The sequence below is a fragment of the Vicia villosa genome, linkage group LG1, assembly GCF_029867415.1.
Source record: "Vicia villosa cultivar HV-30 ecotype Madison, WI linkage group LG1, Vvil1.0, whole genome shotgun sequence".
Taxonomy (NCBI): Eukaryota; Viridiplantae; Streptophyta; class Magnoliopsida; order Fabales; family Fabaceae; genus Vicia; species Vicia villosa.
The window spans coordinates 100,523,036-100,633,878 of NC_081180.1; the positions used below are offsets into that span (position 1 = coordinate 100,523,036).

The 110,843-nt window shown below is 32.6% G+C and overlaps 2 protein-coding genes and 3 long non-coding RNA genes across 5 annotated transcripts; 2 read left to right on the top strand and 3 right to left on the bottom strand.

Annotated features, from left to right (window-relative positions):
• Window positions 1–29,833: 29,833 nt before the first annotated feature.
• Window positions 29,834–36,649, top strand: LOC131613461 (uncharacterized). The gene is made up of 7 exons (XM_058885131.1): window positions 29,834–29,915; window positions 35,387–35,523; window positions 35,627–35,818; window positions 35,905–36,015; window positions 36,115–36,196; window positions 36,289–36,384; window positions 36,470–36,649. The coding sequence occupies exons 2-7, from the start codon at window positions 35,411–35,413 to the stop codon at window positions 36,572–36,574; spliced, it is 699 nt and encodes a 232-aa protein (XP_058741114.1). The 5' UTR covers window positions 29,834–29,915; window positions 35,387–35,410; the 3' UTR covers window positions 36,575–36,649.
• A 10,964-nt stretch (window positions 36,650–47,613) lies between these two features.
• On the bottom strand, window positions 47,614–48,133 carry LOC131613467 (uncharacterized). Its single transcript, XR_009287607.1, has 2 exons — window positions 48,051–48,133; window positions 47,614–47,925 (listed from the first exon to the last, which is right to left on the bottom strand). It is a non-coding gene; the product is annotated as an uncharacterized LOC131613467 (long non-coding RNA).
• Window positions 48,134–65,153: 17,020 nt separating this feature from the next.
• Window positions 65,154–65,744, bottom strand: LOC131613471 (uncharacterized). Its single transcript, XR_009287608.1, has 2 exons — window positions 65,591–65,744; window positions 65,154–65,465 (listed from the first exon to the last, which is right to left on the bottom strand). It is a non-coding gene; the product is annotated as an uncharacterized LOC131613471 (long non-coding RNA).
• A 3,696-nt stretch (window positions 65,745–69,440) lies between these two features.
• On the top strand, window positions 69,441–71,108 carry LOC131650217 (zinc finger BED domain-containing protein RICESLEEPER 2-like). The gene has a single exon (XM_058919934.1). It carries the CDS (start codon window positions 69,441–69,443, stop codon window positions 71,106–71,108), a length of 1,668 nt encoding a protein of 555 aa, XP_058775917.1.
• A 2,330-nt stretch (window positions 71,109–73,438) lies between these two features.
• LOC131613483 (uncharacterized) lies at window positions 73,439–74,120 on the bottom strand. The gene is made up of 2 exons (XR_009287609.1): window positions 74,015–74,120; window positions 73,439–73,796 (listed from the first exon to the last, which is right to left on the bottom strand). It is a non-coding gene; the product is annotated as an uncharacterized LOC131613483 (long non-coding RNA).
• Window positions 74,121–110,843: the final 36,723 nt, after the last annotated feature.

Here is a 110,843-nt window from a genome sequence, read left to right on the forward strand (position 1 = left end):
GAGCAAAGCTCAGTCAATGCTGAGTTTAGAGCTTTCATGGAGAGGCAAGATGGATACAACAATGTGGTTCAAGAGATGCTGGCTAAGATCCTGTCAAGGCTAGGGCCGTCTTAGATTGAGTCTATGTTGTTTTTTGCTTTTGCTGCATCTGTTTTTGTGCATCTTGTCTTCCTTCTCTTCGTGTACTTCTGTACCTGTTGTTTGAACTTCAATGAAATCATCCTTTTTCCTCCGTGTGTCTCTCTTTGTTTGTATCTGAATCTTTTCTGTTTTTTGATGATATGACAAAAAGGGGGAGAAATATATGATAAATGATCTGATTAATATTATCAGTTACCGAGTAAAAAGGCTCCACATTTACTAACAGAACTTGCAAAGTTCTATGTTTTTAAGTTGTGTTGTTGCAGGAATCAAAGATTCAAGATCAACATAAGAAGCAACAAAATGAATCAAGCTCTTGGATTCTTGAAGCAAGCTGAGTGCTAGGAAGCTTCAGAATCAGAAGCAAGAAGGAAGAATAATCAGAAATAGCTCTTGGATTCTTGAAGCAAGCTGAGTGCTAGGAAGCTTCAGAATCAGAAGCAAGAAGGAAGAATGATCAGAAATTCTGATAATAGAATATGATCCAAATCATTGTCTATTTGCTCTGATACATTGTCTATTGGATCTGATATATTCTATATGGCTTATATGGCTCTGACACATATTTTGTGTTCTGATACACATTTTATGTTCTAACTCATTCATGCTGACTTTTGTCGTTTAGTTTTGTTCTGTAACATTTCAGGATGTCGAGATGCTCTGATGATGCTCTGGTACATTCAACAATGTTCTGATACAATCTAGCATGAAGTGATGTAAGAAGAAATTCAAAGCTCTGAAGCTATCCGAGGGAAGCAGAAATCAAAAGCTGTGAATGTTCTAAAGATCCAGAAAACTCAAGTTCTGAAGCTGTCCTAAATGGAAGCATGAATCAGAAGCTGTGAATATTCTGAAGATCAAAGAAATTCAAGTTCTGAAGCTGTCCTAAATGGAAGCAGGAATCAGAAGCTGTGAATGTTCTGAAGATCAAAGAAATTCAAGTTCTGAAGCTGTCCTAAATGGAAGCAGGAATCAGAAGCTGTGAGTGTTCTAGGGATCTAAAGAAATTCAAGTTCTGAAGCTGTCCAATGGAAGCAGAAGTCAGAAGCTATGAATTATCAGAAGATAGAAGCTTATGTGATCGTCTCTACCGAAATAATCAGGGAAGTCTTTTATTATTAAAGTTCTTCGAGTATTTATTTCAGGTGGAGATTATTCATCTCAGGGGGAGATTGTTAATCTCAGGGGGAGATATATTCACATGGTTATGCTATAGCTGTGTAATTTGTCTTTAGCCGTCTGCTCTTTCTGATCGCAAATTCATATCATTTATATATGTTTTTGTCATCATCAAAAAGGGGGAGATTGTTAGAACAAGATTTGTTCTGATCAATATTCTTAGTTTTGATGTTAACAAGGATATGAATTTTGTGTGAGATAATGTGGTACTCTAATACATTGCAATTTCCCTTTCAGGAAATATATAAAGAGTATGCACAAATCAGCGCTCAGAAGCTTTGTCTCAGAAGGTTCAGCATGCAACATCAGAACATGGTCTGGCAAGACATCAGAAGATGATCAAGGCAGAATCAGAACATGGGTCAATGAAAGCATCAGAAGAACTTGAGATCAGAAGCAGAAGCACTGAAGTTCTCATGGTATCACGCTCAGAAGCACTTCAAGGTCAGAAGACAAGAAGATGCTTTGCACCAAGCTGTTTGACTTTGATGATATTCAAATATTATATTCACAAACATCAGATCAGAAGAAAGTACAGGTGGCAGGCTACGCTGACTGACAAAAGGAACGTTGGAAGCTATTAAAGGCAACGTCAGTAGACACAGCGTGAACAAGGCTCGAGGTAGTTGACAAAAGTGTGAAACATTAAATGCAATGCTGTACGGAACACGCAAAGCATTAAATGCGCCCAACGGTCATCTTCTCAAGCGCCTATAAATATGAAGTTCTGATGAGAAGCAAGGTTGACGATTCTTGAAAAGAACCAATTCTGAACGAAATTATTCTGAAAGACTTGCTGAAACGCTGTTCAAATTCAAAGCTCAGAAACTTCATCTTCATCAAAGCTCACTACATTGCTGTTGTAATATATTAGTGAGATTAAGCTTAAACGTTAAGAGAAATATCACTGTTGTGATTATAGCTTTTCAGAAGCATTTGTAATACTCTTAGAATTGATTACATTAATTTGTAAGTAACTAGAGTGATCAAGTGTTGATTAGGATACTCTAGGAAGTCTTAGCTTGTGTCTAAGCAGTTGTAATTAGAGTGATCACGTGGTGGTCAGGATACTCTAAGAAAGTCTTAGCTTGTGTCTAAGCATTTGTTCCTGGAGTGATCAGGTTGTGATCAGGATACTCTAGAAGACTTAGTCGCGGACTAAGTGGAAAACCATTGTAATCTATTGCGATTAGTGGATTAAATCCTCAGGTGAGGTAAATCACTCTGCGGGGGTGGACTGGAGTAGTTTAGTTAACAACGAATCAGGATAAAAATAACTGTGCAATTTATTTTTATCGTTCAAGTTTTTAAGACTACACTTATTCAAACCCCCCCCCCCCTTTCTAAGTGTTTTTCTATCCTTCAAGGTAAATTTTTTAAGACTAAAATATTCTAAGTTGGGGAGAGTGGTAATGCCCCGTTTATTTTATTTAATTTTCCATAATTAAATTATGTAGTGTGATATGTTATTTGATGTTTTGTTGTATTAGAGGGACCTATGGTGTGGGGTAGTAGCCTTAAGAGTTATCAATTGAGATGTTATGGGTGTGTGACTAAAAATGTAGAAACATGGGGGTTGGGAAATATTGTCCCACTACTATTTTACTTAAAATTATTTAATTATATTATTGATATTAAAAAATAAGAATTAAATGAATATTCAGTTTTATTTTTTTTTAAATTTTGGATTAGTGGAAATTAGAATATTAATAATAAGGGTTAAATATGTTATTGGTCCCTATAAAATTATAAAATTTTATTTTTGGTCCCTGTTAAAATAATGACATGTTTTGGTCCCTTTAAAATTATTATGCACATAGTTTTAGTCCCTACTATTAAACCGATGTGTATTTTTGAATGATTATTTTACAGACATGTTTAGAATTTTATAAAAAGTTCCTCAAAAAAAGAACTCAAAATGTAATTTATAAGTCGAGATTTGCATTACTTTTATCATTATCTTTTGAAATTTAAAAAAATTCATATTTAATTCTTCTCATTTTATAAAATTCTATAATTTTGTAGTGAAATATTTTATAGTATTCTAAACAAGTATAAAAAGATTATTAGAAAATTTAATGCTAATTAAACAGTTTTTAAAATCTTTAAAAATAGCAGGGATTAAAACTGAATGCATAAAATTTTTATAGGGACTAAAATATGTCATTTTTTAAATAGGGACTAAAAAAGAAATTTGAGATCTGTATAGGGACCAAAAAGATACTTAACCCTAATAATAATATAAGAAAATGGGGGAAAAGAGAAAAAGAGAATTATTCTGTCAGAACGTGTTTTGGAGAGAGATAGAGAGAAGAGCATGAACAAGGCTAGGGATTGAAGGGAGCAAGAACCAACTCTGAATCGATTGATAATCGCCTCTAGGAACCTAAGTTAAAGGTGGGGTTTACGATTATATAGGGAATTGCATGATAATATGTGGGTGGGTGTTCTATCTCTTTTGCAATTTTGGTGTTCTTCGCCAAATTTCGTTGTGTTGATGCGATAGTGTTAGATGGTGTTTGAATTACATGTATTGAAGTATGTTTGTTCCATGTTTGAATTGTCGATATTACTGGAACAAAGTTAGTTGTGCGCCGGAGCCCTTTTCGGGTTCGAATCAAATGTCGATAGTAATACTCTAAAATTGCGTGAATTAGTGAATTAGTGTTTGTGAATCGATGGAAAATATTGTATGTGTTTGATGATGAACCTGTTAAGTTGAATTCACATTTTGTTTGGAAAAATTGCAATTTTTGGGATGTAGAGGACTGGTTTTCATAACCTGAAAAATATCAGAAAGCTGCCACTGATACAGTGGTATCCAGTTACTGATTTTGGGGTAACCAGTTACCCTGGTGTTAAGTTTTAGAAATTTTGAAAAAATTGTACTGGTAACCGGTAGGGGTGTTCATTGGTTCGGGAAAATCCGAACCAAATTGCAATCCAAACCAAACCATAGTGTTTGGTTCAGGCATTGTTTTAGTTAGGGAAAAAGCCGAACCAAACCAACCAAACCCGTTGTTAATTGGTTCGAGCATCAGATTTGCAAAACTCTACCCGCAGGCCCGTCTACCCGAACCAACCATAAATACTTTTTATAATTTATATCATAATTATCATGGAAACTAGTACAAAGTATTCAACTTCAAGAAGAAAAAAATAAAATTTCATTTGTTACATTCACAATCTATATGGAGAAACGAAAAAAGTTAGGAATTTTATATTATTATTGAAATTTAGTTAATGTAAATTAGATATTTTTTAAAAATATTTGTGCAAATTCTTTTTAGTGTATCCAATCAATCCAACCCAAATCAACTTGTTGTTTCTCAGTTTGGTTTGGTGTGGGCTTTATCGCAAAAGTGTGCAAATCCAATCCAAACCAATACATATATTTTTGATCGATTTGAGTATCATATTCTCTCATAACTAAACCAAATCGGCCCATGAGCACCCAAACAAGTTTTTAAAATTAAAAATAATAAAATAAACTGAGATCTTAGGTTCGGGGGTTGGTTATGCAAGGGGAAGATATTAACACCCCTCACATATACGGTACTCCGTAGGAACCTCTTTCAAAATATATTTTTGTTGTTATTGTTATTATAAAACTGATTTTGTGTTTTTGTTTAAATAGAGTTAGTGGACGAGAAAATAATATTTTAAAAAGTGAGCTCAATAATACATTGCGTCTTAGGCCTACATACGCCTTAAGTGCAGTAGGGAAGTTAGAGCTTTTGTAGTTCCTTTTAAAAGGAAAATAAAGAGTCAAGTTGAAAAATCTTTTTGGGTTTTGAGTTTTAACAATACTCAACGGGTTTTTAAAATAAGTGGGTGCAAAGCTTTAATAATACTAAGCACAAAGATAAAAGAGTTTGGAAAAGAGATTGAGTACCTTGACAATTTTAGTCAATACCATTCCCATTCCTTTGGAGTTTTAGGCAACAACTTAAGCAATCAATCATGGTGAATATCCCAAGTGGTGTGTGTGATATAACATGTGTATCATGGATACAATAAAGGGTGAGTTTCAATAAAACCAGGTATAAACTCAAAGATAAAAGTTGGATGAATAAAAGGATGACATACCTCAAGATCATTTCATGTGTGAATGAATATGATATGGCGATGGATGGATAAAGATCTCATGCATGTGGGTTAGTAAACAATGTGTGTGTATATATATATATATATATATATATATATATATATATATATATATATATATATATATATATATATATATATATATACACACACAAAGATAATACTATAAACAAAGTGTAAATGTACAAGGATATAGATCAACAAGTATATGTACAAGTATATGAGTGAGGATAGTTCAAAGCAACAAGTTATATGGCATTGCTAAAGACCAAAAGATTAAGGGATCACAAATTAGGGTTTTAGGGTTTTTGATGCACCTAAACCTAATTGATTTAAACAAAGTTTGATTAAAGAAGCTAAACCCTAAAAGGATTGACTTAAGGGAACATGTTATTATCAAGATTGATTTTAACCTAGCCCTAATTGATTCACACAAGATATATACAAGTTACTTGGTGAAAAATATTAAAAGAAGTTGGTTTAAAAACTCTTAAGAAAAGCATAAAAGATTTGTTTTTGATTTAATTTTAAAATGATTAAATAATAAATATTTTTGTGATTTTAAAATATATTCTAAAAATAGACAAGATAAATTAGGAAAATGATAAATAAATTCTAAAAATCGACAAAACAAGATAAATATATTCTAATCTTTTTTTGTATATTTTATGGTTAGCAAATGATATATGGACAATGATGATGATGATGATGATGATAATGATGATGATGATGATCACATTATTCTTAAAATGAGGTGGGATCTCAGGGTAAAAAATTGGGGTACAACAACCGATTACCAGAATTTGGATAACCAGTTACCTGATGAAAAATTTGATGTTTTGGCCACTGACTGACGAAGTAATCAGTTACTAGTTTTGTGGTAACCGGTTACCTCTGTGTATTTTACGTGGTTTGGCCACTGTTTGTGCAGTAACCGATTACAAGTTTTGAGGTAATCGATTACCTCTTTGTTTTTTAGCATGGTTTGTCCATTGTTTTGTGCAGTAACTGGTTACCAGTTTGTGAGGTAACCGGTTACCTAATGTTCTGGTAGATATTTTTTAAAACTTTAAAAATTCATAAATTGAGCTTGGAGCATCCATTTTGGGTTTTGTTTGAAGCGTTATGAAGCTAACTCAATGTAGTTTTGTTTAAAAATAAATTCGATATTATGGAAATAGTTTAATGCTACTGTTTGGTGATAAACAGTATGTTGCAGTGTGATGTCGGTGAATGAAAATTGTGTGAATGTATCGTTGTGGCTTGCATTATTCTTGTGTTGGTGCTGTAATATGATATGGTAGGTGTATGATGTATTGTTGGTCGGGTGGGCGTGGTACATTTAATCAGGTAAGAGTCATTGTACTTGTTGTTATTGCATGATATACATAATCATGCGGTCCGTGTTTGGACAGAGGTCCATTTTTGATGAGCCTCAATCTCTTTGTGCGGGTTGAGTGCGAGTAGCTAATTCCTATGGTGATGGATTAGTGAAGAGTTACTCGGTAACGAATTTGGACGGCGTTCCGTTTGGTGATCTTTGATCCTAAATGGTGATCAGAACCGTGAAACTGAGAGTTCACAACTTGGTACTACATGTATTGAGTATAGATGTTAAGTCTTATTACATTGCATTCTTTTGTTATGATGCTGGATTTGTGTGTGCGCATATATCATATGATAACATGCGGTTTGCTGTGATGTGAAAATCTGTTGAATGGGTGAAATTGTTGAGTGATTTATATATATATATATATATATATATATATATATATATATATATATATATAATTGTGGATCTCACTCCTTCTATTTGAATGTTGTCTCTACGTAGGTAAGATGCAGATATTCAGAAGTAGCTCGTGATTGGGGTAGCTATGGAGATTTCCCTCTTTATGCGTATGTCGAGTCGGTGTCTGCTCTGATACGTAACACCGAGCTTTTTGCGTTTGTTTTAAGTATATTCGGAGTAAACTTGTGTATAACTCCATTTTGTTGGATAATTTTGGTGATTGATGTAAATTTTGGATAATTATTGTTATAACTTGTGTTGGAGAGTTAGAACTAATTTTGTTGATGTTTTTCACTTCTAATAAAATTTATGAAGTTCAGACATAAGAAATATGTGATTTATGTTTTAGGTAAATGATGGTGGCATCCTAAATGTTTAAATTGGTTTTAATTTACTCTGATTTTACTATAAATTACGCCGGAGAATTTAGGGTGTTACAATTGTTAGTTAGTTCAAAGGTCACAGGTACTAAACTTAGTAGGGAGGAGAATGGTTCGATCCCCCGCAAATATTATTGGGAAGAAAAGGGATTAAACCACTTTGTTACCAGAACCCCGTGCGAAAAAGGATCATAACTAACATATTGTCTTACTATGAGTGTGTACGGATAACAGACTTATTGTGATTGTGTTAGAATGAAAAAGGACTTGGTGAGTCATGCTTAAGCATAATGACATGATTCGAGTTGGTTTGTATAGGAGGGAGGCTTATGACCATAAAAGTGGAATTGTTTTGTTACGATATCCTTATTGTGTGATCAGGTACCTATCAACACAAACTTAACTAAAACAAAGTCTGCAACCTAGGACGAGTATATGTGTGCATTTATTTCTCTTGATTGCGTGAGCACAAGTAAAGGTTTAAGTATAGGGAAGTTTGATAATCACGTTTTATACCGCATTTTACGACTCGATACACACTATTTTAAGTCTGTTTTAGTATTGTTTCATTGTCATTTTATAGTATTATGCCGGTTTTATTTATCTATTTCAGATGGTTGGCAAATGAGATCGTTTGTGCGAGAAACCAAAGAAAAATGCAAGAAAAGGAAGAAATATGAAGAATTATGGTTTTCTGGTGCATGGAGACAAAATCATGGGGCGGTGGAATCCGCCATAAACCCCATTGACAAGTCATCCACTTTTTAATCCATGGAGACCGCGATGGGATGGCGGCGACCTCCATGGACCCAATATGCATTAAAATAGCAACAGAATTGGCTAAGTCTTTGCTCCACTTTCCCCATATTTTCTCCATGTTTTTCTTGATTTTAGACGACGAAATGCGATGCCAAACCCCTATAAAAGGCCATTTTGAATTGGAAAAAAGGGGTCCAAGCTTTATCATATTACTCTGCACTTTTGAGCAGTTATCCTTTTCACAGTTTTAGGCAACAAAAAAAACCTGTAAAAGTGATAGTTTCTCACATTGAGGAGTTTTATAGAGTTTTGGATCAATCTTCTCATTATTTTAGAGTTTTATTTCTAGTTTCTTCCTGTACTCAAAGTTTATTTCCCACACCAATTCAAGTTTTTTTTCCAGTTATCATTACAAGTTTTTATTGTTATTTATCGCTTTTATTTCTTATTCCTGTTTGCGATTATATATATGTGGGTTGCTGGTGTTTACTGTTCCGTTTAAGTTTGCAATAAACTTTTTCAAAACCCTTATTATGTTTATGCCTTTCATTAATAACTATAATTATAAGTTTTCTCGAAATCATGTCTGGCTAAGTCCTTTAAGCTCGGTATGTGATGACCGTCATTCTTACGGGACTCGGTATTAAATTGGCACAAAAAACTTATTTTTAAACTATTTCTCTGGTTCTGTTTTTAATTGAATATTTCCAAAAGATTTTATGTGACGACGAAAACACTAAGATTTCAAAACAATAGAGTAAGAGCGTGAGGCTTGTATTGGATAGTAAAAATAGGATAGGACATTAATTTCTAAATACAATGAGAGCACTTTAGAATTAATTAGGATTTGTTTGGGTTTTAAAAAGTATTCCTTAACTTAAATGGGTGAATGAGAGTAAAATCCCCGCGGTTAAGAAATATAGTCGATGTCAACAGAACAGGATTTGAGACTAATGTTTTTAAACTAATATCTTCCTTCTGAAAAGTGATTTTAAAATATAACCTATGCAAATATTTACTGAGTCCCAGAGGAACGATTTAAAATTATATTCTGGTCTCCCTTAATTAATAAATTCCTCCAATCAAATTAGAGCTTTAAATTTAGTTTTAAATTCCTTTTTGCCCAAAAATATTAATTATCCTTAGATTTACAAAGCGACTATAGATAACAGTGACATTGATTATTAAGTCATCGTGGGATCGATAATCTTTTATAAGTACACTGATATGTCTGTGCACCTTGTGGATTAGCACCAATCATAATGGAAGGAAAATTGATTTATGGAGTGACAATAGGTTGGAATACAAAATTAAACATTTTCATCTAGTATTGCCAATGGATATTCAATTTATGCAAACTGCTAAGGTCAATTAAATTATCTGAGAAATCAATTGGTATATTTCTCATGGCTTATCCATTTTGATTCCTCAAATTTTTGAAGACATTTTTAAGATTAACTTGTCAACTGATAATATTAATATTGATAAACTTATTTGGACAGGATCTATAAATGATGATCTATCTTTTAAAGATTCCTACAAATGTATCAAGAAGAATCACATTGAGCCTTCTTTAAAAAAACTCATTTGACATCCCTACCCAACACCTGTCAAGTCTTTAGTGATTGGGAAGCTAATGAATAATATTATTGCAACAAAAGACAACTTGATTCAAAGGGGAACACACATAGTTTCTAGGTGCTCTCTCTCTCTGCAATCATGATGTAGAAACTGCAGACAACTTATTTCTTAGATGCATGTACACCTTACATTTCTAGCGTTGGGTGGAGCGAGTGTTTGACATGAACATTGATAGAACTAGTTACAAAAGCTTATTCAAACTTGATGGTAAAAGTTGAAGCTCTAAAGTTCAAAATATAATAATATGGTAAAATTGGATCTCCCTTCGTAATAAATCATTGAAAATTTTGGCACACAAGAAATGATATAAGATTTTAAAGTGGTAGAATTGACTTTGATAGAGACACTATTTATGTTAAATAATTGGTCTATATGACATCTAATTCTTTCAAGGGTCACATGTACTCTTTAATTCACAAGTTTATAATTATTAAATGTTTTGACATCAAATGAAGACCTCCTCTCACACTTAGAATCATGCAAGTTAATTTGTATTATCTTAGTCATAATTGGATTAAGTGCAACACATATGAATCTTCGGAAGGAAATTATGGAATATCAATTTTTGATGGCATATTTAGAGATAATTTATGAACATTCTTGAAAGATTTCTCAGCTAATATCGGAGATTGACATCCTTTCAAGCTGAATTACCTACAACCGTGTTTGCTATCGAATATGCGAGCAGGAGGAATTAGAGAAATCAGAGACTTGAAATTGAATCAATGCTGACTATTTGTACATTTTTAAAATGTGAATATTGGCCATTGACATCTTTTAATTTAATAAAAGAATATTTTATACACTTTACGCTCATTTAGATTTAAGATATCTCACATTTTTAAATATAAAAATACATATGCAGATAGATAGGTCAATAAATTTTTTTGTTGTTGATTATAATACTTGATAGAATTTACTTCCTGACATTGATTTTTCTATCTTTTTGATGGGAAAAGTTTTATATCTACCTCCTTGTTATTTTTTCTTTTTTATTTAATAAATTATCTTTTGAAAAAAGAAATAAAAATAAAAATATATGTAAAATTATTAATTTAAATAAATAAATAACGATTTAGAGGTAATCTTATATCAAAATTCACGTTAAATCATAAGTTTAATAGATGACAATGAATATACAAACTTAAAAAAAAGAATATATTATCACCACAATTATTTCACGATTTGTTTAACCGATCATTTGTCATTATTGCAAAAAAAATATTTTCACCACAATTATTTCATGATTTGTTTAACTTATCATTTGTAATTATTGGAGACAAGCGTATCAGATACCTCTCATAGCATCTATCTAATAATAATAATTTAATCACAATGTTCTACAAACCAATAATACATCGATCAATATTAAAATATCAACATAAGAACCCATAAATCTTTTGTTAATTATATATACTAGATTTTTGCTAACAACCCCTCTCAAGAGTATCTTTTCCAACATTTAAAAAATTAAAATCATGAAAAGTGGAAGAAAAAGAAAAAGGAAAAGGACTAACATGAAGACAAGAGAGGCTTCAGGAAATAGTTACTCAAATATGTGATTGTTGAAACAAAAATTGTTCTTTATATTTGAATGTCGTTCATATCCTTTAAGTTTGGAAATACTAACTTTTGTTTAAGTGTAAAAGATGATAAGTTTAAAAGTAACTTAGTTCTGACCTTGTTAAATACTCCCTCCGTCTCATAATAAGTGTCTCATTTGTATTTTTCCTTATCTCAAATTAATTGTCCATTTACAATTCCAATACATCAATCATTATTATTTTTTCACTATTATATCCCTATTTATTAACTTTCACGTTATTCAACTACTATTAATAGGAGTATTTTAGTAAATGACATTAACGTTTTTACTAAAACCAACACATTCAATCATTTTCTTAAAAACCACGCATTGCTCAAATAAGACATTTATTATGAGACGGAGGGAGTAGCTTATAAGGATAAGTTAAAGGCTTAAATTCTGAAGGATCAATATTTGGTGACTCAGACTCGATATTTCTACTTTTGGTAATTGTTGTGAAAACGATGTTGAAATAACAAAGTATAATCGGTTTCTTTATCGGCAAGAAACACACAAGAGTAGAAAAGAGGGAAGCAAGAAGAACACAATAAATTGGTTATAGAGTGTTATTCTTTACTTTCTCTTTGAAACGAGATTACAAGTGTTACAAAATAACAAATAACCTCTCTAACCCTAATTAGGATTTGCACTATGCAATGATGAGAGACTAGTGTGCTATTTATAAGAAAACTAACACACTAAACTAATGAGCTTCTTCATACAGGCCCATTACACAAGTTAACCTAGAGAACAAGCTAACTTAAACAACTGGGCATAACAAACAGGCCCAATTCGACATGCTAACAATCCTAGAATACTTCGACTACAACATGAGAATAGACTCCGACGACTGATAAGTGTCAAAATGTAGTTATTTTGTGTATGTAAATAGTGACACTTATCGATACTTTTTGTTAATATCGTTTGAATAATTCTCCATTTTTGTGTAATTTTGTATACTTTGTGTTTTGTTACGTTTCCGTGTAAATATGTACCGTTTGATAGTTTTAATGTATTTTTTGTATGTATTGTTGCATATTTGGAGCATGAGCAATAAAGTGTCAAAGACACATCTTCAAACGCGTATTTTTGGAAGGAATAAAGTTCTGGTATAGGGCGCGTCGCGCGCACAGAGGGCGCATCGCGTGCACAGAGGGCGCATCGCGCGCCCTGGGAGCAAGAGAATAAATTCTGGCAGTCCGGAGGGCGCGTCACGCGGTCTTGAGGGCGCATTGTGCGCTCTAGGGCGGTTTGGTACATAAGTGAGAGGGTGCATCGCACGTTCTGCGATTTCAGTTTTTGTATAAATAACTTAGATCAGATTTTTTAGGGTTTTTATCATCTCTTCTTAGACAAAGTTGAGCTCCGATCCATTCTTTGTAGTTTAGAGGTTCAAGCAACACTATTGGGTGGTTCATCATGTCAATTGAACGCAGGTGGTCTCCGATTGCGCCGAAAACACGAGAAGTTTCCTCTTGTTGTTCTTCTTCTTCTTCCCTATGACCCATTCCAATGGTGGATGTTGTATGTATATTTTTCTCCTCTTGTTTGTACATTTGTTGATCTTGGGATAGTATTTATATATTTGTTTTACAAATCATTATTGGTGTTGTTCTTGATCTTTTTGCTTAAATGCTTCATATTTGTGTTGTTATAGAAATAGAAATCATAGATCTTGATTAAGGATGATATCTATTAGTTTATAAACTCTAGACATAGATTTAGGGCTAATAATTGTAATGGGTATCGAATTTTAATGCCTTTGTGTTGTTTTTGTCGGTAGAGAAATCGTTGATGTGAGCAATACATTTGAACTCTCGTCGGTATTGCAGAAATGGACACTGATGTGGTACGTCTTGATCGATGCTTGGTGATTTTGATGCGTATTGTAGGTGTAGTGCGATAGATCTTCAGAAATGAACTCTAGATTGAATTCTCTTTAGCTACAATAGATTGTTTATTTGCCTTATTTACGTTTCCCGCATTTTACTTTCCGTAACCCAAAAATCAAACTTAGAATACGAGAACGTTGAACGGCAGTTTTTCTCTACCAAACTCTGTGGACTACGATACGACATAACCTATATCACTCGTTAATAATATACCAATTACTTTTGCTTGCCGCTTTATCGCATCAACAAAATGGCGCAGTTACCGGGGATTGGTTTTGAGATTAACCGCATTGCAATGGTTTCGCGTTTTAAGTTTCGTAAACATGTTCATACTTGTATATGTTTGTGTGTTTGATTTTGTTTAGCCAATTAAGGATTTTGTAAATATTGCGTTTTATGTATTTGTGATTCTACACATACTTGTATATACTTTTGCTTTTGATTCGTTTGTTAATTGTTTGGTCAGGACGCTTTCTTTAGGTGCGTTTGAGGGGAAAGTATTGGTGTGTCATGGAGGAAGTTACTATCGTGCATAATAAATGCGTCGAGCTTACGACGTAAATCGAGCGCTTGTTGAGAAGCACCCCAACGGCTGTAAATTTTCTATTTTATTGTTATATAAATGAGATGTGTAGGTGTTAAGTGGAGGCGACACTAAAAAATGCAGTCTATGGACTGGTTTTTATTTTTCTTGTGTAGTGCACGTCGTGCACTGAGCAGCGCTTCGCGCGCCCTGTAACTTTTGGCCAGTGAATTCTTTTTAATGGTTTACTTGGCTAGCCTTTTTCCCACTTTCACCAAGGCTTTATAGTATGCAATTTTATAGTTTTATTTTTAATTCTTTTGTTTGTGTTTGTTTGGACTCAAATTTTGGTCCGATTACTTGGAGTCGCATTTGGTAATTCTTCGATTTTGATTAATTCAACATGTCGGTTGTGTGGTAATGATTGTTCAATTTTGTACGTTATAAGGTACTCGTTTATCGCTTTCTATAGCATAGCATGTTTAGAGGACTTTTCATTTGTGCAAATTTTATATCATTTATTTTTTTTGCATAACTTGCTCATGACTTGACTCACAATTAGTTTTCCCTTTTAACCTATAAATGTGAGGTGACTTTCCATTGTGTATATATGCGAGTGACCGACATTACTTGTTTTAACTAGATATTATTATGTTTAATCTTTCGTTTGTGTTGATTTTGTGAATGCACAAAAGTGATCAAGGCACTTGTTTGATTTTGAGCACAACTACCTTAGCCATATGTCAATTTATCTTGTGAGAGTGTGACCATTCGTAACCCCTATGAGCCCTTTTGTCATTGTCCATTTTGTTTTTGAACTTGAGACATAATTCACTTTTTTTGATGGATTTTGATTATCGTTTTTCTTGAACCCTCTTCTATGATTGATAGTTTGAATTTTTGCCTTGCCTTAGAAAATAAGGAGTATTCATATTATATTGTGGTTGAATTCAAGTTGGGGAGAGGAATGTGCCGTTCATTTATATTGTGGTTTCTTTGAGGTTATGAAAACAAAAAGAAAAGAAAAGAAAAAAAAATATGAAAAAGAAAGAGAAGAAAAATAAAGAAAAAAGAGAAAAGTTTGAGAAAGAAAAATAAAAAAGAGTAGTGAAATAAAACTGTGATAGTAAGTTTTGTGTTTGATTTGACAGCTTGTGATGAAGAAGAAAGTTGAATTGGAATTTTATTATTTGAAATTTTGTGTAAGTAATTACTCCCTTAGGTTTCGGCAAATTTTTGTTTCGATTAGCTTTAAGACTTATCCCTTATTTGTAACAGACCCACATTACAACCTTGAAAGCCCTTGTGATTCGTGCCGTTTCATTTCCAATACGATTTTTGGAAGAACGCATAATTTTGTCTTTTTTTAGTTAGGATTAGTTTCATTTTCATGTTTTTCGTTGTAAGATTGTGGTAAGTATTTACTTTGATCGTACGTTTTTGTTGAACCGTACAATTGTTTCGTTTTTCCAAATCTCATTGATTCTTGATTCATTGAATTTTTACTTTTGGGATTTGAGTGTTTGTCCTTGTTTGAGGACAAAAAAATTCAATTTGGGGAGAGTTTGATAAGTGCCAAAATATAGTTATTTTGTGTATGTAAATATTGGCACTTATCAATACTTTTTGTTAATACTGTTTGAATAATTCCCCGTTTTTGTGTAATTTTGTATACTTTGTGTTTTGTTACGTTTCCGTGTAAATATGTAACGTTTAATAATTTTAATGTATTTTTGTAGGTATTGTTGTGTATTTGGAGCATGAGCAATAAAGTGACGAAGACACAACTTCAACACACGCGTTTTTGGAAGGAATAAAGTTATGGTAAAGGGCGTGTCGCGCGCACAGATGGCGCATTGCACGCCCTGGGAGCAAACGAATAAATTCTGGCAGTCAGGAGGGCGATTCGCGCGGTCTTTGGGGTGCATCGTGCGCTTTAGGGCGATTTGATACATAAGTGAAAGGGCGCATCGCACGCTCTATGATTTCTGTTTTTGTATAAATAGCCTAGATCATATTTTTAAGGGTTTTTATCTTAGACAAAGTTGAGCTCTGATCCATTCTTTGTACTTTAGAGATTCAAACAACATTATTGGGTGGTTCATCATGTCAATTAAACGTGAGTGGTCTCCGATTGAGCCGAAAACACGAGAAGTTTTCTCTTGTTCTTCTTCTTCTTCTTCTTCTTCCCTATGACCCATTCCAATAGGGTGTTGTATGTATATTTTTATCCTCTTATATGTACATTTGTTGATCTTGGGATAGTATTTATATATTTTCTTTACAAATCATTATTAGTGTTGTTCTTGATCTTTTTGTGTAAATGCTTCAGATTTGTGTTATTGTAGAAATAGACATCATAGATCTTGATTAAGGATGATATGTATTAGTTTCTAAATTCTAGACATTGATTTAGGACTAATAATCGTAATGGGTATCGGATTTTAATACCTCTGTGTTGTTTGTGTTGGTGGAGAAATCGTTGATGTGAGCAATATGGTTGAACTCTCGTCGGTGTTGCAGAATTCGATACTGATGTAGTACGTCTCAATCGATGCCTGGTGATTTTGATGCGTATTGTCGTTGTAGTGTGATAGATCTTCAAATTTAAGTATTCGACGAGTTGAGTAGAAATACGATTCTAGATTGAATTCTCTTAAGCTACAATATATTGTTTATTTGCTTTATTTACCTTTCCCGAATTTTACTTTCCGTAACTCAAAAACCAAACTTAAAATACGAGAATGTTGAACGGCAGTTTTTCTCTACCAATTTCTGTGGACTACGATACGATAAAACCTATATCACCCGGTAATAATATACCACTTACTTTTGCTTGCCGCTTTACCGCATCAACAACGACATGCTATGAACCTATCAAATTGTTGAACCAAGAAGCTACCTTTAGACCATACTAGAGTTCGACCCAATATCTCATAAATCTCCATCTTAGAACAAATTCTATAACATCAAGGGAACAAACTAGCTTTCTTCATGCAGCTTTATCAACCACATATATTGGAAAAACTTGTAACTTGACAATGTCTAGGTGATCATATCAACAACATTGTGATCTGTCGAAACCTTTAGCACTTGAACTTCTCCATGCTCGATTATCCCTCTGAAAAAATGCAACCTCATATAGATGTGCTTAGTTCACTCATGATAGGCTGAATTCTTCAATGGGTGTATAGCACTTTGACTATCACATTTAATAGTGATAACTTGACCTTGAAGTTTCAGCTCCTTAGCAAAACCTTCAAGCAACAATGCTTCTTTCACAGCTGTAGTGAGGGCGATATATTCCACTTCAGTGGTTGATAAGGCTACAACCTTCTGAAGCGTAGCTTTCCAACTAATTGTCATGCCAATATAGTGAACACATATCCAGAAATACATTTTTTGGAATCCATACAACCTGCATAATCAGAGTTAACATACTCTTCGATTACTGCTTTACTATCTTCACCACATGCTCCACCATAAATTAGGACTCTGTTCAGAAACCCGTTTATGTTCCTTAGAATCTACTTCAATGCTTGCCAGTGAGCCTTTCCAAGATTTTTCATGTACCTTCTTACAAGACTGACTGCATATGTTATGTTGGGTCTAGTACAGACCATAGCATACATCAAAAAACCTACTATGTTAGCATATGGGAGACTATTCATATAAGTTCTTTTAACCACAATACTGGGACATTGACAGGGACGGAGCCATGTTATGGAGAATGTGGGCCCGTGCCCCCACTATATTTTGAATAATTGTTTAAATATATCGGTACTTACACATGATGATGTATATAGACACTAATTAATTATTATATATAGCATACAATCAATACTAGCAATGCATCTCTAAACCTTTTTACTTTGTTAATATTGTGTTCATTTCTCTTTATATGGTGATAGTAATATTATATTATGGTATAAATAAAAATATAAATTTATAAATTAAGAATTAGTAACAAAATTATAAGGTTTGTAGTAATTAAAAATTATATCATATATTTAGCTTTAAATATCTATAATATTATTAAATATATTTGTAAATGTTAGAGAGTCGTCTACACCATTAATATCATAAAAAATTTAATAAAAAATTATATGTGAAATGGATGATATTTTTATTATATTGAAATATTTGTATTGATAGAAAAAATAATAAAATATTTTATTTTGTTAAATATATATATATATATATATATATATATATATATATATATATATATATATATATATATATATATATGCCCCCACTGTATAAAATTTCTGGCTCCGTCCCTGGACATTGATCTATACTCAGCATGAATTAAGGTTTTGTCGGAGTTACAAGAGGATTTGAATTTGACATACCAAATTTATCGAGAATCTTTTGTAGGTATGTCTCTTGAGATAAGCGTAATTTCGATTGTTTTCCATCTCTTTGGATGTCAATCCCTAAAATCCTAGATGCATCTCCTAGATCCTTCATGCCAAACCATTATTAGGTTTAACCTTCACCTTTATTACATCATCGACATTGTTGCTTGCTATGAAGATATCATCCACATAAAGCAACAAAATAACAAATGAATTTCCAAGTAAAAATCTCAAGTAAACAAAGTGGTCGAACTGAATTCTAATGAAACCTATGTGTGCCATGAACTTGTCTAATCTCCTATTCCATTGTCGAGTAGATTTTTTAGGCCATATAATGACTTGTTCATCTTACATACATAATCTTCTTTTCCTATTTCTGAATACCGTTCAGTTTGCCTCACCAGGATTGTTTCATCTAGACCTCCATACGAGAAAGAAGTCTTCACATCCATTTGTTCCAGTTCTAGATCGAACAGTGTCATCATGGAAAGTAACATTCAAATAGACATGTGCTTCACAATAGGGGATAACACATCATTGAAGTCGGCACCTTATTTCTAAGTGAAACCCCATGCGACCAGTCTTGCCTTGTATCTCTTCGACGTTACTCCTTCAATTCCTTCCTTAACTTTGAAAATCCACTTACAGTTGACTAACATGGCTCCATCAGGTTTCTTGATCGATTCCCAAGTGTGATTATCATGAAGAGATGCCATCTCATTATCCATGGCCTTCAGCCATTCAATCGTATTTTGACACCTCATAACTTCCTTATAGTCTCTAGGTTCTTCATCTAGAACCTCAGTTGCAGATATTAAGGCATAAGCTATGAGAGTTGTAAACCTAAGTCTCTGAGGTGGTTTAATGACTCTTCTCAATCTATATCTTAACAATAGATAGTCATCAGAAATTTCCTCAACTTCCTCGGTATCTTTAGCATCTTGTGTTTCTTCTTCGACTTGATTTGAGATATACAATTCAACATCAACATGCTCCACCATTACAGGAATTTCTTCATGTTCTGACTTTTCTTCAGATATCTATGCACTTCGACCAACACAATTAGTTTTCTTGAAAGTCATCTCAGCTTCACTAAAAACTACATCTCGACTGGTGATACACCTTATGTGACCTAGCTCTAGGCACCACAACCTATAAGCTTTGACTCCTTCAGGGTATCCCATGAACAAGCATCTCAGAGCTCTAGGTTTGGCCTTGTCTTGCTTAATGTGAGCATAGGCTACACAACCAAATACTCTAAGTTTGTCGAGATCTAGTGGATGTCCTAACAAAACTTCTTCAGGTGTCTTCATATCTAATGTAGTCGAAGGAAATTTGTTTATCATATATGTTGTTGTCGAGACAGCCTTTGTCCAGAACATCTTCTTTAACCAAGCACTAGTTAACATGCATCTAACTCTTTCCAGAATGGTTTGATTAAATCTTTAAGCCAAACCATTTTTTTTGGGGGTACCTGTAGTATTTTTATGCCTTGCAATACCAGAGGCTACACAAAAATTGTCGAATGCCTCCTTGCAAAATTCAAGGCCATTGTCGGTTCTCAAACTCTTGACCTTTCTGCAAGTCTGATTTTTTTACCAAAGTCTTCCAACTTTTAAAATTGTCACAAGTTTCATTCTTAGTCTTCTGGATGAATACTCATAACTTTTTGGAATAACCATCAACTATGGATAGAAAATACCTTGTTCCTAAATATGATGGACATCTTGCAGGCCCCAAAGATCGTCATGGACGTAATCAAGGGATCCATGTGTTCTTCGTTTGGCTTTATTGAATTTCCCTCTACAATATTTTCTAAGTACACGGGGTTCACAAAACTTTAGCTTTTCGACTATGTCTCCACCAAGCAATTTTTTCCCTAAATCGACTGACATGGCCCAATCTCATGTGCCAAATTTCTGTCTTTGACAAATGTTTCGTGGATGGAATATCGGCATAACCTCTTACAACTTCAGCCTCAACTGCATACAAGCCTTGTTTCTTCACGCCTGTCAATACTTCCTTTGACCCCTTCATGACTCTTAGGATAATTTTCTCTCCTTGAAAAATATATCCTTTCTTGTCGAATTCACCAAGAGAAATCAAATTTCTCTTTAAATTAGGTACATACCTGACTTTAGTCAATAACCTTATTGACTCATCATGGAGCTTGAATCTCACAGATCCAACACCTATAATCATGCAAGCTTTGTTGTTATCTGTTGGAGTGGTAAAGCGGCAAGCAACAAAAGTTTTGGAAATATTTATCCGGGAATTTATCGTGTCCACAGAGATTAGTGCTACTGAATTGCCGTTCGACGGATTCTTAGTTATGAGTTTGGTTTTGAATGAATTTAAATATGAAATGGAAAAGTAAATGTCAACACAAAAAGAATACATTCTTCAAATAGAAGAAACTATCAAGTATTGCATATAATCTACTCTTCATAAACTTAAACTTATCGACCAGTTGCACTCAGTCTACTATACTCCTTAAACCAATCACGTGTTGCCCGTTGTCGGCATTCGTATCCAAACACCTCCACGAGTTCTATCGTATGCTTAGTTGACGATTTCTCCACCAATCAAACATACGGTAGCTTACCGTGTTAAATTAAAATATTGCTCGATCGACGATGTCTCCACCGATCGAACAACCCGGTAGCATTACGATCCAACACAAAGTGAACATTAACTCTTCATCTATCTCTACAATCAAGAAGCTAATGATTATCTCTCCTAATCAAGATTTGTGAGGTCTATCTCTACAACAACATAAACCCCTAACATCAAGATGCAAAACAACCCACCAAACATAACCCAAACATCAAGATGTAAAAAATTAGGAAAAACAACAAGTTTATATTGTAAAGCAACCTTATACAACGCCATGGGCGACAAATATACATGAGATCAAAGTATATATATACAAAACCCACAAATGAAACCACAAAGAGAAGAAAAGAAGAAAAACCCAAAAATCTCACGGTTTGTCGGCTCCGATTGATGAAGGATTCAACCCCGGATCATCCATTTGACAGCTCCAATGTGTTTTCTAGCATCTTTCCACTCAAAAAATGTTATTGGATGGATTGGAGCTCTAAAATATCCAACCATGACCTAAAATATTTGATTTCCGCCTATTTATACAATTCTGGATCTAGTACAGCGCGCGTCGCGCGTAGGAGCGCGCATCGCGCCCAAACTGCTGATTTGAAAAAACAACTTTTAGTAAAAAAGGCGTAACTTGAGAACTGTAACTCCGATTTGCGCCCGGTTCGAAGCATTGGAAAGCTTATTCAATTTCCTATTTAACAATGACAACATATCAACCAAATTGGTGATTTATTATTCTTTGATTTTGAGCTTTATTCGCCGATTGAATTGATTCCGCCGCTCAAAATCGCGCGTTTGAAGCCTTGTCTTCGACACGTTATTGCTCATGCTCCAAATACGCAAGAATACCTACAAAAAGAGTAGAAAACTATCAAAAAGTATAAAAGTGTATGAAAATATATCTATTCACAAGGTATACGTATTTATGCACAAAACGTGGTATTATTCAAATGTTATTAATAAAAAGTATCGATAAGTGCAACAAAACATATATACAAAATAACTACATTTTGGCACTTAACAACTCTCCCCAACTTGAATTTGTTTGTCCTCAAACAAGACCAAACACTCAAATCGCAAAAGTAAAAATCCAAAGAATCAAGAATCAACAAAGTTTAGAAAACGAAACAATTGCACGGTTCAAACAAAAACGCACAAACAAAGTAAACACTTACCACAATCCTACAAGGAACATGAAAATGAAACGAATCCTAAGTACAAAAATCATACAAAACATTCTAAAACAAAACATGCTCAATCATGAATCACGCCTAGCAAAAACTCATCGGTAGATGAAAAACACCGAAAGGTGAGGACTTTGAACACTCATCCAACAATCTTGCAAAAAAAAAGACAAAATTATGCGTTCATCCAAAAATAGTATTGAAAATGCAACGGCACGAATTACAAGGGCTTTCAAGGTTGTAATGTGGCTCGGTTAACAAACAAGTGATAAGTCCTAAAGCTAATCGAAACAAAAACTTGCATAAACCTAAGGGAGTAATTACTTCCACAAAGTTTCAAACAATGAAATTTCAATCAAACTTCTTCTTCATCACATGTTTCACACCAAACACAATACTTATTAACACAAATATTATTCCAAACTCTTTTTGATATTTTTTTTTTCAAATTTTTCTCTTTTTTCTTTCTTTTTCTTTTCTATCTTTCTCACATCCTTTTTTTTTCTTTTTCTTTTCATAACCTCATACCAATCACATCATAAAGAGGCAAACATCCTCTCCCCAACTTGAATCCAACCACAATATCAAGTGAATACTCCCTACTTTCTAAGGCAAGGTAAAAATCCAACCAAACATCATAGGTGAAGGTCAAGAAAACAAAGAATCAAACATCCATACACAAATGAAAACCAAACGCTCATAGACAAGCATTAAGCAAAAATAATATGGATATTGACAAAAAGGCTCAAAAGGGGTTACTAATGGTCACACACTCACAAGGTGAATTGATATTTGGCTATGGTAGTTGTGCTCAAAATCAAACAAGTGCCTTGATCACTTTCGTGCATTCACAAAAACAATACAAACGAAAGATTAAACATAATAATATCCAGTTAAAACAAGAATTGTCGGTCTCTCGCATATATATACAATGGAAAGCCACCTCACATTCATGGTAAAAAGGGGAAACTAATTGTGATTCAAGTCATGAGCAAGTTATGCAAAAATAATGAGTAATATGAAAATTGTACAAATGAAAAGTCTCAAAAACATGTTATGCTATAGAAAGCGATAAACGAGTACCTTGCGACGTACAAATTTGAACAATCATTACCGCACAACCGGCATGTTGAATCTATCACAATCGGAGAATTACCAAATGTGACTCCAAGTAATCGGGCCAAAATTTGAGTCTAAACAACAACAAAAGAATTAAAAAATAAAACTATAAAATACTATACTATAAAGCCTTGGTGTAAGTGGGAAAAAGGCTAGCCAAGTGAACCATTAAAAAGAATTCACTAGACAAAAGCAACACAACGCGCGACGCGCCCTCATGACTGTGCGACGCGCCCTATGTTCTGCCAAACCAAGCTATTCACCTCCCAGGCCGCGCGACGCGCCCTCTTAGCGCGCGACGCGCGCTACACCAGAAAACTAAAAACCAGTCCAGAAGACTGCACAACTAGTGTAGCTTCCACTTAACACCTACACATCTCATTTTACACAACTAACAGAATTTACAAAAGTCAAAACCGTTGGGGTGCCTCCCAACAAGCGCTTGTTTTACGTCGTAAGCTCGACGCCTTTATTGTGCTCGGGTAGTAGCTTTCTCCACGACACGCCAACGCTTTCGCCCCAACGGGAACCTAAAGAAAGTATCCTAACCACACGCGAACAAACATTACGAAACAAGAGAATATACAACAATACGTAAACAACACGTATTAACAAACACATAACGATAAGTAAACACAATTTTTACAAAAGTTTGGTGAAATTAACTAAACAAGTTGAAAAGTGAAGATATGAAATTAAAGAACTATCCGAGTTCAACTTGTTTAATAAGTCCACCAAACAAAATTAAAACATTTATCTATACAATCAACTATACAAAAGTATACAAGTATAAGGAAATTCACAAATATACGATATTCACAAAACTCAAAAACAAAGAAACTATCGCAATGCGAATTCAATAGAAACACCAATCCCCGGCAACAGCGCCATTTTATTGGAGCGGTAAAGCGGCAAGCAACAAAAGTTTTGGAAATATTTATCCGGGAATTTATCGTGTCCACAGAGATTAGTGCTACTGAATTGCCGTTCGACGGATTCTTAGTTATGAGTTTGGTTTTGAATGAATTTAAATATGAAATGGAAAAGTAAATATCAACACAAAAAGAATACATTCTTCAAATAGAAGAAACTATCAAGTATTGCATATAATCTACTCTTCACAAACTTAAACTTATCGACCAATTGCACTCAGTCTACTATACTCCTTAAACCATTCACGTGTTTCCCGTTGTCGACATTCGTATCCAAACACCTCCACGAGTTCTATCGTATGCTTAGTTGACGATTTCTCCACCAATCAAACATACGGTAGCTTACCGTGTTAAATTAAAATATTGCTCGATCGACGATGTCTCCACCGATCGAACAACCCGGTAGCATTACGATCCAACACAAAGTGAACATTAACTCTTCATCTATCTCTACAATCAAGAAGCTAATGATTATCTTTCCTAATCAAGATTTGTGAGGTCTATCTCTACAACAACACAAACCCCTAACATCAAGATGCAAAACAACCCACCAAACATAACCCAAACATCAAGATGTAAAAAATCAGGAAAAACAACAAGTTTATATTGTAAAGCAACTTTATACAACGCCATGGGCAACAAATATACATGAGATCAAAGTATATATATACAAAACCCACAAATGAAACCACAAAGAGAAGAAAAGAAGAAAAACCCAAAAATCTCACAGTATGTCGGCTCGGATTGATGAAGGATTCAACCCTGGATCATCCATTTGACAGCTCCAATGTGTTTTCTAGCATCTTTCCACTCAAAAAATGCTACTGGATGGATTGGGGCTCTAAAATATCAAACCATGACCTAAAATATCTGATTTTCGCCTATTTATACAATTCTGGATCTGGTACAGCGCGCGTCACGCCCAAACTGCTGATTTGAAAAAACAGCTTTTAGTAAAAAAGGCGTAACTTGAGAACCGTAACTCCGATTTGCGCCCGGTTCGAAGCGTTGGAAAGCTTATTCAATTTCCTATCTAAAAATGACAACATATCAACCAAATTGGTGATTTATTATTCTTTGATTTTGAGCTTTATTCGCCGAATGAATTGATTCCGCCGCTCAAAATCGCGCGTTTGAAGCCGTGTCTTCGACACGTTATTGCTCATGCTCCAAATACGCAAGAATACCTACAAAAAGAGTAGAAAACTATCAAAAAGTATAAAAGTGTATGAAAATATATCTATTCACAAAGTATATGTATTTATGCACAAAACGGGGTATTATTCAAACGTTATTAATAAAAAGTATCGATAAGTGCAACAAAACATATATACAAAATAACTACATTTTGGCACTTAACATTATCCACCATCTTGATCACATAGTTCCTCAAACAAATCTTTGTTTGGAGTCATGTGCTTGTTGCACCCCAAAATTTGCCCTCTTTAGTTGAGCTATAAGTTATCCAAGACGTTTATTTCGTCGTTCGAAAAGGAAGAAATATAATAAAGAATTTTCATGGGTTTAAGGAAATATGACGTGAGGATGGGTTTATATAGTGGAAATACGAGAAAATTCACAGGTCTTATTTGGAAGATGATATGAGCTTGGTTCCCGCGTTGCCTGGACTATTTCGACGTTCTCTACAACTTTTGTGTTTGACTCAGAAACCAATTCCATGAGGAAGGTTGTCAAATTTGCAAATTACTCGAGATTTCACAGTGAAAAATGATGCTGAATGTAGGTTTTCGGACACTAAAAGTTCATATCTCACAATCCGCTCGTCCGATTCCCGCGATATTTTAACTATAGCTCAGTGTCATAATTATCGAGATTTCATATGTTCGGACCGAAGACCAATTATGCACTGGAAATTCCCAGCATTTTGAAGAACGTCGTAATCTTTCGGCGAAAAGTGTATTTTCGGGTATGTCGCGACAAGTTTGAAAATTCATAACTTCTTCGACTTTTATCGTATGAAGTCAATTCCGGCGGCATTTTCTCGGAAATTTTGTTAGCTTCGATTATTTATCATACATGCTTGTTCAAATTTCGAGCCAAAAGATGAGTTTTATCGAGTTCTTTGAGCGGTGCGCACAAAAATTCTGCACAGTCGCGCCAGATGAATTGGTGTTTCTCGTCATTCAATCACGCGTAATTTCTTCATCGCTTATCGGATTGAGACGATTCTCGCGGCTATGAGTCACAAATTTAGTCATCTTCTAGTCGACGTTGGTTCCGTTTATGAACTTCGCACCGATTCGCGTTTCCTCGAAAATGAGCCAAAAAAGAGATAATTAAGGGCGTTTTGGATATTTCACCACTCACACTATATAAACTATTTTTCTTCACATTCTCTCATAACTTCACTTCACCCAAAATATCAAAAACACTTTCTCTCAATTCTCTCTCAATTCCCTTGGATCAAAACCACAAATATCATAAAACTTTCATCAATCTTCATGAACATTCATTGATCTTCATCGAATTCAAGAACAACATAGATTGAAGATCAAGATCTTGAGTTCGAATTCTCCACTCTCTCTTGCACATCTTGCACGCCTCTATCTCCTCTCCCCTAGGATTCGTGTTTCGACTTCGCTTCGGGTTCGCGTTCGTGTCGTGTTCGTGTTTGCGCGTCGGTTTAGATCTTCATCCGGTAAGCTTTCGGATCTTGAATTATTTTTATTTCATTTATTTAATCATGAAAATGTTTCACGGTTTTCATTCACAAACGTGTCTTTAATGTGAATTAGCAGTTAAAGGATTAAAGGGATTGAAATTATTTCTCACTAACGTTTCAACCTCTATATTCCCAATTAAAAACTGTTTTAGTACCCATTAATTTTCCGGCCATCCCAATAATCACACGTCTAATATTTATAACCCTCCATACGTTTCAACATTCATATCATCATCTTCGCACAAAATACTCAAACACAGCCAAAGCTGTGGAGAAAATTAGCAACATCAATGACATCAAAGAGTTATAGCTATGGAAGGTGGCTGTCAGGGTGCTTCATAGATGGATTATGCTTGATTCAAGCGATGATAAGGGGTGGGAATTTTCTTACAGGGTTTCTTTTTATTTTTCGTTTCAGTTCTTTTGTTAAAGGTTTTTTAGGTGTTTTCATTCCATTTTATTGTTCAGATCTGTATTTTTTGTTATTTTGTTTTGTGAATTTTATATCTGTAACATTTTCTATATTAATCATGGATATGTTATTTGCGTGATGTATGGTGCCTCTTATTTCATGTTTCATTGCATGAGTCATATGTTTCTTTGGCAAAAGCAGTGAGATCTTTGGCAAACTTTTACTCAAGGGCGAACCATCCACTACCATTGCTGGAAGAAGTGGATGAAGTGAAGTTTGAAATTTTGATTATCTTAATACTGAAGATTCTTTGTAGAAAATCTTTCTGAATGCATTATAGAAACAATTTACTCATACCCTTGAAAATCATATAACAAGAGAGTAGCAAAATCTTTTGAAACAAAGAAACCGATAATAATTGAGTTTTTTTTCTATTGTTTTTGTCATCTAAAATATATTTATAGAATTTTGTTTGATGATTAATGTTTTTTTGTGTTTGACCTTAGATGTTTGTGCATATGAGTGTTATAGACTAGCACTTCCACAGAATAAAAAATAGTTTACCTAAAATAATAATTTACCTAATATAACTTTTATTTTGAGACTAAGTATAATAAATATAATTGTGATATTTGTTTATAAAAGAAAAATAATTGTTGCAATTTTTAACTTCTTATTAATAATAGTCAAGCATTATGGTCTTTGCACGTGGTTATGGAAATTGTTTGTGAACTAATTGGTTATTATTGCAAAATAACCTTTAATTTTTTATATTTTAAGTGCAAATATTAATAAATAAATCTCATTCATTGATTGATCTTATGTTGATTGTATGTTTGAATAATCTTTAATTTTTTATATTTTAAGTACAAATATTAATAAATAAATCTCATTGATTGTATGTTTGAGTGATATTTATATTAAATCTTAATAATTATCGAAATTATTGATATTATAATATGTAAATAATATAATATTTTATATTAATTCATAGAACTAAAGAATATTTTAGTTAAGTCAAATTAAGAAATTAAGCTTATCAATATATATATATAGAGTTATAATTTAACATAGAGTTATAATTCAACAATAAGAATTAATTTTTTTTTAAATCTATGCTAATAACAATACATCAATATAACTAATCCATCTATTATTGTACCATTTGAATGCTTCTTCTATTAAATCAAATAATATGATTCCTAATAACAGGGGAGCAATTATATGGCTTCAGGAAATGAACCTTATGATTCATATGGACTCTTAAACACCGCATACTATCTCACAATATTTCTTTTTGTATGGTATGTGAATATTTTTTAGTGCAAGTTTATTAAGGAATTGTAAATTCACTGAGCCTTGGAATATGCACTGTGTTTGTTCAGTGTTGTCAATGGCAAATAGTAGAAAATAGTGTTTCATTCAAATTCTGCTACGCAATAGTGCCATAGTAACATTATTTGATAACATATTATACTAAACAGTGTTTCGTGAAACAACAACAATATGTTCAAATTCTACAATGGTATACATAGTATAGCGCCGCTGCCATTTAACAACATTGTGTTAGGAATCATAATCTTAACAAATTCTACTTTGGTTTCATTTTTTGACACATCCAAGAAAATTCATAATCTTAAACCGGCTTATGAAATATGTTCTTCCTTCAACTTCTGTTACCTTAAGTACATATTACATTCTTTTCTGCTTTCTCTTCTAGGATTTTGATTTCAACTCCTGCCATGGTCTAAAGGCAAAGTTACATGAGCATTGGATGGATGTGTCCAAGACATCTGAAGGCAAGGATATTAATTCACCAAAACAACAAATATTTTTCTCCCTTTGTAAGTTGTTGAAATATTATTTGTATAATGCTCTTTATTGTTATAGCAAGATTCACTTAGTTGAGTTGATGTTCCTTTTTTGCATTATTTTTTTGATTGTCTCCTGCTACAGGGGATTCATGCATAATGTTGCCCATTTGTATACGACATAATTTTAACTTTGATTTTTGTAATCCTTATTTCACTACGCCAAATTTGGCTTTTAGCAGCACCCCTACGAAAGCGCTTTTAGGAAAAGCGCTGGCATAGGCTTCGCTAAAGACAAAATTAAAAAACACGCTAAAAAAGCGCTCTAATAGTGGGGGGGTATGAAAGCGCTTTTAAGAAGCGCTCTGGTAGGGGGGGGGTTATGAGAGCGCTTTTCAAAAGCGCTCTGGTAGGGGGGGGTACGAAAGCGCTTTACAAAAGCGCTCTGGTAGGTGGGGGGAACGTGGGGGGAACGAAAGCGCTTTTCAAAAGCGCTCTGGTAGGGGTGTTTAATGAGAGCGCTTTTTGTCAAAAGCGCTGGTATAGCCCAGGCTATGAGAGCGCTTTCCAGAAGCGCTTTAGTAGCCTTATTACTAAAATTAAAACCAAAAACACGCTTCTACTGTTTCTCACTTTCTCTCTTTCTTTTTCTCTCTGCACGCGAACCAGAAACCCCACCCCTCACCGTCGTCGGTCCTTCGTCCACCACCATCGCGCGAACTTCTTCTCCTCCGTCCACCACCATCGTTTCGTCTCCGTCTCTTCTCCTCTGGTAGCAACTTGCTTTGCGCCACCCAGGTATCACACTTCTCATAGCTTTCATATCTGGAAGGCTTCATGTTTGTGAGTATTTGTGAATATCAGTTGTTGTTCTTTGTTGTTTTCTTTTCCTCTTAGATTCATTATGAGATTGTTGTGTTTAATAATATATTCTAAGAGAGAAAATTGCAAGATAGATATAAAACAAGTGTATGTGTTTCTCAATCTGTTAGATTACACTCAAAAACACAGCATTTTGTTAATTGAATTACCTCTTTTCTTAACAAATACAATTGTTGGGCACTGTCATGGAGAAACATGAAGCCTTGCAGCAGCTACAAGAGTTTTTTACTTGAGTATTTCTTGAATTAGAGGAAAATGTTAGGTTATTTCCATTGAGGGAACTATTTGATGAATACATATCTGGAAGTTTGAGATGGATAGTACATACATAGCTATATAGATTTTGGAATTTGATAAAATATATATTATATACTTTTATTTATATATAATAACTCTATGATATATATGTTGTGTGTGTATGAGATTGAGAGTGATGGTATATATTATACAATAAATTGGCTTGTTCAAGGATGCCAAGTACTGTAAAGTATGAGAATGACAGCACATAGAGAAATTAAATAATAAATAATATATAATAATAGTAATAATATATACCTTATGAGAGTTGAATTAATGAGGAAGAGAGAAGGTAAAGAATGAAACAAGAGTGAGTTAATGTATATAGACAAGGATGATTCATAAGGTTTGCTTTTGAGCAAAAAGTTTTATAGCTTCGTGTTAGTAGTGGTGTATTTAATTAACTGCATCGTGTGTCTTGTGTTAGTAGTGTTAGTAGTGGTGTATTTAATTAACTGCATCATGAGCTATTCACCCATTCTTATTATAATCATACATTGAATTGAATTTCTTGTATAGGTCTGACTGGATTGATAACTTTGGATCTCTTTGGAGCTCGTATCATTGACTCTGGTACTACATATTTAGGAGTATGTACACACATCAAACTATTGTTGATTTCCTTTGTTCAATCGATTTTGTCTTGGTGGTTACTAACTTTGTGAATTTGCTATAGGGGTAACTTGTGTATAGTGAAAGTTTGATCGTTTCCCAGCCTAGTTCGACGTTTGGCGTTTTCTTGAGTTCGGTAACATCCGAGGTAAATTTCTTTCTCAAATTACTGGTATTATGATGAATTTGTCTGAAATTGTGTGATTATATATGTTACGTTTTATTGCTTCGGATTCATTCCGTTTATACTTTGCGTTTTGACAGAAACACATTAGTTTTATGTGTTTAGAGAGTTAATATAGGAGGTACTTACTAACTTTGTGAATTGAATTCGCCATAGGGGTTACTTGTGAAGAGTGGAAGTTTGACCGTTGTTGTTTAGCTTAATTAAGACATGGATAAGACATGGATGAATTCAAACCGATTGTCGAAATAGTACGAGAAAGGGGTATGGGAATTTGTTGAGTTTGCGGTTGCGAACTCCAAAGACCCGCTTCGAATGCCGTGTCCTTGCTTGGGTTGCTGTTATGCCGGGGGTAAGGTTAACGGGAATCAGTTGGGATCTCATTTACTACGGTTTGGAATTGATAGAAGTTATACATGTTGGACAATGCATGGTGAGAAAAGTACCGGGAATGCTGGGTCGAGGTGTAATAGGAAGTATGCTTCAAACGACGATTGCACAGACACATACGATTGTGATCGTGTCGAAGAGATTGCAGAAGCGCTGGAAGAAGATCTAGCGGATTGTCCCAAAATGTTTGAGAGGTTGGTAAGCGATGCAGAGAAACCGTTGTATGATGGTTGTTCAAAATTCACAAGATTGTCTGCGGTGTTAAAGTTGTACAACTTAAAGGCGGACAATGGATGGTCGGATAAAAGTTTCACAGAGTTATTAGCCCTTATGAAAGATATGCTACCAGAGGATAATGTTCTTCCCAATCGAACGTATGAAGCCAAAAAGATGTTGTCTTCTATTGGAATGAGCTATGATAAGATACACGCATGTCCAAACGATTGCGTTTTGTTTCGAAACGAGTATGCAGCGTTGAATGAGTGTCCTAAATGTGGTGCCCCTCGATATAAGAAAAAGTTGTCTCCTGCTAAAGTCTTATGGTATTTTCCTATAATTCCGAGATTTAGACGCATGTATCGTAGTGAGACCGATTCAAGACACTTGACTTGGCATGCAGATGAAAGAATTATTGATGGAAAGTTGCGACATCCGGCAGACTCACCACAATGGAGTAAAGTTGATACTGAATATCCTGAATTTGGAAAAGAAGCAAGAAACCTTCGGTTGTCATTGTCTACTGATGGAATGAACCCGCATGGTATTCAAAGTATCTCGCATAGCACATGGCCTGTGATTCTTATGATTTATAACTTACCTCCGTGGCTATGTATGAAGCGTAAGTACATGATGTTATCTATGCTAATTTCTGGGCCTAAACAACCAGGGAATGACATAGACGTATACTTGGCACCCTTAATCGAAGATTTAAAGTTTTTGTGGGAGAGAGGTGTGGAGGTTTACGATGGGTATAGGAAAGAAAGTTTCAACTTGAGGGCGATGTTGTTTGGAACAATTAATGATTTTCCAGCATACGGAAATCTATCCGGGTACAGCAACAAGGGTCAAAAGGCGTGTCCTGTTTGTGAAGATGAAACCGATACGACACGATTGGCGCTTTGTCAGAAGAATGTCTTTCTCGGCCATCGTAGATTCTTAAATTCTAATCATCACTACCGTGGGTGGAGAAAAGCATTCAATGGAGAGGCCGAACATCGTACAGCCCCGCCTTTTTTGTCAGGTGATCAAATTTTTGAAAAGGTGAAAGATGTGAGCACTCAGTTTGGCAAGCCTTTTGCACATTCAATTGTCAAGGGTGGGTGGAAGAAGAAGTCAATTTTCTTTGAACTTCCATATTGGAAGTCGTTGTACGTAAGACATTTCCTGGATGTTATGCATATTGAAAAAAATGTATTTGACAGCGTTATAGGTACGCTACTCAATATACAAGGAAAGTCTAAGGATGGCGTTAACATAAGGAATGACATGGTAAACATGGGGATGAGAACTGAATTGGGGCCCGTGACGAAAGGAAGACGAACATATCTGCCACCTGCTGTTTACACTCTATCTAGAAAGGAGAAGAAAACATTGTGTAAGTTCCTCAGTGAAGTAAAAGTTCCAGAAGGCTACTCTTCAGATATTAGAAGACTTGTGTCCATGAAAGACCTCAAGTTAAAGAGTTTGAAGACGCATGATTGCCATGTTATAATGGAACATTTTTTACCAATAGGTATACGTTCTATTCTGCCAGAAAAAGTAAGAAGCGCAATAACTAAGCTGTGTTTCTTCTTCAGGTCTATTTGCAGTAAGGTGGTCGATCCCGCGATCTTACCAACATTGCAAAATGAGATAGTTGTTACTTTATGTGATCTTGAAATGTATTTTCCTCCCTCGTTTTTTGACATAATGGTTCATCTAGTCGTTCATCTTGTGAAAGAGACACAACTGTGCGGACCAGCTTATATGAGATGGATGTACCCTGCTGAACGTTATATGAAAATATTAAAAGGGTACGTGAAAAACAGAAGTCGACCGGAGGGTTGTATTGCCGAGCGATACGTTGCTGAAGAAGCGGTTGAGTTTTGTACTGAATATCTGTCAAATGTTCAATCAATTGGACTCCCCAAATCTCATATTGTCGAAAAAAAAGAAGATGAGCCTTTCATTCTAGCCTCTCAAGCTAAACAAGTGTTCTATGTCAATGATCCGACAAGTACGAAATGGTCTATAGTGCTTTTATCTAACAAAATAGTTGATGAAAAAATTGAAGATCAAGGTGATATTGGTGTTGGCATTGAATCTTGTACAAGAAACGATCAAAATGAGAATGAATCTTGTATTAGAAATGATCATAATGAGGGTATTTGGATCAATCCAACCGTCCGCATTGTTAAGAGACGCGTAGTACACAAACCTACCAAGAAAAGAAAGAGACGTTAGTGATAAAGGTAATAGTATACATAGTCCGACTAATTTGTTTTATTCAATTTGGTGCATATTCTCGTTTTGTACATAACTTTTGAACCATGTATCCGCTTGTTGACTTCTTTACATGTAACTATACTATTTTGACGATTCCGGAGCTGCTCATGCACTTATCTTTACATTTCGGGACTATTTTTTTATCGGTTTTGCTTCTGCCCGTAATCAAAAGTCGGGCTTAGGGTCTGAATTTCGGAAAACCGACTTTGTTTTTGAGTCCGTGGCGACGTTTTACCATAGCCATGTAAATTTCGTTCAATTCCGATAACTTTCTTTTTTTACGCTTATTTTGATTTGTACCGATTTCGTTTCCGATTTACTTGTACATGCATGGTTTGACTTCCATTTGACTTGTATAGATTGTTAGCTTATTAATAGTGTACTAATGTGCTTTAGTTTGTTTGATACAGGTTCAATGGCTTCAGATAGAGATGCTCCACCTGAAAACCCACCTGAAAACTTACAAGAAAACTCACAAGAAAGAGTTGCTTCGGATACAAATGCTCCACCTGATACTGAAGCAAAAGAGGTTGCACGAGGCATCACTATTATGAGGGATATCATACGACATAGAGACCAAGGATTAGTATACCGATTGGAATGGAATTCTGATAAACAACCAATTGGTCCTAATTCTGCAAAGTTGACAAGTTATATTGGTACACTTGTCCGTATGCATATTCCAGTCTCCATAGCTACCTGGAAATCGAAGACGAAAAATTTAGAATTGGAGGAGAAAAAACAAGCGATTTGGGAAGAGCTTCAGGTATATATCATATATGGTTAATTGTTGTTATTATCTTGACGATAAATTGTTTAAATTATTTATACTAACACACTATGCGTACTCTTTTTGCAGAGGACTTTTGAGATACCAGATGAACGTAAAAGCTACATACTTAGTTTGGCCGGCAAGAGATATAGAGGGTGGAAAAGTTTTTTGACAAACACCTATCTTAAGGATAAAGATGGAAAATTTCTTGAAGTTGCACCGGGACGGCCAACAAAGTATGCGACCTTCATTGATGAAGCAGATTGGGCTGAGTTTGTAAAGCAAAGAGATGAAGCTTTTCAGAAAAAGAGTGCCACGAATAGGGAGAGAGCATCCAAACCCGCGTATCCATACAAAAAAGGGCGTTTGGGATATGCACGCTTAGAGGATAAAATTGTAAGTAAATAGAAATTCGATTTAATTAATTGTCTACATGTGCATGTTTTAATTGACGATTTTATCGTTTGTGTCAATGCATAGTTGGAGGAGACTAAAAGTGAGGAAGCTTCACTTCCTGTACATGTGTTGTAGCAGGTTCGTAGCGTACCACCCAGTGGTCCTCCGAAGCAAGCGGCAAGAAAAGGCGGTGCTTTTGTGCCTCGATACCGGGCGACACTCGCAACAATGGTTGATATGTCCGATATGAAGGATGGTGCTTTACGGGAAATCGATATGGATGAAAGTGTCTTCGGTATTGAGTTCAAGTCACATATTACAATTGACGACTTGCAAGAGATTTTTGACCAGGATCAACTAGGCGTCAGTAATATGCAATCATACATCCGGTAATATTCACTCATCCGATATATTATTTAATTAGTCCCACAATATAATTTATTTACACTTTTCAATAAAAAAAATCTAATGTTTATTATGTTTTTATTTAAGGTTGTTGTATGACAGAGTGTTGCGCGGGACTGCATTGTCTAACAGATTCCGGTTCGTGTCTTCCGCCCATTGCAGCGGAATGGAAATTGTTTCGGATCCGGAATCTGTTAGACAGCGCTTAGTCGATAGATTCATGTCCACCGGCAATACAGAATGTCTGCATCTTTGGGCGTATAATACCCGACCAGTAGGGTTAGTTTCTCATTCTTTATTCATCTAATCTCTGTTTCTTTAGTGTATAGCAATATTTTCATATAACCTATTGTTTTAATTTATAGAGCACACTGGTTGCTGCTTGCTATCAACCCGATAAGGGAAGTCGTGTATTATCTGAATTCGGTAAAGGGTGAATGGACCAATTATCCGGCCATGAAGGAAATCGTTGATTTGTAAGTGGGATCGTTCTAAATATATATTCGTGTATATTTATATATTTACTTATTTGTGGGATTGATCTAAACATATGCTTTTATATATTTGTTAATTAGATCAATACAAGTATTCCGTAGTCAACGGGACGCACAGGTATCCCGGACTAAATCAAACAACATCACCTGGATCGAAGTGCAGGTACATTACTTTTCACAAATTTGCTTATAATATTTATGCTACTTGGTAAAACAAGACAACTTATATAGAATCTTATTTGTTTTTCTATGTAGTGTCCGATACAGCGTAACAGTTCAGACTGCGGATACTTTGTATTGAGGTTTATGAAAGAAATCATTCAGGCGAATCAATTAGAGATTCCTCCCACGGTATAAAGTTATAACTTAAGATAATTTCATATAATTTATTACATTTACCTAAATATATTATTCATATTATGTTTTTGTTTTATAGTACCTTGACGAATTCCGTGCTGCTGGGTACTCGAAGCTAAAGTTAGAAGAAATCAAAGAGGAATTGTGTCAATTTTATATTAAGCAATTTTTCATGCAGATTTGAACTATAATATTGTTGATTTTGTAATGATGTATATATATAATTTTGTAATGATGTATATATATAATTTTGGATATTATAATGGTATATATTAGTATATATATTGTCTTACTGATGGCTGAAATAATATAGTCGAAAATATATTACAGGTCGAAAATATATTACAGGTCGAAAATATTACAGGTCGAAAACATTACAGGTCGACTGGGAGGATTAAATTATAGGCTGCACATAAAAATACCTCATTTAGCAACTACAGCGCTTCTAAAAAGCGCTCTTAAAGGTCCACATACTAGAGCGCTTCTTAGTAAAAGCGCTGGCAAAGACCAGTAAAAAAGCAAAAAAAACTAAAAAATTACGCAGCATACAAAAGCGCTTTGGGAAAAGCGCTCTGGTAGGCCCCCCTATGAGAGCGCTTTGTCTGGAAAAAGCGCTCTCATAGGGGGGCCTACCAGAGCGCTTTTCCAAAAGCGCTTTTGTATGCTGCGTAATTTTTTAATTTTTTTTGCTTTTTTACTGGTCTTTGCCAGCGCTTTTACTAAGAAGCGCTCTTAAAGGGGGGTCTACCAGAGCGCTTTTTCCAGGAAAGCGCTCTTAAAGGGGGGGTCTACCAGAGCGCTTTTAAAAGCGCTTTCGTAGCCTACGCCAGCGCTGGCTTTGGCAGCGCTTTAAAGCGCTGTTAAAGGCCAAAAAAAGCGCTGTGAAAGCCCTTCCGTGTTGTAGTGTTTGGGCATTTATGTCATGTTGACTTGGTTCAAGGCAGCAGCTATCGTGATATACTTCACTGTAACAAGAGACCATTCTATCTGAAATGCCTTGAAGACATAAGCATCATGGATGCATACATAATACATTCTTCATGTCAAGAAGTTGAGCATTTTGTGCATGTTACACAGTTTCTTGTGCAAGAAGTTGTTGCTATGATGCACTAAGAATTGTTTGATATATAGATTTGAGCATAAATATTTTAATGAGAAATTCTATTTTTAATAGTAATATAAATGCTTATACATTTTTTCTACAATTAAAGAAAATAAAAGTAAATATATTTAAAATAATGTATGAATTCAAACACGAGAAAAATGAGTTTATTTTAATTATTTATGTTATTATTTTTTTATTTTGAAATTATTTTAATTAAAGATACAATATTTTTTAAGAAAATAAATGGAAAAGTGAGTTATATGTTACCGATTAAAATATTGAATATTAACGAGAATATTAAATTTCTGATCAAAATATTGAATATTAATGGGAATATGAAGTTCGTGATCAAAATATTGAATAATAATGGAAAGGTGAATTTACTAATTGAAATACATGAAGTTACTGATGGAAATATTGAGTATTAACAAGAACATGAAGTAACTTCACAAAATATTGAATATTAACGGTAACACGAAGTTACTGATCAAAATTTTGAATATTAACAGAAACATTAAGTTACTGATGAATTTTTTTAATATTAACGGGAACAAATTTGGAATATTAACGGGAACACAAAGTTATTGATCAAAATAATCAATATTAAAGGGAACACGGAGTTATCGATCAAAATATTGAATAATAACGAGAACATGAAGTTACAGATCAAAATATTTAATATTAATGAAAATATGAAGTTACTGATCAAAATATTGAATATTAACGAAAATATGAAGTTATTGATCAAAATATTGTATATTAACATGAACATGAAATTATTGATCAAACGATTAAAAATTAATAAGAACATGTAATTATTAAATAAAATATAAAATATTAACGGCAAGCGATGTTAATATGTTGAAAGTAAATGTGACTAACTTTATTACATTGGAAAATTGACACTATGTTGTGTATTCTTTATACAGGAATATGGAGTTATTGATCAAAATATTAAAATTAATGGCAACATGAAATTACTGATCAAAATATTGAATATTAATGAACACATGAAGTTATTGATCAAAATATTGAATATTAACGAAAATATTAAGTTACTGATCAAAATATTGTATATTAACGAGAACATAAAGTTATTGATCAAACTATTGAATATTAACGGGAATATGGAGTTATTAATTAAAATATTCAATATTAACGGAAAACGATGTTAGAATGTTGAAAGTAAATTTGACTAAATTTATTGCATTGGACAGTCGACATTGTGTTGTCTATTCTTTATGCAGGTCACATTTTGTTCTACTGTTGATAAAACATTAATAATTTAAGTCAAATAATTGATTTTTCCGATTTTTGTTGCATACTAATAAAATAACATATAAACTTTATTTTCTTAATTAATTTTTATTTTTAATATTCAATTTTTATAATTTTTTCCTTTTTAACCCAAATTTAATCTTTTACTAATGTCTTTTATTTTCCTCAATCTAAATGGGCGAAAACGACGGGTACCCGTGCGAACGCACGGGTATCACACTAGTTATAAAAATGATAATAACATGAGAATATTAAGAACCTTTATTTTATAATGAGTTAGTCCTATAGCAATAAAAATAAATACATTAAATATTTGATGGATTCAATCTTCGGTGGTTTCAAGATAATCATCTGATTATGATTAAAACAATCATATACTATTAAAATTAAACAACTAAATCAATCTGATCTTCGATTAGCCCGACATGTTTCTTCAAAAACAAATAACGGGTTGATTGGTGTTCAGGGCCGGCCCTAGGGGTAGGCCACCAAGGCTACCGCCTAGGGCCTCACTTTTTTATTTTACCTTCATATGATTTTATTAATTGATTTTTTTAAAAAAATTAACTTTTCAAATTATTTTATATATCAATTAACTAATACTAACACCTATTATTATATGAAAATCATAAGAATAAATAATAAAGTTTTGAATTCTTCAATATAATAGAAGACTTAATTTTTTTTTATAATTTTGATATTATTTTTCAATTATGGTTTTTTTAAATAATGAGAAGAGTTTTGAGACAAGTTAATTTTTTTTTTTGAACCAATCAATGATATATTAATTCAAAAAACATTACAACCAAGGCAATCCAAATTAGGATTCAGCCAAACAAAATGATCCTACAGCATTAGATTTGCCACATGCAATCTAAGTTTTCTATTTTCCCAACCTCTATATGCTATACAATCAATAATCTTTTCCACAGTATTATTCCTATGTGTATTGCTATTGAAAATAGAATCATTACGATATAGCCAAATTTCGTGGACAGCTTCCGTAACTGCCAGTTTAAAAAACATTGCTTTCCAACCCTTTCCTTTAGTGTTCTCCAATATCCAAGGCAACTCTAAACTCCAAGGCAATGGACAGTGGTGAATATGAAGCCAGTTCAGAATTGCAGTCCATAATCTCTTAGTAGCAGAGCAATCGAAAAAGAGATGTTCAACGGTTTCCTCTTCATGATCACACAGGTTGCACCTCTTGTTATCCAGCAAACCGAATTTGTACAACCGCTCTTTGGTAGGTAATTGGCCGTGACACAACATCCACAACGTAATTCGAGCTCTAGGCCGAGCAATATTACGTCTCAACAACGAGTGCCAACAAACAGAATTACCTGCGATCAAACAATTATACACAGTTTTCATAGAGAACTTACGGTTTAAAATCATACGCTGCCACTCCGAATCAATATTAGCGATCATAGATTTACAATTCAGCACTTTTTTCATAATCCAAGTCCAGGACTGCCCCGTCTCTACCTCCATCACATTCTTCCCTTTCAAATAAACCTTATGGATCCACCGGATCCAAAGGCTATCACTTTTGTTGCAAATGTTCCAGAGGCATTTAAGAAGTGTAACTTGATTCCACACGGTGATATTTAGTAAGCCCAATCCTCCTTGCTTACACGGGCTGCAAACTTTCTGCCAAGCCATCGGACTTTTCCTACTTGCCTTCGATTTTCCTGTCCACACAAAGGTACGGCAAATAGTATCAATTTGCTTCAAAACAGATTTAGGGAAGGGAAAGTTAAGCATCCAATACTGAGTAATGGAACCAATCACACTGCGGACTAATTGGACACGACCAGCGTAACTAAGCATCTTTGAGGACCAGTGACGGATTCTGCAGGTAATCTTATCAACAAGGGGAAGATAATGATTCACACTTAGCTTCTTGCTGCTGAGAGGAACTCCCAAATACCGAACAGGGAATTTTCCTTCATCAAAACCTGTTAAAGCTTGTACCTGGCGCCGGTTCTCGTCATCAACACTTCCATAAAATACTTTACACTTTCGAGGATTGAATATGAGACCTGTAGAAGCAGAGAAGTTCTGGAAAGTATTCATTAGAAATTGGACAGATTGTGCATCACCCCTACAGAACAGTAGGATATCATCGGCAAACGCAAGATTCGTAAGTGCTAGAGGCTTGCATTTGGCATGATGATGAAATCCCGGATCACGCTGCATCCTCACCATGCATCTGTTAAGGTATTCAATCATCAAAACAAATAGGAGCGGGGATATGGGATCTCCCTGACGAATTCCTCTACTGGCTTGCAAGTTATTAGAATACCTGCCATTGACTTTAAAAACATAACAGACAGAATTGACAAGATTCATCACCCAATTAGTAAAAATATTCGGTATACCCATCTCCTTCATAATACAAGCCAAGGCATCCCAATGAACCATATCGTACGCCTTCTGTAAGTCTATCTGAAACATGCATCGGGGCGTCCCTGTTTTCCTCTCGTAACCCTTCAATAATTCATAGGCAAGATGGATATGATTGTGTATATCTTGTCCTGCCACGAAAGCAGCTTGATTGAAGTTGATAACGCTCGGGAGAACTTTCCTCAATCTAGCAGTGAGGATTTTTGAGATAATCTTCAAGAATGTAGTACATCCCGCAATTGGCCTATAGTCTCTAATACTCTTCGCATTGTCACCTTTTGGAATAAGCGTGAGCACAGTTTTATTAAATCTCCTATCAATCACTCCTGTTCGAAAGAATTCTGTGACAGCATCCACAATATCTCTTTGCATAAAAGGCCAGCATTTTTTAAATATCTTAGCATTAAATCCATCTATTCCCGGGGATTTATAGTCTCCAATGCCTTTTAGTGCAGTTTCAATTTCCGGGATCGTAACATGGCGTGTGAGGTCCATCTGCTGATCCATATCAAGTTGTTTCCCCTCCCTCATGGCCACAATATCTATATGTTGAATGTGTCTAACCCGGTCCCCCATGAGACTGCCATAAAACTCCATGATTTCATTCTCTAGATCACTCTGCTCAGTTAAGATTTCTCCATTTTCCTTTTGAAGAAAGGTGATACTACTTTTGTTCTGTCTTGCCTTTAGATAAGCGAAAAAGAATTTGGAATTTTCATCCCCCTGCCGAATCCAGTTGAGTTTTGTCCTTTGTCGCATCCTGGAGTCCTCGTGCTCATGAATCATGTTGATATCAATAGATAGCTGCTTAATCCTCCCTATAAGACTAGGATTCTGCCTGTTATTGGTAAGCTCCTGTTGGGCTTGATGGAGGTTAGTTCTCGCTTCCTGCAATTTAAGTCTCATGTTGCCATTATCTCTACTAAACCGCTTTACATCGTTCTTCAATCGCTGCAGTTTTAGCCATAGCCGCTGCATTGGGGTTCCTCTCGAAGGCTTCTCCCAGGACTCCTTTGCCATAACCTGAAAACCATTAATATCCAGCAAATAATTGTTGAATTTAAAGTGGTTAATCCGTCTACCTTCAGCAGGGCCACTGATAAATAGCATAGAGTGGTCAGAGAGATTAGGAGGTAAAACACTGAGAGTATGGTTATTATACATCAGAAACCATTCACTGTTGCAGATAGCTCGATCGATGCGAGAGTAGATGGTGCCTGTGATATGCCTATTAGACCAAGTGAAATGTTCGCCCACATTATCCATCTCTGCCATATCAGTAACCTGCAACATGTTAGTAAGATCGCAATACTCGTGGATACCGACCAACTTACCCCCAATTCTGTCTTGAGCAGATGCCACATTGTTAAAATCGCCAATGGCACACCAAGGACCTGTTTGAGTAGAGTGGATATTGATTATCTTCTTCCAAAGCTCCTTCCTCAATTCCAACTGATTATGAGCATAGATACCGGTTAGCCAGAATAAGAAATCCCCATTCAATTTGGACACACCACAATGAATATGCTGGCTTGAGCTACTGCAAACACTCAAGTTCACCTTGGAATTATCCCACACAATCCAGATACGTCCATTAGGATGATCTTGATAATTATCAACATAACAACCTGGAAGTCCAAGACTCTCCCTGATTTTATTATCCTTACACTTCTTGACTCTTGTTTCCACTAGTATGCTAATTATGGGATGAAGATTTAAGAGCCGGGATTTAATCTCTTTTATCTTCCCCACCTTATTCAGACCCCGGATATTCCACGAGACAATCATGGTCCTCTATCAAATGCCACTAGAGGTTCATTCACAACCCCTAGGACATCATATCCATTAGCACATATAACCTGTGATGTGGATCCCATATCAATGGCCTTGCCACGCCCACTGCCACTCTTTCCTATCACTGTCCAGATATCAGCATCAAAAAGCCCTGAAGTAACCTCCTTAGCCTTAGGAATTTCCACCTTTGGCTTAGAACTAGCTTCCTCTATTACTGTTGGTGACTCAACAATAGGCAGAGGTGCAACCTTCTGTTGCCATTCCTTCTTCTTGATCCTATTTTCACAATTGTGTCCAACCACCTTGCATTTATCACAATACTTCGGTTTCCACTCATACTCAGCTTTCTGAATGATAGACTTCCCCTCTTTATCCTTAATAACGATATCTTCCATAAGCTTTTGGGTGATATCAACTTCCACAAGCACTCTAGCATAGGACACTCGCAATTTATGAGCAGTACATTCATCAGTTACAAGTGGAGTTCCACAAGCACTGGCTATCTTACTCAGATTCGATCCCCCCATAGATGCAGTGGCAAGAGTGGGAACTTAATCCAAATAGGAATTGTTCTCATTAGATCTTTCTTCAAGTCAAACCCAACTCTCCATTCCTTCAAAATCATTGGGGCTCCTCTAAAGGTATATGGACCTTTCATCAGAACCGCGTCCATATCATCATCAGATTTGAAACGAAGAATGAAGTAGCCTTCATCATGATACAGTAAATCCGGCAGCGTAATATAGTTCCAATTTTTCTGCATATACGACTTGGCGGCATTCATACTGAGGTACTCCCCCAGCACATACATGATGAGTGAATTTCGCCAATACAGGATTTCTCGTTCAGCATCCTCGTCATCTACCTCTAGTTCAATACGTCCATCAATGATTGTGGGAGCAACGTATTGCATAATCAAACCCTTCGCAGGGTTCCGATTTTCTGACAGGACATCCACCCATAATTTTCGATCCTTAGTCGATGTATCCCCAATCTCAGGAATTAGGGTTTCCTTTATAACGCCTTCCTTTTTCTTCTGTTGCTCAATAACATTCTCTACACCATCAGAACCAGCAGAAGACGCAGACTTCGTTGCCAGGTCCGATTGAGGTGGTGGAGTTGGTTGAATCGTCGGAATAGAGAGCACCGGAGATTTTCGCGGCCGCCCCCGATTTCGCTTCTTCGTCCCATATCCCATTCTGAGACAAGTTAATTTTAGTATCAATTAAAATACAATATTAAATAAAATTAATTATAATAACTTAATAGTTTTACATTTTAAAACATCTAAAATATATATCCATACACATTTAAAATATATTAATTTTAAAAACATATTTTTATTATATTAAAAATATTTAATTTAAAATTTTGCCTCAAGCCTCAAGATCTGTTGGGCCGGCCCTGTTGGTGTTAATAGACCAGTTTAAATTTTAACACTTCCACCAAAATAGACATTAAATAAGGAGGAAGTTTAAGGTGAAAAAATTGAATTAACTATTATTTAAAGTGTTATTTAGGATAGAAAAATTCAAGAGCAAATTGTGTTTTCAATTTAACAACATGTTTAGAAACTCGGGAAGTAATTGAAGGAGGTGTGGAGATTGAGCTTCTATACATGATATATACTGAGAAAATGAGTTTAAGAAATTGAAAAAAGAACTTTATTTTAATTTTATACGCATCATAATATTTTATCCGTCAAGTATTTGTAGTGTTTTAAAATTCGAACCGAACCAACCAGTTGATCGAGAATAGGGATTTAGTAATTAATCATGTCAAAAATATTAAGTCTATTAAACTTAGTGTTTAAATAAAACCATGTGTTAAACAAGTAGATCTAAATTAAAGAGCATATTTCTTTAACCATATATAGTCTATATTGGAAAACAATTTTTAAAATTATAACTTTATCTTAAATAAAGTGATGGATTTAATTTGTCATCGGTTTAATTTGTCGTTTATAACTATTGGAGACAAGTGTGTCACAACTCACAATACCAATTTTGTCCTAATTAGAAAAACAATCTTTTAACAAGAATACTGCACAAAGCCAACAAATACTATTTGGCACACTCACATTAAATAGTTGAATTATATATATATATATATATATATATATATATATATATATATATATATATATATATATATATATATATATATATATATATATATATATATATATATATATATATATATATATATATATATATATATATATATATATATTTACACGGTAAAATGATTTTACATTATCAACCGATTACAATTATATTAAATATTAAATTATATAGTTACTTTTAAATAAATTATCACAATATGGCTAAATAATTAATTTTTATTGAATATAGTATAAGACTATTTTATATTACTACTCAGTGTATTAATTCAAGTATATATTATTTAATTATTTTTTTCCTTTTATGTGTCCAAAATATGTGAGCATGTAATGTAAGACTTTTTCCTTTAACAATCGGTGCTTCGCGGATTTATTCATTCCAAAAGATAGGATCGACAATTAGTTAGATTGATCAATATCTGTAAAAGTAAAATCTTTCATTGAATTGTAATTTCATTTTAAAAGTATTAATTTGACTTATGAAATTTATGTTTTTTTTTATGGATTCGATTTGAAAGATAAATCGAATGGATTTAATCGATTTAATATTTATTGAGATAAATTTTTAAAAAATGTCTATTTTTTATAAAATTCACAAATATTTTTTTTAATTATATTTTATCCTTGAAAAAAAATATTATTATGTTATATTTGTATTGTTAAAAAATTTATTATTACGTAATAAATTTTTTAATATTATTTAAGTTAATTTGATCATTACTATTATTTAAAGAGTTTAATATGTTTTTAGTCCCTATAAAATTTTCAAAAATAGCTTTTAGTCCCTTATAAAAAAATGTCAACTATTAATCTCTAAAAAATTACTTTTGCACGCAGTTTTAGTCCCTCTACAGAGACTAAAACTGCGTGCAAAAATAATTTTATAAGGACTAAAATTCAAATTTTTTTTATAGAGATTAAAAGTCAAAATTAAAATATTTATAAGGATCAAAAACATATTTAACTCTTATTTAAACTACAAATTAAATAATACAAAATTTTAGAGAATTTCTTAACCTATCCCATGCACCTTTCACGCACCACCGAATTGACAAAACTGCCCTCGTGCTTCCGTAGATGCATCTCCGGAAGCACTATTTAAAAAAGAAATTGGTTTCTTCCGTAGATGTATCTACGAAACCCTTAAAACATAGTGAAACGTAGAATTTTCCCAATTAATTGAAAAAATCAGAATGTTCCGTAGATACATTTACGGAAGATTTCATGAACTTAATTAATTTGAGATTTTCTCAATTAATTTGTAACTTAATTTTGGATTTTTTCAATCCCAAATTTTACAATGTTTTAATGATTACGTAGATGTGATCAAACTTAATTAATTTGAGATTTTTCCAATTAATTGGCAAAATTTCCAATTAAATTACAAATTGAGAAAATCCTAAATTCTTAATTAATTGGGAAAAATCTTCCATAGTTACATCTACGGAAAGATTTCTCAATTAATTTGGAAAAATCTTCCGTAGTTACATCTACGGAAATGTTTGATGGGTTTTGCCAATAGAGTGTTCCGTAGATGCATTTACGGAACTTGAAATTTTCCAAATTAATTGGGAAAATTCTAAGTTTCACAATGTTTTGTACGATTCAGTAGACGCATCTACGGAAGAAAGCAAATTTTTTTCAAAATATCGGGTGTTTCCGGATGTGCATTTACGGATACAGATGGCAAAATTGAAATTTTGCGTGGGTTATAAGAGACCTATGGGATTGGATGAGAAACTTTCAAATTTTATATGACATATCTTTTAATTATTGAATCTCAAAATTAAATTATAAAAATATAACATTATGAACCTTTGGATTAGTTCTATAGCTATAAATATATTAAATATCTGTTGGATTCGGGTTGATCACTTCCACCCAAGAGCAAATTGTGTTTTCTTTTTAACAACATGTTTAGATACTTGAAAAGTCATTGAAGGAGGTGTAGAGATAGAGATACATGAGTTTCTATACATGATAATAAGAAGATAGATTGAAAATGAATTGACAAATGATATATGCTTAAAAAATGAGTTAAAGAGTTTTCTTTTAACTTTTTATACATAGTACCATAACCACGATGCAAACATATATTTTATCCACCAGTGTCTTATTTGTAGTGTTTTAAAATTCAGATAGAACGGACGACACAGATATATATTTTATCTGCCAATATCATATTAGTAGTGTTTTAAAATTCGAATAGAACTGACGATTGATCGAATCGGAACTTAGTGACTAATAATGCCCCCAAAAAAATTAAGTCCATTAAACTTATTATTTAAATAAAGCCATGTGTTAAATAAGTAGATCAAAACTAAAGAGTATATTTCTTATATTGTATTTGCTCATTCTTAAGGCAATCTTAAATATGTTACTCAATTATTTTTAGTTTTACTTAGTATTAATTCTAGTAATTTTATTTATATAGTCTTTATTGGAAAGCAATTATTAAAATTAAAACTTGTATCTTAAATAAAGAGTGATGGATTTAAATAACTTTGAGTGAAAGTATTACAAATAAGAAGGGTACTCTTATTCATCATGACTCTCATCTCAATTAACATAACATAACATTAAGTAGAGTGGAGGAACCAAATTATTTTTACAACATTATTATTATTATTATTAACTTTTCTGGTTCCCCTAATGACTTCATCATATCATATTCATCTCATCAGTTTTGTTCTCCACATCAACAACAGCAACCTTGTTGGTTTCCTCGTTGCTGGTTGGCTTCTCATCAGAATCAACATGACCAACCACCACAATATTCACATCAGCCTTCATATAACCCATTGCAACTAGCAAGACACAACAACCCCTGCATGTCCAAAACAAATTAGATTATTTACTATGCAATTTTGTATAATATTGACACAAAAATTGCACACAAGATGGTTAAAGAAAAATTATGTATTATATATAAAATTAAATTTGAGACTGAACCTAATAAAAGTATATGGACTTGTGAAGGAAAGTAGTATAAGTGATGAGTAGTGGGAATGTGTTAAAGGTTATTTATAGGCCATATAGTATTGTATTTACAAATATACCCTTCATTACATTTTCTATTTTCTCTTGTGCCCTTAAAAGATATTCTCCTATTAGTTTTATATGCATCACTTCCAAATGATTATTTTCTATTTTGTATTTGATGATTAAAAAATATCAAAAATTAATATGGACAACTTAGTGAAATTATCATTCTATTTTAAAAAAAAAAATTTATTTAAAATAGTTAAATATTATTAGTATTATAAGATCATTATTTACCGGACATTCATTTTAAGCAAACCGCTAAGGTTAATTAAATTATCCAAAACATTAATTGAAACATTCCTCATGACTTATCGATTTTGACTCCTCAAATGGTTGAAGACATTTTTAAGATTAACATGTCAATTGATAATTTAACTATTGATAAATTCATTTGGACATGATCTACAAATGATGACCTATTTTTCAAAGATTCCTACAAATGTATCAAAAAGAATCACATTGAGCTTTCTTGGACAAAATTAATTTGACGTCCCTACCCAACACCGGCCAAATTTTTAGTGAATTAGAAGCTAATGCATAATATTATTGCAACAAAAGACAACCTGATCCAAAGGGGAACGCATGTGGTTTCAACGTGCTCTCTCTGCAATCATGATGTAGAAACTGCAAACAACTTAGTATTTCTAAATGCAGGTACACCATACATTTCTAACATTAGGTGAAGCGAGTGTTTGACATGAACATTGATAAAACTAGTTACAAAAACTTATTCAAATTTGCTAATAGAAGTTGAAGCTCTCAAATTCAAAATATAATAATGATAAAATACAAAATAAAAATAAAAATAAATGTTAAATTATTTATTTAAATAAATAAATAAATAATGATTTAGAGGTAATTTTATGTCAAATTTCATGTTAAAATATAACTCAAATGGATGACAATGAAAATAAAAACTTCAAAAAAAAAATAATATCACCACAATTATTTTATGATTTGTTTAATTTATTATTTGTAATTATATTGGAGACAGGTGTGTCAGATTAGGATCTAGATTCTCTAACTTCCACGCGGGAAAGTTAGACTAACTTTCACTTGTTTTCCACCGTTTGATAAATCAGATTGTTAAGATACTTCCACGTTGCCAATTTTTTAACAAAGAAATAGAAACAAAAATTGGAAGAGATGACACAGGCATGCCCAGCAATTCTCTGACCTTCGTCAACATGCCTTCTTCCACCGTCACCACCTCGCCTCCTCCGGCTGCCGCTGCCTATCTACTCTATCCATCACTTCCTTTCTATCGTCCAATGCTGCTACGTTTCAAGCTGAATCCCTTATCTATAACTTATTTATTGTAAAATTTCAACTTTTAAAATTATTATTGCAAGAAATCTATTTGTCATGTTCCATCTATATTCTTCTAATTTTCTCTAAATGTTCTACAATTTTCTTCATACCTTTGAGACACGACAAACAAAGGCCACACCATGACTATAAAATGTTTAGTATTTTCTCAAACTATAGCCTAACTGAGGGAACGTGCGCACCAACTCATACTTTATACATTTTCATTATTGCAATGAGACTTATCACCATAAAAAAATATGGTCATGATTGGAATAAAAGAACAACCACGAGAAAAAAAACATGGGCTAGTAAACCTGGAAGAAGTAACAGAGAGAGATTATCATAAACAAATTTTTTACATGAATTTTGAAGGTTCAAACAATACAAAAGAAACTTGGTTTCATTCAAGGAGTTCCGGCGACGGCAAGGAAACCATAGAAGAGGGACGATGGTTGATGGTAGAGAATAGAGATAACAACGATAATCTGTTGATTCACAATTGAGAATAGGCGGCGAGAAGACAACAATTCAAGATGAAAGTAGAAATAATTTGTAATGTTTTTTTTTTCAGAAATTTGTAATGGGTTGTTTTAATTTTCTTTCTTGAAAAAATTGGCAACGTGGAGGCATCGTAGCAATTCAAAATATCAAATGGTGGAAAACTAGTGAAAGTCATTCTAACTTTCCCGCGCTGAAGTTAGAGAATCCGGATCCGTCAGATTACCTCAGCATCTTTACTAATACTAGTAATTTAATCACAATGTTCTACAAACAAATAATACATCAATCAATATTAAAATATCAACATTAGACCCTATAAATCTTTTTGTTAAATATAAACTAGATTTTTTGCTAACAACCTCTTTCAAGAGTATCTTTTTCAACATTAAAAAAAATTAAAATCGTGTAAAGTGAGAGAAAAAAAAACTAACATGAAGACAAAAGAGGCTTTCAGAATTCAAATATGAGACTATAGAAATAAAATTATTCATATCTCTTAAGTATCGATGATAATAAAATATTTAAATAATAATTTAATATATTAACTTTTATTCAAGTGTGCAGGATCATAAGTTTATAAATAATTTGGTTTAGTCATCCCAAATGGTAGACAATTAGTCAGATTTATTAATATCTATCTAAAAGTTAAATTTGTCATAGATTGTAATTTCATCTTAGAAATCTAATTTGAATTTCTGAAATTTATGTTTTTAAGGAATTCAGTTAAATCGGTTTGACGGATAAATTAAATAAGTTTAATCGCTTTAATATTTATTGAGATAGACCTTTAAAAATATCTATTTTTTATAAAACTCATAAACATTCACTTTTTTAATTATATTGTTATTAGTAAAAAATTAATATTACGTGATAAAATTTTTAATATTATTTAACGTTAATTTGATCATTATTACCATTTAAACAACAAATTAAATAATATTTAAAATTTTATATTATATATATTTGTATTTTTGTGAATACACAATATCACAAGTAAATTATAAAAACAATAATAATATGAGAACATTACGAACTTTTCTTATAATAAATTAGTCCTATAACAATAAAAATAAATAAAATAAATATTTGTGGATCCGATAGCCGATCGATAGATTAAAAAAAAAAAAATCAATGTATTCCAATTGGAACAATCGTAGTAACCACTACAAGAAACTTACATTTAGTGATGCCAAAATGCGTACAGTAGGTATAGCCTAAAATACTCGGATGTGTTCCGTCAGAATTTACCTTTTCCGTCACTATAGATCTTATAGTGATTTTTTTTAAATCTTTTCGATTTCGATTTCGATTTGTTATATGCACACTCCCTGTACTAATCAAATTACAACAAACTAAGCGAATAAAAATATATGTTTAAGAAATAAATTTTAAAAAAGTGTCACCATATATTAATTAACTCAAATTTTTATAAACTTACAATTAGCGACTATTTTAGAGGATTATACAAATAACAAAAAAGATAATTGTCATCTTAAAATAAGCATACTAGTTCAACTTAAAAATAAATTGTGTCTACTTAATAACTTATAACTTTCGTCTTCAAGTTTCTATCTTTAAGTCTCCAATATTAGCTTTTAATCTTTACAAATTGGAACAATCATATACTACTAAAATTAAACAACTAGTTCAATCTAATCTTCGATTCGACCCGATCCGTTTGTACAAAACAAATTACGGATTGAATATTGGTTTTAATGGAATGGTTCAAAATTTAAATTTGACCACTTCCACCAAAAAAGACTGAATGAAAAAGATTGAGTTAACTATTATTTAAAGTGTTATTTAGGATAGAAAATTTCAAGAGTAAATTGTGTTTTCTCTCTCAACATGTTTAGAAACTCAGAAAGTCATTGAAGGAGGTGTAGAGATAGAGATTCATGAGCTTCTATACATGATAATATGAAGAAAGATTGAAAATGGATTCGCAAATGTTATATGCTCAGAAAATGAGTTCAAGAGTTTGAAAAAAACATTATTTTAAAACTTTATACATATCATCGTAACAACGAAAGACAACAATATACGGTTCTTCTAGACGAAGATTGGTGCGACTGTGGAAGGTTTCAAGCTTTTCGTATGTCTTGCTCGCACGTCATAGCTGCATGTGCGTATGCGCACCGCGACGCTAAATCACTACTGTCTCCAATTTACAAGACTCAGACATTGCTCAGAGTTTACAGTGCTGCGTTTCCAGTGGTAGCCAAGGAGGATTACTGGCCTGAGTATGATGGAGAGGTAGTTTGGCATAACGACGCAATGCGGCGAAAGAAAAAGGGTCGTCCCAATAGTACACGGATTAGAACCGAAATGGACGTCCACGACAAAATGGAACGAAAATGCAGCATTTGTCGTCAAGTGGGGCACAATAGAAAAAGATGCCCTAATCGTGGCGCGACCTCGTCGCAAGTTTAATATAATCTGTATTTTTTTTTACGACAATGTATCAGTTTCCCTTACCACCTCTTGTAACCGTTCATCGGTCTCATCAATAAATTGTGCTTTAGTGAAAAACCGATATCGATAACGCAAACATTATTTAGGGTTAGTGATAATTTTACGAACTCGATTTATCAGACGTTTTTACGAAAATATAAGACCGGAATAAAAAACGGTGCGCGAAAATACCCAAAACGGGTTAATTTTGAAAAAAAAAGGCACAACACATAGGAGCCAAATGAAATGGCGCCTATGTGTTAAAGCTTGGCCTAATGCGCCAAATCAAATGGCTCACAATTTTTTGCCCTAATTTTTATGCATTTGCGCCAAATGGTTTGGCATGTAACCTATGCATGCGCAATTTCATTTGGCGCGTTCACTTCCAGTCGGTCCCAAACCTAGATAGTTTGGTAATTACCCCGAAAACTTGGTTTTTTCTGTAATTTTTTTATTAAACCTGGTTATTTAAATTTTTTTTCCGATTATTTATACATTTTTAAAATGTGAATATTGTCCATTGACATCTTTTAATTAAATAAAATAATATTTTATACATTTTACATTCATTTAGATTTAAGATATCTCACATTTTTAAATATAGAAATATATGTGCAAATAAACTGGTCAATAAATTTTTATTGTTGATTATATAATATTTTATAGAATTTACTTCCGACATTGTTTTTTCTATCTTTTTGATGGGTAAAGTTTTATATCTACATCCTTGTTTTTTTTTCTTTTTTTATTTAATAAATTATTTTTTGAAAAAAGAAATAAAAATAAAAATATATGTAAAATTATTTATTTAAATAAATAAATAACGATTTAGAGGTAATCTTATATCAAAATTCACGTTAAATCATAAGTCTAATAGATGACAATGAATATACAAACTTAAAAAAAAGAGTATATTATCACCACAATTATTTCATGATTTGTTTAACCGATCATTTGTATTATTGCAAAAAAAGTATTTTCACCACAATTATTTCATGATTTGTTTAACTTATCATTTGTAATTATTGGAGACAAGTGTATCAATTACCTCTCATAGCATTTTTCTAATAATGATTTAATCACAATGTTCTACAAACCAATAATACATCGATCAATATTAAAATATCAACATTAGGACCCATAAATCTTTTGTTAATTATACATACTAGATTTTTGCTAACAATCTCTCTCAAGAGTATCTTTTCCAACATTTAAAAAATTAAAATCATGAAAAGTGGAAGAAAAAGGACTAACATGAAGACAAGAGAGGCTTCAGGAAATAGTTACTCAAATATGTGATTGTTAAAACAAAATTGTTCTTTATATTTGATTGTCGTTCGTATCCTTTAAGGAAATACTAACGTTTGTTTAACCGTAAAAGATCATAAATTTAAAAATAATTTAGTTCTGACCTTCTTAAATATCTTATAAAAATAAGTTAAAGGCTTAAATTCGGAAGGATTAGAATCTGGTGACTCAAACTCGATATTTCTATTTTTGGTAACTGTTGTGAAAATGATGTTGAAATAACAAAGTATAATCGGTTTCTTTATCAGCAAGAGACACACAAGAGTAGAAAATAGAGAATTAAGAACACAATAAATTGGTTATAAAGTGTTATTCTTTACTTTCTCTTTGAAACGAGATTACAATTGTTACAAAATAACAAATAACCTCTCTAACCCTAATTAGGATTTGCTCTATGCAATGATGAGAGACTAGTATGCTATTTATAAAAAAACTAACACACTAAACTAATGAGCTTCTTCACACATGCCCATTACACAAGTTAACATAGAGAACAAGCTAACTTAAACAATTGAGCATAACAAACAGGCCCAATTCAACATGCTAATAATCCTAGAATACTTCGACTACAACATGAGAACAGACTCCGACGACTGATAAGTGTCAAAATGTAGTTATTTTGTGTATGTAAATAGTGGCACTTATCCATATTTTTTGTTAATACTGTTTGAAAACTTCCTAGTTTTTGTGTAATTTTGTATATTTTGTGTTTTGTTACATTTCCGTGTAAATATGTACCGTTTGATAGTTTTAATGTATTTTTTGTAGGTATTGTTGCATATTTAGAGCATGAGCAATAAAGTGTCGAAGACACATCTTCAAACGCGAGTTTTTGGAAGGAATAAAGTTCTGGTATATGGCGCATCGCGCGCCCTGGGAGCAAAAGAATAAATTTTGGCAGTCTGGAGGGTGCGTCGCACGCTATAGGGCGGTTTGGTACATAAGTGAAAGGGCGCATCGCGCACTCTGCGATTTCAGTTTTTGTATAAATAACTTAGATCATATTTTTTAGGGTTTTTATCATCTCTTCTTAGACAAAGTTGAGCTCTGATCCATTCTTTGTAGTTTAGAGGTTCAAGCAACACTATTGGGTGGTTCATCATGTCAATTGAACGCAGGTGGTCTCCGATTTTGCGCCAAAAACACGAGAAGTTTCCTCTTGTTCTTCTTCTTCTTCTTCTTCCCTATGACTCATTCCAATGGTGGATGTTGTATGTATATTTTTCTCCTTTTGTATGTACATTTGTTGATCTTGGGATAGTATCTATATATTTGTTTTATAAATCATTATTGGTGTTGTTCTTGATCTTTTTGCTTAAATGCTTCATATTTGTGTTGTTGTAGAAATAGACATCATAGATCTTGATTAAGGATGATATCTATTAGTTTATGAACTCTAGACATAGATTTAGGGCTAATAATTGTAATGGGTATCGGAGTTTAATGCCTTTGTGTTGTTTGTGTCGGTAGAGAAATCGTTGATGTGAGAAATACGGTTGAACTCTCATCGGTATTGCAGAAATGGACACTGATGTGGTACGTCTCGATCGATACCTGGTGATTTTGATGCGTATTGTAGGTGTAGTGCAATAGATATTCAGATTTAAGTATTCGACGGGTTGAGTAGACATACGATTCTAGATTGAATTCTCTTAAGCTACAATAGATTGTTTATTTGCTTTATTTACCTATCCCGCATTTTACTTTCCGTAACCCAAAAATCAAACTTAGAATACGAGAACGTTGAACGGCAGTTTTTCTCTACCAAACTCTGTGGACTACGATACGACATAACCTATATCAATCGTTAATAATATACCACTTACTTTTGCTTGCCGTTTTATCGCATCAACAAAATGACGTCGTTGTCGGGGATTGGTTTTGAGATTAATCGCATTGCAATGGTTTAGTGTTTTAAGTTTCGTAAATATGTCCATATCGTATATTTTGTGCATATTCGCATACTTATTTATTTTTGTATATTGATACATGTTTATGTTTTCATACTTGTACATGTTTGTGTGTTTGATTTTGTTCCTCTTTACTTTTTCTATTTGGCAAGGTGAAGTTGGCTAAACAAATTGAACTCAGATAGTTCGTAAATTCTAAATTTTCACTTTTCAATTTGTTCAGCCAATTAAGGATTTTATAAATATTGTGTTTTATGTATTTGTGTTTTTACACATACTTGTATATACTTTTGCTTTTGATTCGTTTGTTAAGTGTTGGGTCAGGACGCTTTCTTTAAGTGCGTTTGAACCGAAAGCATTGGCGTGTCATGGAGGAAGTTACTATCGTGCATAATAAATGCGTCGAGCTTACGACGTAAATCAAGCGCTTGTTAGGAGGCACCCCAACGGTTGTAAATTTTCTATTTTATTTTTCTGTAAATGAGATGTGTAGGTGTTAAGTGGAGGCGACACTAGAAATGCAGTCTCTGGACTGGTTTTTATTTTTCTGGTGTAGTGCACGTCACGCACTGAGCAGCGCTTCGCGCGCCCTGTAACTTTTGGCCAGTGAATTCTTTTTAATGGTTTACTTGGCTAGCCTTTTTCCCACTTTCACTAAGGCTTTATAGTATGGAATTTTATAGTATTATTTTTAATTCTTTTGTTTGTGTTTAGACTCAAATTTTGGCCCGATTACTTTGAGTCGCATTTGGTAATGATTGTTCAATTTTGTACGTTGCAAGGTACTCGTTTATCGCTTTGTATAGCATAGCATGTTTAGGAGACTTTTCATTTGTACAAATTTCATATCATTCATTCTTTTTGCATAACTTGCTCGTGACTTGAATCACAATTAGTTTTCCCTTTTAACCTATAAATGTGAGGTAACTTTCCATTGTGTATATATGCGAGTGATCGATGTTTTTTGTTTTAACTGGATGTTATTATGTATAATCTTTTGTTTGTGTTGATTTTGTGAATGCACGAAAGTGATCAAGGCACTTGTTTGATTTTGAGCACAACTACCTTAGCTATATGTCAATTCACCTTGTGAGAGTGTGACCATTCGTAACCTTTGTGAGCCCTTTTGTCATTGTCCATTTTGTTTTTGAACTTGAGACATAATTCACCTTTTTGATGGATTTTGATTATCGTTTTTCTTGAACCCTCATCTATGATTGATAATTTGAATTTTTGTTTTGCCTTAAAAAGTAGGGAGTATTCATATTATATTGTGGTTGAATTCAAGTTGGGGAGAAGAATGTGTTGTTCATTTATATTGTGGTTTCTATGAGGTTATGAAAAGAAAAACAAAATAAAAGAAAAAAATGTGAAAAAGAAAGAAAAAAGAGAAAAGTTTGAGAAAGAAAAATAAAAAGAGTAGTGAAATAAAATTGTGATAATAAGTTTTGTGTTTGATTTGATAACTTGTGATGAAAAAGAAAGTTGGATTAAAATTGTATTGTTTGAAACTTTGTGGAAGTAATTACTCCCTTAGGTTTAGGCAAGTTTTTGTTTCGATTAGCTTTAGGACTTATCCCTTGTTTGTAACAGACCCGCATTACAACCTTGAAAGCCCTTGTGATTTGTGCCGTTGCATTTTCAATACGATTTTTGGATGAACGCATAATTCTGTCTTTTTTACTTAGGAGTAGTTTCATTTTCATGTTTTTGTTGTAAGATTGTGGTAAGTATTTACTTTGTTCGTACGTTTTTGTTGAGCGTACAATTGTTTCGTTTTTCCAAGTCTCGTCGATTCTTGATTCGTTGGATTTTTACTTTTGGGATTTGAGTGTTTGGCCCTGTTTGAGGACAAACAAATTCAAGTTGGGGAGAGTTTGATAAGTGCCAAAATGTAGTTATTTTGTGTATGTAAATATTGGCACTTATCAATACTTTTTGTTAATACTGTTTGAATAATTCCCCATTTTCGTGTAATTTTGTATACTTTGTGTTTTGTTACGTTTCCGTGTAAATATATACCGTTTAATAATTTTAATGTATTTTTTGTAGGTATTGTTGCGTATTTGGAGCATGAGAAATAAAGTGTCGAAAACACAACTTCAAACACGCATTTTTGGAAGGAATAAAGTTCTGGTATAGGGTGCATCGCGCGCACAGAGGGCGCATCGCACGCCCTGGGAGCGAAAGAATAAATTTTGGCAGTCAAGAGGGCGCTTCGCGCGGTTTTTGGGTTGCATCGCGCGCTCTAGGGCGATTTGGTACATAAGTGAAAGGACGCATCGCGTGCTCTGCGATTTCAGTTTTTGTATAAATAGCATAGATCACATTTTTTAGGGTTTTTATCTTAGAGAAAATTGAGCTCTGATCCATTCTTTGTAGTTTAGAGGTTCAAGCAACACTATTGGGTGGTTCATCATGTCAATTGAACGCGGGTGGTCTCCGATTGCGCCGAAAACACGAGAAGTTTCCTCTAGTTCTTCTTCTTCTTCTTCTTCCCTATGACCCATTCCAATATGGTGTTGTATGTATATTTTCTCATCTTGTATGTACATTTGTTGATCTTGGGATAGTATTTATATATTTGCTTTACAAATCATTATTGGTGTTGTTTTTTATCTTTTTGCTTAAATGCTTCAGATTTGTGTTATTGTAGAAATAGACATCATAGATCTTGATTAAGGATGATAACTATTAGTTTCTAAATTCTAGACATAGATTTATGTCTAATAATCATAATGGGTATCAGAGTTTAATGCCTTTGTGTTGTTTGTGTCGGTGGAGAAATCGTTGATGTGAGCAATATGAACTCTCATCGGTGTTGCAGAAATGGACACTGCCGTGGTACGTCTTGATCGATGCCTGGTGATTTTGATTTGTATTGTAGTTGTAGTGCGATAGATCTTCAGATTTAAGTATTCGACGGGTAGAGTAGAAATACGATTCTAGATTGAATTCTCTTAAGCTACAATAGATTTTTTATTTACTTTATTTACCTTTCCCGCATTTTACTTTCCGTAACTCGAAAACCAAACTTAGAATACGAGAACGTTGAATGACAGTTTTTCTCTACCAATCTCTGTGGACTACGATACGATATAACCTATATCACCCGGTAATAATATATCACTTACTTTTACTTACCGCTTTACCGCATCAACAATGACATGATATGAACCTGTCAAATTGTTGAACCAAGAAACTACCATTATACCATACTAGAGTTCAATCCAATATTTCATAAATCTCCCTCTTAGAACAAACTCTATAACATCAAGCAAACAAACTAGCTTTCTTCATGCAGCTTTATCAACCACATATATTGGAAAAACTTGTAACTTGACAATGTCTAGGTGATCATATCAACAACATTGTGATCTATCGAAACCTTTAGCACTTGAACTTCTCCATGCTCGATTATCCCTCTGACAAAATGTAGCCTCATATAGATGTGCTTAGTTCACTCATGATAGGCTGAATTCTTCAACAAGTGTATAGCACTTTGACTATCACATTTAACAGTGATAACTTGACCTTGAAGTTTCAGCTCCATAGCAAAACCTTCAAGCCACAATGCTTCTTTCACAGCTGTAGTGAGGGCGATATATTCCACTTCAGTGGTTTATATGGCTACAAACTTCTGAAGCGTCGCTTTTCAACTAATTGTCATGCCAAACATAGTGAACACATATCCAGAAATACATTTTCTGGAATCCATACAACCTGCATAATCAGAGTTGACATACCCTTCGATTACTGCTTTACTATCTTCACCACAGGCTCCACCATAAATTAGGACTCTTTTTAGAGACCCATTTATGTTCCTTAGAATCTACTTCAATGCTTGCCAGTGAGCCTTTCCAAGATTTTTCATGTACCTGCTTACAAGACTTACTGCATATGTTATGTCGGGTTTAGTACAGACCATAGCATACATCAAAGAACCTACTATGTTAGCATATGGGAGACTATTCATATAAGTTCTTTTGACCTCAATACTGGGACACTGATTTATACTCAGCATGAATTAAGGGTTTGTCGGAGTTACAAAAGGATTTGAATTTGACATACCAAATTTATCGAGAATCTTTCGTAGGTATGTCTCTTGAGATAAGCGTAATTTCGATTGTTTTCCATCTCTTCGGTTGTCAATCCCAAAAATCCTAGATGCATCTCCCAAATCCTTCATGTCAAACTCTTTATTAAGTTCAACCTTCACCTTCATTACATCCTCGAAATTGTTGCTTGCTATGAGGATATCATTCAGATAAAGCAACAAAATAACAAATGAATTTCCAAGTCAAAATCTCAAGTAAACAAAGTGGTCGAACTGACTTCTAATGAAACCTATGTGTGCCATGAACTTGTCGAATCTCCTATTTCATTATCGAGTAGATTGTTTTAGGCCATACAATGACCTGTTCATCTTACACACATAATCTTATTTTCCTCTTTCTAAATACCCTTCAGGTTGCCTCACCAGGATTGTTTCATCTAGACCTCCATACAAGAAAGAATTTTTCACATCCATTTGTTCCAGTTCTAGGTTGAACTGTGTCATCATGGAAAGTAACATTCAAATAGACAAGTGCTTCACAACAGGAGATAACACATCATTGAAGTCGGCACCTTCTTTCTAAGTGAAACCCCTTGCGACCAGTCTTGCCTTGTATCTCTTCGACATCACTCATTCGATTCCTTCCTTAACTTTGAAAACCCACTTACAGTTGACTAACATGGCTCCATCAGGTTTCTTGATCGATTCCCAAGTGTGTTTATCATGAAGAAATGCTATCTCATCATCCATGGCTTTCAGCCATTCAATCTTATTTTGACACCTCATAATTTCCTTATAGTCTCTAGGTTCTTCATCTAGAACCTCATTTTCATATATTAAGGCATAAGCTATGAGAGTTGTATACCTAAGTCTCTGAGGTGGCTTAATGACTCTTCTCAACCTATCTCTTAACAATAGATAGTCATCGACAATTTCCTCAACTTCCTCAGTATCTTTAGCATCTTGTGTTTCTTCTTCGACTTGATTTAGGATATACAATTCAACATCAACATGCTCCACCTTTACAGGAATTTCTTCATGTTCCAGCTCTTCTTCAGATATCTATGCACTTCGACCAACACCATTAGTTTTCTTGAAAGCCATCTCAGCTTCACTGAAAACTACATCTCGACTGGTGATACACCTTATGTGACCTAGATCTAGGCACCATAACCTATAAGCTTTGACTCCTTCAGGGTATCCCATGAACATGCATCTCAGAGCTCTAGGTTTGGTCTTGTCTTGCTTAATGTGAGCCTAGGCTACGCAACCAAATACTCTAAGTTTGTCGAGATCTGGTGGATGTCCCGACAAAACTTCTTCAAGTGTCTGCATATCTAATGTAGTCGAAGGAAATTTGTTTATCAAATATGCTGATGTCGAGACAGCCTCTGTCTAGAACATCTTCTTTAACCAAGCACTAGTTAACATGCATCTAACTCTTTCCAAAATGGTTTGATTAAATCTTTCAGCCAAACCATTTTATTAGGGAGTACTGTAGTATTTTTATGCCTTGCAATCCCAAAGGCTACATAAAAATTGTTGAACGCCTCATTGCAAAATTCAAGGCCATTGTCGGTTCTCAAACTCTTGACCTTTCTGCAAGTCTGATTTTTTACCAAAGTCTTCTAACTTTTAAAATTGTCACAAGTTTCATTTTTAGTCTTCTGGATGAATACTCATAACTTTTTGGAATGACCATCAACTATGGATAGAAAATACATTGTTCCTGAATATGATGGACACCTTGCAGGCCCCAAAGATCATCATGGACGTAATCAAGGGATCCATGTGTTCTTCGGTTGAGTTTATTGAATTTCACTCTACAATATTTTCTAAGTACACGGGGTTCACAAAACTTTAGTTTTTCGACTTTGTCTCCACCAAGCAATTTTTTCCCCTAAATCGACTAGGCCCCTTTCACTGACATGGCCCAATCTCATGTGCCAAATTTTTTTCTTTGACAAATGTTTCATGGATGCAATATCGGCATAACCTCTTACAACTTCATCCTCAAGGGTATGCTGATGTCGAGACAGCCTCTGTCTAGAACATCTTCTTTAACCAAGCACTAGTTAACATGCATCTAACTCTTTTCAAAATGGTTTGATTAAATCTTTCAGCCAAACCATTTTCTCCTTCTCCGTTAAAGCAACGTCCATGGATGCGGCTCTCTTCAATGCTTCTAACCAACCCTATTGAACCAGTAGGGCTTTCATCTTCAAGCGCCATAGACCAAAATCGTTCACTATAGTGAACTTTTCAATTCTCTTTGAAACAAGATTACAAGTATTACAGAATAACAAATAACCTCTCTCACCCTAATTAGAATTTGCACTATGCAATAATGAGAGACTAGTATGTTATTTATAAGAAGACTAACACACTAAACTAATGGACTTTTTACACAGACCCATTACACAAGTTAACCTAGAGAACAAGCTAACTTAAACAATTAGACATAACAAACAGACTCAATTTGACATGCTAAGACTTTTTAAATACAAATATATATTATTTAATCGGTGCTATGGAGGCTTAGTCATCCCAAAAGGTAGAACCGAGAATTAGTCAAATCGATTAATATCTATCTAAAAGTTAAATATGTAGTAATTAATTTCATTTAAAAAAGTCTAATTTCGATTTATGAAATTTATGTTTTTGTCTGATTCAGTTAAATTGATTTAACGAATAAATCAAATGGGTTTAGTATCAGTTTAATATTTATTGAGATAAACCTTAATAAAATATTTATTTTTTATAAAATTCACAAACATTTATTTTTTAATTTTATTTTTATCATTGAAAAAAATATTATTACGTGATAAATTTTTTAATATTATTTAACGTTAATTTGATTATTATTACCATTTAAACAACAAACTAAATAACACTCAAAATTTTATATTGCTTATCTTTGTATTCTTATGAGTACACAATATTACAATTAAATTATAAAAATGATAATAACATGAGAATATTATGAACCTTTATTTTATAATGAGTTAGTCCTATAGCAATAAAAATAAATACATTAAATATTTGTTGAATTCAATCTTCAGTGGTTTCAAGATAATCATCTGATTATGACTGAAACTATGATATATTATTAAAATTAAACAACTAAATCAATCTAACTTTCGATTAGCCCGACATGTTTGTTCAAAAACAAATAACAGGTTGATTGGTGTTAATAGATCCGTTTAAATTTGAACACTTCCACCAAAACAGACATTAAATAAGGAGGAAGTTTAAGGTGAAAAAATTGAATTAACTATTATTTAAAGTGTTATTTAGGATAGAAAAGTTCAAGAGCAAATTGTGTTTTCAATTTAACATGTTCAGAAACTCGGGAAGTAATTGAAGGAGGTGTGGAGATTGAGCTTCTATACATGATATATACTGAGAAAATGAGTTTAAGAAATTGAAAAAAAAAAACTATTTTAATTTTATACGCATCATAATATTTTATCCGTCAATATCGTATTTGTAGTGTTTTAAAATTTGAACCGAACCAACCAGTTGATCGAGAATAGGGATTTAGTAATTAATCATGCCAAAAATATTAAGTCTATTAAACTTAGTGTTTAAATAAAACCATGTGTTAAACAAGTAGATCTAAATTAAAGAGTATATTTCTTTAACCATATATAGTCTATTGGAAAACAATTTTTAAAATTATAACTTTATCTTAAATTAAGTGATGGATTTAATTTGTCGTTTATAACTATTGGAAACAAGTGTGTCGCAACTCACAATACCAATTTTGTCCTAATTAGGAAAACAATCTTTAACAAGAATACTGCACAAAGCCAACAAATACTATTTGGCACACTCACATTAAATTTTGAATAAAATAATATATTTACACGATAAAATAATTTTATATTATCAATTAATTATAATCATATTAAATATTAAATTATACAGTCACTTTTAAATAAATTATACAATGTGGCTAAATAATTAATTTTTTATTGAATATAATATAAAACTATTTTATATTACTCAGTGTATTAATACAAGTATATATTATTTAATTATTTTCTTTTTTCTTTTATGTTTCCAAACTTTGTGTCCAAAATATGTGTGCATGCAAGACTTTTTCCTTTAACAATCGGTGCTACGGAGATTTAGTCATCCCAAAAGATAGGATCGACAATTAGTTAGATTGATCAATATTTATCTAAAAGTAAAATCTTTCAATAAATTGTAATTTCATTTTAAAAGTATTATTTTGACTTATGAAATTTATGTTTTTTAATGGATTCAATTTCACGGATTAATAGAATCGATTTAATATTTATTGGGATAAACTTTTTAAAAAATGTCTAATTTTTATAAAATTTACAAATATTCATTTTTTAATTATATTTTATCCTTGAAAAAAATAATTATTATGTTAAATTTGTATTATTAAAAAAAATTATTATTACGTGATAAAAACTTTAATATTATTTAAGTTAATTTGATCATTATTATTATTTAAAGAGTTAAATATATTTTTTGTCTTTATAAAATTATCAAAAATAGTTTTTAGTCCCTTATAAAAAAAAAAGTCGACTTTTAGTCTCTATAAAATTACTTTTGCACGCAGTTTTAGTCCCTCTACAAAAACTAAAACTACATACAAAAGTAATTTTATAAGGACTAAAACCCAACTTTTTTTATAAAGACTAAAAACCTAAATTAAATTATTTATAGAAATCAAAAACATATTTAACTCTTATTTAAACAACAAATTAAATAACATACAAAATTTTATATAACATATCTTTTAATTATTGAATCTCGCAATTAAATTATAAAAATATAACATTATGAAGCTTTGGTTTAGTTCTATAGCTATAAGAATAAATATATTAAATATTTTTTGGATTCGGGTTGATCACTTCCACCCAAGAGCAAATTGTGTTTTCTTTTTAACAACATGTTTAGAAACTTGGAAAGTCATTGAAGGAGGTGTAGAGATAGAGATACATGAGTTTCTATACATGATAATAAGAAGATAGATTGAAAATGAATTGATAAATGATATATGCTTAAAAAATGAGTTAAAGAGTTTTCTTTTAACTTTTTATACATACCATAACCACGATGCAAATATATATTTTATCTGTCAATATCTTATTAGTAGTGTTTTAAAATTCGGATATAACTGATTGATCGAACCGGAACTTAGTGACTAATCATGCCTCCAAAAAAATTAAATCCATTAAACTTATTATTTAAATAAAACCATGTGTTAAACAAGTAGATCAAAACTAAAGAGTATATTTCTTATACTGTATTTGCTCATTCTTAAGGCAATGTATCTTAAATATGTTACTCAATTATTTTTATTTTTAGTTTTACTTAGTATTAATTCTAGTAATTTTATTTATATAGTCTTTATTGGAAAGCAATTTTTAAAATTAAAATTTGTATCTTAAATTAAGAGTGATGGATTTAAATAACTTTGAGTGAAAGTATTACAAATAAGAAGGGTACTCTTATTCATCATGACTCTCATCTCAATTAACATAACATAACATTAAGTAGAGTGGAGGAACCAAATTATTTTTACAACATTATTATTATTATTATTAACTTTTCTGGTTCCCCTAATGACTTCATCATATCATATTCATCTCATCAGTTTTGTTCTCCACATCAACAACAGCAACCTTGTTGGTTTCCTCGTTGCTGGTTGGCTTCTCATCAGAATCAACATGACCAACCACCACAATATTCACATCAGCCTTCATATAACCCATTGCAACTAGCAAGACACAACAACACCTGCATATCCAAAATAAATTAGATTATTTACTATGCAATTTTGTACAATATTGACACAAAAATTGCACACAAGATGGTTAAAGGAAAATTATGTATTATGTATAAAATTAAATGAGAGACTGAACCTAATAAAAGTATATGGACTTGTGAAGGAAAGTAGTATAAGTGATGAGTAGTGGGAATGTGTTGAAGGTTATTTATAGTCCATATAGTATTGTATTTACAAATATACCCTTCATTGCATTTTCTATTTTCTCCTGTGCCCTTTCATTTTGTTGAATTAGTATTGTAAATGAAAAAAATATTCTCCTATTAGTTTTATATGCATCACTTTCAAATGAATATTTTCTATTTTGTATTTGATAATAAAAAAAATATCAAAAATTAATATGGACAACTTAGTGAAATTATATTCTATTTTGTAAAAAAATTTATTTAAAATAATTAAATATTATTAATATTATAAGATCATTATTTGGCGGATATTATTTTACGCAAACCGCTAAGATCAATTAAATTACCCAAAACATCAATTGAAACATTTCTCATGACTTATTCATTTTGACTCCTCAAATGGTTAAAGACATTTTTAAGATTAATCTGTCAATTGATAATATAACTATTGATAAACTCATTTGGACACGGTCTACAAATGATGACCTATCTTTTAAAGATTCCTACAAATGTATCAAAAAGAATCACATTGAGTTTTCTTGGACAAAATTTATTTGACGTCCCTACCTAACTCTAGCCAAGTTTTTAGTGATTTGGAAACTAATGCATAATATTATTGCAACAAAAGACGACCTGATTCAAAGGAAAACGCATGTGGTTTCAACATGCTCTCTCTGCAATCATGATGTAGAAACTGCAAACAACTTATTTCTTAGATGCAGGTACACCATACATTTCTAGCATTGGGTGAAGCGAGTGTTTGACATAAACATAGATAGAATTAGTTACAAAAACCTATTCAAATTTGCTAATAGAAGTTGAAGCTCTCAAGTTCAAAATATAATAAAGATAAAATATAAAATAAAAATAAAAATATATGTTAAATTATTTATTTAAATAATAAATAAATAACAATTTAGAGATAATTTTATGTCAAATTTCACGTTAAATCATAACTCAAATAGATGACAATGAAAATAAAACTTCGAAAAAAAGATAATATCGCCACAATTACTTTATTATTTGTTTAATTTATCATTTGTAATTATATTGGAGTCAGGTGTGTCAGATTACCTCAGCATCTTTACTAATACTAGTAATTTAATCACAATGTTCTACAAACAAATAATACATCAATCAATATTAAAATATCAACATTAGACCCCATAAATCTTTTTGTTAAATATAAACTAGATTTTGCTAACAACCTCTCTCAAGAGTATCTTTTCCAACATTAAAAAAATTAAAATCGTGTAAAGTGAGAGAAAAGAAAAACTAACATGAAGACAAAGTATAAAAATAAAATTGTTCATATCTCTTAAATTTTTCTTAAAATTTTGATGATAACAAAGTATTTAAACAATAATTAGATATATTAACTTTTATTCAAGTGTGCAGGATCATAAATTAATAATTAATTTGATTTAGTCATCCCAAAAGGTAGATAATTAGTCAGATTTATTAATATCTATCTAAAAGTTAAATCTGTCATAAATTGTAATTTCATTTTAGAAATCTAATTTTGATTTATGAAATTTATATATGTTTTTAAGGGATTCAGTTAAATCAGTTTGACGGATAAATTAAATAGGTTTAATCACTTTAATATTTATTGAGATAGACCTTTAAAAAATATCTATTTTTTTATAAAACTCACAAACATTCACTTTTTTAATTATCTTGTTATTAGTAAAAAATTATTATTACGTGATAAAAATTTTAATATTATTTAACGTTAATTTGATCATTATTACCATTTAAACAACAAATTAAATAATATTTAAAATTTTATATTATATATATATTTGTATTTTTGTGAATACACAATGTCACAATTAAATTATAAAAACAATAATAATATGAGAAGATTACGAACTTTTTTTTTATAATAGATTAGTCCTATAACAATAAAAATAAATAAAATAAATATTTGTGGATTCGATAGCCGATCGATAGATTAAAAATAAATCAATCAATTTATTCCAATTGGAACGATCATATACTACCACTACAAGAAACTTACATTTAGTGATGCCAAAATGTGTAGGAAAATATTTATTTACTGTAGGTATAGCATAAAATACTTATATCTACGGCTGCATATAATTCGCTATACCTACGGATGTTTTCCGCCAGTATTTACCTTTTCCGTCACTATAGATCTTAATAGTGAATTTTTTTTTAAAATTTTTTCGATTTCGATTTTAATTTCAGTTACAATTTGTTATATGCACACTTCTTATACTAATCAAATTACAACAAACTAAGCGATTAAAAATATACATTTAAGAAATAAATTTTAAAAAAAGTGTCACCATATATTAATTAACTCAAATTTTTATAAACTTACAATTAGCGACTATTATAGAGGATTATACAAATAACAAAAAAGATAATTGTCATCGTAAAATAAGCATACTAGTTCAACTTAAAAACAAATTGTGTCTACTTAATAGCTTATAACTTTCGTCTTCAAGTTTCTATCTTTAAGTCTCCAATATTGACTTTTAATCTTTGCAAAATAGAACAATCATATACTACTAAAATTAAACAACTAGTTCAATCTAATCTTCGATTCGACCCGACCCGTTTGTACAAAACAAATTACGGATTGAATATTGAATTTAATGGAATGGTTCAAATTTGACCACTTCCACAAAAAAAGACATTAAATAAGGAGGAAATTTGAAGTGAAAAAGATTGAGTTAACTATTATTTAAAGTGTTATTTAGGATAGAAAATTTCAAGAGTAAATTGTGTTTTTTCTCTCAACATGTTTAGAAACTCAGAAAGTCATTGTAAGAGGTGTAGAGATAGAGATACATGAGCTTCTATACATGATAATATGAAGAAAGATTGAAAATGGATTCACAAATGTTATATGCTTAGAAAATGAGTTCAAGAGTTTGAAAAAAAACATTATTTTATAATTTTATACATATCATCGTAACAACGATTAGGGCTGTATTTGGGAATGCGGATCCGAGAACCGGACCGGGATCTGAACCGCTGGAATTGGTCCAATGGACCGACCGAAACAGTGAACGGGACAGTAATGGATAAAAAAAATATCCGAATCCAAAATGAAGAACCGGACCAAATATCCAATGAGTAACCGAAAGTAAAAATATAAATATCTTTGGTACATCATTTCCTCACTTTTTCCCACTCCCTCTCTCTCATTCACTCTCAGACTCCTCTGGTCCTCTCCTCCCTCTCTCACTCACGTGTCTCTCTTCCTCTCCTCCTCCCATGTCTCTACCTCAGCCACCTCCGACGGCCTCCTCTTCCCCTCCTTGTCTCCGATGATAACTCCTCATCCTCACACACTAGTTATTGTTTTTACTTCTTCTTGAATCGTGATTTCGTGTATCTGTTTCAGAGAGATATCTTGGAGTATCTTCTTCGTATAACTGTAATGTATTCAATCTTTTTGTATTGTTATATTTCACATAAATTTCATGCTATTTACCATGTTTGCATGTTAGGTTTGATGGTTCGTTCTATAGTATGTTGCTGTTTTGCCCTATTTTGTTTTGCCCTAATTTGTTTTGACCTAAACTTTTTATAAATGAAATGCATGTTACAATTTTGACCTAAGTTTTGCCTATTTCAATTTTTAAGTTTGATTAAGATTAATAAATCGTTAGGGTTTTCTTATACTGAGTTTTTTTGATTCATAAATCATAATAAAGCTCGATTAGGTTTTCTTATACTGTTCTAAATAAAGTTCGGCTTCTGTTGTTGAGTTTTGTTACAGTTTACTATTATATTATTGTTTAATTATTTGTATTTTCTTCCATGTCGTTTCAAGATTCATCATTGACTCCTCCAACAATGGTGGATGATCTTATTGATATTGAGTTGATGCTTGGTGACATCGGGGAAGAGGAGACAACGAATGGAGGTAATTTAGAGATTGGTGAGTTGATGGATATGGAGGTTCCAGTTCCGAGTGATACAACTACTCAAACCAACCCCACTGATAATACTACTACTCAGACCCCTACTCAAAATACTACAAACACAAACACTGATGCTTCAACCCCTCAAGTTGCCGCCCAAGCTCAGAGTTCCCAGAGTCAGAGAAATGCTGATGGTAGAGCTCCTCGTCCCAAAAAATCTGCTGTTCATTCTGAAATGGTGCTGATTGTAGGTCCAGATGGCATTAAGAAGTGGAAGTGCAGATGGTGTGGAAAGCTTTACACATATGATGCAAAGTGGAAGAGTACCTCTAATGGTAAGAAACATTTAGATGCTTGTATTCAGAGAAGGTTAAGGTTTAAAGGAAATAATGAGAAAGAGTTTGCTCAGTCTAGATTAAACATAGGTGATAATACTCCTAGTTTAGCTACTTGGACATATAATCATGCTAGGGTTAGAGAAATTGCAGCACACATGATTCTAGGTCATGAATTTCCTTTTTCTGTTATGGAAGGTGTTATTTTTAATGAGTTTCTAAAAGAGATTTATCCATGGTACAAAAAGATTACTAGGCAACAGGTTAAGTTTGATTGTGAGACATTTTATGAGGCTGAGGGAATTAAAATGAAAAGGTCTATGGCTTTGATTAATAGGGTCAGTCTCACCACTGACTTGTGGTGGTCTGGTGAACAAAGGATAGGCTATATGACTGTGACTGGTCATTTCATTGATTCAAAATGGCAACTTCATAAAAGAGTTTTATCTTTTAAGAATGTGCCACCACCACATTCTGGAGAGGTTTTGTGCAGGGAATTGATAAAGGTAATGGATGATTGGGGAATAAGGGATAAGGTAGCATCTATTTCTATTGATAATGCCAGTGCCAATGATAATTGCATTGCTAGGTTGAAGAGGGATTATTCTGGTAGGAGAAACTTACCCTTAGGTGGTAAGTTATTTCATGTAAGGTGTTGTGCACACATCTTAAATCTGTTGGTGCAGGATGGGCTTGATATGATTAAGGTGTCTGTTGATAAGATAAGAAATGGTGTCAAATACTTGCTCAATTCTGAAACAAGATGCAAATCATTCAAAAAGATTGTTGATGAGTTGCAACTTGAAGGCAGAATGCAAGTGTTGGATACAAAGACTAGGTGGAACTCAACTTGGTTGATGTTGTCTACTGCATACCATTACAGAGAAGTGTGGCCTAGATATGCTGAGGAAAATGGTGCATTTCTCAGTTTTTTGCCTGATGCAAATGATTGGGAAGATGTTCATGATATTTGCAAGTTTTTGGAGGTTTTTGCTGATGTGACATCAATTATTAGTGGCACATCTTACCCTACTGCTAATCTGTTTTTGTCTGAGCTTTACAGAGTGAAGGTTTTACTTGATAATCCTTCAAGAATCTCACATAATCCTCAGTTGCAGGCCCTTGCTAGTGAAATGAAGTTGAAATATGACAAGTATTGGTCAGAGTCCAATACATTGATTTCTATTGGTGCAGTTCTTGATCCAAGGTATGAACATCTTAGCATATGATGTATGATTATTATCTGAGGCATGATTAAAATTCTCTGATCTTGATATGAATGATTATTATCTGATGCATGATTGGTATCCTGTTATTGATATGTATAGTAGTGAGTTGTGACTTAATTGTGTCTTATTAAGTTGCCTTGCTGCTGGTTGTGGTTTAATAGTGCCTACTGCCTGCCTATGATGTAATCTTTTCTGGAATTGTATGAATTATTTATGATTACCTGAGGCATATGATGGATCCTGTAATCCTGTTCTTGATAGGCTCATTTAAGTTGCCTTGCTGGTTGTGGACTTGTGGTTTAATAGTGCCTATGATGAAATCTTTTCTTGAATTGTATGAATTATGAATTATGATTACCTGAGGCCTATGATGGATTGTTTTGTTGATATGCATATTAGTGAGTTGTGACTTAATAGTGCCTATTTTCTCATTTAAGTTGCCTTGCTAGTTGTGGTTTAATAGTGCCTATGATGACATGTTTTCTTGATCTGTATTATTAGAATTCAAGATTCTGAGGCCTATTCTGTTACCTCTTGGTGACTTTAGTTGGGTTTGTGGCCTATTCTGTTACCTCATTAGTTGTTAATGCTGCCAATGATGAACAATAATTCTGAGGTCATTAATTGATAATGTTGCCTTTCCTAATGAATTATTCTGAGGCCATTGTTGTTACCTTATACTTTATTTTATGCAATAGGTATAAGATGATCTTCATCAAATGGGTATACCCCTTTTTGTATCCAAATCCCACTCAATCACATACATATCAACAACAGTTGTCTGAAAATTTAAGTACCCTCTTCCAATTGTATCAAGATTCCTATGGAACCAATGATGCAACTACCCCTACTGCTGCATCTGAATCTCCAGAAGTAGGATCTACTTCTGGATTGGGAAGGAGGAACTTTGAAATGTTTTTAGAAACTGTTGTGGGTAATAATTCCAAATCTGACCTTGAATTATATTTTGAGGAGCCTCCTTTGAAAGTTCCCCCTAATGCTAAATTTGATGTTTTAACTTGGTGGATGGGAAATGAGGCCAAATATCCTGTTCTTAGTAAATTGGCAAAGGATATCCTAACTGTTCCAGTTACTACTGTTGCTTCAGAAGCAACTTTTAGTGCTGGGAAAAGGATTATTGATCCGAAAAGATCTTCTATGAAAACTAAGACAGTTGAAATGGTGCTTTGTGGAGGTGATTGGGTGAAGGAGAAATATGGAATAAAGAAGGGGTGCACTGCTTCTATTGTAAGTTTATTTTTCATGTCTTCTTTCAATTCTAACTAATAGATGTTTATTATTATTCTATCTTAACTAATACTTTTCAAATTTGTGTTGTAGCTTGAGGAGCCACAAGATGAACCTTTGACATATCATTTTGGTGAAGATTTGGGTGTTTCATTTACTGCTGCTGCAACTTGAAGTTGAATACAATGCCAATGATGAGATTGTTCTGAGGCATTATGAAATGTAATGATCTTTTGAGTTTCTTTTGACTTATCATTTTGAAATGCTGCTGCTGGTTGTCATTTTGAAACCTCATGTATTTTTGATACAATTATCTTTGGTAGCCTCTTACCAAAACATCAATATTTGTCTTGGTATATTATATAAGTTAGAATATTATATAAGTGATTATGAAATGCTGCTGCTTGTTAATTTCACATGTAAAATTATTAGTTTCATTTCATGTACAGTTTGGAAACCCATAAATAAACATGAAATTTCATTAATTTTTTTTTGTGTATCGGGTGGTCCGGTTACCCGATCAACAACAACGGTCCGGTTTCGGTTATTTTATTAAAAAAGATCTAATTCGGTTCGGGTCTTCGGTTACCCGAAATTGTTGGATCGATTTCGGTCCAAAAATTTAACCATCACTGTGCTGGACCGGTCCCGGTTTACCCGGATAAATTTTCGGTCCATGAAGCGGGATATCATTTATCCGGACCGAACCGGACCGATAACAGCCCTAACAACGATGCTAACAAATGCTTTTTCCGTAATCCAGTGTCTTATTTGTATAGTAGTATTTAAAAATTCGAATAGAATCAGTTCAAAACCAGTTGATGTACCGGAATTTAGTAACTAATCATGCCAAAAAATGAAAAGAAAATTAAGTCAATTAAACTTATTATTTAAATAAAACCATGTGTTAAACAAGTAGATCAAAACAAGAGAGTATATTTCTTATATTGTACTTAGCTTGCTCAATTATTTTTAGTTTTACTTACTATTAATTCTAGTAATTTTATTTGTATAGTCCTTAACTAATCCATTTTCGTTAATCATATATAGTCTTTATTGCAAAGCAATTTTAAAATTAAAACTTGTATCTTAAATTAAGAGTGATGGATTTATTTAACTTTGAGTGAAAGTAATACAAATAAGAAAGGTACTCTTATTCAAAATGACTCTCATCTCAATTAACATAACATAATAGAGGGGAGGAACCAAATTATTTTTACAACATTATTATTTTTATTATTATTAACTTTTTTGGTTCTCCTTATGACCTCATCATATCATATATTCATCTTATCAGGTTTGTTCTCCACATCAACAACAGCAACTTTGTTGGTTTCCTCGTTGCTGGTTGGCTTCTCATCAGAATCAACATGACCAACAACCACAATATTCACATCAGCCTTCATGTAACCCATTGCAACTAGCAACACACAACAACACCTGCATGTCCAAAATAAATTAGATTATTTACTATGCAATCTTTAATATATTAAAACAGGATACATGTTTAGGCGCCAACTTTAGACCAAAATCCCGCCTAAACACGTGCATCGCACGGGGTAAAATACTAGTTTTGTATAATATTGACACAAAAATTGCACACAAGATGGTTAAAGAAAATTTATGTATTATATATAAAATTAAATGAGAGACAGAACCTAATAAAAGTATATAGACTTGTGAAAGAAAGTAGTATTAGTGATGAGTAGTGGGAATGTGTTGAAGGTTATTTATAGTCCATATAGTATTGTATTTACAACTATATCCTTCATTGCATTTTCTATTTTCTCTTGTGCCCTTTCATATTGTTGAATTAATTAATATTGTAAATGAAAGCTATTCTCCTATTAGTTCTTAAATTCTTGACAAATTATCCAATTAAATATGTTCTCACTTCAATCTACAACACCCACGTGTCTTAAGTTATGGAAGAAATTCAATCTCATTTTTCTACTTTTTAATTTGACTCTCTTAAAAGATGGACAAACTTGAATCGCCCACCGACCAAAATATATTGTCTTTTTTTATAATCGGGTTGATTCGGTTGTTTAATTTGGGTAATTATAGATATTCAATTTATGCAAACTGTTAAGGTCAATTAAATTATCCAAGACATCAATTGAAACATTTTTCATGGTTTATCCATTTTGACTCTTCAAATTATTAAAGACATTTTTAAGATTAACTTGTCAATTGATGAAACTACTATTGATAAACTCATTTGAATAGGATCGGCAAATAATGATCTATCTTTTAAAGATTCCTACAAATGTATCAAGAAGAATCACATTGAGCCTTCTTGGATCTGCCTAGTCTTTAGTGATTTTGGAAGATAATGCATAATATTATTGCAACAAAAGACAACTTGATTCAAAGGGGAACACATATGATTTCGAGGTGCTCTCTGCAATCATGATGTAGAAATTGTAGACAACTTATTTCTCAGATGCAGGTACACCTTACATTTCTAACATTGAGTGGAGCGAGTGTTTGACATGAACATTGATAGAATTAGTTACAAAAGCTTATTCAAACTTGTTGGTAGAAGTTGAAGCTCTCATATTCAAAATATAATAATGGTACCTGTTGGTAGAAGTTGAAGCTCTCAAATTCAAAATATAATAATAGTAAAATTGGAGCTTTTTATTAGATTTTTCACTTTTAATCCGGTTCGGGGGTTAGTTCTGGTATCAAGTGGGTCCAGCCCCCTCCCGATCGCAGTTGCGGAGAATCGAACAGTGGTTCTCCATACCAAGTCCAACGCCAATCACCATTGGACCAACTAATGACTGGTTTCCATTAACATCTTTTAATTAAATAAAAGAATACTTTATACACTTTACGTTCATTTAGATTAAGATATCTCGCATTTTCAAATTGAAAAATACATGTGCAGATAAATTGGTCAATGAATTTTTTTGTTGTTGATTATGATACTTGGTGGAATTTAGTTTCTATATAATTTTTTGGGTTAAATAAGTTTTTAGTCCCTATAAACATTTTTCACATCAATTTTCCCAAAAAAAAATACCCAGATTTTTTGCATAATGGATTACAACACATTAGTTTCTGCTTAAGTCTACTTTAATATTTTGACAAGAATTTGATGAGTTCAATGTTGCACCTTAAAAACTAAACTAACATCAAATATTTCCTAGTTCTGATAAAACTACACTTTGTGCAGAGTAGAAGAAATATATACACTACAACACTGATATTTAAACTACCAAAGAAAAAGAAAGACACATGCAAACAAGTCATAACACATTTGAAAACTAACCAAATATAACTATTTTCAGTTCGTGCTAGGTGTACATATGAATTTAACCTCTAGCTTTAAGATGGTATAGGAGAATATATTACGCAAGTATAATGTCAAATGAACCTTATTGAAGCAGTGAATTCGAGATAATGAAACTATATATTATTTATGAAAGAATTGAGCTCATAGACTCTACTCTATAATGCAGGAAAATGATAACCAAAGGCAAAGACTTATATCCAAAGCTATGCTCCAACCAGAGAGAGACTACTAATACCCCCTCTCACTAACAACTCACATTGCTCATGACACATCACTAACTAACTCCCAATGGCCCCACTTTCTTCTAGAATATGCCTGGGTAACCTATCAGAACCACGAAATTTGGGGGATGTTGTAGGAATTTCAGTTTTACAAACAAAGTTTGGGAGATGTTGAGATCAACAGCAAAATCAGTGTTTTATTCATGATTACACCAGAAATAGTAACAAATATTGGTGCTCTAGAAACAATAACTAAATGACCATAGTTAAAATGGAAGTGTTCTCGATTCAACACTATGACAAGTGCATAAAATGTGTCAATTTATTTGTATTTCATTTTTTTGTACTCACGTGTTTTTCAATTACTAATTGGTATTTTAAATTTATTGATTTGATTTATTGTGATTTTTTTAAACAATTTTGCTTAAATATTTTTTAGACATTAAATTCAAATTTCAATAATAATAAAGCTTAAAAATTAAGTATATAAAGCGGGTTCAAATTTCAGGCAAAAAAGAAGGACAACGCTGGAATTGGTGCTTTAAAATTATTGTTTTTAAAGTTATTTAAAGGGGGTTTAAAACCCCCGCAGTCTGTCTCTTTTTCTTTAGTGAAAACTATTACTGACGTGGCGTGCCACGTAAGCCTCAGTTAGAGTAATCTAACAGGAGGGACCAAAATTCGTGACGGAAAATTTTTGGAGGATCAAAATTTAATGAAATTTTTTGTAGGGACTATAAGTGAAAAGTGTCATATTTATAGGGACCACTAACATATTTAACCATAATTTTTTTAATATATTTGATGGTAAAGTGTTATATCTACTTTTTTTTTTATTTAATAAACTTTCTTTTAAAAAACAAATAAAAATTAAAATATATGTAAAATTATTTATTTAAATAAATAACTATTTAGAGGTGATTTTATATCAAAATTCACGTTCAATCATAACTCAAATAGATGACAATGAAGATACAAACTTCAAAAATAATATTATCACCACAATCATTTTATGATTTGTTTAATTTATCATTTGTAATTATTGGAGACAAGTGTGTCCGATTACCTCATTCAAAGCTTCTTTCTGATGATAATTTAATCGCAATGTTCTACAAACCAATAATACATCAATCAATATTAAAATATGAACATTATATCCCATAAATCTTTTGTTAAATATAAATTAGATTTTTGCTAACAACCTTTCTCAAGAGTATCTTTTCCAACATTAAAAAAAATAAAATCATGGAAAGCGAGAGAAAAAGAAAGAAAAAAATGGACTTATACGAAGACAAAAAATGCTTCATAAAATAGTTACTCAAATATGAGACGATTCCGATTTTGGAGAAAAAGCTTAATAGTTGTAAGAGGTTGCTATTATTTGTTGAAAATTAGTTTTTGTTCCGATCGACTTCAAGCATGTGTTATCGCGGCTTATAAGGTATTGTCGATTTTGAATATGAGAATCCTCACGATCTTTTTCTTTAGAAAATGTACCTCGTTTGGTTGAGGTATATAGATGTTGTATATAAACTACCTTTAGTCTCGATTCTCAATCATTAGAGACTATTTTGACCAACTTGGAACAGTTGCCCTTAGTCGAGGTTAAGGGGCACAGTGCAAACTTCAAGTTCCTAAAGACGGTGCCAATGTTGTGGTCGACCTCAAAACCGCACCATTGCGGCTAAAAAGTTTTGTCCACTTAATGTTCATGTCGACTTCACGTACGCGTCACTCCAACTACGAGGTATTGTCTACTTTGCGTGTGACAACCCTCGTGACTTTGTCCTTTAGAAAAGATGTCTAGTTGGATTGAGGAGTGTGGTTATTGAATATAAACTACTATTATTCTCGACTCACAAACAATGTGAGGTTATTTAGGCCAATTAGGAATAGTCCCCCCCCCCCAATCGAGGTTAAGGGACACAGTGTGAACATCAAGTTCCCACACACGACACAATATTTCGGTTGACCTCAAGTTCGCGCCATTGTGACTATGAGATATTGTGATCTCTGGGTTGAGAAACCTCACGACTTCATCCTTTAATAAATGCACTTACTGGATTGAGGAGTGTGGGTGTTGAATCTAATTTATCCTTAGTCTCGATTACCAAATAATGTGTTCCTATTTTGGCCAACTTAAAACAGTTTTTTGAAAAGTATCCAATTTAGAAGTATAAACCAATTAGTGTTATGGACGTTTAGCCATCCAAAATGGATATTAGATAAGGAGGAAATTTATGGTAGGAAACATTTGAATTTACTATTATTTAAAGTGTTATTTAGTTGAAATCTTCATTCAAACACTATCCATATATCATCATTAACTTACTATAAACATTAGTTTGCTATTGTAATCACTCAAATACCATCACCCAACTCCACCATTTTCCACTTGCAAGTTAACTTGGTCAAAGAGTTTCAAGGCATCTCAAAGCATTCTAATCATATCATTGTGTTCCTTTGAGTGCAAGGGAGCTAGAGGAATCATCATTTCACTTCTGTAAATGCAAACAAGAGGCATTAGACCTACTCCAATAGGTACATTTTTTTGCAACTTTGAACTCACTTATACATGCATGATGTTGAATGATTCTTAAAGCAAAAATGTAGTCTCTGATGTAAGGAGTGAAAGCTCTATGCTCATGAGTTTTGGTTGTGTTTGAATTTTTAGGGTGTAGACTTTAATCTTAAAAATTAAAATTAATGAGTGGGAATTAATTTAAGTTAGTTACATATTTGAAATCCTCATGAGATTTCAAGCAAAATGGTATATTCACTTTTTATTTTTTTAGGCACAAATGAGAAAGTTAGAATTTGGTCATTGTTTAAAAAGTTACAGTAACAATTGATTGAAGAAGAAAAAGTTGTAAATATTGTGCGCATTGTGTTTTGAATTGATTATGTCCACCTTTAAAAGCTTCTTCACAGTCAAAAGTTGTTTTCTCATAGTTAGAAGTAGTTTTTTACAGTAAGAAGCTTCTAACAGTTATAAGCAGTTTTTCACAGTCAGAAGTTGTTTTCTCACAATTAGAAGCAGTTTTTCACAGTCAAAAGCTTCTCACAGTTAGAAGCAGTTTTTCATAATCAGTTTTTCACAGTCAGAAGCTTCTCACAGTTAGAAGCAGTTTTCATAGTTAAAAGTTGTTTTCTCACAGTTAGAAGCAGTTTTTCACAGTCAGAAGCCTCTCACAGTTAGAAGCAATTTTTCATAGTTAAAAGTTGTTTTCTCACAGTTAGAAGCAATTTTTCACAGTCAGAGGCTTCTCACGGTTAAAAGCAGTTTTTAACGGTCAGAAGCTTGTTAGAAGCATGCTCATGTTTAGAATCATTTTATTTGTTTTTTTTCTTCTTCTTTTCTTTTGTTTATTTTTTTTATTTTTTTATTTATTTATTCATAATTTTACTGTAAATCCTTAAATTTTGATTTTCTTTAACCTATTTTCTCACCATGTTTTTATTCAATCTTTCACACTTGTTAATTTTAATTTCTTGATGATTTATTTTGTTCCTTGTTGATAATCATTACTTGTTTGATTCACTTGCTCCCTTAGGTACTCATTCAAACTTAATCTTTGATCAAGGATGAATTTGAGGTAGACTTTAGAATTCTTAATCTAAGTATGACAATATTAGGATAATTATTCCCCTTCAATCCAAATTGTAGGACCATTGATGCATGACAACATTAGGTTAGTCCTCTCCTTTCAATCTCAACTCTAAGTCCATCATACGTGACAATAATTAGGATCAAGTCTTCCATTATATTTTGTTTCCTTCTTTTGCATTGCATTCTCTTGAGACTAAAATGTTTTCATAATAAAAAAACTCAAAACACTTAGCCATATCAAAAACACTTTCAAAATTAAAGGAGGAAATGATCAAGTATCCCTTGTTTAAGGGAGCCACTTGAGATAGTTCTCTTAACAAAAATACAAACCAAATCATGTTTTCCCTCTTGGGCTTTTATCTTTAAAACCTTTCAAAAAGGATATGTTAACTCCATTATACACAATACAACAACACGTAAATCTCCAAAGGTCGAGCGGTAAATGTTAACGGTTAGAATGCGAACTTAACATCATCCATAAAAAACACTCAACAAACAAAACATTTTTAAGCATAACTACAAATGCTCTGATTTTTCAATTGCATAAAAAGGGTATGTATCACAAGATGTAATGTCTTGCTGAGTACTCAGTAATAACAACCTTTTCTTTTTCCCTTAATTAAATCATTCATGCATTCCTCCATTGGAAATTAAGTTATATATATACACACCCATTGATTAGAACAACAAGAGTGGTTCCTCTGGAGTACCACAAACGTGAGGGTTGCTAATACCTTCCCCTTGCGTAATCGACTTCCATACCTAGATATTTTATTAGGGTTTTATCGATATTTTCCCTTTTCCTTTGTCTGAAACAATAAAGTTTGATGGTGACTCTTGCTCATCTGAGTAAAGTTAATCAATAGCTTAATCTCAAAATTTCCCACCGTGACAGAGACCAAGGCCGGTCATCTCAAAATCCTTCATAATCACCTTGAACTCGATAATGTAACCTTCATTATTGTGTGTAATCAATAAATCATCAAGGTTGAGATATAGGATGATCACTCATTTGCATTTATCCTTCTTCACATACACACCATGTGCATATACGCATTTATCAAACCATATCTCCTTTAGAAACCCATCAATTCTTTTATTCCAAATACTTGGTGCTTGCTTCAGCTCATACAATGCCTTCTTCAATCTATAAAACTTGGATTCTTGATTTTTTTTACAAAAAAAACTAAGTGTTTGTGCCACATACATCTCCTCTTCCAAGGGACCATTCAAAAATGCAAATTTGACATCCATTTGGTAGATAGACCAATAGTTGTTATTTGTAATACCAATAACTAGCCTAATAGTTTTAATTCTAACCAACAGTGCAAATAATTATTCAAAGTCTATAGCTTATCTTTGCAAAAATCCATTTGCAACTAATTGAACCTTATGCTTGATTATTTCACCTTTGAGATTTTCCTGCACTTTGTACACTCATCTTACACCAATTGACTTCTATCCTTGAGGTAGATCAACTAGTTTTTATGTCTTATTTTTCGCAATTGATTCCAGCTCCTCCTTCATTTTACATGTCCACTTTGGATCACTCAAGGCCTCCTCGTTTTCACCTGTTCAGATCCAGCCTTGAGTTTTAAATAGACGAGATCACCATTATCGTTCACTTTATTATCTGGGAACAACTTACAATCTTATAGTCTTACAGGAATAAATCTTTGTTTCGTTAATCTTCTCACATTTTCTTCAATTTGAACTTCACTGACTACATTTTATGCATTCTTAAACACTGTAGAAACAATTCCATCACTGTTGTAAACTTTAGATTCACCAGTTACAGCATGCTGCCAATTCCTTAATTCATCAAAAATCACGTCCCTACTAATTATGATTCTCTTGTTAACTGCATCATATAGTTTGTAGCCTCCGGTAAAGTGACACCCTATAAGTATAATTTACTCTCTCATTTCATATAGCTTCTCTCTAAGCTTATCTAGAACATGTCTATAGGTAACAAAACCAAATACCTTCAAGTGACTCATATTTGGCTTGAATATGGACCATTATTCTTTTTGGCAAGCTCTTCCATTTCAACATACTCCTCACCATGTTCATAATTGATTTATTCTTCCTCTTGGTGACTCCATTTTATTGAGGCATATATGGTGGCACTACCTCATATGTTTTTTGAGACATCGTGGTGGTCTCATTGAGAAAGTTCTTGTTGGCGGTAATCCTGAAAGTTATGAGATAAACTACGAACAACTTATTGCTTGTGTGGTTCTTCCTCAACGTCTACTCCTAATTCCTTGAATACTCTTCAGATGAGAAGAAGATATAAACTACTTGTGTGCGCTACATCGGGGGACCATAGCCTATTTATAGGATGATGGCTAATTGAGATTCCCATTATTTCGAAATGGGTCATCCTGACATCCACTCATATTTGAATCCATACCCAATTAATTAATTAATTTCTAAATAAAATCTAATTAGCATTTTAACTTTATTTGATCACTTAATTATTTAAGGCACTTAATTTTATAAATAGCTAATATAATTAAAGTATATAGGCCCACATAATAATTATTGGAATATTAAATTAATATATAAAAATATTCCTACAATCTTCGACTCGTGCGATATATCTTAATAATTATATCATATTTCTTGAGGCACATATTCGAGCTTTATTTATCTATGAATTCAACTTTATAATCAGCTCCACCTCATACATCAATAATGGGACCACCGTGGGTGTCGTCACTGATGTATAACGTGACGGAACCCCAACGATCACCTTATCAATGTACTTCATGAAATATATCGATATGGATGAGTGACATGGAAATTTCATACAACGTGATCTCTAAATCATGGATATTTCCAATTGCTCTCAGTGGAGTCTTTAGTGAGATCAACTTGGAGTTCCTTAGGTGCAATTCAAAATTAAAATATTTGCACATGACAAAAAACTTAACATTGTTATAACAATAGTACCTCACATGTTTTTATTTCTGCAGAAAGTCAAACATAATATAAAGTATGTGAAGGATAGAAAAACACTTAGAAAGGGGGGGTTTGAATAAGTGTAACTTTAAAAACTCTTAAGATAAAAACAATGAACACAATATTTTTATCCTGGTTCATTGTTAACGAAACTACTTCAGTCCACCCCCTTAGAGTGATTTACCTCAACTGAGGATTTAATCCACTAATCAATCTTGATTACAATGGTTTTCCACTTAGTTACCCTCTAAGTCTTCTAGAGTATACTGATCACAACTTGATCACTCTAGGAAATCACCACTTAGAAACTTCTAAGTCTTCTAGAATCTACTGATCTCACTGATCACTCTAGGAACCTTTTACAATCAATGTAAAATAAATGTTTACAAGAGTATTCAAATGCTTCTTAGAAAGCTATAATCACAACTGTGATATTTCTCTTAAGTTCTAAGCTTAACACTCACTAAATATTACAATTGTTGTGAGGTTGAAAATGAAGTTCGTGAGTAAAGAATTCAGCAGCGTTTTAGTAAGTTTGCAAGAGTTGTTGTTATGCTTCTGATCAGAACTTCATATTTATAGGCGTTTTGAGAAGATGACCGTTGGGAGCATTTAATGTGTTGCGTGTTCCGTACAACTCTGCATTTAATGTTTCACACTTTTGTCAACTACCTCGAGCCTATCTTTTACTGACTTTGCCTTTTGTAGCTTCTAACGTTCCTTTTGTCAGTCAGCATAGTCTGTCATCTTGTACTTGCTTCTGATCTGATGTTTGTAGATACAACGTTTGAATAATCAGAGTCAAACAGCTTGGTGCAGAGCATCTTCTTGTCTTCTGACTTTGAAGTGCTTGAGCATGATACCATAAGAACTTCAGTGCTTCTGCTTCTGATCTCATGTTCTTCTGATGCTTCATAGACCATGTTATGATTCTGCTTGACCATCTTCTGATGTCTTGCAAGAGCATGTTCTGATGTTGCAATCTTGAACCTTCTGAGTCAGTGCTTCTTGCCCTGAATTGTGCATACTCTTTATATATTTCCTGAAATAGAGAATGTAAAGGATTAGCGTACCACATTGTCTTATACAAAATTCATATACATTGTTATCATCAAAACAAGAATATTGATCATAATAAATCTTGTTCTAACAATCTCCCCCTTTTTGATGATGACAAAAACATATATAATTGATATGAATTTGCAATCAGAATATCAGATGACAAAAGACAATTACACATATATAGCATAAAGCATATAATCAGAGTGTGTGAATATGTCTCCCACTGAGATTAACAATCTCCCCCTGAAATAAATACTAGAAGAATTTATAAATAGAAGACTTCCCTGAGTATTTTCCATTTCAGTAGAGACGTTCACTTTGCCTGGAACTTCAGAACATTCAGAGCTTCTGCTTCTTACTTCCATAGGACAGCTTCAGAGCTTTGAATTTCTTCTTTGTTGTCATAGTATGCTTGATTGAATCAGAACATTCTTGAATGTATCAGAGCATCATCAGAGCATCTTTACATCCTGAAATGTTTCAGAACATATTAGACAAAAATATCAAAATCAAGAATGTATCAGAGCATTTTTAATGAATAGCATGTATCAGAGCATTCTTGATAGATTCTTAATAAGTAGCATGTATCAGAGCATATGAGAGAAGAAAATGTATTAGAGCATATTCTGCCACGAGAATATCAGAACATTCTTCTTGCTTCTGATCTTGAAGCTTCACAGCACTAAGCTTGCTTCAATTTTCCAATAACATGCTTCTTAATAGAATTGTTATTCCCATGTATTTGCTTCTCATGTTGAGCTTTTTCAGAATATCTTCAATCCTGCAAAAAATCTCAAAGACATGGATCTTGAAAATAATGTTAGGAATGTTGAGACTTAATCCCAGCAATTGATATAATAAACCAAATCAATTATCATGTTTCTCCCCCTTTTTGTCATAACATCAAAAAGCATTAAAAAGATTCGGATGATAAAACAACATAAAGTGAAGAAGATAATATTTCATTGATTAACAAAATATATCAGAAGTACAAGAGGGATAGAAGCAGATGCAAGAAACAGATGCAAGAAACAAGAAAACATTTAAGACTAAGACACACTGTGACTAGCCTAGCTTAGAAGCTATCTTGGCCAGAAGGTTTTGAATCTCAGCAGTGCTTTCTGTCTGTGTCTTCATAAAAGTTCTGAACTCATTGTGAGTTTCCTCATGCTTGTCCAGACGAGAAGTAAGATCAGCTTGATTCTGTTGAAGAGCCTCCATGGTGTTCATCAGAATAGAAGGTCCAGCAGAAGAAGCATCAAAGCTATTATCCATAAGAGGATTCTCAACAGCAGCATCGACCATGAGAACATCAGCTTGAATTTCCTTAAGAGGAGGTTGCATAGCAGGATGACTCTCAGCATCTTGAGTTTCAGCATCAGCTTCTACCTCAGAAGGATCTTCAGCAAACACAGGAGCAGAAGGTTCTGATGGGTATTCAACTTATGCATATACCATATTTGGCGCTTTCTCAGAGGGATTCTCCCTAAGCCAGTTGAATATGGACTGAAAGTCTCCAGTCAGAACGTTGTAATGAGGCTTCCACATAACCATAGCAAGTGGATGCACTTCCTCGAGCTCATCAACGAATTCCTTCTCTTCAAGGGATTTCCAGCTCCTGATGGGATGATAGTACTTACCATCATCTAAATCCAAAAGGTAGCCAGAAGATTCAATACTTTCAGCCAAGCTTCTCTTTTAGATGTTCAGAAAATCAGTCTGAATATCCTTCTTAAAGACTTTCCAAAACTTGCGAAGAACAACATGATCCATCTTGGACTCATGAGCAGCTTTCAGAGTCTCCAATCTAGTTCTGACCTTATACATCAACAAGTCATAACAAGCATTAATAGAGGGTTCAGGAGGATTGAAAGTGAAACAATAGTCAGGGTAAAGAAGACTATAGTGTTTTGATTCTTTTGATAACAAAGTAGGAGTGGTAGAAGAGGTTAAGGAGAATGAAGAATCTGTGGTGGAGGTGGTTGAGAGAATATTTTCAGAAGGAAGATGGGGAGAGGTAGCATTTTGTGGTTGAGGGTTTAGAACAGGTGTAGAAAGAAGTGGTTGGTTTCTGTTTGTGGTGGTGGAAGAGGATGGAATAACAGAAGGAGGAGGCTTTTCTGAGGGGTGCGGTCAGAATAATGGTAAATTTTATGAATGAGCTTCTCAAGTTGTTCATCAGTTCTTTTAACTTTGAGAGATTCTTTAGGTTTCTCATGCTTCCTTGCTTGCTTAGGATCAGGTCCTTCTTCTGTGGCCTTTCTCTTCAATTTATTTTATTTCTTCTTCTTTTCCTTCTTTCTTAACTCATCCAGAGATGGAAGAGTTCTTCCTCGAATCCAAGCAGGATCAACAGAAGTTTGTGCTTTAATACATGACTTCAAATAGTGTTTGACAGATTTGTCTAGCTCCCCTTTGAACATGTGAGAGAAACTTACAACAGGAGTTCTTCTAGTCAGAATATCTGGAAACATCTTTGAAGGAGTAGTCACTTCTTCAATAAGCTGCATCCTTTTTAGATAATGAGCATTCAGAATGACTCCTTGGATAACAGTCAAGTTCTTAGATGAGCCAGTTGCTCTCAGAACTTCTATCAAACCACTCTCAATCAGAATATCTGAAATCATTCTTCCAAGAGGGATAGTATTCTTCTTGAGTTTCGGATTCTTCAGACGTTCTTCATCTCTTGATTCTTCAATATTAGTCTTTAGATGTTGAAAAAAATGTGTGGTAGATTGACTCTCATTCCTTTTTCAATGCAAAATAATATATACTTCTGATCCTGATTGACATAGGTAGAGTTTGATGGTTTCCTATGATAAAGAGATCCCAGAATGATCTCAGCCCATACTCTGTAGGAAGGCTTCAAGGCATTAGTGAAAGGAGAGGCAATACCAGAAGAAAACAACTCTCGATCAACTTTATCCCAATCAGTTCTTCCATGAAGAGCACCAGTGGTTCCATTTAAACCATCAAGACCATATAGTTTCCTTATCAGCTTCTCAGTCACAACAACTTCATGCCCTAGCACGAAGGAGATGATGGAAGTTGACCTAACCGTTACATGTGTCCAGAATTGCTTAACCAATAAAGAGTACGTAAACTGGGCCAACCAATCTTTCAAAGTAATTTGTCCATCCTTGTACTACCATTGCAGCTTTGGTTTTGAAATCATGTGCCATAATTGTCGCACGCTCGCGAAAATGAACAGAGTCGCCACCAATATATTTATCCCAAAGAGGAAATGAATATCAGAAAACCTGGAATAAAGAAGGGATAAGAAAAAGGTCTTTCGACCAGAGATAGGGTACGGGAGTCGGTTACGCAAGGGGAAGGTACTAGCACCCCTCACGCCCATCATACTCGATGGTATCCACCTATGTTTGTTCTATTCTAAGGGTGTATAAATCTAAAGCTTAATTACTAAGGGAATGCATGCAAATGAAAGAAAAGAAACACGGGGAAAATAAGGTTTATAAATAATTGTGCTCGCTTAGGCCCCGCGACCCAATGCCTACGTATCCTTTTCAGGAATCAGAGCGCCGTAGTTCGGCTCTTTAGTTTTTGTTTGTTTTTGTGTTTTTTAGTGGACGAAGTTACATTCGCACTCCGCTGCTCGACCTCTGGAGTCTTAAGCTGGGAATGGAGCGGAAATAATGTGTCCGATTAGGAGAAAGAATCCCCTGAAGGCAAGAGAAAGAATGCCTCGGAGGCAAGAGAGAAAAGAGAGAAGATTGGTTTGTGTTTTTTATGTAACTTCATGATGAACAAAACCCAATACAAGGCTTCGCACCACTTCATCACTTTGTTTAGGTCTGAGCCTTTATTAGATATTTTAGATGTTTTTGGTTGAGTGTTTTTTAAGGGAATTTACTTTGCGATTCGAATCACATAAAAATGTATAATGATCGAGAAGCAGATTAGGGAATGAATCCCACTCACTTCTATCCCATTATGTAATGTTTGAGAAACAGATTAGGGAATGAATCCCACTCATTTCTATCCCATTAATTAATGTTCGAGAAACAGATTAGGGAATGAATCCCACTCATTTCTCTCCCATTAAGTAGTGACCGAGAAACAGATTAGGGAATGAATCCCACTCATTTCTATGCCACTAAGTGATTGAGAAACAGATTAGGGAATGAATCCCACTCATTTCTCTATCACTTTCTTAATGTGATTCGCATCTCTATTTGTTAATGTTTTAATGTTAAAAGAGAAAAAGAAGAAGAAAACTAGCCTAAAATGAATAACTAGCTTAATGTTATGAAGGGAACTTTTAAGTCCTAATGTTGTCATGGTTCCTGCCTAAAGTTAGGAATAAAGGAGACATGAAAATTAAAGTCACAATTAGAAGTCATAAGTAAGATACATGAGCAAAATTGAGTAAGGATACAATGGTACAAAATTATACACAAGCATGAAGTAACAAGCCAAAAAATATAGTACAAAAATGAAGTAAAATACTATTATTTTTTTATATTGTTTTTCATGAAGGAAATTGAATTACAAATCAAGTAAAAGACTAAAACAAATAGCCTAAAACTAATATTTTTTAGTGATTATTTTCTATGTCAAGATGGTTTAAAAGTCTAAAAGTAATGGTAGAAAATTAGCATGCTATCACCTAAAAGGAATTGGTAAAAAGCTAAGTAAAATCTAGATCTACTAATTAAAATAAAATGGAATCAGGGGGTGTAGAATTGAATTGATGGTATGAAAAGCAGGGCGCAGGGCCCAATGGAATATTGGCCCAGAATTGTTTTTGTTGTGATTCTTTACGGTCAAAAATGAAGATACATGGGCCACAGGGGGTGTGGAACAATTTCGTGGCCCGAAAGATAGTGATCCAGATTATTAAATGTTCAATTGTAATATCAACTATAGTGAATCAATTAACCGCATTAAAACCTTATGTTAAACCTGATTAATCTTCATTAATACGACTAATTTCAATTAATCAAAATAAAGCCTAAATTAATTAAATTAACACAGAAAGAGGATTTTAGGGTTCGTAAAGTGACCTTTAGACTTCTCACGTTCTTCTCTCTCGGGAACGAACGCACAAGCGGCGCCGGAGCTACTCCTCACTCCACCGTCACCGTGAACAACGACACAAACTTTCTGCTCTTACCTCACTCGTGTTCTCATGCCGATCTCCTTCTTCCCTTATCCGAAATCATACGATTCATGCTTGATTCAACCAGAGAGGCTTCAGAGACGTTGAAGATGAACTGATATTCAGAGAACCTCGCGCATTCAGGCCTTTGATTCTTAGTTTCCGAATCAAACTTCTTCTACTCTTTGTGCTTCCTTCTTTTTTTGTCGTCACAGATTCGTTTGCTGAGACCGTGATATTATTGTTTTCAGATTGTTGAAGTTGTTGCCGATTGAAAGATGAAGATGCGTGGAGATGATGATATTGATGGAGAGCGTGAGGTTATGAAGCAATGTTCAGAGATGTTGTGGATGCAGAGACAACGAGGTTCGTGAAATTTTACTGTTTGATGAAGATTCCCCGATTCATGAGATTTCTACTCTTCATTCTTTTCTTCAATTCGAGATGAGGAAGATTGATCATAACTGTTTATGCTTTTCTTGTTCGTTTGCAGATTTTTGAGAGTGGAGAGGATTGAAGAATTGAGAGTGAATGGTGGAGAGTGGTGTGTGAAGAGTCGAAGTGAAGGGAGAAAGTTGCAGAGAGAATGAAGAGCAAGAATGGCGGAGATTGATGAATGTGAAGAATGGTGGAGATTGATGAATGTGAAGAATGGTGGAGATGGAAATGATGGAGTGAAGAGAGGAAGAAAAATGGTTGGTGGATGGTTCCGAAGATGGAGAATGAATCAAGAATCGTGGAGTTGAGAAGTGAAGAATGTGATTGAAGAAGGGTTGTGGAGCTAATGATGAAATGATGAGAGAAGAATGGTTGAATGGGAAGAGTGAAGAGATTGAAGAAAATGGTTGAGTCAAGGTGGAAGTGGTGTCGAGAGAGCCCCAGAACTGAAGCCAAATTCTGATTTATATAGGTGAGTCCCTTCTCTGATCTTCTCTTGAATAATCTGTTAGGTTTCAGTTATTTGGTTATGAAAACGGTTAGTAATTCTGTTATGGTAGTTAGAAATTCTGTTAGGAAATGTAACTGATTTTTGGTGGTTGTTAGGGTAGTTATAATATGGTTGAGGTTAGTTAGGTAGTAACTTAATTAGTGAAAGAGGTTGGTTAGAAAGTTGTACTAGGTTGTTAGAAGTTAGGATATTTCTGTTAGTTGGTTAGAATGGTTAGAAACAGTTATAGGTTAATAACAGAACTGTTAGGAAATGATAGTTGAGGTTAGAAACTGTTAGAGGGCTTGTCAGTAGATCTGTCATGCTAGTAATTTCTTTTGAGATTAGTTAAATACAGGGCTGTTTTTGTGTTGGTTTTATGAACTGTGTATGATTCAATGGTTATTTGTGAACTGGTTGTAACTATGCTGAATGATGTATATGGCAGCAGCTCTATTTTCTTTTGTTTTCTCTTTTTCCGATTCCGTCTCGAGCTATTATGATATGGTTTTCAGTTTGCTGCAGGGCTGAATGTTGTTGGCACGGACAGGTTTGGAAACGTGCATCAATTAGCTTGCAGCCGATACATTGTTGAGGATGGGTGGAAGACGGTCTATGGAAGTTTGAAGATCGGCAATTTGTCACTTAGGATGAAGCATGACATTGGAAACAATAGGCTATTATTTATAAACTTTGAAGCATAATGTAATGGATTTTTGAATCTATATTGTAATAGATAGAAACCTATAGTGTATGTTGAATGGTAATAGAAATATTTGAATGGTGAAACTTGGATATGGAATAGCAAATGTTGTTTGAATGATGAATGTGTCTTAAAAATGTAATAAAAATTTGAATTTCTTTTCTTGCGAACGGTGATGGAATGATATAGAATTGATGCTTGATTTGCTTTTGCACCAGGGACTTTGAGCAATTCAATACCTTAAGTCAACAAAACTTGTACTTTGAGAACTCATAGTTATGAGCGGAAACTTGACTTGAATAAAGCAAACCCTTTTGATCATGAGGAACCTTTAATTAATATTTTACACTAATCCCTTGAACCCAAGATGACTCAAATGAATGCATGATATGTTGAGGACCTAATAGAATGCAAATGAGATGAGAAACATAACCCAGATGGATGTAAAAATTGGGTGGGCAAATTTTGGGGTGCAACAATAATATTTTCAAAAACCACCATTGTTTCGCAGAGAACTTCCAGTTCATTAAAAGGAATCGAACAAGACTTCAAAGGAGTAAATGCAGATCTCTTTTGTTGAACTTGATGTTGTGATGATACCTTGCGTTGAACATTCGAAGATGAAGCCATGGATTCACACTGAGATTCAGGTTTAGTAACTAGGGTTTATGCAAAATGAGAGAGAGATGAACAAAAAGAGACAACGAACAAAACGAGAGAAAGTAAAGAGATGAAATGTTATGGAGATGAGTTTATATAGGCACGGATTTGAAATGAAATGCAATATGTTTATGATTGAACAGGATTACAGAAATGCAGAAAATCAAACGCATTTAATGTTGAGTGACGTTAGGGTAAAACCTGATATTTGAAATGATTTGCACAGTTACCTAGGGCGGCGTCTCATCAACTGCACGCATGCTTGTCCAAATAGAGTGAACACGTGTTCATCTTCTGGAATAACTGGTGACAGCTGTTTTGCTTTAAAAGAGATTCTGAATCAACTTAGACATATGAAACGTTAGCAATAACAGAATTAGAATTTCTAACTGATCAACAATCAAAACTTCTTATAAGAAAGTAAAACTGATCATTTCAAATCTAATCCATATAGTAGAACTTCTCATCCTTTCACTCTGGGCATAAATCCATACTGATATTCTTCAGAATGAACTTAAACCTATCTTCAGCAAGGGGTTTTGTAAAGATATCAGCCTATTGATGGTCTGTATCAACGAAGTTTAAAGAAAGAACACCCTTCTGAACATAGTCCCTAATGAAATGATGTTTAATCTCAATATGTTTAGCTTTGGAATGTAAGATTGGATTCTTAGATAAATAGATAGCAGAATTATTATCACAGAAGATAGGAATGTTACTCTCATATATCTGATAATCTTCTAGCTGACTCATCATCTAGAGCATCTGTGTACTACATCCAGCAGCAGCAACATATTCTGCTTCTGTTGTAGAGAGAGCAATTGTAGCTTGCTTCTTGCTGTACTAGGAGATCAGGTGACTTCCAAGAAATTTACAACTTCTAGAAGTACTTTTCCTTTCAACTCTACCTCCAGCGTAATCAGCATCACAAAATCCTACTAAGTTGTATTCTTCATATCTTCTGTAGACTAAACCAACATTAGTAGTACCTTTCAGATACCTTAGAATTCTCTTAACAACTGTTAAGTGAGATTCTCTAGGATCTGAATGGAATCTTGCACACAGATAAACACTAAATAAAATGTCAGGTCTAGAAGCAGTAAGATATAGAAGAGATCCAATCATACCACTGTAGAGCTTCTGATCTTCCTTCTTACTTACCTCATCCTTACCTAGAACACACGTTGGACGCATAGAAGTTTTTGCTTCTTTGCTTTCTGAAAGATTAAACTTCTTCAAAAGTTCTTTCACATACTTGGTTTGATGAACATAGGTTCCATCAAAAGTTTGATTGATGTGGATCCCAAAAAAGTACTTGAGTTCTCCCATCATGCTCATTTCAAACTCAGCCTGCATAGACTTAGCAAACTCCTTTCCAAGTGTAGCATTAGAGGTTCCAAAGATAATATCATCAACATATATTTGGCAAATTAAAATATCCTTTTTAAAGGTTTTACAAAAGAGAGTAGTATCCACTTTTCCTCTAGTGAAACCATTATCCAGAAGGAAAGAACTTAATCTTTCATACCAAGCTCTAGGAGCTTGCTTCAATCCGTATAATGACTTCTTTAGTTTAAAAACATGTTTTGGAGACTTAGAGTCTTCAAAACCAGGAGGTTGGTGGACAAAGACTTCCTCATCTATATAACCATTTAAGAAGGCACTCCTAACATCCATCTGATACAGAGTGATGTTATGTTGAGTGGCAAAAGAAATCAATAAGCGAATAGATTCTAACTTGGCCACTGGTGCAAAGGTTTCTGTATAGTCAATACCTTTTTGCTGATTATAGCCCTGAGCAACCAGTCTGGCTTTGTTTCTTACAACTTCTCCTTTTTCGCTTAGCTTGTTTCTGAAGACCCACTTGGTTCCAATGATGTTGAATCCTTTTGGTCTAGGAACAAGATCCCATACGTCATTCCTTGTAAACTGATTGAGTTCTTCTTGCATGGCAATTATCCAGTCAGCATTCTCCAGAGCTTGATCAACAGAAGTTGGCTCAATAAGAGATACTAGACCAAATTGGCATTCTGCATTGTTCTTAAGGAATGCTCTTGTTCTGATAGGATCTTCTTTCTTCCCAAGGGTAACATCTTCTGAGTGAGAAGAGTTGAGTCTAGAAGATCTTCTAATAGTTGGTTCTTCAGAAATTCTGAGATTCTCTAATGAAGAAGCAACTTGATCTTCTGACACTTTGCTTTTGGGTTCTTCAGCTTCTGAGTTAGAGATTTCAATATCTGCAAAATTCTCAAACTGCTTTGGCTTTTCAAGACCAAGCTTATCATCAAATCTGATATTGATTGATTCTTCAACAATCAATGTTTCAGTATTGTATACTTTGTAGCCTTTTGAGCGTTCAAAATATCCAAGAAGGAAACACTTCTGTGCCTTAGAATCAAACTTATGCAGATGATCTTTAGTGTTCAGAATATAACATACACATCCAAATGGGTGGAAATAAGAAATGTTGGGCTTTCTGTTCTTCCACAATTCATAAGGAGTCTTATTGAGAATAGGTCTGATAGAGATTCTATTATGAATATAACATGCAGTGTTTATTGCTTCTGCCCAGAAATGCTTAGCCATATTGGTTTCATTGATCATGGTTCTGGCCATTTCTTGTAGAGTCCTAATCTTTCGCTCTACAACTCCATTTTGCTGTGGAGTTCTAGGGCAAGAGAAATCATGAGCAATACCATTTTCTTTGAAATAAATCTCAAAGAATCTGTTCTCAAATTCGCCACCATGATCACTTCTGACCTTTATGATTTTACATTCTTTCTCAGATTGAATCTGAGTGCAAAAGTCAAAGAACACTGTATGAGACTCATCCTTGTGTTTCAAGAACTTTACCCATGTCCATCTGCTATAATTATCTACGATGACTAATCCATATTTCTTCCCCCTGACAGATGCTGTTTTGACTGGGCCAAACAGATCAATGTGCAGAAGTTCTAGCGGCCTAGAGGAAGAAATAACATTCTTAGACTTGAATGCAGGTTTGGAAAACTTCCCTTTCTGACATGCTTCGCAAAGAGCATATGATTTATATTTCAGATTAGGGAGTCCTCTGACCAGATTAATTTTGTTAATCTGAGAAATCTTTCTCAAACTAGCATGGCCTAATCTTCTGTGCCAGACACATTGCTCTTCACTAACAGACATAAGACAAGTTACCTTCTGATTCTTAAGATCTTGAAGATCAATCTTGTAAATGTTGTTCTTTCTCTTGCCTGTAAATAAGATTGAGCCATCCTTCTGACTTACAGCTTTGCAAGACTTTTGATTGAAGATTATGTCATAACCATTGTCACTTAATTGACTTATGGACAATAAGTTATGAGCTAATCCATCTACAAGAAGTACATTAGTTATGGAAGGAGAGTTACCAATACTTATGGTTCCAGAGCCAATTATCTTGCCCTTCTGATCTCCTCCAAACTTGACTTCTCCAGCAGACTTAAGCACTAGGTCTTGGAACATAGACCTTTTTCCCGTCATGTGCCGCGAGCACCCAGAATCCAGGTACCATGACATGTTTTGCTTTGTCTTTTTTGCTTCCAAGGATATCTGCAACAGAAATTATCTTCTCCTTAGGTACCCACATTTTCTTGGGTCCTTTCTTGTTAGTTCTCCTCAAGTTCTGATTGAACTTGGGTTTAGCATGATAAACAACAGGAGGTACAACATGATATTCCTTAGTTTGAGCAACATGATATTTTCTATTTTGTGTCACATGCTTATTAGTGTGTGTAATGTGAAAGCTTTTGGCATGTGATGTGAGCCTAATATCATGGGAGTGGCCATACTTGAACTGATCATACAAGGGCTTGTATGTGATTTTCATATCATCTACAAGTTCAAGTTTGTATGGGGTATCACCCTCATAGCCTATGCCAACTCTCTTGTTTCCACTAACTGCATATATCATAGAGGCAAGTTGACTTCTTCGAATACCTCTAGATAAGAATTTCCTGAAACTCAAGTCATATTCCTTGAGAATATTGTTCAAGCTTGGAATAGACTTTTCTGAACCAGAAGATGACTCAGCATCTTTGGATAGTTTTAAAACTTTTTCTTTGAGTTCAGAATTTTCTAATTCAAGCTTCTTAGTTTCAGATGCAAAGAGTTTTCTCAGCTTTTTGTATTTGATACTAAGCTTAGCCTTGATTTCCAGAATTTCAGTTAGGCTTGAAACTAGCTCATCTCTAGATAGTTCAAAAAATACCTCTTCAGAGTCTGAGTCTGAGTCTGATTCTGATGTAGATTCTGATCCATCATCAACAGTGGCCATGAGCGCAATGTTTGCCTGCTCATCTTCAGAGTCTGATTCTGATTCTGATGAATCTGAATCGTCCCAAGTTGCCATAAGGTCTTTCTTCTTTTGAAACTTCTTCTTAGGCTTCTCCCTCTGAAGCTTTGGACACCCACTCTTGTAATGACCTAGCTCCATGCATTCAAAACACGTGACCTTCTTTTTGTCAGATCTTCTGAGACTAGAAGATTCTCCTCTTTCAGGCTTTTTGGAACTTCTGAAGTTCTTGAACTTCCTTTGTTTTCTCTTCCAGAGTTGGTTTACCCTTCTGGAGATCATGGACAGTTCATCTTCTTCTTCTTCTTCTGATTCTGACTCTTCAGAATCTTCTTCTTTAGCCTGAAAAGCGTTAGTGCATTTTTTATTCAAAGATTTTAACGCAATATACTTACCTTTCTTTTGGGGTTCATTAGCATCCAGCTCTATTTCATGACTCCTCAAAGCGCTGATCAGCTCTTCCAAAGAGACTTCATTCAGATTCTTTGCTATCTTGAATGCAGTCACCATTGGGCCCCATCTTCTGGGTAAGCTTCTGATGATCTTCTTGACATGATCAGCCTTTGTATATCCCTTGTTAAGCACTCTTAATCCAGCAGTTAGAGTTTGAAATCTTGAGAACATTGTTTCAATGTTTTCATCATCCTCCATTTTGAAGGCTTCATACTTCTGGATTAGTGCAAGAGCTTTTGTCTCCTTGACTTGGGCATTTCCTTCGTGAGTCATCTTCAATGATTCAAAGATGTCATGGGCAGTTTCTCTGTTTGATATCTTCTCATATTCAGCATGAGAAATAGCATTCAGCAGAATAGTCCTTGACTTGTGATGATTTTTGAATTGTTTCTATTGATCATCACTCATTACTTGTCTTGACATCTTTGCTCCACTAGCATTTACAGAATGTTTGTAACCATCCACAAGTAAGTCCCATAAATCACCATCTAGACCAAGAAAGTAACTTTCCAATCTATCTTTCCAGTATTCAAAGTTTTCACCATCAAATACTGGTGGTCTAGAATATCCATTTCCATTGTTGTGTTGATCATTTGAAACATGTGTAGCAGTTGATGCAATTGTTGATGGATCAACCATATTGACTTAGTGTTTTTCTCTTCCTGAATCTTTTTCTAACACGGTTAAGTGCTTGCACCTAGAACCGACGCTCTGATGCCAATTGAAGGATAGAAAAACACTTAGAAAGGGGGGGGGGGTTGAATAAGTGTAACTTTAAAAACTCTTAAGATAAAAACAATGAACACAATATTTTTATCCTGGTTCGTTGTTAACGAAACTACTCCAGTCCACCCCCTTAGAGTGATTTACCTCAACTGAGGATTTAATCCACTAATCAATCTTGATTACAATGGTTTTCCACTTAGATACCCTCTAAGTCTTCTAGAGTATACTGATCACAACTTGATCACTCTAGGAAATCACCACTTAGAAACTTCTAAGTCTTCTAGAGTCTACTGATCTCACTGATCACTCTAGGAACCTTTTACAATCAATGTAAAATAAATGTTTACAAGAGTATTCAAATGCTTCTTAGAAAGCTATAATCACAACTGTGATATTTCTCTTAAGTTCTAAGCTTAACACTCACTAAATATTACAATTGTTGTGAGGTTGAAGATTAAGTTCGTGAGTAAAGAATTCAGCAGCGTTTTAGTAAGTTTGCAAGAGTTGTTGTTATGCTTCTGATCAGAACTTCATATTTATAGGCGTTTTGAGAAGATGACCGTTGGGAGCATTTAATGCGTTGCGTGTTCTGTACAGCTCTGCATTTAATGTTTCACACTTTTGTCAACTACCTCGAGCCTTGCTTTTACTGACTTTGCCTTTTGTAGCTTCTAACGTTCCTTTTGTCAGTCAGCGTAGCCTGTCATCTTGTACTTGCTTCTGATCTGATGTTTGTAGATACAACGTTTGAATAATCAGAGTCAAACAGCTTGGTGGAGAGCATCTTCTTGTATTCTGACTTTGAAGTGCTTGAGCATGATACCATAAGAACTTCAGTGCTTCTGCTTCTGATCTCATGTTCTTCTGATGCTTCATAGACCATGTTCTGATTCTGCTTGACCATCTTTTGATGTCTTGCGAGAGCATGTTCTGATGTTGCAATCTTGAACCTTCTGAGTCAGTGCTTCTTGCGCTGAATTGTGCATACTCTTTATATATTTCCTAAAATGTAAAATGTAAAGGATTAGAGTACCACATTGTCTTATACAAAATTCATATGCATTGTTATCATCAAAACAAGAATATTGACCAGAACAAATCTTGTTCTAACAGTATGTACCAAAAACAAAACCAAAGCATAGAACATGGAAAACTAAGGGAAATGCTCCCATTAATCTAAGGCATTCTCAAAACCATAACCCAAGTAATTAACATGCCCATGAAAAGCCTTAGATGTCAAACCTTTGATTAGTGGATCAACCAACGTTAAGTTTGTCACTATATGTTCTATTAAAATTTTCTTCTCCTGGACTCTTTCTTTCACAACAAGATACTTGATATCAATTAATTTATTTTGTAGAACTCATATTGTTGTTGGAGTAGAGCACAACTGAACTATTGTCACAATAAACCTTCATGGGCATTTCAATGCTCCCAATAATGAGTAGGGCCATGACAAAGTTCTACAGCCAAATTGCAAGATTTAATGCCTCAAAGCAAGACACAAACTTTAATGCCATGGTGGAGGGAGCCAGTAAAGTTTGTTTGGAAGAATTTTAGGAGACAGCTCCTCTAGCCATTAGAAAGATGTAACCAAATGTGGAACGTCTTCTATCCAAGCATCCTGCAAAATCGGAGTCAGAATACCCAATGATCTCCAAGTTATCTAACTTCCAATAAGTGAGCACAAAGTCTCTAGTTCTCTTCAGGAAGCACATTACTCGCTTTAGTGATATCCAGTGCTACATACCAGGGTTGCTTAGATATCTTTTAAGAGCTCCTACAATGAATGTTAAGTCGGGACCTATGCAAAATTGAGCCTACATGAGACTCCCCACGACTTAAGCATATGGAACCTTATGCATCTCTTCTTTTTCAAGATCCGTAGTGGGGAAATTTTTGAAATAAAACTTGTCTCATGTAGCAACGGGTGTGTCTCCTGGTTAGCTATCTTTCATGGAGAATATATCCATAATTGTATCAATATAGCTCCTTTGTGACAATAGTAAAATACCTTGAGAGCGGTATCTAAGCATTTGAATTCTTAAGATGAATGAGGCGTCCCCAAGACATTTTATCTCAAAATTATTTGTGAGAAATCTCTTAGTTTAGTGCAATAAGTATATATTGTTGCTTTCCAAAAGAATATCATCTACGTACAACACTAAGAAAATGATTTTACTCACATTGAACTTTTAGTATACACATTTATCAACTTGATTAGCCTCAAAACTAAATAAGGATATAACTTGATGAAATTTTTAATATCGTTGATGGGAATTATGTTTAAGGCCATAAATGGACTTCTTTAGTTTGTAAACCATAAACTATGGGTCACGTGAACCAAAGTTTTCTGGTTGCACCATATTTATTGTGTCTTCAATATTCCATTTAGAAATGCAGTCTTTACATCCATCTGATGCAACTCTGAACCAAAATTAGCTACTAATGCCATCATGATCCTAAGACAATATTTCGAAGAAACTAGAGATCGTTAAAATTAATGTCTTCCTTTTGAGTAAAGGCATTAGTGACAAGACAAGCTTTAGATCTCTCAACCCTTTGAATCCCTTTTGGTTTTAAATATCCATTTACAACCAATAGGCTTCTTTCCTTCATGTAACTCTATTGTCATTGCCCCCATAGATGAATCTTTCAGCATCACTTGGCATACGGCTCCAAGGGAAACCATGCATGGACATAACTATGTGATTAGTAGCCCTAGAATCTACCCACCAAGTATCCTTAGGTACAGAAACTAAGAGTGTGTTTGGATGAGGTAATTGAAAATTTTAAAGGAATTTTAAATTCTAAGTATTTCAAATGATTCAATTGAAATCCATTCATTTTTAAATTATTTTGTTTGGATGGAGTATTAAGATAATTCATTGTTAGATTTTTTTGGGTCATTTTTTATCAAATTAAAATTTTTTGGACCAAATTGTAAAATTTAAAAATTATTAAGGACCAATTTGCAATTTTGTGAATATTTTTTGGGTCAATTTTGTAATTTTAGAAAATATGAGGACCATTTTGCAAAATTTGAAGAAATGATAGTAATAAATACATTTTATGGAGTAGGAAAGGAATTTCAAATTCTTTGGTTTTTTGTGTCATTTCAAAATGACTAAATTTAACTTAAGATAAAATACTCCATAAATTTCCATCATTTTAACAATTCTTCATTTTTGTATCAACAATAAATTTTGTGCAAATCATTTTAAATTCCTTCAAAACATTACATTACCTCATTAAAATGCTTCACCCAAACACACTCTAAATTAATTTCATAACAAACAAAAGTGAGAAAATTACCCTTATTTTTATGCCATTTGGGATACTTGGAAGATTCCCTCTTCATGTGTGCAACCTTCTTGCAAAATAAGCAAGTGGACTCCTTAAGTTGTTCTTTTGCCTTCTTATTTTGAGAAAAAAAATTCCCGCAACCTTATCGCTTTTAGTACAGAATTGCTCCACATTTTCAAAGAATATCTTGGCTCTTTCGCTCTTAATAATAGAATCCTCTAATTATTTGAGGTATGGATATTTTGATCATCATGAGGAACATCCAGTTAGATCGGTCCCATTTTTCTACTTTAGTTTCATTTGAGTTCTCATTAGTGGCAGTGAGACGTTTTTCCCTTAGGGATAAGTATAAGTCCATGCATCCAAGAAAGATCTCCACATATTCTTTCCAGGACTTGAAGTTCATCCAGCTAAGCATAGGTATAGATTTAATCTGAGAAGCAAAATTTGGAGTTGTAACAACGACAACTGGATTGATTGAAAAAAAAAACAAACATACAACCTTAATAGGTATGTCAAATAACCATATAGACATGCACAACATTTTTTATATGAAAATTAAATAAGACTTAAACAAGATACCAAAAACACCATCATTTCCTAATCTTTGATTGTAAGAATTCATTGTAAGTCGATCTCTCACACAATAATCAAATATTAGTAATAAGACTTCTTAGATAATGGATGTCTTTGACATCAATGTTTAGCGACGTTGATAAACTTAATATTTATACTACATATTTACCATCACATGTATGTAATTATTTGGTCAAATTATGTCTTCCTTTTGACCGACTATAACAATTCATATTAACAATTATACACTACATCTTTTGTGATTCTGATGTAATCAAATTTATACAACAAAGATTACTTTTGTAACTTCTTATTTCAACCAACCAAATCAAAATCACTATACACTTTTAATTTAATAAATTAAATGAGAATGTCTTAAAATTCAAACAAACATTAACTACAAATGTAATGCCAAATTTATATGTTTATATAATTGCTTAGTAATTAAATGACGGTTAAGCTATCCTACTTATGCAATAAAATACTCGTATGATTTAAATTATCCTAATTATGCAAGAAAATACAACTGAAAAATTAAACACATAATTATGTTTATGTCATATACATATCAGTATAATAAACTGATTGTACTTAAAAGGTATGGAAAAAATTCAAAAATTACACGACACATAAGTCGTATTTGCAATAAACACAAATATAATCTATCATATAAGAAAAGTCTATCATTTCCTCATCTCTTAGTTATGCCACATCAACCTCTCTTCTCACAAAATTCCACATCATTCCTTTCCCATTGTAGGATTGAACTTTAAACCTCCAACCTCTCATGATCTCGCAGTTACAAATTATTTACTTTCTCTGGCCATTCACATTCACAACTGCTTACAGCACTAATGACCTCATATAATGCTTCTACCTTCCAAGCCCCTTCTGCCTTCCAAGCCCTCGACCTTCCACGTTCCAAAACACTTTTATCATTACTATATATAACCATCATACTTTCACAGTATCTATCATATTCATCAAACCTAATCAAACCTAATCGTGGAAAATTTTGGTTTATACTATTTTTGCAATTACAGCCATTCCCACGACTATTCATGTGGAAAATTTTGGTTTATACTATTTTTGCAATTACAGCCATTCCACGACTATTCATGGACAAACCGGAATTTAACATTTTTTTCTTTCTTTTCTTGATAGAAAATATCTTTCATGTTATTTGCAGGTTGAATTTGTAGTGTATCATTCTGAATTACTAATTGGCGTTTCATGTTATTTGTAGGTTGAATTTGTAATGTATCATTCTGAAGTACCAATTATCGTCACTCCATAGTATATGGTTCGTTTTTTACATGGGTTGTTTCCAATCCCTATTTTCTATTTTTTTAGTAACAATTTAAATATTGTCCTAATATGTGTTTTGGATTTTTTTTCTGGTGCACACAGTAGAAAACATCGTCTATACGATTCGTTTGAAATAAATATTCTTCTTTGACTGTCCCGAAAGTTTGAGCTGTAGAAGTAGAAATCAAGTTGACCGGTGTCAATATACAATGGAGAATCTGCTTGAAATTACTGGGTTATGCTTGCGCAAGTTTTGTCAAAAATGTAGATATTATACTATGTAAATAACATGATATTTTATATTAATTCATAGAATGAACTTTAATTTTTTATATTTTAAGTGCAAATATTAATAAATAAATCTTAATTGATTGATTTTATGTTTGAGTGATATTTATATTAAATCTTAGCCATTATAGAAATTGTAGATATTATAATATGTAAATATGATAATATTTTATATTAATTCATAGAACTAAAGAATATTTTAGTTAGGTCAAATTAAGAAATTAAGGTTATCAATATATACAAAGTTAGTTTTATAAAATATTATTGATATTTATTTATTATAAGGTCGAACAAAACAAAACATAAAGATAAAATATTACAAATTAAAAATGTATACATAATTTTGAAATTTATAAGAAAATAGAATCAAAGAGTAAAGAAAAAAACATTATATTTGTTTAGGTAAATAAAGAGTTTTGAAATGAAAAGACATAAATCATTTACCTATAAAAAAATTAAATATCATAATCATTTTACTTGATTGCAACTTTAATTTTTGATTTAATCTGATTGCAACTTTTGATTTATTATTTTTAATGTTTTGATTTAATGTGATTACAATTTTTAACTTCTTATCCATAATAATCCAAGCATTATGGTCGATTTGAACGTGATTTTAAAGAATGGTTTATTGAAATAATGAAGCATCACACCTATTTTCCTGATATGGAAATAATTGGTATATCATTGCAAATTTTAATAAATAAATTTCATTGATTAATTGATTTTATCTTTGAGTGATATTTATATTAAATCTTAGTAGCTATAAAAATTATAGATATTATAATATATAAATAACATAATATTGTATATTAATTCATATAACTAAAGAATATTTTAGTTAGGTCAAATTAAAAAAATTAAGTTTATCAATATATATATATATATATATATATATATATATATATATATATATATATATATATATATAATTTATAAAGTTAGTTTTATAAAATATTATTGATATTTATTTATTCTAAGGTCGAACAAAATAAATAAATATAGAATATAATAAAATATTACAAATTCAAAACATATACATAATTTTGAAATGTATAAGAAAATAGAATCAAAGAATAAAGAAAAAAACAGTATATTTTTTTAGGTAAATAAAGAGTTTAGAATGAAAAGACATAAATCATTTACTTATAAAAAAGTTAAATATCATAATTATCTTTAGTAATCATTGATCGATTGATTGCAACTTTTAATTTATGATTTAATGCATGTGATTGCAACTTTTGATTTCTTATTCTTTTAGTACTTACCATATGTATATTTAAATTATTAGATTTGAGAAAATATTGTACTTTTATATCTTACAAAATTATATTGTTTATACAATATTGTATGATTTACCTAAAAATAATATAATTGTGAGTAAATATTGTACTTTTGGATGATTTACCTAAAATTATCTAACTTTGTAAGATATAAAAGCCTTTTTAACGACCCATTCCTTAAAATCAGTACGTTGGGAATAATTTAATTGATATAGAATCAATACATTAAAATCATATCAGTTACTTACCAATATCTTAGTTGGTATAAAATAAATACGTTACAAATATATTTAGTACTCCAATTATATTGATGTTGTATCACCAAAAATTGAGTGAATCATATTATCATTAAAAATTAATAAATATAATTTATCTCACTTGATTTCCTTCAAAATTATTTAATAGAAACTTTCCAAAATAATGAATTTATCAACATAATTTTGAAACCAAATTTCATATGGTTAGAAGATTTTTAACCTCTCATTTAACAAAAGGATAAATATTATTATATACATATTTTAATAAAATGTTTTAGGCATATCATTGCTTTTATATATTGTATGGAGTTTTTTGATATAAAATTCATAGATATTATTATAAAAATAAAGTATATTTTCAAAATATTTAAAATACAACATGTGCCATCGTCATTCTCTGTATAGAAAAACTAACTACTATTTTCTATTTTCACTTTAATAAGATTTCTTACTAATACTACTAAATTATTTAAAATATAAAATATGAAAGTTATATATATGTGTGTATATATATATATATATATATATATATATATATATATATATATATATATATATATATATATATATATATATATATATATATATATATATATATATATATATATATATAAATGAAATTTTTTAGAGATTATGAAATAAAATAAATATATTAGATCTATTGACTTTTTTAAAAAATAATATTTAAAAATAACTATGGGTGTTAATAAGCATAAGTAATCGAATGAAACATAAGTATTGTATGAATAAATAGTAATAGAATGAAACATAAGTAATATATGAATAAGTAGTAATAGAATGAAACATAAGTAATATATGAATAAATAATATCAAAATTGTATGATATTTTTTATTAATCATACAATTTGTTTGTCATTTATAAAATTTAAAATTTAATTGAACAAGTTCATCAATAATCAATATATATTTATCTATATATAATATAATATAATTGAAATATTACCATTAAAACTTTAATGGGTCAATTCTATCCAAATACAAAATAATATATTACGGATACACACGGGTAATTATATGGTACGCACATATGGTACTGATATTAACACATTTAATTAAATGTAATAACGAGAATAAGTTTTCAATTGATTTAAATAGTTGGCTTAATTGCAACTTTGGTCCCCCTATTTTGTCTTTTTCTCGATTTTAGTTCCCCCATTTTTAAAACCACGATTTTGGTCCCCTTTTTGAGTTTTCTAATGAAAAAGAGACAGGAATAGGGACTAATTTTGCAGAAAAAAACAAAATAGAGGGACGAAAAATTACACAGAAAATTTAAAAAAAGGACTAAAATAGTGATTTTTAAAATAGAGGGATCAAAATCAAGAAAAAGACAAAATAGGAGGATTAAAGTTGCAATTAAGCCTAAATAGTTTTATAAATAATTCCAAAACAAAAATATTTATATATAGGAATAATTAACTATTGATTCAAATATTTTATATATGGAATAATATATTTGATTTGTAAATTAAGTTTAATCAATTATATTAAATATTTATTATTAATTGTATTATATAATTTGATAGAATATTTCTTCATTATAATTTGTCAATTTAAGATTTTGGTTATTATAAAAAAATTTAATTATCATCAAATATTTTTAAACAATGTTAAAATTAATTTATTTTTGTTTCAAAAATATCATCAAAATATTGAATATTAATAGAAGCATGAAGTTACTGATAAAAAAATTGAATATTTACGGGAACATGTAGTTATTAATCAAAATATTGAATATTAATAGAATTTTTTTTTAATATTAATGGGTATGAAGTTACTAATCAAAATATTGAATATTAAAGATAATATTAAATCACTGATCAAAATATTAAATGTATTGAATGAATATTAACGGAAACATGAAGTTACTGATAAAAAATGGCATGTTAACGAGAGCATAAAGTTATTGATCAAAATATTGAGTTATTGATCAAACTATATTGAATATTAACGGGAACATGAAGTTATTAATCAAAATATTGAATATTAACGAGAACATGAAGTTAGTAATCAAAATATTGAATATTAACGTGAGTATTAAATTACAGAGCAAAATATATAGTATTAACGGGAACATGAAGTTACTGCTAAAAATATTGAATAATAACAGAAACATGGCGTTATTAATCAAACTATTGAATATTAACAGGAACAAATTTGAAACATTAACAGAAACACGAAGTTAGTGATCAAAATAATGAATATTAATGGGAACTTGAAGTTATTGATCAAAATATTGAATTTTAACGGGAACATGAAGTTACTGAACAAAATATTGAATATCAACGAGAACACGAAGTTACTGATCAAAATATTAAATATTAAGGGGAACATGAAGTTACTGGTCAAAATATTGAATATTAATGGGAAATGAAGTTTATTGATCAAAATATTGAATATTAGTGGGAACACGGAATTACTGATCAAAATAATGAATATTAACGGGAGCACGGAGTTATTGATTAAAATATTAAATATTAATGGGAGCACAAAGTTAATGATCAAAATTTTGAATATTATCGAAAACATTAAGTTACTATCCAAATTTTAAAAATTAACAGGAATAAATTTTGAATATTAACGGGAACACAAAGTTACTAATCAAAATAATAAATGTTGACGGGAACACGGAGTTATTGACAAAATATTGAATATTAACAGGAACATTAAGTTACTGATAATTTTTTTGAATATTAACGGAAACGAATTTGGAATATTAACGGGAACACGAACTTATTGATCAAAATAATGAATATTAACGGGAACAATGAGTTACTGATCAAAATAATGAATATTAACAAGAACATGAAGTTACTGATCAAAATTTTGAAAATTAACGGGAAGAAATTTGAAATATTAACGGGAATACGAAGTTACTTATCAAAATAATGAATATTAACGGGAACATGAAGTAACTGGTCAAAGTATTTTTCTATTAATTATGCATTTTGAATGAATCATTATTATAAATGGAGTTTGTAGTGGTTTCTCATTGGCCTACAAGACAGTGCTGATAGTTTGAGATTGGGCTGATAGTTTGTAGTTATAATTGAGCCAAAATAATTAATTTTCTCCTTAGCTAGCAAAAAAACAATCGATTCTCCTTAGCTGATAGTTTGAGATTGGGCTAATAGTTATCACTAATTGAATTATATAATTTGATTGAATATTTCTTCATTATAATTCGTGAATTTACGATTTTAAAACTTTTCCTTCATTATAATTTGGTAAATAAAATATTACTATTTTTATAACTTTTTCAATTTTACCCAAAACTTAATCTTTTACTAATATCTTTTATTTTTCTCAATCACAATGCGCGAAAACGACGGGTACCCGTGCGAACGCACGGGTAAGACACTAGTTACAATAATAACCATATACCAAATTATTTAATACTAAAAAATAATAAAACATTATATTATTGTTAATATATTAATAAAATCAAACTACAACTACCCTTATCGAATTCTTAAATAACTAAAAAAAACTTTTTCCAAAATTCATCCAAATTGTATTGTTCATCGAATAATTCTTGAAACAACAAACTCACAATAAAAGTAAGTAATTTTACTAAACTAAATAAAATCAACTGCTCATAACATACAAAGAAAACTTAGTTTATAAAATATGAAAGGATGAGATGAAGAGATCAAATATTTTATAACTAGAGTTTGTTTATTTTCTTATTTAAATAAAGAACTTAATTTACTACCTTCTGAATGCACTAGGTTTGGACAAACGGTCGGGTTCGTACAAGTTTGAACTCAAATATGCAATCCATCCCGATCCACTGGTGTTAAATGGTGGCTCAATCTTGACTGTTATAATTTTAGTTTGGTTTGGGTACAATTTTTTAGTTCTGACGGTTGTGGGGTTCGGATACTTTGATCTGAAGCAAATAAATCGGAGTGAAGAAAACCAACAAGTAAAACTCTAACACCACACACATAAACAAACAAAGAATGAGAAGTAGATCTATATAAATGAAGAGAAATGTAATTCATATGAAGGCATATTCTATTGAGATCTGTAAAGATAAGGTTTTTTCTTTATCCCTATGGGGTTACCCCAGAAAAACCCTATTTTACCCTGCTTCGGAAATGCATTTTCGAAATATTTTTTTTCTAAATTTTTCCAGATTATTTTGGGATATTAATTAATTCATATATCATAAATTTGATATAATTTATGAATAATAAATAATAATAATTATATATTTTGATATAATTTATGAGTTATGAATAATAATTATTATATATTTCTATTCTGATTTATATTTTAAAATTTAAAATAATTTTAATTAAAATAATTAAAATAATTTCATTTACAAAATGAGTTATAATTTTTTATTTATATATTTATATATTTATAATAATTATTATATATTTACAAAAAAAAATTTAAAAATGAGTGTTTTAATTTATATATTTATATATTTATATAATAATAATAACTATAATATATTTATAAAAATTATTATATATTTATATAATAATTATTATATATTAATTATAAATATATTTATATATTTATATATTTATATAATAATTATAAAAATTATAAAAATGAGTTTTTTAATTTATAATAATTATTATATATTTATATAATAATTATTATATATTTATATATTACATATTTATATATTTCACTTACAAAATTAATAATTATTATTATATATTTATGTATTTCTATTCTGATTCATAATTAAAAATGAGTTATAATTTTTTTATTTAGTTTAAAAAAATTAAAAAAAGATTTTGTCTTAATTTTATTTAATGAATAAATTTTATATTTAATTATATATAATTCAAAATTTACTTATGAAATTAAAATGTTTTTGATTTATATAAGTTAATAAAATAATTTTTAACTTTAAAATTATTTAGGAAATTTTGATTCACCTTGATTTTATTGATTCACATTCATTTTATTGATTCACCTGGATTTTATACCTATTAATTGTATTGATTCACCTTGATTTTAATTTTTTAATAATTATTGAATTCTTTCGGAAGTGTATATCTGAAACATTCCAAGACCAATTTGGTCTTGGAATATTTCGGATATGCATCTCTGAAGACACCCCTCTCCCAAAAAGGGGTGTTTTTGGAAATGCATCTCCGAAAACCCAAAAAAAGGGTGTTTTCGGAAATGCATCTCCGAAAACACCTTTTTTTTCGTGTTTTCGGAAGTGCATTTCCGAAATAAGACAAATTTTGAAGAAAAAAAAGCATTTTGAAAATGCATTTACGAAATTAGGGGTATTTTGAATTTTTCATCGGAGGTGACCAAGAAAGTAGGGAGGTGGGTAAAGAAATTTCCAAAGATAAAGATAAAGACGTGCTTTAACAAAATTAGATATGTTTGAAAGGACACTTAGTGTAGATTCAAATATTTTTCTTCTTTTCAGAGACTAAGAATAAATGAGATGCTCTAATTGTTGGGAAAAAAAGAAAAAGAAAAAGGAAGTTGAACTCTCTTTGATGCATTAAGAGAGAAAATACAAACTCAATGCCACTTTCTTTGAAAATATGAGAAGATAAAGTTTAGAAAAACTTTTGAATCTCTTAACCATCATGCGAAATTCCAATTATATCTCTTACTTCCGTAAATGCATATAAGCACTTTTAAAAAAAAAAAGTTGGTTTCTTCCGTAGGTACATCTACGGAAACATAAAAAACATAGTAAATTTAAACTATTTAATTCAGTAGATTTTTCGGAGATGCATCTACGGAACGTCTTAAAAATAGAGTGTTCTGAAGATGTACCTACGGAACATTCTGTTATATTTTGATGTTTCATTTTTTTAAACTCTAAACCATAAACCATAAACCCTAAGGCAATGGAAAATATTACACCAAAATAATACATTCTATTATATTTTGATGTTCCATTTTTTTAAAACCCTAAACCCTAAGGCAATGGAAAATAGTACACCAAAAAAATACATCGTATACATCGCATAAATTGCACTATAATTTGATATACATCTTATAAATTGCACTATAATTTGATGTTCCATTTTTGTTTAAAAAATTGGAATTTAGAATGTTCCGTAGGTACATCTACGGAACACTCTGTTTTTATGCATCTCCAGAATATCTACTGTATTAAATAGTTTGAATTTTCCCAATTTCCCAATGTTTTTTTACGCTTCGGTAGATGTACATACGGAAGAAATCAATTTTTTTATAAAAAAAATGTGCTTCGGGAAGTACATCTAGGGAAGCAGATGAACAATTTTGTCAAATCAGTGGTGCGTGAGAGATATAAGGGATGGGTGAGAAATTCTCAAAGTTTAAGGTAATTAAGTTAAACCATATATTTGAAAGAAAGAAAGAAAATGATCGAGTCACATGAAAGTATAAGACGATTGTGGATCTCAAGACTAAATTGATGGGATGACTATAAACTATTAAAATGTGTCAGCTACACGTATACTAATAATATAATATAACATATAGGGTTGGACAAAATAATAGAAACCAGCCCAATCCGACCTATCCGTGTGGCCTGCTAAGGCACGGTTTGGGTGAGTCGGGTCTTCAGATTAATTGGTTGAAGACAACTGGATTAATAGGGGTTGGATTGATTGATGTCTGATGGTTTATTGTAGCCCATAGAAATCCAAACCCGGTCGGCCTAGTATTAGATTTATTAGACAATTTCTATATCTACCCCAAACCTTCTTAGAAACCCGCGCGAAATTCCTTAAACGCCCCTATATTTCGGTAGTGCATCTCTGAAGTCAGCAAAAAGGGGATTTCGGAGATGCATCTCCGAAATCATTTTTTTATTTAAAAAAAAAAGGTGTTTTCGGAGATCATTTTCGAAAAGGTGATTTCGGAGATGCATCTCCGAAAACACCTGCGTTTTGCAGTTTAAACAAAACAGCCTCCCCCTTTTTAATTTATCCTAAAACACCAAAAATTCAAAACAACAACCATTTGCTCCAATACAAATCAAAGGCTACTTCAAAACAACAACCACTTGCTCTCCAACAATTAAAGGCTACTTCAAAGGCACCATCAACAAAGCTTCAAATCTGTAAGTTTAACAACCTTTAACTCTAGGATTAAAAATTATATTAGGGGTATTAGAAACTAGCATAATTTAGTAGGTTTAAGTTATGATATGTCACTGAGTGTGTTTAGATAGAAAAAATTGATTTTGAAGCATTTAGGGCAAGATGTGGGTTTTCTGCAAAAATGGAGTTCGCAGGTTGTTTCGGAAATGCACTTCCGAAAACACCTCTCTGAGCAGTTTCCGAAATGCACTTCCGAAATGAACTCAGAATTGTTTTTTTCTTGATTGTTTCGCCTTCTTACCGGTTTTAATTTTTTCAAGAAAATGTCAGGAAACCTCGCACGACTTAG

Excerpts from the sequence above, each read along its gene's own strand:
- LOC131613461 (XM_058885131.1), top strand. The coding sequence starts at position 35,411 with ATGGATGAAAGTGTCTTCGGTATTGAGTTCAAGTCACATATTACAATT. Across the intron at positions 36,016-36,114 it reads ATGAAGGAAATCGTTGATTT|ATCAATACAAGTATTCCGTA; the intron begins GTAAGTGGGATC and ends TTTGTTAATTAG. Across the intron at positions 36,385-36,469 it reads AATTAGAGATTCCTCCCACG|TACCTTGACGAATTCCGTGC; the intron begins GTATAAAGTTAT and ends TTTGTTTTATAG.
- LOC131650217 (XM_058919934.1), top strand. The coding sequence starts at position 69,441 with ATGTCGTTTCAAGATTCATCATTGACTCCTCCAACAATGGTGGATGAT.